This window comes from Aquarana catesbeiana, linkage group LG07 (genome assembly GCF_042186555.1).
Source record: "Aquarana catesbeiana isolate 2022-GZ linkage group LG07, ASM4218655v1, whole genome shotgun sequence".
Taxonomy (NCBI): domain Eukaryota; kingdom Metazoa; phylum Chordata; class Amphibia; order Anura; family Ranidae; genus Aquarana; species Aquarana catesbeiana.
The window spans coordinates 160791617-160935795 of NC_133330.1; the positions used below are offsets into that span (position 1 = coordinate 160791617).

General features: G+C 43.4%; 1 protein-coding gene across 4 annotated transcripts; it reads right to left on the reverse strand.

Annotated features, from left to right (window-relative positions):
• Positions 1-18725: 18725 nt before the first annotated feature.
• On the reverse strand, positions 18726-114241 carry SLC25A38 (solute carrier family 25 member 38). 4 transcript variants are annotated; one of them, XR_012235299.1, is made up of 7 exons: positions 113857-114236; positions 103652-103733; positions 93188-93367; positions 82608-82776; positions 27242-27408; positions 24369-24581; positions 23586-23720 (listed from the first exon to the last, which is right to left on the reverse strand). XR_012235299.1 is itself a non-coding variant. In XM_073592807.1 (6 exons), exons 1-6 carry the CDS (start codon positions 114045-114047, stop codon positions 23559-23561), a joined length of 951 nt encoding a protein of 316 aa, XP_073448908.1. In that variant the 5' UTR covers positions 114048-114241; the 3' UTR covers positions 18726-23558. The 4 variants fall into 4 exon arrangements, 3 of the variants coding, with proteins under 3 accessions (XP_073448908.1, XP_073448909.1, XP_073448907.1); XM_073592807.1 differs by lacking the exon at positions 24369-24581 and having other exon boundaries at positions 18726-23720; positions 113857-114241; XM_073592808.1 differs by having other exon boundaries at positions 23582-24581.
• Positions 114242-144179: the final 29938 nt, after the last annotated feature.

A 144179-nucleotide genomic window follows, 5' to 3' on the forward strand; every position in this document is an offset into this window, starting at 1 on the left:
TATCCCTGTAAAAGGTGTTATGCCTGCATAAATACTAATCAAAATGGATACAAATGTCAGAAATTTTCTTCAACAAATACTGGACAAGAATTTGAAATAAAGGATTTTATATCTTGCAGGACTGAGAGGGTGGTATATGCTTTACAGTGCTCCTGCTCCCTCCAATACATTGGCAGAACAAAACGACCAATGTGGAAGAGAATAAGAGAGCATATCCAGAACATTAGAAAAGGCTATCTGTCACGGGCATGGCCAGAGCGGAGGCTGTTGGAGAGGACTGTGTGCAAGCCTGTTGCCCACCGATTATGGGCCCTAGCATTTGAGGTGAATGAGAAATCCAGTCTGAACTGTATTAATCGGACTCAGTCATGTATATATTGTATGGGGACTCCTTACTGTATATTTGTGTCCCTGAAGAGGGAGGGGGGATTCCTCCAGCAGCCCCCTGCTGATAAGACTGATTCATTCTGCTGGGACACATCCTGTGAGGAGATGCTAATGTCATCATCTCCACTCACCTGTCTGATGTCAGCTATAATGGGTTTAATGTAAATAAGTTTAGTCTAGGTTCTAAAGGTATTCAACTCATTGTTGTTTGTTCTAATTAACCCTGTGTTGATGTTTATGGTAATGTGTGTTAATTGAATGAGCTGATCACATTAGCCACCAGCCCTGGCTAATAGACGAATGGTCTAGGCTGAGGAGGGGGGAGATTGTTGTTTGTATTGTTAATTGTATTAATGTGTGAAGCCCGGTGCCCACAAGACTGTCATCTGGTCTGGGTACATTTTGTAGTAAATTAGGTCATGTTAATTAGGTTAGCTTTGAGTCATCCCTGATATAAAAAGGTCTGTGAGATCTCAAAATAAAGGCAGTTCTGATGTACTCCAAGACTGGTGTTGTCTAGTTCTTGGGGTTCCTATAGCCAGATCCATTGGACTCGTGTTCCAGAACTTAGGAAGCGGTATATGACGGAAGCACTCAAGCGGAGTGTGGGGCGTTCCGTGACATTGGTGGCAAGCAGCGGGAAAGCTTCCTGAAGTCTGAAGTCTGGGACATCCAAACCTCCAACTGGATCCAAGATCAGCATAGCAGACTTCAGTCACCCCAGCGGAGATATGGACCTGGCATCAGAATTCCCGGGGCTGCTGCGGATCATCCTTTCAACGTACACCAGGACTGTGTCTGAGGATGAATACCTGGAGCTCAGGCAGCTGATTTGGGTGGAGCTCTGGATTGCAGCCCTCCGTCTCGCTGGTATAAAACAGGGCAAGTGCTTTCCAACCCAAGAGCAACGGGCCAGTGACCAACGGGCATTGCGGATGGCATTCCTGGGAGAGCAGCCCCAGGAGCAATGGGTGACTGAGTTGGACAGGTTGGTCCAGCAGGAGATAGAGCTGGACAATCGATATCGGGCTCTGCAATGGCACGCAGAGGAGGGATATTTAGGGGAGACAACAGAATGCTCTCCGGAGGGATATGACTTTGGCGGCCCTGGATTGCTGTGGGAGAACCTTACAGATCTTTTTATGTTTGGCGATGAAGGGGAACCTGACCTTGAGGACATGAGAGACTATAGAGAGTCTATGCTCGGTCTTGCAGGGGTCTCAGAGCTCAAACCTGATCTGGACCATTTGCTAAGGAAGGAGCAGCATCTGGAAAGGGCATACAGGAAACTGCTAGAACAAGTTCAGCAGCATGCCAGAGAATCGGCAGTGGAAAATCCAGAGATTGCCGTCCCCAAACCTGAAGTGCTGACAACAGGGCAGAGCTCTGCTAACCTCTGTCCAGAAATGATAACATCTTCTGGGTTCCATGGACAGGAGATGGTGAACCCCTATTCCCCGACATCAGTTGCAGAGACATGGGATTTGATAGACTTTTCTGCTGAGGAAGAACAACCTGATGAGCCTCCAGCAGAAGAGCTGCTATCAGGGCCAAAGTTCACTGTGTTCTGCCCAGCACCAACAGTGGCTTCGGCCTTCCTGAGAGAAGAGGTAGTCGGCCTTTCTCCCACAACACTGACAGGGACATGTGATTTTCTGCCAGCAGCATCTATGGAGTTAAAACAAACTTCTCCAGCTGAAGATCTGGTAACTGAACAGAGGGTCCAAGACCTCTGTCCCACACTTTTACCACTTCCAGAGACTGGGGATTTAATAGACATTTCTGTAGAGGAGGAACCACCTAGCAAACCCCCAGCAGAAGTGCTGGCAACCGGACAGAGGGTCCAAGACCTCTGCCCCACACCTGCAGCAATTGTGGAGGCTCAGGGTGAGAAGATGGCAATCACTTCCCAGCAGCAGATACAGGGGGAGAAGGGAGAGGAGGTGTGTGTTGTCCCTCCCCAACAGTTGGCCAGGGTGGAGGAAGTGGGCTTTCCTCCCCAGCAAAGATCCGTGTACCTGGGAGACAGTACCATCGACATGTCGTCCCAGCAGCCAGATGAGGGAATGGAAAAGGAAGCAGCCGGCTCACCTCCCCAATGGCAGCTACACAGTTTGGGAGTGGAGGAAGCCAGCTGCCTGCCCCAACAGTTAGCCGGAGCAGAGGATGCGGAGTCCCCAGCAGAAGTGCTGGCAACAGGGCAGAGTGCTACCAACCTCTGCCCAGCACCGGCAACAACTACAGAGTTCCAGGGAGGCGGGGCAGTCGGCCTCCCTCTCCAACAGTTAGCCGGAACAGATGGTGTGGGGTTTCCAGCAGAAGGGCTGGCAACAGGGCCGAGGACTGCTGGACTCTGCCCTCAACTAACAGAGGATGGATTTCCTGTGAAGGTGGATGGAACTTCAGTCTCCACCTGTATACCCCAGGGATGCTGGGCAGTGGGCCCAGATCCCCAACAGCATGACAGAGTGAGCCCAGTCACCCTGTCTTCTCTCCAGCGGCAGATATGTTCTCTGAGAGAGGCAGAGGATGGCTGGGTGAGTAATGCACTGTTTGGGATAATTTGTTTGGGGTACTGTGTGGGTACAGGCAGTAGAGGACTGAAGCTGTTTACTAACTTCGGAGTCAACCCGTCTGGGGTCTCCTCCTGTGTTAGTCTCCTGCCGAAAGGGGAGAAATGTCACGGGCATGGCCAGAGCGGAGGCTGTTGGAGAGGACTGTGTGCAAGCCTGTTGCCCACCGATTATGGGCCCTAGCATTTGAGGTGAATGAGAAATCCAGTCTGAACTGTATTAATCGGACTCAGTCATGTATATATTGTATGGGGACTCCTTACTGTATATTTGTGTCCCTGAAGAGGGAGGGGGGATTCCTCCAGCAGCCCCCTGCTGATAAGACTGATTCATTCTGCTGGGACACATCCTGTGAGGAGATGCTAATGTCATCATCTCCACTCACCTGTCTGATGTCAGCTATAATGGGTTTAATGTAAATAAGTTTAGTCTAGGTTCTAAAGGTATTCAACTCATTGTTGTTTGTTCTAATTAACCCTGTGTTGATGTTTATGGTAATGTGTGTTAATTGAATGAGCTGATCACATTAGCCACCAGCCCTGGCTAATAGACGAATGGTCTAGGCTGAGGAGGGGGGAGATTGTTGTTTGTATTGTTAATTGTATTAATGTGTGAAGCCCGGTGCCCACAAGACTGTCATCTGGTCTGGGTACATTTTGTAGTAAATTAGGTCATGTTAATTAGGTTAGCTTTGAGTCATCCCTGATATAAAAAGGTCTGTGAGATCTCAAAATAAAGGCAGTTCTGATGTACTCCAAGACTGGTGTTGTCTAGTTCTTGGGGTTCCTATAGCCAGATCCATTGGACTCGTGTTCCAGAACTTAGGAAGCGGTATATGACGGAAGCACTCAAGCGGAGTGTGGGGCGTTCCGTGACACTATCCAAAACACAGTGTTTCAAAACATTTTGATAGGTATCATAACAGAGACCCTAGGGGTCTCCAATTCTGGGCTATTCAAAAGTATAAGGCTCATTGGAGGGGTTCCCATAAAGTGAGGGAACTCAGCAAGAATGAATCCAAATGGATATTCCAGATGGGTACATTAGAACCCCATGGTTTGAACATTGAATTGGACCTGAATTGTTTTATTTCTGATTTTTAGAGGTTTTTCAGATTTATATATATATATTTTTATGGTATATATTTTATTTTAATTTTTTATATTTTTTTATATATTTTTCATTTTTTAGTCCTAGATTCTCATTATTTGTCCAATACCAGTTTTTTCTGAGTGGCAATATTTGGTTCAGTTCTAGCATATAAATAATGGTCATCCATTTTTGCAATATTCTATCATGGAATTTTTAGATTTTAATTTTACATTTTAATATTATTTCCCTATTTCTTATATCATACCTTATTTTAATTTTATATATGTGTATTTTATATACATATATATCATGTCATCTTGTTTACTCCGTTTTCCATACATTTATGAGCAGAGCATGTGGATACCCCATTTTTGCGATATTATGGGGCACTGGTCAATTATCAAAACCATTACAGACAATGCTTTGCTATATATTCCCTCTGTGAGATGTTATACCAATTGTGACCACTGGAGGGAGTTGAAGAAGTAAACGTGATTAGAGATATCAATATATATATTTTTTATTCTTTACACACTGCGTTTTTTACACATGGAATCGTGGTTTTGATAAACCAACGATATTCATATGAATTACATGTCTAATAAAAGTAGGTTTTAACAGGATTGAAGTCTATGCAGGAAGCAGGATGATGATTAACTCACGCTGTAGCCATGGCAACCACTCTGCTGTTGTGCTATAAAGCTGAGTCCGTCAGAGCTTGTATTATCCTTGAAAAAGTCACGTGACTGTGATGCAACGCGTGGGAGGAGCCAAGGACGCTCTGTGCAGATCAGCAGTATCACACAGTGTACTGCAGTGAATCTGCTCCTGTCTAAGGCGGCTGACTGCTATAGCAAAACCTGCATATGCCTTATCATTATAAGGCACACGTGAGTGGATTGAAGTTTGCCTGTGTACCTTGGTATCCTAACTATTGCACAATGATTGTTTTTTTCTCTTATCTGCCTGTTAAATGAGATCTGTTTATGATTCTCACATTGGTTGTGAACAGAAGCAAAAGAAACATTGTTACTATAAATGTCAATGAGCACCTTAATTAAGCAAGTGTTTCTAAACAGCTTTGCTAGTGGGACCGGATCAAAGCTTTATACCAATCGGATTCTACACTTGTATAATTGATCCTTCTGAATACTTACCTATATATTTATTTTTATGTTGATTTTTTATGTGGATTTTTTTTACACATTTGGTGGCACTAATTTTTTAATAATTTTTCATAATTTTACACTATTTTGATTGCTGGATTTTTTAGGAAATTTTACTCACCGCTGGATTTATTTGAGTATTTATATTTATTTATTTTTATTCATATATATTCATTTTTTTGCACATTGTGAAGCGCTTCAAATATCATTATTTATATTGTGGATAGGGTTGGTGGACTAATAGGCATGTCCTTCATTTTTTTTTGTAATCCCCATGTTTAGGGTGAGGCCCATAAACACTTTGAACTCCTCCAAATTCAGATCTCTCCACTCAAAAGGACGGGCATAGGATGATTGGGGGTTGTTGGCAATATATTGCTGGGCATACAAATTTGTCTGGTCCACAATAAATTGCAGCATAGTGTCGGGCAAAAACATATGAAAGAAATCAATCTCTGAGAAATTTCGGGTGTTGGTCTGCACACCTGGCAGTGCTGTGAACGGGGGGAATAATTGGCGATGCCGAGTTGGAAGGCAGCCATGTTGGGTTGGCAAGACCATCTGGCATGTATGTAGAGGCCCTGGCTCTTGGGGGGTGTGACACTCCAGTAGTTGGATTAGAATTTCCTGTGCTGGTACTTAGGCGTGATGTGGCAGGACTGGTACTGGGTCTGGGCATTTGTTCCTGGGGCCTATCGCCGGCGGCAGCGCTGGTACTGGGCATTTGTTCCCGGGGCCTAACGCTGGCGGCAGCGCTGGTACTGGGCCTGGGAATTTGTTCCTGGGGCCTATTGGTGGTTGCAGCGCTGGTACTGGGCCTGGGAATATAATCCTGGTTTCCAGAGTGCCGTGCCCTTTTGGGAGGGACCCATTCTTCCTCCGAATCATTTCCTGATTCACTATTTGGTTCAAATGCCGAATTTGATTCGGAATCAGAATTGGAATCTGATGAGAACTCCCCGTTGCTCTCATCGGTCATGGAGAGGATCTGGAACGCCTCCTCACTGCTGTATACTCTTTTGGACATGACGCGGTGTGACAGGTGACGGTCACTGATGGGCTGTGCGATGGGTGGCAGCTGACGTTCACTGATCGGTGATGACGGTGTGACAGGCGATGGTCACTGATGGGTGACAGGCCACGGACAGTGACTGGTGATGGGTGACGGTCACTAAAGGGTGACAGGGGATCAGTGATGGCTGACGGTCACTGATGGGTGACAGGTGATGGGTAACGGGTGATGGCTGGCGGTCACTGATGGGTGACGGCTGGCAGTCACTGATGGGTGAGGGGTGATGGCTGGCGGTCACTGATGGGTGACGGGTGATGGCTGGCGGTCACTGATGGGTGACGGCTAGCGGTCACTGATGGGTGACGGGTGAAGGCTGGCGGTCACTGATGGGTGACGGGTGATGGCTGGCGGTCACTGATGGGTGAAGGGTGATGGCTGGCGGTCACTGATGGGTGACGGCTAGCGGTCACTGATGGGTGACGGGTGAAGGCTGGCGGTCACTGATGGGTGACGGGTGATGGCTGGCGGTCACTGATGGGTGACGGGTGATGGCTGGCAGTTACTGATGGGTGACGGGTGCACCGCTGATGGTCACTGATTTGTGACGGGTGACAGGTGCACCGCTGACGGTCACTGATGGCAGTCCCTTATGTGACAAGTGCACTTTATTGGGTGACTGTTGGGTGACAGATGACAATTGGGGGGGGGCGATGGGACAGGTGTGGTGTTTGTGCAGACACTACAGAACACAGATCGGTAACTCACTGCTTCTGGCTCTTCTCTCCTCACACTGGAAACGGTGTGTGAGGAGAGAAGAGCTGGTAACAGCTAATTACCGCTCTGTGTTTACATTTATGATCGGCTGTGAATGGATCACAGCCGATCGCGTGGGTAAACAGCCAGCCAATGGCTGTTTACCGGTGTCGGTGACGAGTAGTGTTCCCGGGAAAACTCCGCCACCGACGTGCGTGCATGCGCCGTGCACAATGGGGTGGACCTATCTGTGATCGGCCGTGACTTCATCACGGCTGATCACGTGGTAAACAGCCATGTCCAATGGCTGTTCACCCCCCTCGGTGGCGAGCGGTGTCTCCGTGACACACCGCCACCGAAGGAACAGGGATGCGCGCGCACGATCGCACGCATTCCCTGTTTAAATGGGAGGCCATCATATGACGCCCTCCCGCAACGAGAGCCGCGCCTCCTGGCCGTTAATTTACCGCCGGCGGTCGGCAAGCGGTTAAGCTATCTTGTTAATAATATCATCTTTAATTTTTTAAAATATGAGACAAAAAATGTATAATTACATTTTTCACAAAAACTATTAAGCAAAAAAATCAAGTGTGATATAATAAATCAATTGATTTATATATTATTAATTTTTGAAGAATGATTTTTTTTTTTAATCTAATCTCTTACTTAATAAATATAGATTTATTTATTATGAAAATTAATATAGATCATAAATATATTAAAGAAAACCTTAAAAAACAATTATTTAACACCAATATTATTTATACATACATTATATACACACACACACACAGTATCTCACAAAAGTGAATACACCCCTCACATTTTTGTAAATATTTTATTATATTTTATTATATCTTTTCATGTGACAAAACTGAAGAAATTACTCTTTGCTACAATGTAAAGTAGTGAGTGTACAGCTTGTATAACAGTGTAAATTTGCTATCCCTTCAAAATAACGCAACACACAGCCATTAATGTCTAAAGTGCTGACAACAAAAGTGATTACATCCCTGAAAATGCCCAAATTGGGCCCAACGTGTCAATATTTTGTGTGGCCACCATTATTTTCCAGCACTACCTTAACACTCTTGAGCATGGAGTTCACCAGAGTTTCACAGGTTGCCACTGGAGTCCTCTTTCACTCCTCCATGACGACATCACAGAGCTGGTGGATGTTAGAGACCTTGCGCTCCTCCCCCTTCCATTTGAGGATGCCCCCCAGATGCTCAATAGGGTTAAGGTCTGGAGACATGCTTGGCCAGTCCATCACCTTTACCCTCAGCTTCTTTAGCAAGGCAATGGTCGTCTTGGAAGTGTGTTTGGGGTCGTTACGTTGGAATGCTGCCCTGCGGCCCAGTCTCCGAAGGGAGGGGATCATGCTCTGCTTCAGTATGTCACAGTAAGTTGGCATTCATGGTTCCCTCAATGAACTGTAGCTCCCCAGTGCCGGCAGCACTCATGCAGCCCCAGACCATGACACTCCACCATGCTTGACTATAGGTAAGACACACTTGGCTTTGTACTCCTCACCTGGTTGCCACCACATACGCTTGACACCATCTGAACCAAATAGGTCTATCTTGGTCTCATCAGACCACAGGACATGGTTCCAGTAATGCATGTCCTTAGTCTGTTTGTCTTCAAACTGTGGGCTTTCTTGTGCATCATCTTCAGAAGAGGCTTTCTTCTGGGAGGACAGCCATGCAGACCAATTTGATGCAGTGTGCGGCGTATGGTCTGAGCACTGACAGGCTGACCCCCCACCCCTTCAACCTCTGCAGCAATGCTGGCAGCACTCATATGTCTATTTCCCAAAGACAATCTCTGGATATGACGCTGAGCACGTGCACTCAACTTCTTTGGTCAACCATGACGAGGCTGTTCTGAGTGGAACCTGTCCTGTTAAACCGCTGTATGGTCTTGGCCACCCTGTTGCAGCTCAGTTTCAGGATCTTGGCAATCTTCTTATAGCCTAGGCCAACTTTATGTAGAGCAACAATTATTTTCTTCAGATCCTCAGAGTTCTTTGGCATGTTGAACTTCCAGTGACCGGTATGAGAGAGTGAGAGTGAAAAGACCAAATTTAACACACCTGCTCCCCATTCACACCTGAGACCTTGTAACACTAACAAGTCACATGACACTGGGGAGGGAAAATGGCTAATTGACCCAATTTGGACATGTTCACTTAGGGGTTTACTCACTTTTGTTGCCAGTGGTTTAGACATTAATGGCTATGTGTTGAGTTATTTTGAGGGGACAGCAAATTTACACACTGTTATACAAGCTGTACACACACTACTTTACATTGTAGCAAAGTGTAATTTCTTCAGTGTTGTCACATGAAAATATATGATAAAATATTTACAAAAATGTGAGGGGTGTACTCACTTTTGTGAGATACTGTATATCTAAATATATTATCTCTGTGTGTGTGTATAGAGAGAGAGAGAGAGAGAGAGAGAGAGAGAGAGAGAGAGAGAGAGAGAGAGAGAGAGAGATCTATATATATATATATACACACACACACAGGGCTTTTTTTTCCTCAGAGAATAGGCGCAGGAACTCCCCCCTTCTAAGTCACCCCTTGTCTCCGCCCCCTACCCACCACTGAACACCGTCCCTTGGTTCCACCCCCTACCCACCTCCCAGTAGAGAATACAGAACCAAGTATCATTCTGTGACACTAAGTAATTTGTATAGAATTTGTTAGGAGCAAAATAGATCCCCTGCAGCAAACATCAATAGACCCTCCAGCAGCCAGCAACAATAGACATCTCAACAGTAGATTCCTCTCAGCAACAACATGCACATATACACAGGACATAGGTACATGACACTGGTATATTTGTCATGTGTTTTGTACCTGTCATGTGTATATGTACCTGTGTATATGTGCATGTGTCATGTACCTGTGTCCTGTGTATATGTGCATGTGTCCTCTACCTGTGTCCTGTGTATATGTGCATGTGTCCTGTACCTGTGTCATGTGTATATGTGCCTGTGTCTTGTGTATGTGTGCATGTGTATATGGTCCTGTGTATGTGTCTGTGTGCATCCTACCTGTGTCCTGTGCATGCCTCCATGTGCCGCTCTGCACCGATCAGCGTGTGCTATTCCTATTCGGCGGCCATTCACTGTTCAAAAGTCGCACCTCCTCGTCGTCCATGATAGGCAGAAAACTCAATTTCCCAGCAGTCAGCCTATCACGGACATTCTCTCATCCTCATACCACGGATGAGGATGAGAGAATGTCCGTGATAGGCTGTACACTGACTGCCTATCACAGACGAGGAGGCACGGCTTTTGAACCGTGAGAGCCGAGAGCCGTTGCCGAGTGCTATGTAGCACACGCTGGCCGCCGTCTGCCTGCATGACACGCTGATCATGTAGGCAGACAGCGGTGACTCGTGTATAAGTCGAGGGGGGCACTTTCAGCCCCAAAAAAGGGGCTGAAAAATTTGACTTATACACGCATATATACAGTAAATATTTTTTAAATTATGAAACAATCGATTATTTGATGGTCGTATTGTTCCACAGCTAGCAGATCTTGTGTGTATGGCTCTACCACCATGTTTCCACCATATCACTGTATCTACTATTATCTCCAGTCGACCAACCTTCTTGAACTTTTGACATATTTACATTTTCTCTGTACACTCCTTGTAAAACGCTCTAATCAACCTCACTATTATTTTAAAAACTGATAATATCAATGTCCAGTACTCTTTTATAATATTCCTTTTTTTTATTTTTATAATTTTGGAATTTGCAATACGCCTAATCAATATATTAATAATTATATTCTCAAAGACAAAAAGGTTTACATTCCTTAGATTGAGCCTTTTTTTTATCTGGTCAGCTCTTATTGTCCTTAGAAAAAAAAGTATCTCCTAGGCTGCCTTTTTATCAGTTTGATATTTGCTTTTATTAGTGGTATAACAAAGGAGAAGGTTTAAAACATTCCTATGTATAGAAGGAAGATGGGCTGCCTGTATTCTTCTGAGATATAGTGAAATTACATGGTCATCTAGTTCAATAAGTGATAACAATAATGTAATGATATGTACACACACCTGGTTGTTAAATTACAAAACAAAAAAATCTCTCTCTATATATTTATAGATATTGTAAAGGACTAGCGTCAAATGTAGAGCTTTAAGGACACCGCCACTTGCTTGTTCTTTTTAAGGGCTTTGTTTTTATTAAAAGCAAGTTCAGCAAACAAACATAGGCTTCCCTCGCAGGGTTTTCAGCATTCCTTTTCCCATCAACAAAACCTCATTTAGCCTAGATGGCTCTTACTTGCAGCACTGCTGCTTTGGCCTTACACTCCACGCCCTTGTCTGTCTCCTACAGATTGTTTCACCGACCAACTTGGTGCACACAGCTAACAGCCTCTTGCTGCACTGGCTCCCATGTGGAGCCCTCCTGACTCCTGGTACTCAGACTTCCTATCTGCCGGGGTGGAGCCCAAAACCATGTTCAGGTTACTACTAAAACCCAGCACACACCTGACCAATCAGTATGCTGGCTGTTCTCAAAATCAGGACCCAGGACTAGGGATTTCATCCCACCCAGATCTCTCAGAAATCCCTGAGCTCCAGGATCCAAAGTGAACTTTGCAAAACACTGAGGAAACTGAAAGGCATAGGCGTGCGCACAGGGTGTGCCCAGGCACACCCTAATCACCCCATGCACATTAGTGTTATCGCTCTGTGTAGCAGCAGAAACAGGGGAAAGAGCTCCCTCTTAACGGTTCTGCCATAAGTGTTTATGCTCTTCTCTTTCACTGTGCCGGCAGGGAGATCAATGTTCCGGGGTCATATATATGAAGACACCCGCACATGCATGTGTGTTTGAGCTTAAGGGTGCACACCCTAATGCAATAGGCTAGGCACACCTATGCTGAAAGGCCAGTTTCCTGTTCATATTACAAGCTTCCTGGGGCCCCTCAACCCGTCCGGTTGAGAATTCTGGGTCACAACCTCCTTCTAAACCCTGGCAGGGCAATGCTCTGCCACAATATATTACATATATATATATATAAAAAAAATTAAAATTCTTTCTCTTCCATTCCCTCTCCCCCTTCCCCTGTCTATCTCTCTCTCTCTGTCCCTCTCTCACTATCTACCGCTCACCCCCCTCTCTTTCTCCACCTCTCTCTCTCTCTACTTGTCTATCTTTCGCTCTCCCTCTCATTCTCTTTTTCCCGATTTCCCATTTCTTTCTCCCCCTCTTGCTCTCCCTATACCCCTTCTCTCATATATATATATATATATATATATATATATATATATATATATATATATATATATATATATATATATATATATATATATATATATATATATTTCTCTTTTCTTTTTCTCTCTCTCTTCATTTCCATCTCCCCCTCACCCACGTCTCTCTATCTCTCTCTCTCTCACTCTACCCCTCTAACCCCACCTCTCTCTCTCTCCTCTCTGTCTCTCAATATTCTCTTTCTATCTCTCCTCCCCCCCACCCGTCTTTTTCTTTCTACCTCTATCTCTCTGTCCCTCTTTCATTCGCTCTTTCCCATTTCTCTTTCCCCCTCCCCCTCTTGCTCTCCCTATATCACTTGTGTGTGTGTGTGTGTCTCTCTCTCTCACACTATCTATAATGTTTTTTTTTTTAATACTACCTCTCCCTCTCTACCCCCCCCCCCACTCTATATCTGTCCCTCTCTCACTCTACCTCTCACCCCCTCTCTCTCTCTCCACCTCTATCTACCTGTCTCTCTATCTCTCTCAATCTTCATTTTCTTTCTATCTCTTCCTTTACCACCACCCCCCTGTCTCTCGCTCTCTACTTCTTTCTTTCTTGCTACCTATATCTACCTCTATCTCTCTCATTCCCTCTCAATCTTTCTTTACCGCCTTCCCATTTCTCTCTCCCTATACCTCTTCTCTCCCTCCCTTTGCCTCTATCTATCCATCTCTCCCCCAGGTCCAAGTTTCTATAACTGACAAATCTATAGAGAATACACAAGACCTACAGAGGAGCATTCTGAATGATCGAAAATGTATTTTTTTTAATGTGAATTAGATAAACCACTTTTGAAATGTATTTGCCCTACCGAAGATTGTTATGAAATTATTCAAACATTAGACAAAGTGATGGTTGGAAACCTAATAAAAGTCTATAGACCATGCGGAGAGACCCTCATCACCAACTCATTTGGCAAAGTCAACCAAATATAGCCAATTTTGCTGCCGGAAATGTACTGATTTCTTCGTCAATAGTCTGCAGTGGTTCTTATTCCAAAGTAAAAAAGATGTTTGATCTGGTAAATATACCTTATTTAAATCATTGTATTTTCCCTCGTATTGATTTAGTTTGGGAGATGGAAAAAGAAAACTTGAAAGCTCATTTGCAATCTGAACCTGTGTACTTAGTCGGTGATGGGCAATGCGAGTCCAGGTCTCAGTGCTAAATATTGCATCTATTCAATGATGGACATAACTTCTGCATACATCATTAATTTTGAGGTGGTGCAAGTATCACAGACTACATCTTCAGTGGCTATAAAGAAATCAGCTTTTCAAACTCGTCTTGATCAAATTTTAGACAGTAATTATGATGTTAAAGTTTTGGGAACAGATCGACATCTTAAGGGAAGAATATGATATGAATATGAAAACTAGCGGCGCTTTACCGCCGACTCCCTCACCGCCCCAGTGAGAAAGTAGCCTAAAGCTAAACTCAGGGCAAAAACCAATGTTAGCGCATTAGCCAAGTACCAGTAACTTCTGATTTGTGCCCCACTTGGGCTGCCTTTTTGTTACTGAAAATTGTTACATTCATGCACTTCTGACAGTGATGTAAGTGCTGAACATCCACTGCTGAAATGGACAATTGAAGCTGCAACACAGTGAGCCGCTTTACAGATTTGCCATTCATAAAATGTCTTGTAATTATTTAAAAGTATATAAAAAGTGTTCTGTGTTTGGATAAGGGGTGAATGAACTTCAGTCTCCCTTTTGTCCAATCACAGAATGCATTACAGCAATACCTCGGATTGCGGGTAATGCAGTTTACGAGCGTTTCGCAATACAAGCTATTATTTTATTTAAATCCTGACTCTGTTTGAGACCAGGATTCAAGCTTCTGGGGTGTGCAGTACCACATATGGCCAGATTTGCAGGGACGCCGGTGACACTCAAAAACACTTTGTTCCCAAGTTTCTCCAAGTGCATCAGAGCGGTCTCTGAGTGTTTCCCGGTGCCCCCCACCTCTGGCCACATGCGGTACTGCATACAATAGCAGTCACTGTGGAACAAATTATCTGAGTTTCTATTGACTCCTATGGGGAAACTCGCTTTGATATACGAATGCTTTGGATTACAAGCATTCTTCTGGAACAAATTATGCTCGTAATCCAAGGTACAACTGTATATTCTTTGTAAAGAATACAAGATGTTTTATCACTTTGGTACAACAATCAATGGTGGACTGCAATATGCAGAAATGCATTCTCAGGACTGTTCTTTACCTTCACATTTTCTCATGCTTTTGAGAGTGGGGTCATGCAATTGGGTAGTTCCAAAGTTGTCTTGTTAGACCTCTAGGAATACTGGGCACTTAGAGGGGCCCTGGAGACACCTCTGATTCGCCAGCAAAAACTGCTAGGGGAAGAAATACTTGTCAGTGGTCACCCCTACAGCACTATCATCAGTTATGTTCAGACAGGTCAGGAGTCCAGTCCATTGACCACATGGTACTTTCAGGTTCAGATGCATTTTCCTCCCTGCTGCAATTCCTGAAACAGTGGAAAGACTATTCCCAAGATTACACTGTGCAACAGTAATGGGGCATGGCCACTTTTTTTGCATACCATTTTGCAGCTGGTTTCAAAGGTTACTCGTTATGTAGGGTATTTTTTACAGTCACGTGTACACACTAGTCCTACCTGGCCAAGTGTTCAGGGTCTGTTGGGTATGGACCAGGGTAACCAGATTTCTGGAGCCTAGGAAGGCAGGCACACTTCTACTTACTTTTACCACATAGTTTGGCATACCATGATTTATGACCAGACCTAGGCATGCAAACAACTGTTGGACTTGGCCACACTTCATAGGACTCTGGGGTCAGAGGGCCCATAATGGCAATAAGACCCTGCTGATTACATTGCCAACACTGGGCATGTCCATAAGTTCTGTCTAGGCTTCTCAAGTGGGGCAACCCTACAAGCATTATTGCAGGCCTTTGGGTGCCTACTTTTTTTGTTGCTTTACAGGTTGATAAACTATTTTTGAACTGATTGCTATGGAAGATGGTCTCCTGATTGTTAGAGGTCTCAAAGTTGTAGATTTGACCAAGAGGCCCTCCACAGCAGAATAATGCTTCATCAGTTGAGTAGCTAAGTTTGGATTGGCTTGGCTCACCCACCTTCACAGCGCTGGAGGTAGAACCCTCAGGAACCAGGCCATGGTGACCCTCTCCACAAAAATTGTGGCTTCCTGTAAGAACAATAGACACTGCAGGGTCTCTGTTTTTAACTTTTCATAATCCAGGGCGATGCATAGTAGCCCAGTATGCTTTACCTTTGCAGGGAAACAAAGCGGAAGTAAACCCATCAGGGTTTACTTCCTCTTTAATACCGTGTATTGCCCCCTTTAACATCAATGGCAGTTTGAAGTATTTTGTGGTATTTATGGATGAGGCTCTTTATCTTCTCAGATGGTAAAGCTGCCCATTCCTCTTGGCAAAAAGCCTCCAGTTCCTGTAAATTCTTGGACTGTCTTGCATGAACTGCACATTTGAGATCGCCCCAGAGTGGCTCAATGATATTGAGGTCAGGAGACTGGTATGGCCACTTCAGAACCTTCACGTTATTCTGCTGTAGCCAATGACAGGTCGACTTGCCTTGTGTTTTGGATCAGTCATGTTGGAATGTCCAAGTCCTATGTGCAGCTTCCTGGCTAATGCATGCAAACGTTCCTCCGGTATTTTTTGATATCATACTGCTTTCATCTTGTTAACAATTTTGACCACATTTCCTGTGCCTTTGTAGCTCACACATCCCCAAAACATCAGCGATCTACCTCCGTACCTTTCATCATAGACCTCGTTGACTCCTCTCCAAATGTAGCGTTTATGGTTGTGGCCAAAAAGCTCAATTTTGGTCTCATCACTCCAAATGACCTTGTGCCAGAAGGTTTGAGGCTTGTCTCGGTGCTGTTTGGTGTATTGTAAGCGTGATACTTTGTGGTATTTGTGTAGTAATGGCTTTCTTCTGGCGACTTGACCATGCACCCTATCTTTCTTCAAGTGCCTCCTTTTTGTGCATCTTGAAACAGCCACACCACTTTTTCAGAGAGTCCTGTATTTCACCTGAAGTTATTTGTGGGTTTTTCTTTGCATCCCGACCAATTTTCCTGGCAGTTGTGGCTGAAATTTTAGTTGATCTACTTGACCTTGCTTTGGTTTCAACAGAACCCCTCATTTTCCACTTCTTGATTAGAGTTTGAACACTGCTGATTGGCATTCTAATTTCCTTGGATAGATTTTTATATTCCTTTCCTGTTTTATACAGTTCAACTACCTTTTCCCGCAGATCCTTTGACAATTCTTTTGCTTTCCTCATGACTCAGAATCCAAAAACGTCAGAGCAGCACTGAATGTAAGATACAAGGGTTGATCGGGAGTCCAGAAATGCATTGACCTTTTATATATACACACACACACACACACTAATTACAAGCAAAGAAATCACAGGTGAGCATGATTACTTTTAATAGCTATTCAATCCCCTTTGTGTCGACTTGTGTGCATGTTATCAGGCCAAAATCACTAGGGTATGTAAACTTTTGATCAGGGTCATTTGGGTAGGTTCTGTTGTGATTATGATTTAAAAAGAGTAAACACAGTTGATTGATAATAAATGGCTTCAGCCAAACACTAACCATGAATGAAAAATGTTTTTTGTGTTATCATTCATATTCTCTGAAAAATGGCCAAGAAATCATAAATTCTGCCAGAGTAAGTAAACTTATGAGCACAACTGTATATAGCGCCATCAATTTACATAAATAAAAGCTGATCATTGTAAGCACCTCTGCCAGTGTTAAATGGTCTGCCTCAACCCTGTAACTGCAAGAGAGATATTCTGTTGCAAAGAAGAAAGCAACCCTAAAAAGGGAAACTACTAAAGCCATCACATCTAAGAATTGGTGAGCTACAATATAATAAATGTTTGCTTTTGGGTTTAATATTGCTGAACTTTGCTGAGCAGAACCCCGGGCAAAAACTTTTTTCCATGTCCTTGTTGCTGATCTCCTACATTCACCATCTTTGCCATCCATGTTCTTCTGAGCTCTGTAGTTCCTCTGCAATAGCCTGCTCAATTTGATGAAAAAAAATGTTATTGCCTGCTGACATCCTGTTTGTAAGACCGCTGGCTTCTATCACTCTCCTAAGCTCAGCCTGCAGTCTGACACACTTAGTCGTAGTTCAATCCACAGCGAGCAGGGAGTTCCATTTCCTGTAGTGGGCGGAGGGGTCTCACAGCCCCTGGTCTGTGCCGCCTATGGAGGTGGAGTTCCCTGCCAGTCTCTGCCAAACCCCCCGCCATCTCCATGCATAGCCTGATCATTATCAGATGACCAGATGACACAGCATGGATCTCTGGCTGTGACAGGTATTGTATGCGAGATCACTGTAATCTCCCGCCAGCATTGTGATTGACAGCACACTGTGCCAATCCAGCGAGAGATTACAGTGATCGGTGTTCTCGCATACAATACCTGTCACAGCCAGAGATCCATTCTGTGTCATCCGGTGATTTGTGCCAACGATCCCACTATGCACTGGTAGGTCACTGATGAGTTGCACTGGGGGGGGGCACCGATGAGTTGCACTGTGGGCCACTGATTGCTGTTAGAACGATCTCAAAACTGCAACAGGAGCAATATTTCTAATACTGAATTATAGCAGACTACAGTGTGTATAATATATAGTTATGGGATGTGACCACAGTTCAGTAATAATTACATAAATAAAGGGCAATATGATTATCTCTTGTTGTTGGTGGAGGGGAGAGAACAGACATGCTTTACATTTATAAGGGGTTGTAACTTAACGCACGGTATGATATGTATGGTTTGCTGGCTGCAGAATGAGTGGTGTGATTTATGTTGAAGTGGGAGAGTTTACATTTACAGGTACAAGCCTAGTGTACCTCCCACATTTACTCCCATCCCAAGGATTCATAGGAAATGTAGTCCGATTACAGTTAGAGAGAGGAGAGGACATGATGCAATCCCTGTTCTAAGAGATCTTCCCTGCCAGAAAAGATAATGCATTTTTTGAATCACAGAGCTGACTTCCTGAAAATTCAGTCAGTCATATCTCATACTGTGGGAAATTTCACAAATGTAATAACTGTTTAGTGTGGGGGGGGGGGGGGGGGTGTACTAATGGGGGATTTTTTGAAAATCCTGGAGGAGTTCTGCTTTAAGATTTCACAGCAGGAAGTTGCTAGATTAAATGGATTACCGGCAGATCAACTTTTTTTGTACTTACAGAAAAGATATACCAGTAGGACTTTGAATTATATATTTTAAAGATCAAAAGGGAATAATAGGAACTAATTGTTCAGATTTATCTACACTGTAACATGCGGTTTTAAAAATATATTTTATATCGTAATAAATGTGATGAGCCCTTGGCCAAGACTAAAACAGAATATTTAAAGCTCAAAACTCAGATAAAAACATTTGATAGTTTATAAAAAAAATAGATTTCACATTACATGGGAAACTTAAAATCTTCACAATTTGTTCTTTTACAATATTGGAAAATAGTGTTTACAGTCCATTTTCTGAAATATTTATATTGACCTGCAATGCAAAAAGCTAAAATTAAAAACTATAGTCATGTGTATGCATTCAAAGTATAGTGTTTGCAATTCTTCGCTATCACATTTACATTTCAATAACTTTATTTACATTAAATAAGTCAACATTTTTATTTTATAATACATATAGCATTTCAATAAGAAAAATAAAACATTATGGCATAAAAAAAAAAACTTACAACCCCAATTCCACACATAATGGGATGCTGGGTAAAATCTACATAAAAAACAGAATGCAATGATTTGGAAATCTCATAAACCCATATTTTACTCACAACAGAAAATAGTAAACATATCAAATGTTTAAACTGAGAATATGTACCATTTTAGGAAAAAATAAGGTATTTTGAAATTGATGGCAGCAAGACGTCTTAAAAAAGTTAGGATGGGGCCATGTTTACCAAGGCGTAGCATCCCTTCATCTTTTAAAATCACTCTAAACGTCTGGGAACTGAAACCAGTTGCTAGGGTTTTGGGAAAGGAATGTTGTACCAATCCTGCCCGATATGGTATATTTTTTTTTAATTCGTATAAAAGAAATATGCATCAGAGTACATCAACAAACATAAGCTCCAACATATGAACGACTAATCAAGAACACTTAGACAGCGATCTCAGAGGAAGTGTTCAATAGAACAATTCAAAAACATGACTGTAGCATATATAGAACTGCTCCCCCCAATGTCAGGGGAGCAAACATCATATTAGCAATGAAACAGTAGAAGACACACATGGTGAGGTAATGCGTTCCGGCAGGTGGAAGACCTTGAATGATCAAAGGGGTTCCATTGATCTATCAATCAGAAATTATAAAGAGCCGGAAGGAGAGAGAAAGGAAGCGGATCAAGGGCAGGGTAAACAGGACGGGGGAAGGGACCTAAAGGAAACAGAAAGGGGGAGGAAGGATCGACAAAGAGGAGGAAAGGGGGGGGTAGGGAGGAGGGGAAGGCCGACGGGGACCCTAGTCATCCCTCTCCCCGGGTATAGCGAGGCATGTGGAAGTTCACCGGGCAGTGGAGCGCTCATCAAGGTAGGCATCAGTATATACAAAATAATTCCAGGCCTTCAAAAGGGGGGGTCAGCATCTCTCCAACGAAGTGGGATGCAGGCCTTCGCGGCGTTTAAGAGTTGCATTGTGAGAGATCTGTATTTTTTAACAGGTCGATTTGTCAAGTGCAATAAACAGGCCGCAGGGTTAGCATGCAGATCGACAGCTGTAAGTTGTTCAATGACAGAGGTTACGTCTTGTCAAAACAGTCGAATTTTAGGACATTCCCAGAAAACGTGGACCATAGTCCCACCCGAAGGACCACAACGCCAACAGGAATCTGGGACCTGGGGGAACATATGGTGAAGCTTGGAGGGGACCCTATACCATCGAGTAAGGATCTTATAACTAGTCTCCTGTACCAGCATGGCAATGGACGACTTGAGAAAAATGGGAGGACCTTTAGTCTTTGGCCAGTTCTTCTCCAGGATGATTCAGGGAGGAATATAGCAAGGAGAGGGAATTACGTATCGGTTCCCCTCTGTGACATAGTGATTCAAAACAAGTGAGCTGGGCGAGAGATGTTAGGGGGAACGGGAACAACGTTGGAGAAAAAAGCGCAGTTGGAAGCTGCTCCAAAAGTCCAGAGGAGGGTGGTCAATAAGATGGGCTAGGTCAGAAGAAGTTAAGGCCCCTGTTGACACGAGGAAGTCCGTCACGTGAGTATAGCCCTGAGCTTTAAGGACGACGAAAATGCCCACCCTGAAGACCGGGAACGATTTCAGGATTACCTGAGATGGGAATCACAGGCAAGGCAATTGGAGAAATGGAGGAGGTTCAAAACATTTCCTGTGCGACCTGTAAAAGTACTGCCTAAGGTAGGATGCACAGACAGTTCTCTAGGTATGGGGGAAGATATCCACGGCCGACTCAAAGCAGTGCCCTGAGAATATTCCAATTCCATGGAGACCCAGAGCTTGGCCTCCCCATGGCAGTGCCAATCAACAATCCTGTTGAGATGTGCAGCCCTGTAGTATGCCCGAATACCTGGAAGAGCAAGACCCCCAGCAACCTTCGATAGTAAGTCTCTGCAGCGTTTGACGTGGTTTCCGGTGCGACCAGACAAATTTCCGGAACTGGGAGCCAGTAGTGCCAAAGAAAAGAGGCGGGAGTTGTATGAGAAGGGCTTGCAGTAGGAAGAGGATCCTAGGGAGCACTGTCATTTTGAAGGGGAATTGCAATGGCTGAACCATGTCAGAGTTAAGGAATGCCAGTGCAAAAAGTCCTCCTTCAGTTGGATAAGGAGTGGCTCAAAATTGGAGTCATACAGTTTAGACAGGTCAGAAGTGATGTTGGTGCCCAAGTATTTAATCGCCATAGCTGCCCACTGGAAAGGAAAAGACTCCAGATCGCATCAAGGTCCGCAGAAATGTTAAGGGCAGAGGATTTCCCAAAGTTTATTTTGAAATGGGACAAAGTCCCATACGCTTGCAGAGCCTTTAGGAGGTTTGGAAGAGGGGTAAGTGGGTCTGTAAGGAAAAAGATCAGGTTGTCGGCGAATGCTGCCACCTTATGGTCCCCTGATGATTTATGATAACCGGTTATGTTAGGATCATCTCTGACCTTGCAGAGAAAGGGCTCCAATGTCAGAATATATATAAGGGGGAAGAGGGGGCAGCCCTGCCTTGTCCCATTCGATATGTCAAAAAACTCAAACCTAGTCTCGTTGACTTTTACAGCCACAGATGGTCTTGAGTAGAGAGCATAAATCCAACTAAGCATGGAGGTCCCAAGGCCAATATGATCCATAGTTGCTCGTATGAAGGACCAGTGAACCCTGTCGAATGCTTTGTCTGCATCCGTTGACAGCAGACCGATATGGTATTCTAACTGCTCAACAGTCCTGGGTCTTTGTCGTATTTTTAGTTCCAAGATGCTCCAAATATTTTCAGTTGGTTAAAGGTCTGGACGGCAGGCAGGCCAGATAAGCACCCAGACTCTACTACAAAGCCATGCTGTTATCACAGATGCAGTTGTGGTTTAGCACTGTCTTGCTGATGTATGCAAGGCCCTCCCTAAAAAAAAAAAAAAAAAAAAAAAAAAAAAAAAATATATGCATATGCTGCTTTAAAAGCTAGATATATCTTTCAGCATTGATGGTGCCCAAGCTGCCCAATACATATGCACTAATGCACCCACATACCATCAGAGACGCAGGCTTTTGAACTGAGTACTGATAATAAGCCGGAAGGTCCCTGTCCTCTTTAGTCCGGGGAACGTGGCACCCATGGTTGCCAGAAAGAACGTCAAATTTCGATTTGTCTGACCACAGAAAAGTTTTCCACTTTGCAACAGACCATTTTAAATGAGCCTTGGCCCAAAGAAGATGGGCAGTGTTTCTGGATTGTGTACAGATAAGGATTCTTCTTTGCATTATGGAGCTTTACCTTGCATTTTTGATTGGCACTGCGAACTGCAAACCCATTCAGTGATATCCATCACAGAATCCAGCCTATTTTTAAAGCTGTGCCATCTGAGGGCACAAAAATCATGGGCATCCAAAATTGTTTTTCGGCCTTGTCCCTTGCTCACAGAGATTTCTTCAGATTCTCAAAATCTTTTGATGACATGATGTACTGTAGATGAGGATTTATTTAGTCTTTTCAATTTTACATTAAGGTCATTATTTTGAAATTGTTTGACAATTTTTAGACATAGCTTCTCACAGATTGGTGAACCTCTGCCCATCTTTACTTTTGAGACACTGAAAAAAAAAAAAAAAAAAAAAACAACTTTCTTAAATTTGTACATTTTCTCTGTTTAAACATTGGATATGTTTTCTTTTTCTATGGTAAATAAAATATGGGTTTATGAGATTTGCAAACCATTGCATTCTGTTTTATGTAGATTTTACACAGCATCCCAACCTTCTTGGAACTGGGCTTGTATATTCTCCCCCACTCAATGTTTGGACTAATCACAAAACAGTACATATTTTAAAAGTTGAACTTTATCAAAAATTACTATTTCAGCTCTGCAAGAAAAATCATTTGGCAGGCTTCCTAGTACAATGACTCTGGTAACAACAATTTCCCCAGTTTTGTCTACCTGCTGTGGCTATTGCCAAGCTCTATTGCGGGGTTACCCTCCTTTTAATGAGTGCTAATCCAGACCTTTTAGCAAGGGGACAGTGACAAAAGCTACTCTGAAAAAAAGAGGTAGATAGATGCACAAATTTAAAGTCTGCAGAGATTTTACAAGCACAGTGGCTTAGTATTTACCACTTCTGTCTTGCAGCTCTAGGATCCTTGGTTCAAATCCCAACCATGACACTAAATGCATGGATTTTGCATGTTCTCTCTGTGTTTGCTCCAGGTAGTTCGGTTTGATCCCACACTCCAAAGACATGCTGGTAGGTTAATGGGAGCTTATCCAACTTGGCCCTTGAACTCATGCACTTTTTAAAAAAATTTCTTCAAAGAGCTTCAGGCCAGGTCCTGACCACAGCCTACCTTTTTGTGTACATATGCTATAGAGCTGGAGTGACCCTACGAACAGTATTTTATAGAAGACATTCACATGCTCCAACATAGGATTGAGAAAGAAGGCTATTCCACCAAAATGCACTGCCATAGTTACCATCTTCCATTACCCAGAAGTGCTGCTTTATTGCCTGGTTGGAGCTATAAGGAGGAGGATGCTACCCGTTTCCATCTAGTGGGTCTGTTGCTCTGTTCTTGGGGGATCCACTGCAGAGTTTATAATCCATCTTCAGCTGCTGCTGGCCACAGAAGATTGACGAACCTTTGGCATCTCTCCCCATAATGTTCTCTCCCACACCAGCTGGACTTTCAGGACACAACTAGACAGGGAAACACAGCCTTTTCTCAGAAGCAGATAAACATACTTTTTTTTAACCCCCTGTAAGTGCATTCTTTAGCAGCTTTCATTTTTATTAAGGGTTTCATTTAACTATTTGGTGTGGCTCCTGTTTCAAGTTCTAATACAAATGTTTTCATATAATGATTACCATTGATGTCAGGGGACTGAAAGTTTGGTAGCTTATAAAACAAGATTGGGCTCTAGTGGTTATTCCTTGAAAAGATCTAAACAGCTCATCCCTATCAGCAATGCTGCCATCAGTCACAGATAATCCTGTCTTTCTTATACCATTTACAATTAACCTGGGTCTGTTTGATGAAAACTTCTGATATGAGGTTCCCCCTTCAATGATGCAAGACCATGTCCATTTTCATAAATTTTGTTAGTGTATATGTTACCTTTATCGAGATCTATTTGCCTGGTGAGAACATGCTAGATTTTTGTGCCCCTCTTTTCTATTTTTTTGTTCAAAGGCTACTATGATATGAGACATGATTCAAACTACGGATATACACCCAAAAAAGAAACTTTCGTATTCTTTAAAAAAAAAAAAAAAAAAAAATTCAAAGTAAATCAAACTGTTATTTTGTAAACAGTGCTCAGCAACTTGACAGTTTATACTCATCACCTATGCAGAGTTTTGTGCTGCAGTGAAGTTCAGAATGCAGCTTGCTGTTTGTCAGTCTAAGGTTCCTAAACGAATGAATGAAAATCTTGCTCAAGACTTTAGTCCCATTTTTTCCATCATTTCTTCATATACTGTCCATGCCATTGCTGCCATGAGGGTTCGGCGTAATGCTCGAGGTAGACCCCCATTAAAGAATCCAGTCAAACCATGATTCTAAAATAAACATCAAATAAATAAAACATTATGCTAAAGAACGGCAGCCAGCTGAATCAAAATCCTTGCTTTAAATGATAGTTTAATCTTGTTTGTTTACCAGGGGCATCTACACCATTTTTGCATCTGTTTTTATATTGTTTAAATTTGCAAAATATAACATACTACCGTCTAACAGTTTCTAAAAGTGTCCAAACTGTTACTATGCAAAATCTTTTTAGCCAGAACACCATAGTGTTGCCTTTGTCTTGAAAGCCTAAATAAACGTAAGCCAGGTAAAAATCTGACTGTACAAATCTTTTTACAATTACCTTTAGATTTACAAAAACCATGTAATATAAGGACCTACATAAACTATTCAATTTAACTGTATCCAATCACAGACTCTTGGATTGCTTTGTTGGAAGATATAAAGAAGATTGTATGTGTGGTGAGCCTATTCCACTGATCCAGAATTATAAACATGTAGCACTTAGGCATTGCTAAAGGACTAAATACTGAACATTATTCTGCTGACATACTGGGTTAGGAAGTTACAGACGATGGGAGAGGTTTTGGAGAAGTCCTGAAGTCGAGCATGGGAGGAGGCGACGAGGGAGCTGGAGAGCAAGATGTCTTAGGAGGAGTGGATTGGACAATTTGGGTAATATCTCGATGTGAAGTTGGTGATGTAGCAGGGGGCAGTGTTATGGATGGCTTTGTATGCTGGGCTAGTGGAAGCCAGTAAAGGGATTGGCAGAGAGGGGCAGCAGCTGCAGATCTGTTAGTAAGGTGCATAAGTATAGCAGCAGCATTTGTGATAGTGATAGACTGAAGGGTTATCTGGTTGCTAAGGAGCAGGCAGACAAGAAAAAAAAAAAAAAAAAAAAAAAAAAAAAATGGAGAGGGGTTTCCCCCCCAGTCCATAACAAGTCCTTATCTGGGCATGCAGCCTGGCAGCGCTCCCCCTCCCCCTCCTTAACCATACCAAGCCACAAAAAAAAAAAAAAAAAAAAAAACAGTAAAGTTGGCACAATTTTTTTGTATAATGTGAAAGATGATGTTACGCCGAGTTAACAGATATCTAACACGTCATGCTTTAAAATTGTGCACACTTGTGGAATGGCAACAAACTACGGTACTTGAAAATCTCCACAAGTGACGCTTTAAAAATGTCTACAGGTTACCTGTTTAGAGTTACAGAGGGGGTCTTGAATTCAAATTATTGCTCTCGCTCTAACGATCGCAGCGATACATGTGTGGTTTGAACACCGTTTACATTTGTGGGTGTGACTTATGTATGCGTTCGCTTCTGCGCGCGAGCGCGGAGGGATAGGGCGCTAAAAAAAAAAAAAAAAAAAAAAAGTCTTATTTATTTTATTTTAACTTATTTTTACACTGCCCCTTTAATTTTTGATCACTTTTATTGCTGTCACAAAGAAAGTAAACTTGTGATAGTAATAGGCAGTGACAGGTACTCTTTATGGAGGAACCCCCAAACATTATATTTATTTAGCAGACACCCTAGGGAATAAAATGGTGGTCATCGCAACTTTTTATCTTGCACAGTATTTGCCCAACAATTTTTCAAAGTTTTTTTTTTTAAAAAAAAAACAGTTTCATGATTTAAAAAATAAAAAAACAGTAAAGTTAGCCCCATTTGTTTATATAATGTGAAAGATGATTTTATGCCGAGTAAATAGATACCCAACATGTCATGCTTTAAAATTGCGCACACTCATGGAATCTCCATAGGCGAAGCTTTGAACGGCGTTTACATATGTGGGCGGGACTAACGCGTGCGTTCGCTTCTGAACGCGAGCTACCGGGGACAGGGGCGTTTTACATTTTTTTTTTTTTTACTTTATTTTTTTAATTTTACTTTCTTTTACAATCATTCGTGACAGGTCCTCTTTATGGAGAGATGCGGGGTCAATAAGACCCCACATCTCTCCTCCAGGCTGGAAAGCATGAGATCGGGAAAAAAAAATCTAATGCTTACCAATCGTTTCGTTTACATCCGCGGCCCGGACGTGACATCATAATGTCGCACCCGGGCCTCCGGCGGTCATAGAGATGACCATCTGGTCCCCGGACATCTCTATGCTCGTCATCTGGCGGCGGCCGATTCTTTCTCCAGGTCCCCGATGGCACAGGAGACCCCGGAGAAGCACCGGATGGTGGCGGGGGGGTGTCCCCTCCCGTCGCCTGTAAGAACGATCAAGTGGCAGAACTGCCACTATGATTGTTCTTATGGTGCACAGAATCACCGGCTGAAAACAAGGATATCTGAATGATGCCTGAACCTGCAGGCATCGTTCAGATATTCTCACTGAAAGTCCAGGACGTCATATGACGTCCTTGGGTGGGAAGTGGTTAATATTCATAGTTTAGAAAATTTAAAGGAGGAAAGGAAATATTAAGAATCTCATGAGATGAGATTACAAAAAAGGTTAAGCAGTAGTGAGTGAACAGTACAGTACACTGTACAGTACAGTGAACATCTATACAGTAAGCTACTGTATAGATGTATCGGCATACAAAATTCATAATAAAAAAGGTGGAAGCTGGCCATCACTACATATTAACCAAGTACTCTAAAACACCTAACTGCTCATTCATAAATACATTCATGGGGGGGAGGGCACAACAGGGGTGCAGTAGAAAGTAATACAACATACCTTGTAGATAGAATAGGCAGCATGACCAGTCCAGCTGTACTTCTCTGGCGAAAGCTGTATACGAGTTTTAATGACATCAGCTGGCTGGGTGCTTATGGATGCAAGGATACCAGCCATGATACCACAACTGAAGTTCATTAGGGGAGTGAAGGTTTGGTCAATATCGCCTGCAGAAAAAAAGACAGACTATATAGTCTAATCTAGAAATCAAAATATCAATATATATCTCTCTCTACAATGTTGTGTTAATACTTATATTTTTTCTAAAATTAAAATGTAATATAGTACTATATTTAATATTCTAATTAAAATAATGTATTAAATGTTCATAGTGCTACCTAATTCCAGACCAGACAGCACATGGATGGCAATCCCATGACATCTAAAAGCATGCACCAGAAAGAGATTAAACATAAAAACATACATTACTATGTGGCTGGGCGGTCCTCAGTGTGATACAGCACCTCATCCCAAAAATCTAATGATAAAGTCAGAGGAAGGGAATATGGGGATTATGACGGTGCCAGGAAAAACACAGTATATTTTTTAAAATAAATAATTTTTATTAAGACATATCATGTATATAGAAAATATAGACAGAAAGATTACAAAATCAAGGTGTGCATAAATGCTAAAAACATATCTGTAGTGAACTTCACAGGGCTTGGCCTCATGGGTGTGACGGCCAATGCGAAGGGTAGGTATTTTAATTATCCGACATGTTTCGCCAGTGTTGGCTTCTTCAGGGATAGGTTGTTAATACCTAGAACGCTACAATAATTCTGTGAAAATGACATAACAATCAGTAGATGTAATCGAATAAATGATACAATAGAAAAGATATCATTTAAATAGATATATATATATATGTTTGCGAGCTGACAGTATAGACTGACCTCCACCACCACCCAAAGGGCACCAAGAGAAAGTCCCCACACAACATCGGGCAGCCCAGAGATCCCCATCCCGAAACAATCACCCAACCAGACATTCTATAGATGGAAATGAGATACCTGCAAGTCACCAGGGGGGGCCCCCACACACCTCCAGCACTAAACCTCCAGCCAAGATCACAATGAGTAGCTGCAGGGGGCAGTAAAAAGGACCTGGCCAAGTATGTATCTAAAGAGGTATAAATTATTTAGAATAAGATCATTTATCATAATGTCATATTTTTCAAAGAAGTCATATAAGTTCCAATAGTTGGTGGAGAAAATTCATTATATGGGACTAAAGAGTCTCCAATTAATGTACTTACAAAAAAGTGCTCTTTAAAGTGAATGGCAGGACACCGATAAGTCCTTCAGCTTAGAGAGAAACTTTAAGCAACAATAGGAGACGTATCTCTATGATTTGCATAAACAGGAGAAGAGTTTATATGCCACTTGTAAGATTATCTGGGGGGGAGAAGGTATAATCACAAAATGCACTTTGGTTGATCTATAGGTAGATTACACCAGCGAAAAGCAAGGTAAGTACACACTTACCATTGAGTAGATATAAAGCGAAATGCTGGGCTAAGTAAAGCCTGCAGCCAGTGATAACACTAGATAGGAAAAACCAAAAAGCAAAAGATAGTAAGAACAAGAAGTAAGTCTATTAAGGCGCCAAGCATTAAGGGTCCATACTAGTACCTACCCAGTCAGGTGGTGGTTGATACGTCGGTGTCCTATAACATCCCTGGCGAGTGTGCTGGCCTGGGATGCCGGCGTTCTTATGCCCCCCACACACGCGCGGCGTCTGACGTCACCGCACGTGTGAGCGGACAAAGGAAGCCACGGCGCATGCGCCCACCGCAAATCCGTCCCGGCCTACAAGATCCAGAAGGCATTGCGGTGGTGTCCATGGTGATGTGATCAACATCACAGACAGGACGCGGTGTCAGACGCCGCATAGAGCGGAGTGATACCTGGAAAAGAATAGAAATTTCCAATGCGTCGTGGCTAAGGTGGGCAGAGGGAATTCCCTAAGCCCTTGGGTGTCCATACAGCTAAGTGTGTCCCCGGTAGGAGGCTAAAAGTACCGGATAAAGTGCATAAACCCCACATCGGGAAGCAGGGACTCAGGGACAATAGAGAAACCAGAAAGGGGATTGAGAGGGAATAAGGGAAGAAAAGGAGAAAAGGAAGGAGATGGGCCGGAAAGTAAAAAGACAGGAGAGGAAAGAAGCAAGGGAGGGGGGGAAAAAGAAGAGAAAGAAGGGGAAGAAGGGGAATGGGAAGGGAAAGAGAAAGCCCGAGCATCCGAGGGCACGGGGACGTCATCGAGGCACATAAAGGGAGAAGGTAAAGGTGGGTGAGAACAGTCCAGGGACATACGTAAAACCCCAAAGAAGCGCCTGCACACAAGGCATGAAATTGGGACAGATTGCAGAAGGAAAAATAAAGAGGGGGGGGGGGGGGGTTTTGTCCCTGGAGTGTGCTCACACAAGTCGCCCTGACAGCTCGCAAAAACCATACATAGGTAATAGTAATAAAGATTCATAAGCTACCAATCAAACAGAGAGGTCAACATATAATTTACAATAATGTACAAGATAATAAAGTAAGTGTCTTAACTGAACATAAATATACCGTGATATATCCCATAATAAGAGAAAGTATATTTTTTTCTCCCAAAGGAAAAAGAAAAGGAAGGGAAAGGGGGAGCTGTGTCCCAATCCAACATAGCCAACTTATGCATGGGGAGGGCTAAAGGGAGGATTATGAAGAAAACACATAAATAAAATAAATGAATACAGTAAAACTTGATATAGTCCACATCACAGAGGAGTTTTTTATAAGAAGGGTTTGAAACTAATATTTTCATTGAGCCCAGGATATCTGGTGGCATCCAAAATGTGTATCCACTTGGTTTCTAACTGTAAAAGTTTCTGGTCAATATCTCCACCCCTTACATGTACAGGGATGTGTTCTAATGCTGTAAATCCTATGACATGGGGATTAAACTCATGATACTGTGCTATATGTCGATTAATAGAGGTAGAAGTCTTCCCTTTCAATAAGGGCTTGATATGGTCTCGAATCCTCACACAAAATTGGCGTTTGGTTTTACCCACATAGTAACTGCCACAGAGGCATGTGGCAAGATATACTACACCAATAGTCTGGCATGTAACTTTATGTTTAATTTTGTATGTTTGACCATTGGGAAGCGGTTTCTCGCATGTATCGTAGATGAACTCACATGTGTCGCAGTGGCCACAAGGAAATGTGCCATGCACAGTTGAAAGACACTCAAGTTTAGATGTATGGTGACTCACCGTGACTTTATCCCTTAGGGATGGAGAGCGACGGTAAGTAATTTGAGGCTGAGACTGAATGTATTTTTTGATGGTATTGTCTGCTGTCAAGAGAGGCCAAAATTTACATAAAATGTCTCTTATTTCCTTGTGATGTTGGGAATATTGGGTTATAACCCGGACAGGCTGGACATCATCCCTATTTTTGGTAGAAAATATCAGTTTTTTACGATCCAATTTTCTAACTTTGTTGAAGGCCTGCTTTAGCAGGTTATGACTGTAACCTCTTCTTTTTAATCTTTCATAAAGTTCATGTGAGGCCTTAAAGAAGTCACCTTCATCCGTACAGTTTCGTCTGATACGCAAGTATTGGCTGTAAGGAATGCTGTTGAGCAATGGTTTGGGATGGGCACTGTCAGCATGTAAAATAGTGTTCCCTGATGTTTCTTTACGAAACAGAGACGAGGAAAGATTTCCTTCAGAGTCCAATCGGATTTCCAGGTCAAGGAAAGTGATCCTTGTCTGGCTACACTCCATTGTGAACTTAAGATTATACGAGTTAACCGCAAGAGTGTCTATAAATCTCGAGAGATGTTCTCGAGTACCTGTCCAAAAGAAAATAATATCGTCTATATACCTGTGCCACGAGATAACGTGGCACAGGAAATCGACCAAGTCATGATTGGAAAAAAGGTCTTTTTCCCACCCCCCCAGGTACAAGTTGGCGTAGGATGGCGCACATTTAGTGCCCATGGCTACGCCTTGTACCTGGAGGAAGTGGGAAGTACCAAATACAAAGTGGTTACGTGTTAGGATAAATTTCAGGAGGTCAACAACAAATTGGTTGTATGCCTCAGAGCTAGGGCCTCTGTCTTGTAGCAGTTTAGAAATGACTTGAGTACCAGTATCATGGGGTATTGTGTTATACAGACTTTCTACATCCAAAGCCACCATCCACGTGTTTCCTGGAAGCTTTAGATTCTCAAGAACACGGAGAAGGTGTACTGTATCCTGTATGTATGAAGGAAGAGCCTGAACATGTGGGCTCAGGTACTTGTCCACCAAAGCACTCGCATTTTCTGTCAAGCTTGAACATCCTGATATAATTGGACGCCCAGGGGGATTTTTTAGAGACTTATGAAGTTTGGGCAAGGCATAGAACGTGGGTATTCTTCCATCTTTGACATTTAGGAATTTCCAGGTGTTAATGTCTATGATTCCCTTCTGGTAAGCAGAAAAGATGAGTTCATAATATTCGCAAGCGTAATTTTCAATAAGTGTACGTGAGATGGGTCTATACCAATCAGGGTTGTCAAGGATGTTGCGGCACATGATTTCATATGCCGCAACATCCATGACAACCACATTACCACCTTTGTCCGCAGGCTTTATAACTAAGCCAGCGTGGTTTTGAAGAGATCTCAAGGCCTGTCTTTGGGCTCCAGACAAATTAGAGGAACGTGAAGTGGAAAAATCGGTATCTCTGATGGTCTTAGTTATTTGTTCAACGAATGCCCAGATGTTGGGATTCGTGGAAAGGTTAGGGAAATTGGTAGATTTGGGTTTGAAGGATAAGGGAGGAGGGAAGGATACTCCAGAGGCAACAATGCCGTGGTCATCAGATTGCCACTCACATTCGTCCTCTGCGCCACCTTCTTCAAGAAGTGTTAACAGGTCTTCGATGGCCTGGATTTCGGCCACCGTGGGAACAGTATTGTCTGAAGCTGAGGCTACCGTAGAAGTAACCATTGTTTTATCAAAAATGACCTTATACATCAATTTTCTTGCAAACAGTTGTATGTCTTTGACAAATCGAAATTTGTCAAATTCTGCTGAAGGACAGAAGGTGAGGCCTAATTGTAAAACTTTTATTTGATGTTTAGTTAAAGGAAAAGACGAGAGATTGACCACATCTAGGTCAAGGGTATTAGATACAGAAGTAGTAGGGGCTACAGAGTTGGGCTCTGGGTTGAGTCCAAGGCTTGGGATAAAAAAATAGGAGCTAGCTTGGGATCAATCGACTGGGATGCTGTGGGAAACATAGTAGTTAAAGTAGGTTCACTTACCCGTCTTGCCATAGAAACAGGGAGTGCAGGTGGTGCCGGAGTGGTGATAGGAAGTGCTGAGTGAGAGGTACGAGTGGAGGTGAGTGGTGGTCGTGGTAGTGCTCGTGTGAGTGGGGTGGAAGTGCTCGTGGTTTTAGGTCGGGCCCCTAGGGGCTTAGTAGAGTGCGTAGTTCCAAAAGTGCGTCGAATAGAATCTGTAGAGGAAGTAGGTAGATCATTCTTTCTTTTTTTAGGAATTCCATCTTGTGAAAGCTCGCGATAGATGGTAGATGAGCTGGAGGAAAAGGAGGTAGAAAAAACATTAGGTACTTCAGTATTGTTTTTAGGTACATTATCCGGATTAGATTTGGTGAAAGGTTTTTTGGGGGTATTTCCATCCCATCTATAGGCGTAGCCATTGGTATGGGCGAGTTTGTCCCGCAGAAACTTGTTTTCTTTGGCATTAATTATGTCTATTGTGTATTCCTCGAGGTGAGCGCGGAGGTCCTTCTCCCTCTGGGCAAATCTCGAGGAGGCTACATCTGCCGCCCGATCCACAAGCCATTCGTTAATAGAGACATCCAGAACTGCCAATTCCTTGTCATATTCCTCACAAAGCGTACGAATCATATTAAAAGAGCACATTTGTAAGTTATCTTCCCAAATCTTTTTAAGGGGGTCAGTGATTTTTTTGATATTGGGGAATATCTGGATTCTAAGTCCCCAGGGGACAATCTGATTCTCAACGTATTTTTCAAAGTAAGTTTTGTGCCAATAGACACGAACCTTCTTTTCCAACAAACGTTGCAATCTAATAAAGTATTTATCTAGCTCAGTGTCGGAGACATTTGAGAAAAATGTCTCCGACACTGAGCTAGATAAATACTTTATTAGATTGCAACGTTTGTTGGAAAAGAAGGTTCGTGTCTATTGGCACAAAACTTACTTTGAAAAATACGTTGAGAATCAGATTGTCCCCTGGGGACTTAGAATCCAGATATTCCCCAATATCAAAAAAATCACTGACCCCCTTAAAAAGATTTGGGAAGATAACTTACAAATGTGCTCTTTTAATATGATTCGTACGCTTTGTGAGGAATATGACAAGGAATTGGCAGTTCTGGATGTCTCTATTAACGAATGGCTTGTGGATCGGGCGGCAGATGTAGCCTCCTCGAGATTTGCCCAGAGGGAGAAGGACCTCCGCGCTCACCTCGAGGAATACACAATAGACATAATTAATGCCAAAGAAAACAAGTTTCTGCGGGACAAACTCGCCCATACCAATGGCTACGCCTATAGATGGGATGGAAATACCCCCAAAAAACCTTTCACCAAATCTAATCCGGATAATGTACCTAAAAACAATACTGAAGTACCTAATGTTTTTTCTACCTCCTTTTCCTCCAGCTCATCTACCATCTATCGCGAGCTTTCACAAGATGGAATTCCTAAAAAAAGAAAGAATGATCTACCTACTTCCTCTACAGATTCTATTCGACGCACTTTTGGAACTACGCACTCTACTAAGCCCCTAGGGGCCCGACCTAAAACCACGAGCACTTCCACCCCACTCACACGAGCACTACCACGACCACCACTCACCTCCACTCGTACCTCTCACTCAGCACTTCCTATCACCACTCCGGCACCACCTGCACTCCCTGTTTCTATGGCAAGACGGGTAAGTGAACCTACTTTAACTACTATGTTTCCCACAGCATCCCAGTCGATTGATCCCAAGCTAGCTCCTATTTTTTTATCCCAAGCCTTGGACTCAACCCAGAGCCCAACTCTGTAGCCCCTACTACTTCTGTATCTAATACCCTTGACCTAGATGTGGTCAATCTCTCGTCTTTTCCTTTAACTAAACATCAAATAAAAGTTTTACAATTAGGCCTCACCTTCTGTCCTTCAGCAGAATTTGACAAATTTCGATTTGTCAAAGACATACAACTGTTTGCAAGAAAATTGATGTATAAGGTCATTTTTGATAAAACAATGGTTACTTCTACGGTAGCCTCAGCTTCAGACAATACTGTTCCCACGGTGGCCGAAATCCAGGCCATCGAAGACCTGTTAACACTTCTTGAAGAAGGTGGCGCAGAGGACGAATGTGAGTGGCAATCTGATGACCACGGCATTGTTGCCTCTGGAGTATCCTTCCCTCCTCCCTTATCCTTCAAACCCAAATCTACCAATTTCCCTAACCTTTCCACGAATCCCAACATCTGGGCATTCGTTGAACAAATAACTAAGACCATCAGAGATACCGATTTTTCCACTTCACGTTCCTCTAATTTGTCTGGAGCCCAAAGACAGGCCTTGAGATCTCTTCAAAACCACGCTGGCTTAGTTATAAAGCCTGCGGACAAAGGTGGTAATGTGGTTGTCATGGATGTTGCGGCATATGAAATCATGTGCCGCAACATCCTTGACAACCCTGATTGGTATAGACCCATCTCACGTACACTTATTGAAAATTACGCTTGCGAATATTATGAACTCATCTTTTCTGCTTACCAGAAGGGAATCATAGACATTAACACCTGGAAATTCCTAAATGTCAAAGATGGAAGAATACCCACGTTCTATGCCTTGCCCAAACTTCATAAGTCTCTAAAAAATCCCCCTGGGCGTCCAATTATATCAGGATGTTCAAGCTTGACAGAAAATGCGAGTGCTTTGGTGGACAAGTACCTGAGCCCACATGTTCAGGCTCTTCCTTCATACATACAGGATACAGTACACCTTCTCCGTGTTCTTGAGAATCTAAAGCTTCCAGGAAACACGTGGATGGTGGCTTTGGATGTAGAAAGTCTGTATAACACAATACCCCATGATACTGGTACTCAAGTCATTTCTAAACTGCTACAAGACAGAGGCCCTAGCTCTGAGGCATACAACCAATTTGTTGTTGACCTCCTGAAATTTATCCTAACACGTAACCACTTTGTATTTGGTACTTCCCACTTCCTCCAGGTACAAGGCGTAGCCATGGGCACTAAATGTGCGCCATCCTACGCCAACTTGTACCTGGGGGGGTGGGAAAAAGACCTTTTTTCCAATCATGACTTGGTCGATTTCCTGTGCCACGTTATCTCGTGGCACAGGTATATAGACGATATTATTTTCTTTTGGACAGGTACTCGAGAACATCTCTCGAGATTTATAGACACTCTTGCGGTTAACTCGTATAATCTTAAGTTCACAATGGAGTGTAGCCAGACAAGGATCACTTTCCTTGACCTGGAAATCCGATTGGACTCTGAAGGAAATCTTTCCTCGTCTCTGTTTCGTAAAGAAACATCAGGGAACACTATTTTACATGCTGACAGTGCCCATCCCAAACCATTGCTCAACAGCATTCCTTACAGCCAATACTTGCGTATCAGACGAAACTGTACGGATGAAGGTGACTTCTTTAAGGCCTCACATGAACTTTATGAAAGATTAAAAAGAAGAGGTTACAGTCATAACCTGCTAAAGCAGGCCTTCAACAAAGTTAGAAAATTGGATCGTAAAAAACTGATATTTTCTACCAAAAATAGGGATGATGTCCAGCCTGTCCGGGTTATAACCCAATATTCCCAACATCACAAGGAAATAAGAGACATTTTATGTAAATTTTGGCCTCTCTTGACAGCAGACAATACCATCAAAAAATACATTCAGTCTCAGCCTCAAATTACTTACCGTCGCTCTCCATCCCTAAGGGATAAAGTCACGGTGAGTCACCATACATCTAAACTTGAGTGTCTTTCAACTGTGCATGGCACATTTCCTTGTGGCCACTGCGACACATGTGAGTTCATCTACGATACATGCGAGAAACCGCTTCCCAATGGTCAAACATACAAAATTAAACATAAAGTTACATGCCAGACTATTGGTGTAGTATATCTTGCCACATGCCTCTGTGGCAGTTACTATGTGGGTAAAACCAAACGCCAATTTTGTGTGAGGATTCGAGACCATATCAAGCCCTTATTGAAAGGGAAGACTTCTACCTCTATTAATCGACATATAGCACAGTATCATGAGTTTAATCCCCATGTCATAGGATTTACAGCATTAGAACACATCCCTGTACATGTAAGGGGTGGAGATATTGACCAGAAACTTTTACAGTTAGAAACCAAGTGGATACACATTTTGGATGCCACCAGATATCCTGGGCTCAATGAAAATATTAGTTTCAAACCCTTCTTATAAAAAACTCCTCTGTGATGTGGACTATATCAAGTTTTACTGTATTCATTTATTTTATTTATGTGTTTTCTTCATAATCCTCCCTTTAGCCCTCCCCATGCATAAGTTGGCTATGTTGGATTGGGACACAGCTCCCCCTTTCCCTTCCTTTTCTTTTTCCTTTGGGAGAAAAAAATATACTTTCTCTTATTATGGGATATATCACGGTATATTTATGTTCAGTTAAGACACTTACTTTATTATCTTGTACATTATTGTAAATTATATGTTGACCTCTCTGTTTGATTGGTAGCTTATGAATCTTTATTACTATTACCTATGTATGGTTTTTGCGAGCTGTCAGGGCGACTTGTGTGAGCACACTCCAGGGACAAAACCCCCCCCCCCCCTCTTTATTTTTCCTTCTGCAATCTGTCCCAATTTCATGCCTTGTGTGCAGGCGCTTCTTTGGGGTTTTACGTATGTCCCTGGACTGTTCTCACCCACCTTTACCTTCTCCCTTTATGTGCCTCGATGACGTCCCCGTGCCCTCGGATGCTCGGGCTTTCTCTTTCCCTTCCCATTCCCCTTCTTCCCCTTCTTTCTCTTCTTTTTCCCCCCCTCCCTTGCTTCTTTCCTCTCCTGTCTTTTTACTTTCCGGCCCATCTCCTTCCTTTTCTCCTTTTCTTCCCTTATTCCCTCTCAATCCCCTTTCTGGTTTCTCTATTGTCCCTGAGTCCCTGCTTCCCGATGTGGGGTTTATGCACTTTATCCGGTACTTTTAGCCTCCTACCGGGGACACACTTAGCTGTATGGACACCCAAGGGCTTAGGGAATTCCCTCTGCCCACCTTAGCCACGACGCATTGGAAATTTCTATTCTTTTCCAGGTATCACTCCGCTCTATGCGGCGTCTGACACCGCGTCCTGTCTGTGATGTTGATCACATCACCATGGACACCACCGCAATGCCTTCTGGATCTTGTAGGCCGGGACGGATTTGCGGTGGGCGCATGCGCCGTGGCTTCCTTTGTCCGCTCACACGTGCGGTGACGTCAGACGCCGCGCGTGTGTGGGGGGCATAAGAACGCCGGCATCCCAGGCCAGCACACTCGCCAGGGATGTTATAGGACACCGACGTATCAACCACCACCTGACTGGGTAGGTACTAGTATGGACCCTTAATGCTTGGCGCCTTAATAGACTTACTTCTTGTTCTTACTATCTTTTGCTTTTTGGTTTTTCCTATCTAGTGTTATCACTGGCTGCAGGCTTTACTTAGCCCAGCATTTCGCTTTATATCTACTCAATGGTAAGTGTGTACTTACCTTGCTTTTCGCTGGTGTAATCTACCTATAGATCAACCAAAGTGCATTTTGTGATTATACCTTCTCCCCCCCAGATAATCTTACAAGTGGCATATAAACTCTTCTCCTGTTTATGCAAATCATAGAGATACGTCTCCTATTGTTGCTTAAAGTTTCTCTCTAAGCTGAAGGACTTATCGGTGTCCTGCCATTCACTTTAAAGAGCACTTTTTTGTAAGTACATTAATTGGAGACTCTTTAGTCCCATATAATGAATTTTCTCCACCAACTATTGGAACTTATATGACTTCTTTGAAAAATATGACATTATGATAAATGATCTTATTCTAAATAATTTATACCTCTTTAGATACATACTTGGCCAGGTCCTTTTTACTGCCCCCTGCAGCTACTCATTGTGATCTTGGCTGGAGGTTTAGTGCTGGAGGTGTGTGGGGGCCCCCCCTGGTGACTTGCAGGTATCTCATTTCCATCTATAGAATGTCTGGTTGGGTGATTGTTTCGGGATGGGGATCTCTGGGCTGCCCGATGTTGTGTGGGGACTTTCTCTTGGTGCCCTTTGGGTGGTGGTGGAGGTCAGTCTATACTGTCAGCTCGCAAACATATATATATATATCTATTTAAATGATATCTTTTCTATTGTATCATTTATTCGATTACATCTACTGATTGTTATGTCATTTTCACAGAATTATTGTAGCGTTCTAGGTATTAACAACCTATCCCTGAAGAAGCCAACACTGGCGAAACATGTCGGATAATTAAAATACCTACCCTTCGCATTGGCCGTCACACCCATGAGGCCAAGCCCTGTGAAGTTCACTACAGATATGTTTTTAGCATTTATGCACACCTTGATTTTGTAATCTTTCTGTCTATATTTTCTATATACATGATATGTCTTAATAAAAATTATTTATTTTAAAAAATATACTGTGTTTTTCCTGGCACCGTCATAATCCCCATATTCCCTTCCTCTGACTTTATCATAAAAACATACATCAGAGAGATAAAAAAAAAACAAAAACAAAAAAAACAAAAACAAAACACATATGCATTCCTAAGGTCGGGTTCACACTGGTACAACACGACCGTTATCCTACTTTGCCCTGCAACATCGGTTCTACATCTGTCATCATACTTCCATCCGACTTGAATGAACAGGATAAGATTTTGCTCCGACTTTGAGATAGTCTGGCCATACATTATACAATTTCCTTGTACAACCTTCCTTTAGATTTAGCAAAACCATATAATAATAGGAGGTCAAACATAAACACTTTAAATTTGAATCCAATCAGGCAGGCCCTTGTACTACAGAGTTGAAGGTAAATCTAAAGGAAATTGAATAAGAAAATTGTATAAATGTATGGCCAGCCGTATGCCGCGTACACACGATCGCACATTCAGACAACAAAATCCATGTTTTTTTTCCAGACGGATGTTGGCTCAAACTTGTCTTGCATACACATGGTCACACAAATCTTGTTGGAAATTCTGAACGTCAAGAACGCGGTGACGTATAACACGTACGACGAGCCGAGAAAAATGAATTTCAACAGCCAGTGTGGCTCTTCTGCTTGATTCCGAGCATGTGTGGAACTTTGTGTGTTGGAATTGTGTACACAGGATCGGAATTTACGACAACGGATCTCAAATTTTGTTTGTTGGAAATTCCAACGGAAAATGTCCGATGGAGCCTACACACAGTCGGAATTTCCGACTAGCTCCCATCGAACATTTCCTGTTGGAAAATCTGACCGTGTGTACGCGGCATTAGTGTGACAAATTCCTTTTACTGCTGCTGTAATCACCATGTTGGATGTCACAAGTCGGATGGTTAGGACAAGGATCTGACTTCATGATATTCAATGGGCTGAAGTCAGACCAAAGTAGTGCAGGAACCTTTTTCAAAGTCATACCGACTTGTGTCGGAGCACTAGGACGGCTCTCATAGGGAATCATTGATTTACACACGTCATGTGCTCCCAAAGTCGTAGCGTATGTCGCACCAGTGTGAACCTGGCCTAAATCTATCAAAACAGGCATCCATCCAGGATGCGCCACTCACTACTGATCTGATAGCAGCTGCCATAGTGCAGTTTGCACATGCAAAAGCCCCAGGCACTGACGGCCTTCCACTTGAATTTTACACTCAGTATAAAGGATATCCCTAAATTGTTGGATCTCCTCAACAATATACTTGACTCCCCAGTATTATCTGATTCTATGCGTGAAGCCCTCGTCATGCTAATCCCGAAGCCTGGTAAAAATCCAGTATTACCAAAGTCATGTAGGCCCACTTCCCTATTACAAATGGATATCAAAATTCTAGCTAAAGTTCTGACAATGCATCTCAACCAGGTTATCTGATCTTTAATTCACCCCGATGAAACTTCATGTCAGGCAAAAACATCACATTCAATACTAGATGACTTATGCCAATGCAGTCATGTGGGGCAATCTTTAGGCCCCACTTGACTGCATTGGCATAAGGCCTCATGCACACTGGACGTTTTTACAGCTGCTGTTTTTGGCTTCAGACCTTTTTTTCTACAGCCAGTAAACTCCCCAGCGTGTTATCCTATGTGTCCATGCACATATAGGCTTTTATCAGCAGTTTTTGCCAGGGGCATTTTCTGGCTAGAAAAAACCCGTAACTAGTGGGTTTGAAGGAGTTTTTTTAGCTGTAAAAACACTCTAACTCTGAAAAACGAGGATATTCTGCGTTTGAGAGTTTATGAGCCATAATTATTTGTGGGAGTATAGTTTTGCTAAAAGCCAAAAAACGCAAACGCTAAAAACCGTAAACGCTAAAAACCGAATGCAAAAATGCTGCAAAACACTTAATGCAGCATTCTACAGCGTTTTCTCATAACATCTAGTGTAGCTTTCAACTCAGTGGAGTGGTGCCATCTATGGCAATGTCTTAAAATGTTTTGGTTCCAACTTTATAAAATGGTTGAAAATACTGCTTTGAGCCCCAGTGGCCCGGGTATCAACAAATGGCTGGAATGAGAAGTTTTACTCTATTTAGAGAAACACGTCAGGACGGCCCTGTCATCTCTTCTCTACGCACTAGCTGCAGAACCTCTTGCAATCTCTATTTAGTCCAATTCCAACATATGGAGGTTGCGTGTGGAGCCTGTTGGTCTATATGCAGATGATATGATTCTGTATTTGGAGATTGTGGCCTCTCCCTATCAGCCCTCCTACATTCCATTACTATTTGGAAAATATTCTGGCTTAAAAATGAATTAGGATAAGTCTCAAATTCTTCCCATAGTTGAGTTTCCATCCCTCGGAGACCAAGAATATTTATTTCTCACTAGAGTCAGCTAGCGAGGGGCTTTAAAGGTAAAATTAATCTGGAAAGCTCTAGAGCCACCGAATCACTTTTACAGGGTTTCAAAAATGTGCCCACTTCACCCTACCCTCCACCGTTGACCCCGGTAGTTACCAGGCTCTCCTGTTCCTCTGGGGAGCCCAGGACTGTGGTAAACATTGGTAACTAAAAGAGCAGAAGGTGATTGGGGATCCCCCTTGTGACTAATGAACCTGGAAGGGATGTGTTTTAAGTCACCTCTAGGTTCACATCTGTCCCTTCCTTTACTTGCGAATAAAATGTTGGTAGTTGCAATTTTTTATGTCACATGATGTTTGGGTGATTTATTTTTACTGAAAACTCATGCTTGATAAACTACATTAACCACTTACAACAGTTGTACTGCGGCAGGTTTGCTCTCCTGAGCGAATCAACGTCATTGTACGTCGGACGCTTTAAAGGGGTTGCAAACCCTCATGGTTTTTAACCTTAATGCATTCTGGTGAAAAACCTTCTGTGGTGCTAGAGCCCTCCCCCCCCCAGCCTCCGTTTTACTTACCTGACCCTGATCTTTCTCTGGCCGGGAACGAGAACGCCAGCTCTAGCTGTCTCATGTCCCGATTGGATATTTATAGCAGTGCAGCCATTGGCTCCTGCTGCTATCAATCAAATCCAATGATTGGAGGGGCGGGGCCCAGTACTGCATTCTGTGTGAATGCACGCAGAAGCAGGACTCAGTAGTGCGCCTGCACGGGTGTCCACCTTAGGATAGCCTTCTCCAACGTGGGCATTCGATACGGGGAGGAGCCATGAGCGCTGCCGGGGGGACCCCAAAAGAGGCAGATCAGGGCCACGCTGTGCAAAACGAACTGCACAGTGGAGGCAAGTATGACTTTTTTTTTTTTTTTTTTTTTTAACAAAAATAACACACCCCAGAAAAACAAGGGTTTACAACCCCTTTAAGACCACTAGGGGGCGCACGCACCGATGCGCGTGGCCGGCGTACGCGATGTCCAGAATATAAACAAAAAAAGTCAGTGCTACTACCCATACATCACATAGAAAGCAGAGATCTCAGGTGCTCGATCCACAGTCGCTGGCTGAGTAGGGAAATGAGGAAAAGATGATCCGCACTCCGGTGATTGCTCTTAAGAAGTATAATATTTATTGACAAGCCACAATGACCAAACGCAAATAAGAACAGTTGACGCATTTCAGCCTATAAGGCCTTAGTCATAACCCCACGCGATGTCCGCCAGCCACCCGCGATCGCTCCTGAGACAGACAGAACTGGGATCTGTCAATGTAAACAGACAGATCCCCGTTTTGTCGGGAGGATAGACAGATCTGCTGTTGCTAGTGATTAGGAACAGGGATCTGTCTCCTCCTCCAGTTACTACACTCCCCCCCCCCCCAGTTAGAAACACCTCCCTAGGGAACACCTAACCCTTTGATCACTCCCTAGTGTAAACCCTTACCCTGCCAGTGACACTTATACAGTAATCAGTGGCTATTTTTAGCACAGATCGCTGTATAAATGTCACTAGTCCCAAAAAAAAAAGTGTCGAGTGTCTGATCTGTCCGCCGCAATGTCATAGTCCTGCTAAAAATCGCTGATTACCGCCATTACTAGAAAGAAAAAATAAAATAATAATAATAACAATAATAATGATAATAATAAAGCCGCCATAAATCTATCCCCCCCATTTTGTAGACGCTATAACTTTTGCGCTAACCAATCAATATACGCTTATTGTGATTTTTTTTTACCAAAAATATGAAGAATACATATCAACCTAAACTGATGAAGACATTTTAAAAAAAAAAAAATTGGGATATTTATTATAGTAAAAAGTAATAAATATTGGGGTTTTTTTTTTTCAAAATTGGTCGGTCTTTGTTTATAGCTCAAACAAACAAAAAAACGCAGGAGGTGATTAAATACCACCAAAAGAAAGGTCTATTTGTGGGAAAAAAAGGACACAAATTGTGTTTGGGTACAGCGTCGCACGACCGCGCAATTGTTAAAGCAACGCAGTGCCGCACTGCAAAAAAATGGCCTGGTCATTAAGGGGGCAAATCCTTCTGGTCCTTAACTGGTTAAAGTTCATTTTACAGCACACAAATGCAATATATTACCCAATGTTTGGTAGAAGATTAACCACTTAAGGACCGAGATTTGTTGTTTACAAGTTAAAAACATTTTTTTTGCTAGAAAATTACCTAGAACCCCCAAACATACTTTTTTTCCCCCTAACACTCTAGAGAATAAAATGGCGGTCGTTGCAATACTTTGTCACACCATATTTGCGCAGTGGTCTTACAAGCGCACTTTTTTTTGGGAAAAAATACACTTTTTTGAATTAAAAAATAAGACAACAGTAAAGTTAGCCCAATTTTTTTATATTGTGAAAGATAATGTTACGCCGAGTAAATTGATACTCAACATGTCATGCTTCAAAATTGCGCCCGCTCGTGGAATGGCGACAAACTTTTACCCTTAAAAATCTCCATAGGCGACGTTTAAAAAATTCTACAGGTTGCATGTTTGCAAGTTACAGAGGAGGTCTAGTGCTAGAATTATTGCTCTCGCTCTACCGATCGCAGGGATACCTCACATTTGTGGTTTGAACACCGTTTTCATATGCGGGCGCTACTCACGTATGCCTTCGCTTCTGCACACGAGCTCGTCGGGACAGGGCAAGTTTAAAATTTTTTTTTCTTCTTATTTATTTTACCTTTTATTTTTACACTTTTTTTTTTTTTTTTTTTTAAATTGTCACTTTTACTCCTATTATAAGGAATGTAAACATCACTTGTAATAGAAAAAAGCATGACAGGACCTCTTAAATATGAGATCTGGGGTCAAAAAGAAGAAGGGGATACCAGGGTTATGGCAGCTAGCTGCTGCCATAACAACGACATCCTCCTTCAAACAGCCGACGTAAAACTGCGGCGGGCGGTCCATAAGTGCTTTATAGATTATGTTACGCTGATTAAATAGATACCCAACAGGTCATTATTTAGAGTTAAAAAAAAAATTAATAAAAATGCGCTAGGGCCCAAAAAAGCTAAATAAATTGGATTTTTTCATCATACTTAAGTGTAAAATCCTTTTCTTTGTGTACATCATGGGACACAGAGTCAGGCTAATATTAATTTCCTGCTCGGTTATACTTCATCTCCAGTTGAATGGACACTGGTAGACCAAAGGTCTTTAGACAGGAAGTGATCCCCTATATAACCCCTCCCATACAGGAAGCACTTCAGTTTTGTAGCAAGCACTGAATTCTCAAAAAAGAGGGGAGGGATCTCCGTGTCCCATGATGTACTTAAAGAAAAGGATTTTACAGGTAAGTATGATGAAAAAATCCTATTTTCTTTTTCATACATCATGGGACACAGAGGCAGGCTAATATTCATTACCTGCTGGGATGTCCCAGAGCAATAGCCTTGAGGGGAGGGAGACACCCTGCCAAACAATAGCCATCAGAACTTATACGGCAGCCCGCAGTACACTGCAGCCGAAAGCCGAATCCTCGACTGCTCGAACATCCACTCGATAAAATTTTGTGAACATATACACTGAAGATCAGGTAGCAGCCTTACAAATCTGAGCCACAGATACCTGATGGCGAAAAGCCCAAGAGGTTCCTAATCCCCTGGTAGAATGAGCTCTCACCCAAACGGGAGGAGCTTTACTTTTCAGACCGTAGGCCTGAATGACCAACTGACGGACCCAATTGGCAATGGAAGCTGCCTGCTCTTTCTTGGGTCATTTTGGTAAAACAAAAAGAAGTCTGATCCTCGTCGCCTCTCTTCCGCCGAACGAGGCTGAGAGAAAAAAGCAGGCAAAATAATGTTCTGATTTAAATGAAAGGCCGACACCACTTTTGGAGAAAAGGATGGAACAGGTCATAACATGACCCTGTCGTGGTGAAGGATCAAGTACAGTTCCCTGCATGAAAGGGCCACCAACTCCAACACCCTTCTAGCCGAGGTGATAGCCATCAGGAAGGCTAACTTGCGTGACAGCAAGTCCAATGGAATTTCCTTGATAAGTTCAAATGGTTGTTTCTGTAACACAGTCAGCACCAAGTTCAAGTCCCAAGGACACATAGATGACTTAATGGAGGGAAGCAAGTGAGTTGCCCCCTGCATAAAGGTTCGGACCAGTGAATGGGAGGCTATAGGCCTTTAGAAGAATACTGATAGGGCCGAAACTTGACCTCCGATTGTACTCAAAGCCAATTTGATTTCCAGTTGACTGTAGAAAAGAGATAATTCTCCCAATCACGTATTTCCGAGGATGCCATTTTTTGGCTTCACACCAAGCAATAAGTTTTCCAGACCTTATGACAGATCTTCCTAGTGACAGCTTTTCTAGCATTCACCAGGGTAGACACGACTGGTCCCGAGATGCCACAGTCCTTTAACACCCTGGCTTCAATAGCCATGCCATTAAATTAAGAGACTGTAAATTGGGGTGGAATATAGGACTTTGAGACAGTAGATCGGGGTGACGTGGAAGCATCCATGGCCCGTCTATTGTCAGTCTCACAATCTCCGGGAACCAGGGCCTTCTGGGCCAAGCTGGTGCCACCAGAATGACTAACTCCCTCTCTGAATCCTGCACAACAAATGTGGAAGGAGAGGGATCGGAGGGAAAGCATAAACCAGGGAGTACTGGCTCCATGGAACTACCAGAGCATCTTCTCCGATTGCCAGAGGATCTCTTGTATCGGGTCACAAACTGCTGTAGCTTGTTGTTGAACCTGGATGCCAGTAGGTCGACCTCTGGCCATCCCCAACGTTGGCAAATTTCCTGGAACACCCCTGGGTGTAGGGACCATTCCCCCAGGCAGATCTGCTGGAGGCTGAGATAATCTGCCTTCCAGTTCTCTACTCCCAGGATATGTACTGCCGATAGAATCAGCACCCGTCTCTCTGCCCAGGCTAGTATATTGTTCACCTCCTTCAGAGCTGAACGACTCCTGGTACCGCCTCGGTGGTTTATATAGGCCACTTCAGCGGCATTGTCGAACTGAACCCTGATAGGGCAGTCCTGAAGCTCCACCGTCATACTGCCCGTAATTCCAGAATGTTGATGGGCAGGATCTATTCTGTCCTTGACCATTTCCCTTGAGCTGTGAGCCCCTCTAGGGTCGCTCCCCAGCCTGAGACTGGCATCTGTAGTTAGTACTCTTCAAGTTACCGGGAGGAAGGATCTTCCCTTTCGCAGGTTCTGATCCTGGAACCACCAGTTTGCGCTTAAGCGTGCTCGAGGAGATAAGAACATTGGCTAATCCAGGGCTTGTCCTCTCCTGTTCCAAGCCAACAAGATGTCTTGTTGTAGAGGCCTGGAATGGAACTGAGCATAGGGCACTGCCTCAAAGGAGGATACCATTCCCCCTAGAAGACTCATACAGAGCCGAATGGAGGGTTGTGTGGTGCCCCTTATCGGACGCACTTGATTCTTCAGGGCACAGATCCTTGCAGGTGGCAAGAATACTCTTGCTTGGATCGTATCTAGGATCAGACCTAAATACTTTAGACCTTGAGCTGGTTTCAAGGCTGACTTTTCGTATTTCTGATCCAGCCTAAGCTTTTCAAATAACGCACTGTGCATGTTATGCTCTGTTCTAGAGCCTGTAATGAGTGATCTCTGAACAGGTCGTCCAGATACCCAAGCACCGGGATCCCTTGGGCCCTTAAAAGACCCAGTACTGGTGCTAGGACCTTTGTGAACACCCGTGGGGCTATAGCAAGCCCGAAGTGTAGGGCCACAAACAGAAAATGACGTTCCTCTACTGCAAATCGCAGGAACCTTTGATGAGGCTGAAATATCTTTTATATCGATGGAGGCTAAAAAATCTTCTATCTGGAGCGAGGCTACAACTGAGCGGACAGACTCCATCTGAAAGGACTGGATTAGTAGATACTGGGGTTCAAGGATCTTAGGTCCAAAAATGGGCCTTGTGACACCGTTTGGTTTTTAAACCGTAAAACAGGTTCACTCTTTCGGATACAGGAACCTGTACAATCACTCCAACCACTAAATTATGTAGGGCCTGAAGCAATAAGTCTCTTTTTGGAGGATCAGAGGGAACGCTGGATCTTAAAAACCTCTGAGGGGGAACCCCCCGCAACTCCAGCTTGTAACCACGGAATATAATTGAGGTGACCCACTTGCCCTGAATTATCGTTCTCCAAATGTCCACAAAGTGCAGCAGCCTTCCCCTCACCCAATGGAGTGGGGGCGTCCCCTCAGAAGGAGGGCTTGGTGCTGGGTTTAGAAGAATTTTGGACCCAGGGCTTTTTCTGGCCCTGGCCTTGCGGCCTGCCCCTGGCCCTAGCGCCCTGTTGGCGTGGAACTGCCTTGGCGCTGAGACATTCAAGGAAGCAGTCCTTGAAGTTTTAAATGAGGGATGCCTGGTGGTTTTCTTCACAGGAAGTAGAGAACTCTTCCCTCCGGAAATCTTTTGGATATATTTGTCCAAATGATCACCAAATAAACGTTCCCCATGAAAAGGGAAACCTGCCAATAACTTTTCACAAGGAAGCTTGGTTGACCAGTTCTTAAGCCACAAAAGTCTGTGCATATGTACAGACAAGAGAGCCAAATGAGAAACCTGCTGTATTGAATCCTTTTAAGAGGCGTCAACAGCAAAACAAGGCGCTCAAGGAATATCTGTCTTATTTTCAGGCAGATAATCCTCCTGGTTAGGCCTATCAGGCCGTTTGGCCTGATCCTTTACAGACTGGCAGATACATATTGCTGCAATAGCTGGCTGAATAGCTGAACTGGCCAAAGAAAAGGAAGCCTTTAATGACTCCAATTTCTTGTCAACAGGGTCTTTCAAACCCTGTGCGTTATCTACCGGGCAAGCTAAGTTCTTGTTTAAGGAAGAGACTGCTGCATCTACAGCTGGCATGCTCCCTTTTTTAACAAACTTTTCATCCATGGGATATAAAAAAAGAAAACCTCCTAAGAGGAACAAAATCCTGTCAGGATGTTCCCAATCAGCATACACCGCCTGTTCCAGCAGGGGATGTAGGCAGAAAGCCTGTGCGGCCTGAAGAGGCCTCAGGGATCCCAAGAGGACCAGGGGGGCTCAGTCACCTCTGCAAGAGGCAACTTAAAGGCAGAACTAACCATTTCGGTCAGAGTCAGGATGAAAGGCCTCTGCGACTGAGAGGCAGACATCAGCTGGATATCTTTTTGTCCAGATTGCTTGGAAGCAGACTCATCCACTAGGCCCTCCACAGAATCCTAAGCCTTTAGCTCTTCCCCATTCTCAACCCATTCCTGCTCCAAACTAGGAGGCTCCAGGGAGGGGGATCTGACACCGTGCGGGATGGGGGCAATCCTGCCAGCAATCCTGTGCTCTAAACCAGCTAGGGCTGAGGACAGTTCATCCTTGGTGATTAAGGGTGAAGCAGCAGCGTTGACTATAGGCACAATAACAGATAGGCGCAGCGGCTCAGATTTCCCAGAAGCCTCTGGTCCTTCAGGGGATACAACACTAGAGATACAACTAGGTTTATCAGGAACTACTGACAACATAGGTGTGCACTTCCCTGTAGTGTTAGTCCCACTCCTTTTTTGAAGACGTTTACTAGCCACAAAAAGAGAGTACTTGGGTGTATTATTAAAACACCTCAGAAAGGAGAATAGGGCTCACCAAGCCCCTATGCAACAATCCTGCTAAGCACCTTAGCCTGCCAAGCAACACTTGGTGACTCATGTGTCCCGGGTAAGGAGAAACGAAATGCTGCAAATGCCTGTTCAGAGTCTGCTCTGTGTCCCACAGCTGCCTTCTGGAAGCACCGCATGCTTGGCATATACAGCTTAAATAAGCTGGCTGTGCGCCGGAACGTTCTGTGCATGTGTGCGCATGTATGTGCGTGGTCCCGGCGAACGCGCGTGGCTGTATTTGCATATGATGCGGATCTTCGTGTGCCCAGATAAAGGCTACTGCGCATATACGGCGAAGCTGCGTGCGCCATGGCCGCCAAATGAACTGCTAAGTCCAGCGGCGCTTCTGCGAATGCACGTGTGCCATGGCCGCCAAAGCAAACAACTGCTGAGCACAACAGCACTCTTGCGAACGCATGTGCGCCATGGTGAACCAAGGCGAAATGGCGCACCATTGTGCGCCATCATACAGGTAAAAACAGCCAGACACAATCAAAAAAAGGTACACTTTGCAAACACCCACAGCTAGACCAAAACTCCCCCATATGGTCACCACACACAGGTGTCCAGCCTCTAGCTAGCTTGACTGATTGTTACAATCACTGGGACACCCCACACTAATAAGGAAAAGGGTTTCACTTACCTGTCCAGGCACAGGGCAGCTTAGAAACTAAGAGCCCAAACTTCACCCATCACGGAAGGTTCCTGTCACTTGAGGACCTTCAAGGACTGGGTACCCTTTTCAGGTTTAGGGTCCACCCCCTTGGACCTGTACAGCACCCTGCAGGAATGCCTTAGCGCTGTGGTGTCCAGGATTCCACTTCTCAGGGTCCAGCGCCCGGAGACCGCATTACAGGCAAAACCTTGCAGGATCTTGAGTCTTCTTTGTGAGGCCCGGGTACCATTTATCTAAGCATATAAAGCCTGCATCAAATGGATCAGATCGGTCAATCCATTGATTCATTTAAGAAACGTTTGTGGGACTAGAGACTTGGAGCTCAGAGAACTCAAACCAACCGTGCCATCCCCCTTGCAGACACTGGTAAAAAACTGAAGTGCTTCCTGTATGGGAGGGGTTATATAGAGGATCACTTCCTGTCTAAGACCTTTGGTCTACCAGTGTCCATTCACCTGGAGATTAAAGCGGGGGTCCACCTATCGTTTTTTGGGGGTTTTTTTGAGTTAATTCACAAACTTTTCTTCTCAGCATTACATACTCACATATTGTGTGTAATATGTCCGCCTGTGTCAGATTTCGTCAGAAAGAATAACTTATATTATTCACTGCAGGCGGTTTCCATCTTCATTGTGGGCATTTGAAGCCCACAAGCATTTATTTCCTGGATGCGGTGAATGCTGTGCTCCCAGCATTCACTGCTCGTTCCCGCACATGCTCAGTGGCATCCTGGGAAGCCTGAGACTAGCTCCCAGGAGACTGTGCGGAGTCTGGGAGAGGCTAGAAACACGCCTACTCCCATGGGAGGACAACCAGGAAGTGCAAAGAAGAATAGAAAAATAAAAAGGTAATTAGTGCGATTTAAATTTTTTTAAACGACATGTCAGCATCTAGGCAAGGAAGAGAATACATACAGATATTGTTCAAAATTTGGGTGGAACCCCTCTTTAAGTATAACCCAGCAGGTAATGAATATTAGCCTGACTCTGTGTCCCATGATGTATGAAAAAGAAATGTAAAGCAGCAAGCACTATATTCCAATACACAGTACCCCAGATTGATATACAAGAGTGCAGCACTAAATTATATGCATGTGAATCTTTTAGCGCTGCACACAATCATCATATAGAGTTAACCGTGAATAAAGGCCCTAGAATAATTGTCCTTATACCAGCATGCACATCGATATGTAACATGTAGTGCAAGTGACATTTACGTTTATATGTGCATTTACGGGAGCAGAGCTGGGGGTTTAAGTGCTTGGGTGTAACTTTTTTTTTTTAAATAGAAACTTTTAAAAAGCCCCCTACAAGATAACATTTCTTTGCAATAGGATCTCGTTAATGAAACATAGACCCTTGATGTCTCACCTGCCCTCTACTGAAGATAATGGAACACAGATCACGCTCCATTAGCTTCTTTCCTGGCCACAGCAGCCAGGGAAAATTACATCTAAAATCAGAAGGGTCCTTACAGCTTCAACCTTTCTCGGAAGGCTGCCCACAAAGTTTAGGAGTGGGTCTTTGGGAATGTTTGACCATTCTTCCAGAAGCGCATTTGTCCAAAATGTCTTGGTATGCCAATGCCTTAAAGCCAAAAGTGGAACTTCCGCTTTAAGTACTCCTCGCCCCCTGACATGCCACAATTGGCATGTCATTTTTTTGGGGGAGGCTGGGTACCTGGTTTGGACTGGGATTTCCTGTCCCACTTCCTCCTTCCGCCGGCAATGTTCTGGGACATGTGACTGGTCCCAGAACATTGTCTGGCCATTGACGGAATGCAGAACGCATGCGAGCCCGGCTGTGAAGCCACAAACTGTCACACCTGGGCGCCCACACTCAATGTTGGACCGCGAAGAGGAGGGGCAGAGAATGGAGACTTCAGGGGCGGCCGCATCGCTGGACCGCGGGACAGGTGAGTGGCTGTTTATTAAAAGTCAGCAGCTATACTTTTTGTAGCTGATGACTTCTAATAAAAACTCAAAAACCAGTGGAACTCCGCTTTAAAGTGGATGTAAACCCGATTCATGAAATTTGAGCTGGGCACATATCTGCAGTGTTTTGTTATCTCTCTTCAAAGCACTAAGTCCTGTAGCTTTGTCCTGCTCTGTTCCACTGTTATCAGCCTGATAACTGTGCCCAAAGGTGATATCCTTGTGACCTTTTACATCTACTTGATAGAATCTGGTAAATGTATGGACTGAAGACCAAGTTGCGGCCTTGCAGATTTCAGCCATGGAGGCTTGGTGATGCACTGCCCAGGATGTACTAACAGCCCTGGTGGAGTGCGCTTTAATATGAAAAGGTGGAATTTTCTTCTTTAAACCATAAGCTTGAACAATCATTTGACAAATCCATTTAGAAATAGTAGGTTTCGATGCTGCCTGTCCTCTCTTAGGACCTTCCGGCAACACAAACAAAACATCCGTTTTATGAATCTGAGCAGTCGCCTCAAGTAGATCTTGACTGCTCTCACCACATCAAGAGAATGTAGTGACCTTTCTTCCGCAGAACAGAAAAAAAAAAAAAAAAATGAAGGTAGAACAATATCCTGGTTTAAATAAAAACCTGACACTACCTTCGGTAGGAAATTAGGATGAGGATGCAATACAACCTTATCCTTGTGAATAATCAAATATGGTTCTTTACAAGAAAGAGCAGCCAACTCTGATACCCTTCTTGCAGAAGATATGGCAACCAGAAAAAACTAATTTCCTTGTTAAAAGGACCAAGGGAATATGTCGTATTGGCTCAAAAGGCTGTTTCTGTAATGCCGACAAGACTAAATTCAAGTCCCAAGGGTTCAGGGGTGACCTAACCGGAGGATTAAGCCGCGTTACTCCCTGAATAAAAAGTTATGAACCAGAGAGTGTGAAGCAAGTGGTCGTTGAAATAGTACCAATAAGGCCGAAAACTGGCCTTGGATAGTACTCAAGGCCAGTTTCATTTCTAATCCCATCTGTAGAAAGTCAAGGATCCTACCTATGACATATTTCCTGGGGTGCCAACCCATGGATTCACACCAGGCAATATATGCCTGCCAGACTCTAATATATGACTCTGGAGACCGGCTTCCTAGCATTAATCAAAGTAGACACTACTGAACCTGACAGCCCGCGCTTCTTCAGAATGTGGGTTTCAATAGCCAAACCGTTAAATTTAGCGTTTGTAAGGTAGGATGGAATACCGGACCTGAGAGAGAAGGTCTGGATGTGGCGGTAGGGTCCATGGGACTCCTACTGCCATCATTACCATCTCTGCATACCAAGATCTCCTGGGCCACAAGAATTACCGCCTTCCCTTCATGCTTGATCCTGTGAAGAAGTCACGGAAGCAACTGAACAGGAGGGAATGCATAAATCAGTGAAAAATGATCCCACGGGAAAACCAAGACATCTGTTCTGCATGCCAGCGAATCCTTTGTCCTTGACACAAAGTTGTCAATCTTTTTGTTGAACCTGGATGCAAACAGATCCACGTCCGGAATTCCCCATCCTTGACATATTGACAGAAAGATGGGGTGAAGAGACCATTCTGCCGGGAACAACTGCTGGCGACTTAAGTAGTACACCTGCCAATTCTGTATTCCTGGAATGACGATTGCCGATAGGCAAGGTATGTTGTTTTCTGCCCAAGTTAGGATATGATTCACCTCTCTCTGGGCCGGACGACTTCTCATGCGCCCTTGGTGATTGATATAGGCCACTGCTGTGGCATTGTCGGATTGGATCCTGACAGGACAATTTCGTAATTTGAGCTTCCAGGCCTTCAGAACCAGGCGTGCTGCCTGAATCTCTAGAATATTGATGGGCAAGGGCACTTCTGATTTGGACCATTTTCCTTGGACAGAAGCTTCTTCCAGGACTGCTCCCTAGCCCAGAAGACTGGCATCTGTTGTTACCACCTTCCAGGTAACTGGTAGAAAGGATTTTCATTTTTGGAGATTCTTGGCTGTCAATCACCAACTGAGGCTTTGATACACTTTGGGGGGATAAACGCATTGGGAAGTCTAGAGCTTGGAACTTCTTGTTCCAAGTTGATAGGACACTGTTTTGCAGTAGTCTTGAATGAAATTGAGCATAAGGAACGGCCTCAAATGAAGCCACCATCTTTCCCAACAAGCTCATGCAAAGTCAAATAGAAGGATTCTTCTTTGCTTTGACCACCTGAATTAGTTCCCTTATGGAACTGATCTTTGCCTGGGGCAAGAACACCCTCTTCTGAGCTGTATCTATGATCCGACCCAAGTATTCCAATCTCCTTGATGGTTTTAAGGAAGATTTCTCTAGGTTGAGAATCCAACCTAGGTATTCCAGGTAGCTGACTTCGGTGACGGGCTACCGACTGATCTATCAAGAGTAGATCGTCTAAGTAAGCTAGAATCATTATACCCCAAGCCCTAAATCTGGCTAAAGGGGGAGCCAAGGCCTTTGTAAACACTAGGAGTGCAACGGATCAAAAAAAAACTCACGTTTCGGATCGTTTCTCGGATCGGATCATTTTTCGGATCAGCAAAAAGACAGGACAAATCTTGTTACACCCACCAGAGTTTTAGATTTCACAGTTATTTTCAAACACAAAAAACGGAGCTTACAGTTGCAATAAAAAGTATGTGAACCTTTTTGGAATGATATGGATTTCTGCACAAATTGGTCATAAAATGTGATCTGATCTTCATCTAAGTCACAACAATAGACAATCACAGTCTGCTTAAACTAATAACACACAAAGAATTAAATGTTACCATGTTTTTATTGAACACACCATGTAAACATTCACAGTGCATGTGGAAAAAGTATGTGAACCCTTGGATTTAATGACTGGTTGAACCTCCTTTGGCAGCAATAACTTCAACCAAACGTTTCCTGTAGTTGCAGATCAGAAGTGCACAATGGTCAGGAGTAATTCTTGACCATTCCTCTTTACAGAACTGTTTCAGTTCAGCAATATTCTTGGGATGTCTGGTGTGAATCGCTTTCTTGAGGTCATGCCACAGCATCTCAATTGGGTTGAGGTCAGGACACTGATTGGGCCACTCCAGAAGGCGTATTTTCTTCTGTTTAAGTCATTCTGTTGTTGATTTACTTCTATGCTTTGGGTCGTTGTCCTGTTGCAACACCCATATTCTGTTGAGCTTCAGCTGGTGGACAGATGGCCTTAAGTTCTCCTGCAAAACGTCTTCATAAACTTGGGAATTCATTTTTCCTTCAATGATAGCAATCCGTCCAGGCCCTGACGCAACAAAGCAGCCCCAAACCATGATGCCCCCACCACCATACTTCACAGTTGGGATGAGGTTTTGATGTTGGTGTGCTGTGCCTCTTTTTCTCCACACAGTGTTGTGTGTTTCTTCCAAACAACTTAACTTTGGTTTCATCTATCCACAGAATATTTTGCCAGTACTGCCGTGGAACATCCAGGTGCTCTTGTGCAAACTAAACGTGCAGCAATGGTTTTTTGGACGGCAGTTGCTTCCTCTGCGGTATTCTCCCATGAAATCCATTCTTGTTTAGTGTTTTACGTATCGTAGATTCGCTAACAGGGATGTTAGCATATGCCAGAGACCTTTGTAAGTCTTTAGCTAACACTCTAGGATTCTTCTTCACCTCACTGAGCAGTCTGCGCTGTGCTCTTGCTGTCATCTTTACAGGACGCCCATTCCTAGGGAGAGTAGCAGCAGTGCTGAACTTTCTCCATTTACCTACAATTTGTCTTACCGTGGACTGATGAACAGCAAAGGCTTTTGGAGATACTTTTATAACCCTTTCCAGCTTTATGCAAGTCAACAATTCTTAATCGTAGGTCTTCTGGGAGCTCTTTTGTGTGAGGCATCATTCACATCAGGCAATGCTTCTTGTGAAAAGCAAAAACAGAACTGGTGTGTGTTTTTTTATAGGGCAGGGCAGCTGTAACCAACACCTCCAATCTCATCTCATTGATTGGACTCCAGTTGGCTGACACTTCACTCCAATTAGCTCTAGGAGATCTCAGTCTAGGGGTTCACATACTTTTTCCACCTGCACTGTGAATGTTTACATGGTGTGTTCAATAAGAACATGGTAACATTTAATTGTGTGTGTGTTATTAGTTTAAGCAGACTGTGGTTGTCTATTGTTGTGGCTTAGATGAAGATCAGATCACATCACATTTTATGACCAATTTGTGCAGAAATCCATATCGTTCCAAAAGGGTTCACATACTGTATTTAAGCATATACAGTTGCAATAAAAAGTATTTGTAAATCCGACGGACTGTTTAGATGTTAAATTTTAAAAGCAGCAGCAAACCTGCTGACCTTACATGGTTGCTAATGTGACAGAACACCTCTGATTTTCACAAAAATGTGAAAATCAGGGGTGTTCTGTCACATTAGCAACCATGTAAGGTCAGCAGGTTTGCTGCTGCTTTTAAAATTTAACATCTAAACAGTCCGTCGGATTTACAAATATTGTATTTAAGCATATAAGCTCAATTTTGTGTTGAAAATAACTGAAATCTAAAACTCCGGTGGGTGTAACAAGATGTCCGCTTGCCCCCTTCTCACTCTATCATTACTGTGCAGGAGTGTAGGGTGTAGCAAGATGGCCATCAATATATAATTAAGGAGATAAAAATGGCGCTGCCCTCTAAATTGATGAAATAATAATCTAAGGCCTAAGTAAGGCTAGGATATATAGGAATTATATCACTGAAAATAATTTACAAGGTAGACAATCTATATATAAAGGCAACTGGAATGATATGAATTGGAACTATGATGCAGGTGTGATGCTTCTGCATGTATCGTAGTGCCGGGAAAATAAAATCAATATGTGAAAAAAAGGAAGAAAAATTATTTGAAAAAAATACACCAATAGTGCAAAAGTATTGGGACAAAAAGGCGCCTCCCGTGAAAAAATTTTTTTTGAAATAGACCAAAAACCATATGTGAAAAGTGTTATCAGTGCAATATTAGTGAAGCTACCACAAATAATAAGAAAAATGATGAAATACGGTGAGAAATATCCTCAAAATCCAAAAGTATTGTGACATTGAGCGCCTATGGTGGATTCAGGGTAAAGAGCTATTTGTTGTGTATCTTATGCTAAATACTCTCCAGGCGTACCATACATTGTAAATAACAATCCCGGATTTCTCATACACAAAATATAAAATCAGATATTATATAAATCATAAATGGTGGTAGTTAATTTCTAGCAAGTAGGTTAATTTTATGCATAAACTCCGTGTAAATAAAAAAAATTTTTTCAACCAAAACAAAACTGAATAAGTTCAATATTGTATATTTTTTCACTCCTTGGGAATTAATATCCGTGACTTCTGTGCTTGTAGTTCAAAGTGGTGACTTGAGGTGCTCACCCCCCAGTGCTCCCCCACTCACCAGAATTAATCACCCCTGAAGGGGTACCGAGCGATAAAGTGGGTGCCTTGGGGTAGTTGGTGGTCTCTCCTCTTGAGTTGCTGTTGCTTTATTCAGTGTGATCCTTTATAAGTATTCCTGGTTGAGCTGTGTACTTCAACGTGACAAAATCACTCCTTACCTCCTTATCTGTAAACCTCTCCGGGATACCGGAGCCAAGAGAGAGACAAAGAGGCTTCCTTCGTGAAGTATGTCAAAAAAGTTTTATTGAATAAACCTTAATCCAGTCCAATAGATGATGGTAAATTATAGCAAGTCTGAGCAGAGAATTAAAACGGAACCGCTGTATGCAAGGATGGGACCAGACGCAAGCTGTGGGCGTGCGTTCCACCTTGCGTTCCAGCATCCACTTCCTGGTCTGATGTGTGAGCGTGACTCCGCCTTATGCGTTTCGTCATCGGACGTTTTCAAAAGCGGTGTCGACGCTCACGCCTCACACTCTAATGTAGTCCTACGGCCAACATCGGCCCTCCCCTAATTATGGTAATATCGCTCGGGAGGTAGGGAAGTGTTGGAACCGAGGACAACCCACATTGCTACACATGCAGTACGTGCATATTGTAACAATATCCGCTGATATTACCATCTATACTCTGCTATGGTAATCACATGTAAACAGTACACTGGTCATAAAAGAAAATGAGTACAATATAAATCCTACCAGAATAGTATCATATAAACATGGGACATCCCGCAGTGAGAGAAAACAGTTCGCAGAGCATAACTATGGCAAGACCCACATATACAGATATTAAATGCTGTCTATTGGTTACTGGAATATACAGTTACAAGAAAAAAATTTTTTAAAAACATATATATTAATACATACTAAAATGTAGAATATAAAGATAAAAATAAAATCCCCAGACAACATAAGGTATGGTACACACAATTACACTAACCATAATCCATACTTGCTGTGTTAATAATATTTATGGACCATAAAACTAATATTTGAAATGTATATAGACTTTAATATATATCTAATCTAGATATGTAATAGCAAGATTTTTATATATATATATATATATATATATATATATATATATATATATATATATATATATATATATATATATATATATATATAGTGGTAAGATATTTATGTTTAAAAAATTGTTTTTATAAAAATTCTTCTATAAAAAACTCTTTAAAAAATTGCTCCTATAGTAATAATCCTTATGGATACTGCTTGCCCACCCAAAAGTAGAAGGCAAGTGTAAATAGATGGATGCGATGACTCAAGGTAAATTATCAACTATAGATAATTACAGATTTTCTGTATAGAGTTCTACATGCACGGATGTTTACGTGTAAACAGAAGAGGCGGAGCTACATAAGTGTGTATGGTAGAAGATTATTCACTCATGTTATAGCTCCCCCAGAACTCAACACCTATGGGTTTTATCTGAATATGACATGTATTGGTATGTGTGTCCTGCTCTAGGGTTAAAACTACCTCTCATAAGTTTGGTCTGAATTACTCAGATAGTGAGATTGGAACATACGGGCAAGTAGAACTAGGGACATAAAATGGGGGACAAGGGGGATTGTCTGCTCTTATCTAAGGGTCAGCCCCTCATTTTCGTACCGACTTACTACGGATAATATCCATATTCTGATATTAAATATGAGAGGGAAGGAATGTACATGGGTTATGGTCATCCATTCTTGTATATAGTTGTTTAGGGGTTAGCTATATAACAGTTCAAATCTATGTCCAGGTTGAGCCCTTTTGGAGCAAGAGAACCCAAGCGGTATATCCAGCTTGTTTCGTTTCTGGAGATTGCGGTTTCTCTGTTACCACCACGCCAGTGTTCCTGCACTGAGTCAATGCCATAAAAAGTGAGCACACTTGGATCCCTATGGTGGACCTCATCAAAATGTCTGGATAGACTATGGTTGGGGAACCCTTTCCTGATGTTTTTGATGTGTTCCTGAATCCGGACAAAGAGTTGACGTGTAGTTCTTCCCACATATTGAAAGTGGCAGGGACATTCCACAACATATGTGACATATGTGCTTCGGCACGTGATCAGTTGGTTAATTCGGTATTCTTTGTGATCACTGCATGATTTGAATGTATTCTTCCGTCTCGGTTGTTTTTTGGCTACTTTACAGGGTAGGCATCTCTGGCATCTAAAGAATCCTTTCAATTCCGGACATATTTTAATGGGTTTTGGGGGGTCTATGACATTTTTGACTAGGATTGGGTGCCTTTCTATATACAAATTTAGGTTTGGACGGCAAAAGTTTTGACAAGGTAAAGTCTTCCTTGAGTATAGGCCAGTATTTTTTTATTATTTTTTCAAAATCTCTGAACTGGCTGTTGAACCCTGTGATGAACGCTATATCCGGCCTCTTATCGTCTATTTTGTTCTTATTGCGGAGAAGGGGGGGATCTATCTGCCGCCATAATATCTGCTTTTAGTTTCAGGAGTTTTTCTTTGTCATATCCTTTTTCCTGAAATTTTCCAATTAGGATATCAGCCTGTGTATTAAAATCCTCAGATTTATCACAATTTCGTCGTATGTGCAAGAGCTGGCCTTTGGGGACATTGGTCTTCCATCTTGGGTGGTGACAGCTGGCGGTGGGGATATACCCATTACGGTCAGTAGGTTTAAAAAAAGTGCGTGTTAATAACTTCTCTCCTGTTTTAAAAATTTCTAGATCAAGATAGTCAATTTTGTCAGGACTCCATTTCCCGGTGAACGTAATACCGTATTTGTTATTGTTTAGATTGTCAAGGAATTTTGTAAGGCTGTCTGTTGTTCCGTTCCATAAGATGATCACGTCATCTATATACCTCTTGTACATCTTGATCTGGGGTATGTTTTTACTAAAAATATATTGTTCCTCCCATAGGTCCATGAATAAATTAGCTACGCTGGGAGCATAGCGTGCTCCCATTGCAACTCCCTTTGTTTGTACATAGTATTTTCTATCATGCCAAAAATAGTTGCATGCCATGGCCATTTTAAGGCCCTCAAGGATATACCCGATCTGTTCCTGCTTCATCCTTGTATTTCTGTGTAGGGCTCTTTCCACACCCCTTAGACCATCCTTCTGTTCAATACTCGTATATAAAGAGTTTACATCTACTGCCACCAGCAGCCAGTGTTCTGCTCCCTTTATCTCTTGCAATTCTTGAATCAGTTGCATACTGTCCCGCAGATATGATTTCCCTTCTTTGACTAGAGGTTTAAGAAATATGTCCAGGTACTCTCCCAGTCTGGAAAAAATAGAATTGATCCCACTGATTATGGGTCTTCCTGGTGGTTTTTCTAGCCGTTTGTGGATTTTTGGTGTGTGGTATATTACTGGTGTCCTGGTTGAGTTGGATATTAGATATTCCGCTTCTTTGCTGTTTAGGATACCCTTATTTCTCCCTTTATCCACATAGGTTTTGAGCTTCCTTTCATATTTTTTCTTTGGGTTTGCTTTGAGTGTTTTGTAAGTATTTTCTATACTCAAAAGGTTATTCATCTCGTCCAGATAGTCCTTCTTGTTTAGGATGACCAGTCCTCCCCCTTTATCAGCAGGCCTAATCACAACCTCATGTTTTTTTCCTATGTTTTTAATGGTTTTCCAGATGTTATTAGGTCTCTTCTTGTTAGTATTTCCCATTAATTTAATGTCTCCTTCAACCATTTTTTTAAAAGCATTGATGCATTGATTCCCTGGGGTTTTTGGGTTAAAAATAGAGTTGTTCTTAAGCCTCGTTTGTTCAAAATCTGAATCTACCCTTCTTAGTTCACCTGGATTCATTGCAAAATGTTTTTTTATGTTTAATTTTCTCAGAAATTTTTGTAAATCAATAAAGGCCTCAAATTGATCAAATGGTTTGTCAGGGGCATACTTAAGTCCCAGTTCTAACACCTTCAACTCTTCCCGCGTAAACTGTACACTGCTTAAATTGAAAATGCCTTGTCCTAGTAATTTCTGGGCCTCTTTCTTCTTCTTGCCTCCTCGCTTTCCCCTTGCCTGTTTTCTCTTTCTGTATGACTGTATGTATGTCCTGCATCCATCTCCTGTTGGTATTCCCTCGTGATTTCGTTCCGAGGGTGAGTTACGTATTCCTGATGGGCGTGGTACTCTCTTGGTCTTCTTGGGCTCCAATAACGCTCTTCCCGTCTTGGTCCTTCCCTGTTCTGTCCTCTCCATCCCTGATTCCTGTATGGGATACGGGGTCTCCATCTGCCTGGTGGCTTGTCTTGATAGGTGACTCTGGGAAAACCCCTCCTTTCTCCTTCACCTCTACCGAAACCTGAAAGTATAGATCGTAATATCAGCGGATATTGTTACAATATGCACGTACTGCATGTGTAGCAATGTGGGTTGTCCTCGGTTCCAACACTTCCCTACCTCCCGAGCGATATTACCATAATTAGGGGAGGGCCGATGTTGGCCGTAGGACTACATTAGAGTGTGAGGCGTGAGCGTCGACACCGCTTTTGAAAACGTCCGATGACGAAACGCGTAAGGCGGAGTCACGCTCACACATCAGACCAGGAAGTGGATGCTGGAACGCAAGGTGGAACGCACGCCCACAGCTTGCGTCTGGTCCCATCCTTGCATACAGCGGTTCCGTTTTAATTCTCTGCTCAGACTTGCTATAATTTACCATCATCTATTGGACTGGATTAAGGTTTATTCAATAAAACTTTTTTGACATACTTCACGAAGGAAGCCTCTGTGTCTCTCCCTTGGCTCCGGTATCCCGGAGAGGTTTACAGATAAGGAGGTAAGGAGTGATTTTGTCACGTTGAAGTACACAGCTCAACCAGGAATACTTATAAAGGATCGCACTGAATAAAGCAACAGCAACTCAAGAGGAGAGACCACCAACTACCCCAAGGCACCCACTTTATCGCTCGGTACCCCTGCAGGGGTGATTAATTCTGGTGAGTGGGGGAGCACTGGGGGGTGAGCACCTCAAGTCACCACTTTGAACTACAAGCACAGAAGTCACGGATATTAATTCCCAAGGAGTGAAAAAATATACAATATTGAACTTATTCAGTTTTGTTTTGGTTGAAAAAATTTTTTTTATTTACACGGAGTTTATGCATATAATCACCTACTTGCTAGAAATTAACTACCACCATTTATGATTTATATAATATCTGATTTTATATTTTGTGTATGAGAAATCCGGGATTGTTATTTACAATGTATGGTACGCCTGGAGAGTATTTAGCATAAGATACACAACAAATAGCTCTTTACCCTGAATCCACCATAGGCGCTCAATGTCACAATACTTTTGGATTTTGAGGATATTTCTCACCGTATTTCATCATTTTTCTTATTATTTGTGGTAGCTTCACTAATATTGCACTGATAACACTTTTCACATATGGTTTTTGGTCAATTTCAAAAAAAATTTTTTCACGGGAGGCGCCTTTTTGTCCCAATACTTTTGCACTATTGGTGTATTTTTTTCCAATAATTTTTCTTCCTTTTTTTCACATATTGATTTTATTTTCCCGGCACTACGATACATGCAGAAGCATCACACCTGCATCATAGTTCCAATTCATATCATTCCAGTTGCCTTTATATATAGATTGTCTACCTTGTAAATTATTTTCAGTGATATAATTCCTATATATCCTAGCCTTACTTAGGCCTTAGATTATTATTTCATCAATTTAGAGGGCAGCGCCATTTTTATCTCCTTAATTATCTATTGATCCCTATAATTAGACCCTTAGGGGCACTAATTTGAGATAGGCAGCAGTCCTTAGCTTGTCCTAAGCGCGGATTTTTATACATAGCTTTCTACCACCTTTGGGTGGATTTAGTCTGCAGCTATGGATATTTTTGGATATTTTAATACCAGGAATATAAATGTAGAGGCGATTTTCAGCCAAGAGCAGATATCTAATAATAATGACATGCATAGTTTGCTTAAACAATTAAAACACACCCTGGAAAAACAACTAAGGGTGTGGTGGGATATTTCCACACTGGAAATGTATGTCACAGAAAAAAAATCACCCCTAGAAGGCTTAGGTGGGACATGCACCCCAATGACGGGCTAGATAATAGTGATTTGATGAGAGATTGGTACTCCCTTTTCAACAAATGCGAGGGAGAACTGCTCCAGAATATTATTAAAAGGAGACAATTTAAGATGCGAATAATTGAGACAAATATCATGGAAATAAAAAACGTACTTTTACCCTTCAATCATTTGAAGGAGTATAAAGATAAGGAAAAAGAACTACAGGAGTCCATAAAAAAGTATGATGGTAACATACAAGCAAAGAAACAGAAAAAATTTAAAAGACAACCCCCGAGGGATGACTACAGAAGATCAAATTCAGGTTTCGGTAGAGGTGAAGGAGAAAGGAGGGGTTTTCCCAGAGTCACCTATCAAGACAAGCCACCAGGCAGATGGAGACCCCGTATCCCATACAGGAATCAGGGATGGAGAGGACAGAACAGGGAAGGACCAAGACGGGAAGAGCGTTATTGGAGCCCAAGAAGACCAAGAGAGTACAACGCCCATCAGGAATACGTAACTCACCCTCGGAACGAAATCACGAGGGAATACCAACAGGAGATGGATGCAGGACATACATACAGTCATACAGAAAGAGAAAACAGGCAAGGGGAAAGCGAGGAGGCAAGAAGAAGAAAGAGGCCCAGAAATTACTAGGACAAGGCATTTTCAATTTAAGCAGTACACAGTTTACGCGGGAAGAGTTGAAGGTGTTAGAACTGGGACTTAAGTATGCCCCTGACAAACCATTTGATCAATTTGAGGCCTTTATTGATTTACAAAAATTTCTGAGAAAATTAAACATAAAAAAACATTTTGCAATGAATCCAGGTGAACTAAGAAGGGTAGATTCAGATTTTGAACAAACAAGGCTTAAGAACAACTCTATTTTTAACCCAAAAACCCCAGGGAATCAATGCATCAATGCTTTTAAAAAAATGGTTGAAGGAGACATTAAATTAATGGGAAATACTAACAAGAAGAGACCTAATAACATCTGGAAAACCATTAAAAACATAGGAAAAAAACATGAGGTTGTGATTAGGCCTGCTGATAAAGGGGGAGGACTGGTCATCCTAAACAAGGAGGACTATCTGGACGAGATGAATAACCTTTTGAGTATAGAAAATACTTACAAAACACTCAAAGCGAACCCAAAGAAAAAATATGAAAGGAAGCTCAAAACCTATGTGGATAAAGGGAGAAATAAGGGTATCCTAAACAGCAAAGAAGCGGAATATCTAATATTCAACTCAACCAGGACACCAGTAATATACCACACACCAAAAATCCACAAACGGCTAGAAAAACCACCAGGAAGACCCATAAATCAGTGGGATCAATTCTATTTTTTCCAGACTGGGAGAGTACCTGGACATATTTCTTAAACCTCTAGTCAAAGAAGGGAAATCATATCTGCGGGACAGTATGCAACTGATTCAAGAATTGCAAGAGATAAAGGGAGCAGAACACTGGCTGCTGGTGGCAGTAGATGTAAACTCTTTATATACGAGTATTGAACAGAAGGATGGTCTAAGGGGTGTGGAAAGAGCCCTACACAGAAATACAAGGATGAAGCAGGAACAGATCGGGTATATCCTTGAGGGCCTTAAAATGGCCATGGCATGCAACTATTTTTGGCATGATAGAAAATACTATGTACAAACAAAGGGAGTTGCAATGGGAGCACGCTATGCTCCCAGCGTAGCTAATTTATTCATGGACCTATGGGAGGAACAATATATTTTTAGTAAAAACATACCCAAGATCAAGATGTACAAGAGGTATATAGATGACGTGATCATCTTATGGAACGGAACAACAGACAGCCTTACAAAATTCCTTGACAATCTAAACAATAACAAATACGGTATTACGTTCACCGGGAAATGGAGTCCTGACAAAATTGACTATCTTGATCTAGAAATTTTTAAAACAGGAGATAAGTTATTAACACGCACTTTTTTTAAACCTACTGACCGTAATGGGTATATCCCCACCGCCAGCTGTCACCACCCAAGATGGAAGACCAATGTCCCCAAAGGCCAGCTCTTGCGCATACGACGAAATTGTGATAAATCTGAGGATTTTAATACACAGGCTGATATCCTAATTGGAAAATTTCAGGAAAAAGGATATGACAAAGAAAAACTCCTGAAACTAAAAGCAGATATTATGGCGGCAGATAGATCCCCCCTTCTCCGCAATAAGAACAAAATAGACGATAAGAGGCCGGATATAGCGTTCATCACAGGGTTCAACAGCCAGTTCAGAGATTTTGAAAAAATAATAAAAAAATACTGGCCTATACTCAAGGAAGACCTTACCTTGTCAAAACTTTTGCCGTCCAAACCTAAATTTGTATATAGAAAGGCACCCAATCTAAGGGATCACATAGTCAAAAATGTCATAGACCCCCCAAAACCCATTAAAATATGTCCGGAATTGAAAGGATTCTTTAGATGCCAGAGATGCCTACCCTGTAAAGTAGCCAAAAAACAACCGAGACGGAAGAATACATTCAAATCATGCAGTGATCACAAAGAATACCGAATTAACCAACTGATCACGTGCCGAAGCACATATGTCACATATGTTGTGGAATGTCCCTGCCACTTTCAATATGTGGGAAGAACTACACGTCAACTCTTTGTCCGGATTCGGGAACACATCAAAAACATCAGGAAAGGGTTCCCCAACCATAGTCTATCCAGACATTTTGATGAGGTCCACCATAGGGATCCAAGTGTGCTCACTTTTTATGGCATTGACTCAGTGCAGGAACACTGGCGTGGTGGTAACAGAGAAACCGCAATCTCCAGAAACGAAACAAGCTGGATATACCGCTTGGGTTCTCTTGCTCCAAAAGGGCTCAACCTGGACATAGATTTGAACTGTTATATAGCTAACCCCTAAACAACTATATACAAGAATGGATGACCATAACCCATGTACATTCCTCCCCTCTCATATTTAATATCAGAATATGGATATTATCCGTAGTAAGTCGGTACGAAAATGAGGGGCTGACCCTTAGATAAGAGCAGACAATCCCCCTTGTCCCCCATTTTATGTCCCTAGTTCTACTTGCCCGTATGTTCCAATCTCACTATCTGAGTAATTCAGACCAAACTTATGAGAGGTAGTTTTAACCCTAGAGCAGGACACACATACCAATACATGTCATATTCAGATAAAACCCATAGGTGTTGAGTTCTGGGGGAGCTATAACATGAGTGAATAATCTTCTACCATACACACTTATGTAGCTCCGCCTCTTCTGTTTACACGTAAACATCCGTGCATGTAGAACTCTATACAGAAAATCTGTAATTATCTATAGTTGATAATTTACCTTGAGTCATCGCATCCATCTATTTACACTTGCCTTCTACTTTTGGGTGGGCAAGCAGTATCCATAAGGATTATTACTATAGGAGCAATTTTTTAAAGAGTTTTTTATAGAAGAATTTTTATAAAAACAATTTTTTAAACATAAATATCTTACCACTATATATATATAAAAATCTTGCTATTACATATCTAGATTAGAGATATATTAAAGTCTATATACATTTCAAATATTAGTTTTATGGTCCATAAATATTATTAACACAGCAAGTATGGATTATGGTTAGTGTAATTGTGTGTACCATACCTTATGTTGTCTGGGGATTTTATTTTTATCTTTATTTTTATCTTTATATTCTACATTTTAGTATGTATTAATATATATGTTTTTTAAAAAAAATTTTCTTGTAACTGTATATTCCAGTAACCAATAGACAGCATTTAATATCTGTATATGTGGGTCTTGCCATAGTTATGCTCTGCGAACTGTTTTCTCTCACTGCGGGATGTCCCATGTTTATATGATACTATTCTGGTAGGATTTATATTGTACTCATTTTCTTTTATGACCAGTGTACTGTTTACATGTGATTACCATAGCAGAGTATAGATGGTAATATCAGCGGATATTGTTACAATATGCACGTACTGCATGTGTAGCAATGTGGGTTGTCCTCGGTTCCAACACTTCCCTACCTCCCGAGCGATATTACAATAATTAGGGGAGGGCCGATGTTGGCCGTAGGACTACATTAGAGTGTGAGGCGTGAGCGTCAACACCGCTTTTGAAAACGTCCGATGACGAAACGCGTAAGGCGGAGTCACGCTCACACATCAGACCAGGAAGTGGATGCTGGAACGCAAGGTGGAACGCACGCCCACAGCTTGCGTCTGGTCCCATCCTTGCATACAGCGGTTCCGTTTTAATTCTCTGCTCAGACTTGCTATAATTTACCATCATCTATTGGACTGGATTAAGGTTTATTCAATAAAACTTTTTTGACATACTTCACGAAGGAAGCCTCTTTGTCTCTCTCTTGGCTCCGGTATCCCGGAGAGGTTTACAGATAAGGAGGTAAGGAGTGATTTTGTCACGTTGAAGTACACAGCTCAACCAGGAATACTTATAAAGGATCGCACTGAATAAAGCAACAGCAACTCAAGAGGAGAGACCACCAACTACCCCAAGGCACCCACTTTATCGCTCGGTACCCCTTCAGGGGTGATTAATTCTGGTGAGTGGGGGAGCACTGGGGGGTGAGCACCTCAAGTCACCACTTTGAACTACAAGCACAGAAGTCACGGATATTAATTCCCAAGGAGTGAAAAAATATACAAATATTGAACTTATTCAGTTTTGTTTTGGTTGAAAAAAATTTTTTTATTTACACGGAGTTAATGCATATAATCACCTACTTGCTAGAAATTACCACCATTTATGATTTATATAATATCTGATTTTATATTTTGTGTATGAGAAATCCGGGATTGTTATTTACAATGTATGGTACGCCTGGAGAGTATTTAGCATAAGATACACAACAAATAGCTCTTTACCCTGAATCCACCATAGGCGCTCAATGTCACAATACTTTTGGATTTTGAGGATATTTCTCACCGTATTTCATCATTTTTCTTATTATTTGTGGTAGCTTCACTAATATTGCACTGATAACACTTTTCACATATGGTTTTTGGTCTATTTCAAAAAAATTTTTTTCACGGGAGGCGCCTTTTTGTCCCAATACTTTTGCACTATTGGTGTATTTTTTTCAAATAATTTTTCTTCCTTTTTTTCACATATTGATTTTATTTTCCCGGCACTACTATACATGCAGAAGCATCACACCTGCATCATAGTTCCAATTCATATCATTCCAGTTGCCTTTATATATAGATTGTCTACCTTGTAAATTATTTTCAGTGATATAATTCCTATATATCCTAGCCTTACTTAGGCCTTAGATTATTATTTCATCAATTTAGAGGGCAGCGCCATTTTTATCTCCTTAATTATCTATTGATCCCTATAATTAGACCCTTAGGGGCACTAATTTGAGATAGGCAGCAGTCCTTAGCTTGTCCTAAGCGCGGATTTTTATACATATACATATGTAGCAAGATGGCGGCTACGAAACGTCACTTCCTGACGAGACAGCGGCCGCCGCGTGTACCAAGATGGTCGCCGCTCCGGAGCTAGGCCGAAGCCGCGGCCTTTCCTATGGCCGAGGCAGCGGAGTGCTCCGCAGATCACGTGGTGTGCCGAACAGGTTGACCCGTTGGGATCACGAATCGGTGACGATCCGTTGCACCTCTAGTAAACACTCGAGGTGCAGTAGCCAGACCGAAAGGCAAAGCTACAAACTGAAGATGAAGATTTTCTATCTCGAAGCGTAGATATTTCTGGTGAGCGGGAAAAATAGGTACATGGAGGTAAGAATCCTTGATTGACGCTAGCAGTTCTCCACCTTGTAGAATGGAGACCACTGATCGGATTGACTCCATGCGAAAAGAGATAATATTCAAAAGCCGGTTTAGACTTTTGAGATCTAAAATGGGTCTGACATCCCCGTTTGGTTTTGGTACCGTGAAAAGGATTGAATAAATCCCTAACCCCCGCTCTTCCATGGGGACCACTGATATCACTCTTTGAGACAAGAGATGGTCCAAAGCTAGAGAGAGACTTCTTTTTCTCTGGATCGCTGGGAATATTTGATCTGAGAAAACGAGGAGACGGGAACTCTCAGAACTCAAGTTTGTATCCTATAGATATTGAGGAAGCCACCCATTTGTCTCGACACTCTTCCTGCTAGACCCTCGAGAACTGCAGAAGTCTTCCCCCCACTCGAGCGAGCGGGGACGCCCCTTCGTAAGGAGGTTTTAGTAATTTTGTTTTGGAGGTTTTCTTCCCCACGGCCTCTTTTGTCCCTGGGGTTGACCCTGAGGTTTACCTCTTGAACCTGACGGTGGAGGGCGTCGTGACTGCCTGGAGGCTGATGCTCCTGGCACTGGAGAAGAAGTTCATTTAAAAGAAAAACACTTAATCCTCTTCTTAACTGGCAAAAGGGAACTTTTCCCATTAGCAACCCTTTGGATGTATTTATCCAGATCGTCCCCAAACAGCCGTTCACCGCAAAATGGAAAACTAGCCAGGAGCTTTTTGCATGGTGCTTCGGCCGACCAATTTTTCAACCATAGCAGCTGCAGGCATTATCCCGGTAACGTTTTTAGAGCCGGCAATCAGCTATCCAGTTATAACAACCAATGCGGCTAAAAGCCGTTCGGCTGTTATACCGGAGGAGCGGGAGGGGACGTCCCCCCCCTCCCGCCGCTTTTAACGACGGGGACGGACTGGAACCAAGACGTCAGCGGCTTCGTTCCAGCCTCTTAAACGTAAAACACGGAAGTGATGTCATTTCCTGTTTACTCAGCTGCCAATGGCGCCAGTTTAAAAAATATATACAGTATTCAGAATTGCCGTTTTCGGCGATCTGAATACTTTGAAGTGCAAAGGAGGGATCGGGGGTCTTTTAGACCCCCGATCTCTCCATAAAGAGTACCCGTCACCACCTATTACTGTCACAAGGGATGTTTACAGCAATAAAAGTGATCAAAAATTTTTTTTAAAAAAAACACAATATAAAAATAAATAGAATAAGAAAAAAAAAAAAATTTTAAAGCGCCCCGTCCCTGCGAGTTTGCGCAGCAAAGAAAACACATACGGAAGTCGCGCCCGCATATGTAAACGGTGTTAAAATCACACATGTGAGGCATCGCCTCGATCTTCAGAGCGAGAGCAATAATTCTAGCACTAGACCTCCTCTGTAACTCTAATCTGGTAACCGTAAAAAAAATTTAAAGCGTCGCCTATGGAGATTTTTAGGTACCGTAGTTTGTCGCCATTCCACGAGTGCGTGCAATTATAAAAGCATGACATGCTTGGTATCTATTTACTCAGCGTAACATCATCTTTCACAATATACAAAAAAATTGGGGTAACTTTACGGTTTGTTTTTTTTAAATTCATGAAAGTGTCCCTTTTCCCAAAAAGTTGCGTTTAAAACACCGCTGCACAAATACCGTGTGACATAAAATATTGCAACAATCGCCATTTTATTCTCTAGATTCACTGTTAAAAATATATATATAATGTTTGGGGGCTCTAAATAATTTTCTAGCAAAAAATACGGATTTTAAACTTGTAAACACCAAATTTCAAAAATAGGCTTAGTCATGAAAGGGTTAAACTGGTCTCTTAAGGACTGACATACACCGATTGCTGCCATTGCAGGCTGAACCACTGAACAAGCCAGAGAAATATTGGTTTTTAAATAGGAATTCCAACTTCTTATCCGTTGGATCCTTCAGCATTTGAGCATTGTCTACCCAAGTCACCTTTTTATGCACAGAGGATATTAGCAGCATCAATTGCTGGCATCCCTCATTTCTTATCAAATTCTTCCTCCAGGGGGCGTGGCTTGGTGCATGGAGGGAGCAGACGTGTTCTCCTGGAGCTCCCGCACACACCGGAAGTTCCGCGCCTCACAATCCAGGACAAGAGGTCTGTAATGGGGAGGGGGTGGAGGAGAATCCCAGCACACCCCTGACCCACAAAAGGAGGGAGAACTTGATAGATATTTCACCCCTTTGGGATCGAATCACCGCGGCCCCCCCTCATCCAAGATGGCGCCGACCCGCTCTTCAGGCTCACATGCAGCCTCACAGGGAGCAGCCTCACAGCGCTCCACACCTCACACAAGAACCAGGCAACGGGCTGGATCCCCAGGAGACTCAGAAAATGAATCGGTACGATCAGCTTGCCATTCCCCTGATTCACACAGGTCATTTACTAGCTGGGACATGGAGGCTTACATTAAGGCCCTCCCAAACAAACATGATTTTGAGGCATGTGTGCAGAGAATAGAGCGCTCATACAAGCAGGAAATAGCGGAGCTGCGCAGGGATATCACTAACAGGCTGGAGGAAGTGGAGCACAATGCAGAGGAGACTGTCTCCACATTGCAAACTCATGAAACCATTCTACATGAACATACCCTGCAGATACAACACTTAATATACCATCAGGACGACCAGGAAAACAGAGCCAGACATAATAACATACGTATACGCGGCCTTCCAGAGTCCATTGAGACCAAAGATCTGGCCCCTGTAGTCATAGCCATATTCAACGACCTGATGCAAAAAGACAAGGATGCCCCCCTTGAGTTGGATCGGGTGCACAGAGCTCTGGGCCCTAAAAACCCAAACCTGGAACACCCCAGGGACGTTATATGCAGAGTTCATTTCTACGCAAAGACGCCATCATGCAAGCTGCACGCACGCAAGAATCCATTCTCTTTAATGGCACTCAAATTTCACTGCTCCCGGACATATCTAAGCTGACTCTGGACATGCATCGTGCTCTGAAACCCGTTACTGGAGCCCTGCAAGCAAAACACATCAAATATCGCTGGGGATTTCCATTTAACCTGTTTGCGTCTCATGAAGGGAAGTCTGCAACATTCCACACTTTGGGTGATCTACCAACGTTCCTGGGAACTTTTGAACTTCCACAGATCCCTATACCGGACTGGCCACTTCATGTGGCAACTCCTGGATTCCAGATCGCCACCGGTTGGCAAAAAAAACCCAAGAGGAACAAGCGTTCTAAAGCGGAAGCCTCTAAGTCGACGGCCAGATGAAGCCCCACTGTCCACCCCTTGACTAACCACCCTTTATTCACAGGCCTCTGCCCCGTGATACCGTCCCGGTTCCTAGTTATGTTGGGACTCTGGTTTGCTATGTTATCCTCACATTTTTATTTGCACTTGCAGAATTATATTCCTTAGTAATGTGATATCCTGATGACTAAGAGTTTTACACTTCTCGGTACCCCTTTGTAAGACCCCTCCTTGGGTCTCCCCCCCCCCCCTCCTATGTAAAATATTTAATACTACTTAGCCTTGTCTTGAAGCCAAGTAACAGATCCTTTACGCTGTCGTTATGTATTGGGCATTCCTGGGGGTTCCCCTTTGGTGCCCACGTTATGTTAGACATATAAAGTATAAAATGTGATGAAGGGTCCTGAGCTATAAAGTTAATATATAAAGTTTGTTGATATTGCCCGTTGTGTGCGGGCTCCTCTGTGCGCTGATCGCGTACCCTCCCTTAGGTTTTTTCAGCTCCCTTAGGGGTTCTAGCTGACTTGTTGACTACAACACTATAGTACGGCCTTAATGGCCTTGGTTCTGTTCATTTCCTTTTCTCTTCTCACCTTCACTTTTTCTAACCCTATCTTTCCTATGCTCCCCACCAGATGGAGAACTATCCCTCTAAAAGTTCCCTCCCTCCCTCCCCTTTCTTAAGGCAGTTGGCCTCACCTACAGTGGGGATCGAAAGTTTGGGCACCCCAGGTAAAAATGTGTATTAATGTGCATAACGAAGCCATGGAAAGATGGAAAAAATCTCCAAATGGCATCAAATTACAGATTAGACATTCTTATATGTCAAAAAGTTAAATTTTATTTCCATCATTTACACTTTTAAAATTACAGAAAACAAAAAAAAAAAAAAAAAAAAAAAAATGGCGCCTGCAAAAGTTTGGGCACCCTGCAGAATTTATAGCATGCACTGCCCCTTTGCAAAGCTGAGATCTGCCAGTGTCATGGATTGTTCTCAAGCATCGTCTGAGAAGACCAGGTGATGTCAATCTCAAAGGTTTTAAATGGCCAGACTCATCTGACCTTGCCCCAACAATTAGCATCATGGGTTCTTCTAAGCAGTTGTCTAGAAAACTGAAACTGAAAATAGTTGACGCTCACAAAGCTGGAGAAGGCTATAAGAAGATAGCAAAGTGTTTTCAGATATCAACATCCTCTGTTCGGAATGTAATTAAGAAATGGCTGTCATCAGGAACAGTGGAAGTTAAAGCAAGATCTGGAAGACCTAGAAAAATATCAGACAGAACAGCTCGCAGGATTGTGAGAAAAGCAATTCAAAACCCACGTTTGTCTGCACGATCCCTCCAGAAAGATCTGGCAGACACTGGAGTTGTGGTACACTATTCCACTATAAAGAGATACTTGTACAAATATGGTCTTCATGGAAGAGTCATCAGAAAAAAACCTCTTCTACGTCCTCACCACAAAAATCAGCGTTTGAACGTTGCAAACGAACATATAGACAAGCCTGAGGCATTTTCGAAACAAGTTCTGTGGACCGATGAGGTTAAAATAGAACTTTTTGGCCGGAATGAGCAAAGGTACGTTTGGAGAGGAAAGGGCACAGAATTTAATGAAAAGAACCTCTGTCCAACTGTTAAGCATGGGGGTGGATCAATCATGCTTTGGGGTTGTATTGCAGCCAGTGGCACAGGGAACATTTCACGAGTAGAAGGAAAAATGGATTCAATAAAATTTCAGCAAATTTTGGATGGTAACTTGATGCCATCTGTGAAAAAGCTGAAGTTAAAGGGAGGATGGCTTCTACAAATGGATAATGATCCTAAACACACCTCAAAATCAACGGGGGATTACATCAAGAAGCGTAATCTGAAGGTTTTGCCATGGCCTTCACAATCTCCTGACCTCAACATTATTGAAAATCTATGGATAGACCTTAAAAGAGCAGTGCGTGACAGACAGCCCAGAAATCTCAAAGAACTGGAAGACTTTTGTAAGGAAGAATGGGCAAAGATACCTCAAACAAGAATTGAAAGACTCTTGGCTGGCTACAAAAAGCGTTTACAAGCTGTGATACTTGCCAAAGGGGGCAGTACAAGATATTAACTCTGCAGGGTGCCCAAACTTTTGCAGACGCCATTTTTTTGTTTTCTGTAATTTTGAAAGTGTAAATGATGGAAATAAAATTTAACTTTTTTTGACATATTATAAGAATGTCTAATCTGTAATTTGATGCCATTTGGAGATTTTTCCATCTTTCCTTGGCTTCGTTATGCACATTTTTACCTGGGGTGCCCAAACTTTCGATCCCCACTGTATATCCAGCCTGACATTCCATTCACATTCTCACTCTCATGGCAGCACAACCCTCCTTAAAAGGTCTCCTCCTTGAATTGTAGGGGCCTTAATACCCCAGAGAAAAGAAGGCAAATATTATACCACTTCCATAAGCTGCGTACATAAATTCTCCTCCTTCAAGAAACCCACTTTAGGTCTGAAACTATCCCACATTTCCTCCATAAGCAATACCCTACTTGGTTCCACAGTACTAATCCATCTGCAAAAGCCAAAGGGGCCTCCATTGCTTTTCACGCTACATTTACACCAGAGGTGCTAGATTCTTATATAGACCCACAAGGGAGATATGTTTTCCTTAAACTGTCATATATGCATACGATTTATACTGTCATTAACATATGCTCTCCCAATCAGGATCAGCAACAATTTCTTTCTTCGGTGACATCTCGCCTGAAACGCTTTGGCACGACCAACATGATCCTGGGAGGAGATCTCAATGCCGCCTTGATACCTCGTCTTGATACATCAACTGGTAAGTCCTCTGTTTCCCCAGCTTCTCTGACTAAAATGCGAACAATCCTTTCTGAACTCTCCCTGGTGGATGTGTGGAGCGTTCTTCACCCTTCCGCCAGGGACTACACATACTACTCCCCCGCACATACGTCCTATAGCAGACTGGATTACATTTTCGTATCCTAATCATTACTGGATTATGAACCGGATGCCTCCATAGGCCTTACTCTTTGGTCTGATCATGCCCCCATCCACTTATGTTTAGGAAGGAAGGATCCCGACATGCAAAAATAGATCCTCCTGGATTCCCACAAACAGAACCCTGACACGTCCACACATTTAGACCTGACTAATGCTAGGAGGGACCTTCTACAAATTTTCGCAGGGCGTTCTTTGGTGGCAAGGAACAAAGGGCGATTCGCTTATTATTCTCAAGCTAACAAATGTGGCAGACACTTAGCAAATACGCTACATCCTCGACAAATTAGGAAACCTATTCCTGTTATCCATTCAGCCACTAACGGGAAATTACTGAACAACTCGACCATAGCCGAGGAATTACGCCAATATTATACTACTCTATATAATCTACTTTCACAGACATCATCATCCAAACCCGCTTCAGTATCCCTGTGCAAGATCTCCCTGCATACATCCAAGAAACTGCCCTCCCCACCATCCCACCTTCCGAATCTGAAGATTTGGAAGCTGCCTTGTCCGATACGGACTTTATACAGGCTATAAAAACCTCAAAAATGGCAAGAGCCCCGGTCCGGATGGGTTCTCCCCACATTTTTATTAAACATTTCCACTATTATTGTCACCCCTCCTAGCGAAGGCATTCACCGACATAGACGGGACGATAGCCCCTTCTACAACCTTACTCCAAGCACAAATTGTAGTAATCCCGAAACCAGGCAAGGACCCTTCATTATGCCAAGATTCTAGCTAACCGACTATCACCCTTCCTACCTGAGATTATACACAGAGACCAGGTGGGCTTTGTCCCTGGCCGTGAAGCTAGGGACAACACCACCAAAACCATACACCTTATAGCATATGCTCAACTTACTCAAATCCCGACCTGCCTTCTCTCCTGTAATGCAGAGAAGGCTTTTGATAGGGTCAGTTGGTCCTTCCTTCATTCAACCCTTTCCCAGATAGGGTTAGGCCCTAGAATGTTAGCATGCATCATATCCCTTTACGCTAAACCGACGGCCGCTATCTTGGTGAACGGTACACAATCAGACAAATGTATGATTGCTAATGGCATGAGGCAAGGCTGTCCGCTTTTCCCCCTTCTATTTGCCCTAGTAATCGAACATTCAGCCAAAGCTATCAGGATGAATCCAAATATACACGGTATTCAGACTCCCTCATCCCACTGTAAACTCTCTCTATACGCGGATGATCTACTCCTTTACGTGACCCAACCCCATATTAGCATCCCTTCTATACTTACTGAAATCGACAGGTTCGGTCATTTTAGTAATTATAAGTTAAACATCTCTAAAAAAACAGAAGCAATGAATCTTTCATTACCACAACATACCCTTACTTCCCTTAAATCCAACTTCTCATTCCAATGGCAGACGCGCTCCATTTCATATCTAGGCACAGCCATCCCCAAAGACACATCGGAGATTTATACCCTAAATTTTAGCCCACTTCTAAATAAACTACGACGCCTCTCTGTGGACCGGAAAGACCTGCCGGTTTCATGGTTTGGTCGCATGAGCACATTAAAAATGGATATACTTCCAAAATGATATTTATTCCAAGCGCTCCCTATTGCTATTCCATCTGCTTTCTTCCGTGCCCTTCGCTCTATGGCAATTCGGTTTGTATGGAGGGGGAGCCACCCCAGACTACAAAAAAAGCTTTTATGCGCCCCCACCTCCAAAGGGGGAGTGGGCCTACCTGATTTTGAGTTGTACCATAACTCAGCTGTAATCTCCCGAATACTGGAGTGGTTCCCCCGCCCCTTGATCAAAGCATCAACCTTAGTGGAACAAGATCTGTCCTGGAACGACCTCAGGGCACGCCTTTGGGGCTTCGATAAGACTCAAATCTATTCCACTACTATCTCCTCTCACCAGAGATGCCTTGGCGATTTGGTACCGAAGAAGGGAGACATACTCACTGTCCACCGAACTGAGCCCTCTCACATCACTATTTGACAACCCGGCCCTCCCAGAAGGTAGTTTAGCACACACTTTAGACAGCTACAATAGAGACTCCTGGCCCACAGCGCAACAATTTGTCGTCCCCCCCCCCCCCTTTTCCCCTATTCTGTTTCTTTCATGGGATTCTCCCCTTTCTTCTCCTCTACTCCTAGTTTGAGATAACCATTCCATGTGTTAACCAAGACTTTAGAATACCGGTATGTACAATAGATAGTCAAACACTTGAAAGTATTCAAAAAAACTTAGATTCTGAAGCCTTACATAGATACTCCTGTCCCCTCGGTCTTTGGATGCAGCAGGATCCCATAGGGGCATCCAAGCCGGTAGGGTGGGCAGTCACTCAACTATTAGCACTATGTTAGGTTCATAATGTCTTAGACACCCTTTCAAGTCATTTATATGTATGTAATGGAATGCATTATATTGATGTTCGCACATTTCAATTCTTTACTGGATCAGTTCGCCTATTGTCTGGAGTACAGTCCAGTTTTTGTTCTTTTATGTTTAAACTGTATGAAAACAATAAAAATTTATTGAACATAAATTCTTCCTCCATAGGATAAAGTGTTGAAAACTTTTTTGGAGGAAAAAAAAAACTTTTATCTGGGTGATCCCACTCAGAATACATAAGTTTTTTTTAGCATTAAATGGATAGGAAAAGCATGAATAGCCTGGGGAGGCTTTAGCGAACCCAAACAAGAAGTGGGCTCATCGACTGACTCAGCTAATGGCAGCATGAATGTGGAGCGGACCAATTCAGTAAGGGATTGCACCATCAATCTTTCAGATTGTGAACCTGATCCTTCCATATTTGACTCTTCAAAAGAGGAGTCATCTTCCTGGTCCCCTGAGAGAAACTCAATCTCTCGCCCCCTTGTTCCTCAGTTTGAAGGTCCTGGGAAATGGAAGGGGACTTATCGCACTTACTCACTCTGGGATGCGATTAAAGCATCAATCTTTTGCTCCAAGCTTAAAATGGTTAAGGAAAAAACCTCTTCAGTAATACAGACAGGGGCTGCAGTGCTGAAAGCAGCTGCAACACCTGACGGCCCTGATGGATCACTCTGACTGGCCTTTTCAAAAGTCTCAGGGGAGGATGCCATCTTTTTTGAGATGGTTCTAGGCTTTTTTGTGGCTGAAGAAGTCTCTTGAGCCCATTTTTGAGGTGTTTTTTACCCCCCCTTCCGACCATAGCCCGATGCACAAAGCAAAAGGTACTATCAGAAGGATCGCATCCACTGCTTGAGCAATGGTCCAGCCACTGCTGCTGCTATTAATGCTCAGCCTGATGCAAATAGTAAATGTGTCAATAGGAAATGCCTGTGTCACCAAACCTCTTTCATGCCCCTCTTTGCACTTGTGTCCCTCCGACAGCTTGCACCACCACAAATGGAGCTTTAAAAGCATATTCTCGCGCCGGACGTTGGAGGACGCCAATGCCGCGCTAAGCACTGCCCCCTCCGTCGCATTTAGCCCCCCTCTTTCTTTTAAAAAAAAAAAAAGAGTTTTCCCGCAAGCGTGGGCCTCCGATCCGACGAGATCGGATTGTGAGGGGAGGGATGGCGAGGTGGAGACCTGAAAGCCGCCGCCGAGTAGGGGCAGTGAAAGAAAAAAACGGCACCGCTGATTGATATTTTTTTTTTGGCCCTCTCCTAACACTAAGCCTCGTGAAGAGGGGGAGAGTACAACCCAGGTGGAGGGTGTCTGGTGGGTTCCGTTAACAAACCTTCAGGTACCGGGGACCCTCGGGGAACCCACACTCCTGGACCTGTAATAGCACCCGCCAGTAAACTTTATTCCTTTAAAATACCAAAGTATTGGATCCCGGGGTACAGCTCTCTAAAGAGAGAAGTGTCACATGCAAAACCTTGTTTCTTTGGATACGAGGCCCGGTCACCATTCAATTTGGCCTAAAAGACACCTTGAACGGATCCGGCTGCATAGCTAGCCCCAGCAAGGATTGCTTCAGTGGAGCTCAGCACAGCACATCTTTACTCGTGACGAACACCTTAGACACTGGTGAAAAAACTGTAGTACTCCCAGTAGTGGGAGGGGTTATATAGGGAGTGGACTTCCTGTCTTAGGGTGTTGCCAGTGTCTATCACCTGAAGGTGGCCTATAACCCACATATTAACTACTATGGCTCCGTGTCCCATGATGTACGATAAGAAAAAATAGATTATTAGCAGACGGCTAAACTATTCACAGGCAACCTCTGCATGTGTGGGGAGGGGGTGTGTGCCTGTCTTGCAATCAGATGTCTCACAGTGTCTAGCACGAATCCCCTCCTACAGGGGAACCAGGAAGAGAAAATTCGAACAGGACATTCACTTTCTAAACAGTATATAAAGCTGAAGACAGCAGATATACATATAAAACTTATGTAGGGAGATTTGTTTTATCTCTGTGTATTATCTGAGGCTGTTCACTTCACTTCACTGGGTATATGTGAGGGATTACATCCACTTAAAAAAGTTCTCTTTATTGGAGCTAAGGGGCCAAGCCCAAGCCCCTGAAAAACAACTCCACACCATAATCCCCCTCCACCAAATGATTTGGAGGGGTGGCCCAATACTTTTGGCAATATAGTGTGGACGAGCGAGTTTGGGGGTGGAGGAACTTGACTGGCTTGCACAACCCGATAGAACACCTTTGGCATGAATTAGAGCGGAGACTGCAAGCCAGGCCTTCTCATCCAACATCAGTGCCTGACCTCACAAATGCGCTTCTGGAAAAATGGTCAAACATTCCCATAGACTCACTCCTAAACCTTGTGGACAGCCTTCCCAGAAGAGTTGAAGTTATAGCTGCAAAGAGTGGGCCAACTCAATATTGAACCCTACAGTATAATATTATTATATACACACACACACTCACAGGTGTGGTAGACAGCACACGGTATACGTCCTAATGCCAGCAATCAAGCCTTCCCAAAGGCCATATATAAAAAAGAAAAGAAGTCCAGGGATTGCTGCACCTAAAATGTATTAATTCTACATGTAATAAATTACATACTTTTCTTGTCGTTCCAAATAACAGTTTCGGGCTTACGCCCTTCTTCAGATGTGAACAAGATGTGTGTATATATGCACACATATACATACATACACTATCTCACAAGAGTGAGTACACCCCTCACATTTTTGTAAATATTTTATTATAGCTTTTCATGTGACAACACTGAAGAAATGACACTTTGCTACAATGTAAAGTAGTGAGTGTACAGCTTGTATAATCGTGTAAATTTGCTGTCCCCTCAAAATAACTCACCACACAGCAATTAATGTCTAAACTGTTGGCAACAAAAGTGAGTACACCCCTAAGTGAAAATGTCCAAATTGGGCCCAAAGTGTCAATAATTTGTGTGGCCACCAATATTTTCCAGCACCGCGTTAACCCTCTTGGGCATGGAGTTCACCAGAGCTTCACAGGTTCCCACTGTCCTCTTCCACAACGAAATCACGGAGCTGGTGGATGTTAGAGACCTTGCGCTTCTCCACCTTCCGTTTGAGGATGCCCCACAGATGCTCAATAGGGTTTACGTCTGGAGAGCTGCTTGGCCAGTCCATTACCTTTACCAACAGTTTCTTTAGCAGGCACCTCCAATCTTGGAGGTGTGTTTGGGGTCGTTATGTTGAAATACTGCCCTGCGGCCCAGTTTCCAAAGGGAGGGGATCGTGCTCTGCTTCAGTATGTCACAGTACATGTTGGCATTTGAAGGGGTTCCCCAGGACCAGTGGGCTGAGGTCCTTTATCCCCTTTTTGACCATGTTGGCATTCATGGTTCTCTCAATGAACTGGAGCTTCCCAGTGCTGGCAGCCCTCATGCAGCCCCAGACCATGACACTCCCACCACCATGCTTGACTGTAGGCAAGACACCCTTGTCTTTGTACTCCTCACCTAGTTGCCACCACCCACGCTTTACACCACCTGAACCAAATACATTTATCTTGGTCTCATCAGACCACAGGACATGGTTCCAGCAATCCAGGTTGTTAGTCTGCTTATCTTCAGCAAACTGTTTGCAGGCTTTCTTGTGCATCATCTTTAGAAGAGGCGTCCTTCTGGGATGACAGCCATGCAGACCAATTTGATGCAGTGTGCGGCATATAGTCTGAGCACTGACAGACTGATCCCCCACCCCTTCAACCTCTGCAGCAATGCTGGCAGCACTCATGCATCTATTTCCCAAGGACAACCTGGCGTTGACCACGTGCACTCAACTTCTTCGGTCGACCATGGCGAGGCCTGTTCCCAGCGGAACTTGTCCTGTTAAACCGCTGTACGGTCTTGGTCACCAAGTTGGAGCTCAGTTTCAGGGTCTTGCTAATCTTCTTATAGCCTAGACCATCTTTATGTAGAGCAACAATTCTTTTTTTCAGATCCTTACAGAGTTCTTTGCCATGAGGTGCCATGGTAAACTTCCAGAGACCAGTATGAGAGAATGAGAGCGATAACACCAAATTTAACAGACCTGAGACCTTGTAACACTAACGAGCCACATGACACCGGGGAGGGAAAATGGCTAATTGGGCCCAATTTGGACATTTTCACTTAGAGGCGTACGCACTTTTGTTGCCAGCAGTTTAGACATTAATGGCTGTGTGTTGTTAATTTGAAGGGACAGCAAATTTACACTATTATACAATCTGTATACTCCCCACTTTACATTGTAGCAAAGTGTCATTTCTTCAGTGTTGTCACATGAAAAGATATAATAAAATATTTACAAAATGTGAAGTATCTCACTTTTGTGAGATACTGTATATACACACACATTGTAGCGGGGTGCCTATGAAACAGGTTAAAACAACAGGAAAAGCGATTGATGGGATATATGTTCCTCCACGGATTCTTAGATTTGCAATATAAGGTAATACCAGCAAAGACTTCAGGGTAAAGAAGAATAGTTCTTTACCCTGTATTGGCAAAGTCCATTCCGGGGCTGGTTTTATTGGGAGTCTGATAGAGCTCTAGGTGGGACAGACTCAAGTCCGTGGACCGCAATTTAAGGTTTTCTTTTCAGGTCTTGATTAAGGCAGCTGGTCCTTGCTCTCAGGAAGAGAGAGAGTGTGTCTCCATGTGAGGAGGCAACGACGAACATGGCTGCTTATCCCTGACTTTGGATAAAAGTATTTGCATTTGTAAGGACACTTACTAAAAACCAAGGACTAGTCAGACTACGGACACAGTAAGGCTCGGTAGATCAGAAGTTTATTTTTGTTTGATGGCAAGATGCCTTTTTCTTCTGTTTGGAAATATCCTGTGTATTAAACATGTTTTCCTAAAGAAACTGAGTATGTCCCCTGCATTGAGTCTGATGCCCTACAACATATACATACATACACACACTATATATATATATATTTTAGAAAAATGAAACACTGGTTTCTAATACTTACTCTGAAAAACAATTTTTTTGGCTTGGGTGTAAAACATCAGATAGATGCCTGAAAAAGGAGCATCTCGGAGCAATGTCGCAGTGAGACCACTAAACAGGCCACGAGGACCTTCAGTCCTGTATATGCTCCCCATTGCACCAAATACACTTTTATAGCTGTAGTTACCACTCTGAAAGAGAGTAAAGAGAAATTCTTTAGCATTTTGAAAGTGAAATTCAAACTGCAAGTGGATACCATAACCAGAGCAACATACAGGTAATGGTTTATGTAGTCCCGTAAAGTGATATCAAAGTCTCTTTTTTTTTTTTGTTTAAAAATAAACATGGTATACTTACCAGCTCTGTGCCGTGGTTATGCACCGAGCAGCCCCGATTCTTCTCTTCTTGGGTCCCTCCCTCCTGCCGAGTGCCCCCATAGCTAGCAGCTTGCTATGGGGGCATCCCTGCCATTGGCTCACTGACTTTGATGGACTGCTATGGGAGCCAATGGCGCCCACTGCTGTGTCTTAGCCAGTTAGGAGGGAAAGTCCCCGGACTTCATGGCTCTCATGCAACATCACTGGATTGAGATGAGGTTTAGGTATTAGGGTGGCTGCTGCACACAGTTTTTTTAATCCTAATGCATTAAGATAAAAAACCTTCTGCCTTTAAAACCACTTTAACTAATAAAATCTTACTAAACACATCTTGTACTACATAATCAAGTTTTCAAAAATAAAATTAGATTTTTCTGGTTAACTACTTGTACCATGAATCCTCCAGCTTGACAATTGGAAAGAAGGCTCCTCCCATCTACATAAAATACTAACAATTATTTTAAATACTCATCTGCTTAGTTCTTATGGAAATATCGATTCACTGTTGTCTTGGAGAGCTCCTTGAGTGATCTATTTTCCAAGACTCAGATTCACTATAACCCTTTCACACATTCGGACCGTTCATTTCATCAGTTCAGTCACATTTTTTTCAAAGAAAAAAAACGGATGAAGTTTACATCAATTTCTCATCAGCTACTTATCAGTTTCTCATGAGTTTTTACATCAGTTTTTTTACATCCACTATCAATGCAAAACAGATCATTTGTCCGTCTACATCTGTTTAACATCCTTTCCATTTTTTTTTTCCCCCAACAGAACAAAAATAGGGCTTTGATCCAATTAAAAAAATGGATGATCATCCGTTTATCCATAGTGATGCACTGATGTCCGTTATTCATGTGTGAAAGGTGCCTCCGACTCGTTATCTGGAACAAAAAGCAGAATGAATAAGTAAAATAAATAACACCACTTGCTGAAACTTTGAAATCCAATGTCTCATCCTGTGGTGCCTAAAGAGGTTCTCGGCATTGGATAGAAAAAGGCTGGGGTTTGGGGTGGAAATAGGCCAGGGACAAGACAAGCAGTGTTCAAATGCAGAACAGAAACACTTAAACACTAGATCAAAATTCTAAAAGGTCATCCACTGTCTGGTAAGATTTTCTTAACAATAGAGGTCTAGCATAAGTAAAGCTTATTATTGGCTAGGCATGCGATAAAAAAAAAAAAAAAAAAAAAAGGTGAATGTCTTACATGCCGCATACTTATGTAGCAGAAAATCATATTTGAACTAATTACCGTATATATTCCCGCGCTTAGGATGTTAACCAATGTGAATTAACAAAATCACTGGCTGCTGCTGAGGTACTGTACCTTTAAATAACATACATAGGCGTTTTGAGCGCTACCTAGTTACATAAAAACAAATCCCCACTTGCGTACTCGCGATTAAAGCATTTGCAATAAGAAATTGAAAAAACTGATGTAAAAAAAAAATAACATAAAATACATAAACAAACATGTGTCATTCATAAATTAGTCCATACCCTTGTATCTTCATACATGCAGAATGTGATATCAATTGTGCAATTTTTAAAGTGCCAAGTGTTGTCTCTTTAACCGGTTCAATACCGGGCCTTTTCACCCCCTTCCTTCCCAGACCAATTTTTAGTTTTCACCGCTGTTGCACTTTAAAAGACAATTGCGCGGTCGTGCAACGTTGTACCCAAACAAAATTGACGTCCTTTTTTCCCCACAAATAGAGCTTTCTTTTGATGGTATTTGATCACCTCTGCGGTTTTTATTTTTTGCGCTATAAACAAAAGAAGAGCGACAATTTTGAAAAAAAAAAAAAAAAAAAAAAAAAAAAAACACAATATTTTTTACTTTTTGCTATAATAAATATCCCAATTTAAAAAAAAAAAAAAAAAAAATTTTCCTCAGTTTCGGCCGATACGTATTCTTCTACATATTTTTGGTAACAAAAAAAAAAAAAAAATCGCAATAAGCATATATTGATTGGTTTGCGTCAAAGTTATAGCGTCTATAAAATACGGGATAGATTTATGGCATTTTTAAAAAAAAATTTTTTTTTTTTTAACTAATAATAGCGGCGATCGCGACATTATGGCGGACACATCGGACACATTTTTGGGACCATTCACATTTATACAGCGATCAATGCTATAAAATTGCATTGATTACTGTGTAAATGTGACAGGCAGTGAAGGGGTTAACCACTAGGGGGACACAAGGGGTTAAATGTGTTTCCTAGGGAATGCTTCTAACTGTAGGGGGCGGGGACGTACAAGGGGAGGAGACCGATCAGTGTTCCGCTGTTCTGGGAACACAGATCGCTCTCCTCTGAGCTGACAGGACGTGGATCTGTGTGTTTACACACACAGATCCACGGTCCGGCCCGGTTAACAGGCAATCGCGGGTGCCCGGCAGACATCGTGGCCGTCGGGCACACGCACCGGGTCCCGAGCAGCGCGGCGGGCGCGTGCGCCCGGGAACCCGAGGCCGTCATATGACGTCCACCCAGGATGGGAGATCCCATCTGTGGACGTCATTTGACTATAGGCGGGTAGGGATGTGGTTAAATAAAGCGTGGGCCCCTTCAGTGGACTCCTATATTATAAGAGTCACAAGTGCTTTATATTGTCCTGGATACGCTGGAACTTGTGATCCTCCTTGCTGGTTATGTTCCTCAGTGGTGTGCCGTAACGCACTATTTTTACTCATAGGCGGACATAAAAAGGATGGCAAAAAAGATCCAAATAGTGTAATTAAAATAATTGGCAAAGTTAAAAGCAGTTACACACTTGTGCATGAAGAAATGCAAGTAAATTGTCAAACCGCAAGTTTGCATCAATAACGTCACCACCCGCAGTCAGCTAACGCGTTTCACCCCTCCCTCAGGGCGGTATCAAAGACTATGCTGAGTGGTGCGATGTACTAATTTATATACTATAAATTCCTCCTCCTACATCCAATCTTTTTATTACATTCAATTAAAAATTCATGCACAAGTGAGTAACTACTTTTAATGAAAGAGAAGGAGAAGAGGCGCCTCTGGGTGCAGATTTTTAACACATTTTAATATACAGTAAGTATTTCATATAATGAACTCAAATTTTGTAGTTAAAAAGAAGGCATTGGATAGTTTCCCAAAAATATGGGGCTGTCCTCAGTGGAGTCGCTCCCTTCGGCCCATCTGTGTTCGTTCTTAAGCGGCCGCTGTGGGATCGATCACCACCACGAGGTATGGAACGCAAGGAAGTGTCCAGGCGGGGGGGAGATGACGTCACAACTGCGACGCGTTTCACAAGCGTGCAGGCTGTGGGTGATTTACACAGCCGCGCTCCTTTCTCAAGCTATTGGACAGTCACTAACCAGTCAGTGATAAAGAAAGGGGAGGGGGAGTGGTTAAAATTGAGTACGCTGTGAGTGGATGGCACATGTGAGGGGGAACAGGATTATAGAGGGGCGGGACATGAGCATGGATAGTGCATGTGGGGAAAAAAAAAAAAAAATTACTAAATTATATAGAGATTAGAATAAAAAAAAAAAATATATATATATATATATATATATATATATATATATATATATATATATATATATATATATATATATATATATATATATATATATATATATATATATATATATATATATATATACACATACACACATTATATGTGTGTGTGTACACACACATACACACAGATACAGACTATACCGAACTCAGTGTCCCCCTTAAAAATAAATTCCTCGACAAACAATATCTTGAGAGCTATATAGATGAAGTATACCATCTATATCGCCACGGAAAACGCTCCAAAACTAACCAATCCGAACAAGATTGGTTCATCACCACCACAGCAGGTTCATCACCACCTTCTATTCTAAGAAAGTGGAAAAAAATACTGTCTGGGCACTGAAACATTCTACTACAAGACCCCCACCTGAAAACTATCCTTCCACCACATCCAAGAGTCATATACCGTAGGGCCCCCAACCTCAAGAACAAAACTGCCCCCAGCAAAATAAAACCGACTGTTGCCCCACCTCCTGTACCCATCCTGATACCGATAACAGGGATGTATCAGTGTCGCAAAGTGCTCTGCAAGATCTGCCAAATTTGTGGAACATGGCCAAAAAACCTTCTCTACTAAAGAAAAGACTTATACGCTAAAGGAATTTTACAACTGTTCCTCTGAATACGTTGTATATGCCCTCACATGTCCATGTAACCTAATTTACGTGGTTAGAACCATCAGACCACTCAGACAACGCTTTGGGGAACACAGAAGGCTCATTGAGGGTGGCACAGACCCACATAGTGTTCTCAAACACTTTGCTATGGCCCACCAAGGATCCACCGTGGGCCTAAAAGTCTGGATAATAGAACAAATCCCGAGATCTCTCCTGACAGCCGAACGTTTTAAAAAACTATGTGCAAGAGAAACATATTGGATCTACTGTTTGGACGCCCTCTCACCAAGAGGTATCAACGAGTGTATAGAAATAACCACCATCTTGTAATTGTTTTATCCATTTCCTGTCTCAAATGAAAACCCATATGTAATAGAATATATATGAATAATTTTTTACATACAATTTCACATCAATTTATAATTCATATAGTGCATACTACACCCCCATAGCCCATCTAGTTTATTTTAACTCTCCTATTGTATCATCCAATAAATTGTTCTTATCCCTTCCTCCCCTATTATAGATTGGCCTTCTAGTCCACATCCTTCTCATGAGTCCCCGGGGGTGGTGGGTACTCGTAAGTATGATTCCCCCTTCTTTCCCCACCATTTCATATTAGTATGTTCCACAATCATAATGTGCCCCCATGATGGCTTCCTATATGTGCATATCAGGCTCCTAATGTATATTATTTCATGTGCTAGAATTATGCGGAGACACGCCAGCATAAGCATGACCATTGCCCCATGCATATCATCCCTTTCCACTATTTACACACACCAACCATCCACAGTCATTATACCTTACTTATTATTAATAATATTGTTGTTTTTCCATACATGTGTACATCTGCACACTATCCTAGCCCTTCATTTTCTGGTTCTTTTTTTTGTTGTTTCTTGTTTCTGTTTTTTGTTTTCTGCCCCTATGTTTTTTGCCTTTATTCATGTTCGATTCACCTGTGCCCAAGTGTATATGATCAAGTGCGTATATATATATAAAAAAAAAATTTTCCCACATGCACTATCCATGCTCATGTCCCGGCCGTCCATTATCCTGTTCCGCCGCCCCTCACATGTGCCATCCACTCACAGCATACTCAATTTCAACCACTCCCCCTTCCCTTCCTTTATCACTGACTGGTTAGTGACTGTCCTTGAGAAAGGAGTGCGGCTGTGTAAATCACCCACAGCCTGCATTGCTCGTGAAATGTGTCGCGGTTCAGTGACGTCATCCCCCCGCCTGGACACTTCCTTGCGTTCCATACCTCGTGGTGGTGATCGATACCACAGCGGGCGGCCGAGCACCCTCCAACGGTACCGAAAACATCGGATACATCATACAGCTGAGAGACTCCACTACAGCCAGCAGAACATCACCCAGCTGCACACGAGAAAACGCCTAAGAACTAACACGAAGGGAGCGGCTCCACTGAGGACAGCCCCATATTTTTGGGACACTATCTAATGCCTTCTTTTTAACTACAAAATGTGAGTTCATTATATGGAATACTTACTGTATATTAAAATTTGTTAAAAATCTGCACCCAGAGGCGCCTCTTCTCTTTCCTTTCCAGTTTTTTGGGAACATGGTCACTGTTCCCCAGCGATGGCAGCCCTGAGAGCGGATCATCCCCAACTCCCTCTTTTCCTCCTCCCTCTCCCCTCCCCCTTATACCAACTAAGGAAATTCCATTTAAAATACCTATGGACCTTCCCCTCTAACTGCTACAGTGACTGTGAACATTGTTATATGCACAAACTGACATAGGATATATATTGTTTTAGACTTTTTGCGCCTTTTACTTGTACTTACTTGTAACTACTTTTAACTTTGCCAATTATTTAGATAAAACTGAATTATGCTATTTAGATCTTTTTTGTCATCCTTTTTATGACCGCCTAGGAGTAAAAATACTGCACTATGGCACACCACTGAGGAATATAACCAGTAGAGCTGCACGATTAATTGTTAAAGAATCAAAATCACGATTCTACTTCCCTCCCGATCTTAAAACAGCATTTCCTGATTCTATGTAACAAGTGCAGAAAGTTCTCTTCTCACTTCTGACAGCTGACAAAAAAAAAAATCCAGGCAGCCTGCCAAGTTTATCTCAACATGGGAGATAAAGAGAAACATTGTAAACATTTCTGACGGAGACTCTTTACCACGTGATCAGCCGTGTCCAATCACGGCTGATCACGATGTAAATAGGAAGAGCCGATGATCGGCTTTTCCTCACTCGCGTCTGACAGACGTGAGTAGAGGAGAGCCGATAGGCTGCTCTCTTAACGGGGGGGGGTTTGTGCTGATTGTTTATTAGCACAGTCCCCCCTCGGATTCCACCCAGGACCACCAGGGAAGCCATCCACACTGGACCACCAGGTATGCCCCCTAGACCCCCAGGGAAATACCAATCTGTGCCCAGGCAGCTGCCAATCAATGCCTAGGCAGCTGCCAATCAGTGCCCACTCCAATGCCTACCACTGCCAGTGCCACCAGGGATGCCTATTAGTGCCGCGTATCAGTGCCACGTAGCAGTGCCGCCCATAATAACCCATCTTTGCAGCCTATCAGTGCCCACCATGAGTGCCCATCAGTACCGCCTATCAATGCCCATCAGTGCTGCATATCAGTGCCACCTCATCGGTGCCGCTTTATCAGTGCCCATCAGTGAAAGAGAAAACTTACTTATTTACAGAATTTTTTAACAGAAATAAAAGCAAAACTTATTTTTTTCAAAATTTTCGGTCTTTTTTTTTGCTAAACAAATAAAGAGCCTCCGCCGGAGGCTCTTTACCAAGATCGGTGGAGCGGTGTGTCAGACTGACACACCGCTCCACCAATCGCCGCGATGCGCGCCCCCACGGCGGAATGTTATCCTGCTGGACGTCATATGATGCCCAGTCAGGATAACTGAACCATCGCCCGGCCCTCAATCTGCTGTAGGCCAGGCGGGAAGTGGTTAAGCAAAAAAAAAAAAAAAAAATGTGGATTCTTATTTTAGCCAGAATTGTGCAGCTAATAAACAGCAAGGAGGACTACAAGTTCTGTATAGGGGTCCACACCAGTCAGTGAGAGTGGGGACACTAAAGGGGTGCACGATTTGCACTTTATTTAAAGAGACAGCACTTGGCACTTTAAAAATTGATGATTGATCATCACATTCTGCATGTATGAAGATACAAGGATATGGACTAATTTATGAATGACACGTTTAAGTATTTATTCATTCTTTATTTCACATAATCTGTTTTTTTCAATTGTTTATTGCAAAATTGGTTTAATTGCTTACTGCAAATGTATTTATCACAAGTACGCAAGTGAGGATTTGTTTTTATGTAACCAGGTAGTACTCAAATCACCCAAGTAGAATATTTGCCTCTGCTTCCCTACCTTCTTAAGGCATTATAAAATAATACACTCACATTATATTGTGAAATTAAAGAGTCTCACCAAACTGACAAATGATAAATGAACACATCAAAATCCTTAAAATATCAATACATTTACTACAGATTTAAAATCAGTTATGCAATCTATAGGCAAAATCTTTTGGCAGGTTGCAAACTTTGCAGACAGACAGCTAAAAGAAATCAAACGTGCAGTCATTATCAATGCTAAGGCACCATGCACGCTGGGCTTATATAAAAAAAAAAAAAAAAAAAAAAACACAGCTCCCTTGGCAGAAAAAAATGCTCACAAGTGTTTTTGTACACAGTTTAGGTGAGTTTAGCATTTTTTTCTGCCAGAAAGCTCCAATTGCTGAGCTTGAAATATACCTCCAATCGTCCTAATGTGCATGGACACATAGGACAACAATGAGCTACTTGTACAGGAAAAAAACAAAACTCCTGTAGACACAGCGATTTTTAAGCCAGTATGCATGGAGCCTTATGCCTCTTGCACATTGCTATTGGGCAGCAAGGCACGCATTGAAAGCACCGGAGTTTTAGCTGTCAGGACGAACACCACCTTGACACATCTGTGTCAGGTTTTGCATATGATATGGGCAAAGCAGCCTACATTTACTGTGAATGCAGACTATTACAGTTTTGTGGCGCTTCTAGTAACATCTGAGGTTAACTGTAAAGAGCTATCTTGTTTAAAATCTAATGTTTACATCTGGAATGTCTTTAGACAGACTTTCAGGCCTCATGCACACGGGATGTTTTTACAGATGCTGTTTTTTGGCTTCATACGTTTTTTTCTACAGTCAAACTCTCCAGCATGTCATCCTTTGTGTCCATGCACACATAGGATGTTATCAACTGTTTTGGCTGGGGCGTTTTTTGGCTGTAAAAAAATACCAAAAACTAGTGGGTTCCCGAGAGGTGTTTTTCAGCTGTAAAAACGCTCTAACGTCAAAAAAAGCAGATAAACGTTCAAAAACATGGCTCGCCAGCGGTTTTTCTAGTTTTTGATCCCATTGAAAAAAAAGAACAACTCTTAAAAAACGCTAACGCCACAAAACTCACTGCAAAGCTACTGGTGTTTTTATAACGCTATAACGTCCAGTGCGCATGAGGCCTACATTTTGTTCATAAAGTTTTTGTTAAATTGTAATTGAAAAAAAAAAAAAAAAAAACAAAGAGAACCAGCCCTTAAACAAATACATGCACCAGCAGAAAAAAATTGTAGGTTCTATATTAGAGTAAACAGCATTAAATACAACTTTTTATTTTGCACCGGCCTTACCGAACGCCGGTACAACATTTTGCTTAGGGCAGACGGAACAGCCCAATAGTAATACTGAAGATGGAGACCTGCTACACATGCTATGAAGGTGTTCTAAAACTAGTAATATATTGAAAGGATGCGATTACCGTTATTGACCAGATGTTTACAGTACAAGTCCCATTTTATCCACTGATATATCTCCTTGGGGCACTGCATGAGGAACTGTATACCCCCCTGATTATATAGCACCTACCCAGCTTCTATACCTTGCCTGGAAATTAATAGCAAAGTACTGGTTTTCCCAACATCCCCCTACCTGCTGTAAATTGATTGAACAAGTAAATTCCATTGTAAAGCCGCGTACACACGGGCGGACTTTTTCACCGGACTGGTCCGACGGCACAAAACCGTCGGACAATCTGACCATGTGTGTGCTTCATCGGACCTTCAGCTGACTTTTTCTGTCGAAAATCAGACGGACTTTAGATGTGGAACATGTTTCAAATCTTTCGGACGGACTCGAGTCCGGTCGAAAAATCCGCTCGTCTGTATGCTAGTCCGACGGACAAAAAAAAAAAAAAAAAGGACACAAGGACAGCTATTGGCTACTGGCTATAAACTTCCTTATTCTAGTCCCTTCGTACGTTCATACCAATGGACTTCATGTGTGGACAAGTCCGGTCGTTCGAACGTCCGTCGTAACTCCGTCGAAAAGACAGTCGGACGTTTGATGCTGAAAAGTCCGCCCATGTGTACACGGCATTAGGAAATGAAGATAGGCGTATCTACAGAAGCCAAAAACTCAGTTTCATAGAAGGCACAACTGAGTTAACCTATACAAAACCTTCTAGTACAAAGGCATTGAGGTCCAAAATGAGGTTAATATAACTGTCCCACCTGGGTACTGTAACCAGGTGTGAATTAAAAGCTTGGTAACCTTTATACGGAGGTCGGTGAAATACTGCCACTCTTTAGACAAGCTCCTATACTGTTTGGAACAGAGCAGTGGCTCTCTGCAAGAGGGAGATTAAAGCTGTTGGGTTGATGGAAGACAGAAAATCTTGCATTCTCTCAATACCAAATCCTGTATCCAACCATCATAAAATTATACAGAGCCAGATGTCTGCAAACATCAACAAGCATCATTTGACCACTGTCTGCAGGTGAGTGCAGACCTTGCCAAGAAAGGCTTTCAGAGGATAGGGTTTGGACTTTGTCAATTTGGAGAACTTTAACCTAATTATGTAATGCACCCTCACAGGGAAAGCAAAGTGTCTACACAAGACTCTCATGTCTTAGCAAAGAACCCTATAGCCTGGGCCATCAGTTGCACGAGAATCAATTAGTGCAACTTGCAACTCACCTCATAACGTGTCTTTATGACTGTGAAGGGTAACATGCAAACTCCTGCCACAGTTCTTGATCCTGCTCCCAAAAAAACTGATTCCAGAGGGCGGATCTCCTTACCAGAGAAAAGCTGTTGTTTCAGCAAATAGAGGGTACTAAAGTAAATACCAACTCCGGGAATACATCGTAGAACTGACTGCAGGAACAAACAAAGGAAATATTAAAACATCTTCCAACCCATCAATGTATTACACATTCAAATTATAAGGATTTTGGAATAATTTTACCTTTGATACAATTGTCCTTTAATAAATTTCTCCCCACCACTTTGACTGCAGTCCATATGCTCAAATGCCTTCCCTCTTGATCCAGCAATATTCACTTTGTGGCCCTGCTAGCTACTGCATAGTCTTTACAACAAAAGCATCCCTGCCGTGTCTTACTCTTGGTGCAAATGTGTGCAGCAACCCTATTCATTCCTATTAGTAAGCGGTACTCTTGATGGCATTTACAGGTATGGTTTAGCCATAGGAATATATAGGATGGAAGGGGGGTGGCGGCATGTATGCACACTGTGCAGAGATGGGCAGGTACACACACACACACAATGATTACTGGATTGAAGAGAAAGGTAAATATTTGAGCTGGTGGGTTTCCCTCATGGGTTGGTTGAGTTGATTAAAGGACAAATTGGTCCAAAGGGTACAGTTGCTTTTTAAAGTTGAACTCCAGATAGATTTAAAGGCACAAATTAATGTAGCTGTGTTTATTAATATATCATAAATTGTAGTCCGTATAAGTTCTGTAAAGCATAGCTCAGAATGGGAGCAGATGAAGCAGCACAAGATGCCAACACGTGCTGACAAGGGGCATGGTGACAGGAGAAAGAGTGACAGAAAGAGGAGCTGAACACTGTGCTGTTTCTCCTTCACTCTCAATTCACAGATTAGGGTTGGGTTTTTGTTAGCCTAGGCTCAGAGTCAGTGATGCTGGCTGTCAATAACTTAGAACACTGGGGACACCTGGTGGTAGAAAAATAGTGCGTAGAACAGCTCCAGTTTGAGAATACTAAAACAGCAAAAGCTCCTTTTCTATTTTATATTTAAGATGATATTAAATGTTGTTTATTTTTGACTACTTTGAAGGTAAACTCAATCTGCAAAATAAAAAGAATTTAGTATACTAACTCTTCCCCTCATGTGTTCCCTTATAAGATTTAATGTTACAACAGAAATGTTGATCAGAAATGTGTTTTTATGATACATGAATTGAAAAATTGACAGTTACTTACTGGTAACTGTTTTTCTAGGATATCTTCCAGGACGGCAGGCCTGAGAGATGAGAGGCTCCTCCCTACAGGAAACACAATCGACAGCTGTTTTAAGTTCCCACCCTTCCCCTTGATCCTCAGTTTGTAGAGAAGTAACTCCTGAACCTGGTTCACAAGGGAAATCACTCCTTATAGGTACTCACCTTCTAGTGTTCTACCATTTTCCCTCCTCCAACGGGCGGGAAGTAGGCCTGCCGTCCTGGAAGATATCCTAGAAAAACAGTTACCGGTAAGTAACTGTCAATTTTCTCTTAGTCATCTTCCAGGACGGCACACCTGAGAGCATAATCAAGTACCTCAGGCCTACCTTAGGGTGGGACCACTGCAAGGCCCTCTTGGCGGACCTTGGTTCTGCAGTGAGTTTTACCTCCACTCCATATGCTTGATGAAGGTATTATAGCTGGATCATGCGGCTGGTCTGCAGGTCTACTCCACCGATATCCCTGCCTTCTCCGCTTCGGATGCAGGACCTAGGTGGAGTGGGCTCTTAAAGATGGAATCAGAAAACATGTTAAACTTGTAGGTTAGCAATGTTGCCTGTCACACATCTAACAACCATGGCCTATTGTGCCTGTAGGTGCTACTTAGAACCCCTAAAGATTAATCAGAGACCTGTGTTGTAAGACAAGGACACTCATTGATCACTAAGAGGGCCTGTCTTAACACTACCCTGTTCAGGGAATTAAAACTGCAAAAAAAGGTGGGCCCCTAACAAACAACCTTTTTTGTTCATTTTTATCTTTACATCAGCAAAGACTAAAGGGAAGCCTACTTAAGGGTAATAGATTAACCAAGGCTTGATCCCTGGGTTTAAGGCATGCCCACTCTGTGGCTTTACTTACGCCTGAGTGCCTACTTCAGGAGAATAAAGTTCATAGCAGGAGTATAACACTTATACTGCTACATCTAGTTCTGCTAGAAGGGTGAGATGAAGGCCATGCACCGAGCCGTAACCCATTTGGTCGGGTATACATCTTTATACTTCATCTTCAGGTCATAATACTCCTCTGAACAGAACTTCCCAAGTTCTTACTAAGCAGGGTGATTCTTTATCGCCTTCCTCCAGTGTCCTATAACCCTACTGGGCTTCAACCCTAGGAAATGGTTCCAGCATTCCTGAATGTAAGGGGCTGAGGCTTTCTGACATGTGACGTCTGCAGGCAAAACTCCAGGCCCCTCCACGGAAAAGAGGGCTGAAATACAAAAGGTGATACATGCATTATTAATATCACAAATTAAAAAAGATCATAGATTGTGGACCCAGCACAATAGATTTAGACAGAAAGGACACAAGCATAGACAATAATGTGTATCCGAGTGTGGCTAGCTAAACCAACATATCAAATATGGGAGAGACCCAAATCTGAACTTCAATGTAGACAAACAGTCCTCACAGTCTGGTTTTCTGATGTGTAGCCAATATGAAAAAACATTAAGACACACGCAAACCCTCAGCCTTGGTTCACACTTGGACGACTTGTCAGGCAACCTAGTCACCTGACAAGTAGCGTCCTGTTCTGTGCAATGGAACCATTCTAATCGGCGCGATGCAAGTCACTCCGACTTAGAAAAAGGTTCCTGTACGACTTTGGGGGTGACTTGCATTGACTTCTATACAGAAGTCGTTTCGCAAGTCGCCGCCGAGTCGTGTCCTGGGTCGCCTGAGGCAGTCGCGCTGTAGGTCGTGCTGCCTCAGTGTGAACCGACCCTAAATGCTGCATGTTTCTGAAGTGCAGCTAGCTAGGTCATAACTGATTATGTATATATATATATATATATATATATATATACATACATAAAGGACGGGAGTCCTGTTTACGGTGGAGTTTTACTGATGTACAGCAAAACAGGGCCATAAATATAAGACAGAAAGACCCAAACTTCTATGTTGCGTATTTCTGAGGAACCACCAAATACAGTTATAAGATCAATATGGCACACAAGACAATATCTTTTCTGTTATGCAGTTCTGTAGTGCAGTCACATAGAACCAACACAGAAAGGACCCAAGCAACCTGCAGCATTGTGTTTTTCTGAAGTGCAGTAAGGTAAGGGAATCTGAAACAGAAAGCACCAACAAGCGTCAATGTTGAGTATTTCTGCTGTGCAGCCACATAAAAACAGACAGCCTTCCTAGCTGCGATCTTTCTGGAGTGTTGCAAAGTAAGGCAATAACTCCATGATGTCTATTCTTGTTGTGTAGCAAAACCTCAACCAGAAGGGACAGATAAAACTTAGGGCTCCCACACCTGTGCGACCCAACCTGCAACCGCAAAAACGCAAGAGAAAAGTCATACATTATGGCTTCCAATGGGAACCATTCGTGTCTGTGCAATTCCAGGTCGCAGCGCCACCAAGCAGACCCTGCTTTCTGGATCCACAGACCTCAAGATTACACAGGTCGCAGGTAACTTGCAATTTTCAGGTTGAACAAGCGAGGGGTCCCCAATGCTGTATCTCCCTGGAGGCGTGCAGCCAACAACCCCCTGCTGTGTATCCTTAAGAAGCAGCAAGGTAGAACAATGAGAAACAGAAAAGACACCCCTCACTGCTGTGCCTTTCTGATATGCAGCCGATAAAGGCAGTAAATATAGAACATACAGGACACAAACAATCTTCAATCTTTGTGTATGTCTGATGTGTAGTACTATACCAATACTGAGCAGAGACGCCACCACCCTCAATGTGTCTCCCTGCTGAGGCAGCAAAAACAAATCAGAAAAGGACAAGCAACCTCACTGCTGTGTCCCTTCTGATATGCAGCCAATAAGGCAGTAAATGTAAGACATAAAAAGGACAGACAACCTTCAATCTTGTATATATCTGATGTGCAACAATATAACAATCTGAATAGAGATAGCACATCCATATTGAAGGGATTTGGCATGTGACTCAACATGTCAAATCGCATGCCTAAAATCGGCAGCCTTTGCCGTTAATAGCACGGTCAGCCCGACACCACTTTGCAGGGCTGCACCGATTACCAAAGGCAGTACCAAACTACCCCTGGCACAGGTTCAGTTTGTATTTCCCAACAATTCAGGACCATCAATCTTCACTACTGCCTTTCTAATAAGCAACCAATAAGGCACAATAAGGACACAAAAAACCCCAGACAGAACTCAATTTTGAGTATGTCTGATGTGCAGCAATATAACAAATATGAGCAGAGGTGTCACAAGACTCAATGATGTGCATTTCCGCCATGCGTCACAAGACCAGAAAGTACAGACCACCTTCCCTGTTGTATTTTTCTGATCTGTAGCCAAATAAGGCAGTACCTTTAGGATATAAACAGACAACAACCAAGCTTCAGTGCAGTGCATTTCTGATGTACAGCAATATACCCCTTATGAGCAGAAATGTCACATATCTCAATGTGTATTTCTGCTGTGCCACAAAACATCCCAGCAAGGACAAACCTTCACTACTGAGGTCTACTGGTGTGCAACCAAGGAGGATTCAGGGTGTATCCCTTTATGAAATAACCAAACAAGCAATTTGATCCCTAGGCATAGCCTGGGCTGTAGATACTAACACTTCACCCCCAGTGAAGGAACAAATCCTAAAATGGTTGGACACCTTACTATAGTAGCTGTTGTCCTACCTTACCTCCGTAGACTGAGCAAACGCTGGCCAGCTAACACACAGGTGGGGCTGATCAGAAACTAAAGTCTTAATGAGCCCAGCCCTAGAGACCAATTTAGGACAGTCTCTAGAAAAGGTGGTCACCAATTTAGCCTGGAGGAAAATAGCCACCTGCAGGCCTTAAACAAGCAATCACGTATCTATCTAGCTCTTGCATATGTTTGCACAGAAAATCCTTAATTAAAGGATATAGGAAGCGATTTATGGTAAATCGCCTTTAGATCTGTCACCGAGTTGACTGTAGCCCAAACCAACAAAAAGGTTTTTCTTACCTCCTGCACTATAATATAACCACAATGTAAAGGTGGAGTGGGAGGTTGGAGCTTATGACTTCAGATTCCTAGCAGCTGGGCTAATAGGGCCATATAACCTAGTGCACCTGCTGACCAGGAGAGCTTACTCCTGAATCCTTCAACCATTGCACAATCCATAAATTGTTCAGTGGTATACCTGGCCTGTAAGGAACTCTTTCTATCTACCAGGCCCCCCTCCTTCGCTCTATTCATCCCTACTAATGTCCCACAACTGGACATGTAGGGAGAGGCTGGCAACCTACTGTTGTGATAACCACAGTGTCTCTGCTGTAAGAGGGAGCTGTGGCTGGTGGTTTTAGCAGTAGCTTCTGGGCTATTTAGTTATGCAGACCCCAGGTCCTGCACGGTACCACTCAGTAAATACAGGGGGAAGGGGAAGAAATGCCTTACCTACCTCTTTCCCATCTGAGGTGGTTTAGGCACACTCGCTCCTCTGCACCACTTGTCCACCATACAGCATCTCTGATGTAAGAGGGAGCTGTAGCTGGTGTTTTTAGCAGAAGCTTCTGGGCTATTTGAATCCAGACCCCAGGGGAGATTATCTCAAATGCCCAGAAACCATCTGGCTGGGATTGGGGACTTTGCAGCTAAATTCCCAAGGTAAAGGAAAGTACTCACTGTTGTCGTCTTCCCCTTTTTCCACAGCCACCGGGCTTGCTTTTCCATCCTTTGGTCCACACGCAAGGAGGATAGCCGCCAAAGTGCCCCCCCCAACTGCTGTCCCCGTAGGGAGCTGCACGGTTAAGCTGTGTCCTGCCAGTCAGTATATACACCTGGGGGGCAATGCCGTACGTTCCTCATTTCATTCTGAGGTGGTTTAGGCAGACATCCACCGTAGTGAACTGGTGCCTCCTCGAAAGGAGAATGTGGGCGCCTGCTCCTGCTGACTCTCAGCCTTCCCTCCTGGGTAAGAACGCGGGTCGTTCAGGTGGCGCCCTCCCCAGCAGCCAACGCGAGCTACCAGGGGCCCAGGAGTTGGGGGCCCTGGAAAGAACTGACAGCCAGCACCCCTGTCTGAACGGACGCCCGGACAGGTAAGGGGGGGAGACAGGAAAAAGGCCCCTGAAGTTCTGGGGACACCACTGTACCCAGGGGCCTTCAGCTCTCAGGGGGGCTCTTCCAGTTTCTGCTGCCCCCCCTGAGGAAAGGATAGGGGAACCCCCCCAGGAAGGATAAATATATCCGGCCAGACACAGAGGCCCATCAGGTACTAACCAGGCCCGACCCTGCTTAGCCTCCGAGATCATACGAGATCGGGCAGGCAGCGCCCCCTTTCACTTTCAGGGTGATGTGGCCGTAGGCCTTCCCAGGCATTTGGTCCGGCTCCCAGGGGGGGACCACCAGCCCCAGGCTTCGGGTCATTTGGAAAAAAACAAACGGTTTCGCTGTGTAGGGAGAAACACAATCAAAAACTGAGGATCAAGGGGAAGGGTGGGGACTTAAAACAGCTGTCGATTGATTGTGTTTCCTGTAGGGAGGAGCCTCTCATCTCTCAGGCCTGCCGTCCTGGAAGATGACTAAGAGAAAATGCATTATAGTAGCATTACATCTTTAAAAAGGTGTTTATACATTTTCAACATGCATGGATGCCAACTGGTAAATTGCCCACGTGCTGGTGTGGGAATACAAAAATGTAACACATGTACACACATTCTGCACATATACCATTGTCAAAGAAAGCATAAGATTTGTGTATTTCACAGAATACGGCAAGATTAACTGACCCCTGAAAAGGGGGAATGACATTCCCAATATCAGTTTGCCAAGATGGGTTACTTACCAAGTGCATCGATCCAGGACCCTGCTATTATATATTATTTTGAATTTGTATTCTGTATTGGATAAACTGCAAAGGGATCATGCCATGCTCTTTCAATAAATACATCCCATTGCATAAAACAGTATAGAATGGGTGTTTTATAGTTTTCAGGCAATTTAAAAAAGTGTCCATCAGACTCACCTCAGGGGATTTTTTCTCCTTCACTGGTGTGCGCTGATGAGGCTGCACTGATGGGCAATGGTAGGCGGCACTGAAACGTGGGTTGTGAACAAGCAAGCTATCGCTTGTGAAAAGTCTACCATTGCCTGTATCTGTCTGACCCTTTTGACAATAAAGATGACATCGAGATAATTTGGAGTTCCAGCGTGCCACCAATTCCTTGTCTTGTTCGGCACTGAAAGGCAGCACTGATGGGCAGTGTTGGGGCTGCACTGATGATTAGTGCCCCAATTATCTGTACAAGTGTCCCCTGTGAGGAAATGCCACTGATCGTCTCTCCTCACAATCTCTAAATGTGAGGTGAAGAATGTGTCGATAACCAGCATTTCCTTGTTTAGATGTGACCAGCTCTGATTAGACACAGCTGATCACATGGGTAAAGAGCCGTGTCATCGGCTCTTTACGGAGATCAAGGTCGCACCGTGCCCCGCACTATATGACGTCATCCCAGCACAAGAGAGCATCCCGCCCGCTGTCATCTGTCTATATGACAGGCGGTTAACCACTTCCTGCCTGGCCTATAGCAGTTTCAGTTATCCTGATATGACGTCCAGGATAAGCCGCGGAGGCGTGCAGTACGGCAATCGGTGGCATGGTGTGTCACTCTGACACAACGCAACTCCGATCTAGGTAAAGAGCCTCTGATGGAGGCTCTTTACCACGTGATCAGCTGTGACCAATCACAGCTGATCACAGTGTGCAACCAGGAAGCGCCGGTAAACGTCTTTCCTCGGTTCTCGCTGACAGCGAGAGCCGAACGGCGGCTCTCCCGTCAGAAGGGGGTCTGCACTCAAAATATCCACACTGATTATCAGCTCAGCCCCCATCAGAGGTGCCCACCACATCTGCCAATCAGTACCCAAAGTGCCAATCAGTGTCCATCATTAAAAGCCTCATCAGTGCTACTTATCAGTGCAATCTATTAGTGCCCATCTATGCCACCTCATCAGTGCCCGTCAGTGAAGGAGAAAAAATGTTATCACAGAAAAGAAGTCGGTCTTTATTAGTTTGTTTAGCAAAAAATAAAATCCCAGTGGTGATCAAATACCACCAAAAGAAAGCTCTATTTGTTGGAAGAAATGATAAAAATTTAGTTTGAGTAGTGTTGCATGACCGCGCAATTGTCAAAGCGTGTCAGCGCTGAAAACTGTCCTGGGCAGGAAGGGGGGGAAAATGCCCTGTACTGAAGTGGTCAAAGTGTTCTACTTTGTTTTAGTTTTAGAGTGGGAGGATTATAATTCAGGTTTTTAATTTATACAGCACTCAGTGACCCGAGGTGCATACCTGTGCCTTTTTGAAGTTTCCAGAAATGCACTACAGTCCATTTACCATGGTTTCCTATGGTACAGGTTCACATCTATGCGTTTTGCGGCCGTTGCGTTTTTGGAAAGGGTCGGGGACTTTTTTCCGCATTTTGCATGTAATAGACTTCAATGGAATCGCACCAGAAATGTTAGTGTTGTGTTTTTGATGTGCTTTGCGTTTCTTTTATTTGTTTAAAACACTATAAAGCTGGTTGCTAAGAAAATCGCGGAAAAAAAAAAAAACAGCGTGGGGTCTCCCCCCAAAATCCATAACAGACCCTTATCCGAGCATGCACCCCCTCCTAAAGCATACCAGGCCGCAGCCCTCAACATGGGGGGGGGGGGGGGGGTGCTTTGGATGGAGGGGGCTCTGCTCTCCCCAAAGCACCTTGCCCCTATGCCGATGGAAGCTCTGCGGGCGGGGGCCTTATCGGAATCTTGAAGTAAAATGGGGGAAGGAGCCGGTTTTTGACAAGTCCTTTATTAAAAAAATAGCCCAGAGCCGTCGTCTCCCCAAGCCGTCTTCTTCCATGCCGCCTGTTACCCGAAAAAAAAAAAAAAAAAAAAAGCCGCTTGTGACATCACAAGGGGTGGGCTCTGAGTGAAGTCATCAGATGGCCACACCCCATGGCTATATAGAAGATGCCAGACAGCGGGCGACAACACAACGAAGGAAGACAGCCACAGAAGAGGAGCAGCTTTTTTTTTTTTTTTTTTTTTTTTTTTTTTTTTTAAACGGGTAACCGATTGGCGAGGAAGAAGATGGCAGCAGGTGGCTATTTTTTTAATAAAGGTCTTGTCAAAAAACGTCAAGGTGTGGCATGGTTTAGGAGGGGGCGTTTTTTTTTCTTACATTCAGCTGTTGATTCATCGGTTGGTTGTTAAGGACGTTGCAGTCGGCTTCCTGGCCCCCTCCTTAGCAACCAGCTATATACAGTGTGTTTAAAGAGAAACAAAAAAAAAAAAAAAAACGTAAAACACACAAAATGCATGAAAAAAAAACGCTTAAAAATGAGGGTTTGAAAACGCAAAACATGCCTGAAAAACGCATCAAGCACAACCACATAGATGTGAACCTAGGCTTAAAGAGAATTTCCCTTAGGGCTCTTTCACACGGGGCAGATCAGTGATGATCCGCCCCGTGAACACCGCTTGCTCAGCGATCCCTGCTGAGCAGAAAGATGACAGGTCCATCGCTGCACACTGTGCAGCTACAGACCTGTCAGAGCGCCGCTCTCCCCTATGGGGGATCGGATGATGACGGACCGTAGTGTCCGTCGTCACCCGATCCGAAAACGGATGGAAAAGTAGGGTTTTCCTCCGTTACACTTTTCGGATCGGAGCGGGTCGGATGTCAGCGGACATGTCACCGCTGACATCCGACGCTCCATAGGGATACATGTATGTCCGTTTTTCATCCGAAAACGGAAGGATGAAAAACGGACATACGGATCCCTCGTGTGAAAGAGGCCTTACTTAGTGTCCTGATGACAAGCAGTTTCACCTGAAAAAACTGAAAAAAAACTGAGGGAAAATCTCCTACAGCAGAGTAGTAAAGGCTACAACCTCTGCCAAGTTATTATTGCCCTCTTCTGTCCTTGTTGCAGATTATTTCCCCACTTCTTGTCTGGCTAAAATGTTATCATCGATAAAGGAAATTTGCTTTAATGGAGCCCGGAGAGCTGGGAAAAAAAAAAGGGGTTGTAGTCCTTCCCAATCTATTCAAAAACCAATAAAAGGCTGTGTCTGAACATACACTTTAATACATACATGTGATCAGCCTGGTACTAGGAAATTCAAGTGAGCTTTGGTGCAAAGTCTGGAAATAAATTCTCAACTGATCCTATTGTGTGTATAGTACAGTAGCATAATAGTCGTTATTTACCGGAGAGAGTCCTTTCCATAGTCCAAATAGGTTTTCATTACGAATTACTTTGAGAAAGAGTTGGAACATTCCAACACGGTTCCTAAAGAGAAGCAAATCATCAGCTTCAATATATTGTGAATTTGAATACAAAGAATACAACAGTTATGGAACACTCTAATGCCCCGTACACACGGTCGGACATTGATCGGACATTCCGACAACAAAATCCTAGGTTTTTTTCCAACGGATGTTGGCTCAAACTTGTCTTGCATACACACGGTCACACAAAGTTGTCGGAAAATCAGATCATTCTGAACGCGGTGACGTAAAACACGTACGTCGGGACTATAAAACGGGGCAGTAGCCAATAGCTTTCATCACTTTATGCGTCGGATTTGCGTACACACGATCGGAAATTCCGACAACAGATTTTGTTGTCGGAAAATTTTATAGCAAGCTCTCAAACTTTGTGTGTCGGAAAATCCGATGGAAAATGTGTGATGGAGCCCACACACGGTCGGAATTTCCAACAACAAGGTCCTATCACACATTTTCCATCGGAAAATCCGACAGTGTGTACAGGGCATAATTTCAATAGGCTGTTTGTAGCCAAAGAGTAAATGCTTATTTTGCATGTATAACATTTTATTTTGCTTTTTTTTTTATGGTAGCAAAGAGGTGCACCAGGTAAGCCACTGATATTACTTTATTTTTTTTAAGTACAGAGAACTGAAGTTTAAAGAGGAGCTTTATTCGATATGTTTTTTTCCCCCCTCTTACCTTATTTCTTGTTATGCACAATCCACACACTCACCTAACCAGCAAAGCTAGCGCTGTTCTGCTGAGATTCACCATGCTAATGTCCTGTGCCACCATTGTCAGCAATCGGCTGCTTTTCTTTTCCAGGCAGCACAGCTCCCTGATGACATGCTGCTGCGGAGTCTGCCATCTTCAAGCTGCTGTATGGAACCTAATGCACCCAGGGATATTTGATGTGCATATCCCAGAAGGCTTCAGAGAGCAGGTGAAAATGGCAGCTTGGGGGGGGGACGACATGGTAAATGAAGTGCACTTGCGACAGAAACAATTGAGTACTGTCTGTGATACTTTCTCATTTGCACTAACCTACAATTTTTCAGGACAAGCTTTCGGGGATGTCCCTTTTTCAAGGTCCAAGCAGTACTACTTGGACCTTGAAGCTGGGGGCATACCCTGAAAGCTTGTCCTGAAAAATTGCCTGTGAGTGCAAATAAAAATAGAATAAAAAGTATCTTGGATAGTACTCAATTGTTTCACAAGCACCATAATAATCAAGGACACTGGAGGAAGACAAAGACCAATGGAAAATTCCATAGCACTGTGAACCCATCTTGTATCACTGAGTCTTTCCCCTTTGTACCTTGTTGCAAATACCAGAAGACATTTGAACTGGAAGTGACATCCGGACACCGCAAATCACTCACATGATCACTCGGAGAGGGGGGGGGGGTGTTACCTCTTTTTCTTTATCATACATCATGGGACACAGAGCCTTAAGTAATTACTTAATGGGTTATGGGCCACCTTCAGGTGTTAACACTGGTATACCCAATACAGGAAGTTCACTCCCCTATATAACCCCTCCTCCTTCCAGGAGTACCTCTGGTGTTGGTCATGAGTGAAGATGTGCTCTGAGTTGCTCCAGGGATCAATGCTGGATTTAAAAACCTCCGCAACCAGATCCATCCACGCCACTGAGGCCACATGATGGTAACCAGGCCTCGCATAGAAGAACAAGGTTTTGCCTGTAACGCTTCTCTTTGAGGGCTGGACCCTAGGAACCAGGACTCTTTTTGGTCTTGCTACATTACCTAAAGTTGTCCTGAGGGGTGCTATACAGGTCCAAAAGGAGTGGAATCCCTATTAAGGGACCCGGTCTGTGAAGGTTAAACTACGCTGCCCGCCGTGATGGGTGAAGTCTGGATCTGTTTTCAGCAGTATCCTGCAGCAAGGAAAAAGGTAAGAGAAAAGCTTAGGAACTGTAAAGTCCACCTACGCCTTTTCTTTTATATTGACATTGTAATGCCTTAAAGTCTCCTCTAGAGGGAGTAAGAATACACACACTCTTTCAGCAGCTCTGTGTCCAGCTACAACAGTGTGGTGTGTCCTAGCAGCAGGAAGGGGTTCTTATTTTCCTGCGGGGGTGGGGGTAAATTTACAGTAAAGATACATTACATCCTGTAATCTTTTGAGCAGTGTAACATTTTAGTAAGCCTGAAACTGTTAAGAACCCGAAACCCCACCCCCCCCAAGGGATGCAGAGCGGCTTTCCTAAACATTTTTTTTTTTTTATGTTTTTACTTGCCTTTAATGCAAGGAAGCCAGCCTCTCTCAGATAGGGAGAAGACAAACGCCGCATGGCAGCTGCAGCCTCCTCTCCTCCTTCGGGTCTGCGACTCAGACCCAAATGCTGTGTCGTCCGCGCGTGCGGGAGCTGAGGTTTTCTTTTTGAAAAGAAGAGGAGGGCGGGTCGATGGAAGAGGCGTGGCTAAGGCAGTCGGCGCCATGTGCGGAGTTAGCGTCCTCGTGGAAGCACACGGCGCACAGACAATCAGGCTTACACCTGAGAGGTCTTATAAGGCTGACGCTCTTATCACTAAAAGGTGTCTACCAGAGCAGCTGAATGAGGAGTCTGCCACAGGACACAGGAGCGCTGTAACACGTGAGGGGTGTACACAGGTGTTTCCAGTACAGGAAAAGACATTGTGGTTTAGCATCAGATTAATCTTTATGCTACCATTGTTTTTTTCTTAGAATGTACTATTTTCTCAGCAATAGTATGCCTCTGCTTTTTTTGCTTAGCACTATGGCTTCCAAGGTTACTACTAAGGCACCAAAAGTTCCACCCCCAGGCGCTGGGAACTCCAGTCATGCCTCCACACTGTCATCCTCTCCAGAGATACAAGATATGGCAAGCCAGCGTGAGTCTTTGGAACTGATTGGTGGTGCAACTGCTTTTCACACTTCAGCCCCTGTATACGTGACTAAAGATGCATTTTCCTCTGCCCTGCAGGGCTTAGAAGGAAGATTAGCGGCTTTAATAGGCATCCTCCATCCAAGGGGATAGGAAGCCTGCTAGATCCCCCTCTCCCACTCCAAACCCTTTACCAAGGGAACAGTGGGGACAGGATGAGGTATTACCCTCAGACGATCGAGAGGAAAAACAACAAGCCTCTGCGGAGGTAACAACAGTTGGTGATTCAGCTTCACAATCTGAGGTACAAATGGTTCGCTCCACTTTCATCTTACCCCTAACAGAGTTAGCTGAAAGTCTGGTTTCTTCCTTGGGTTCTTTGAAACCTTTACAGCTTTTGCATGCATTACTAGAAAAGCTTATTTTTGCTGAATGGGATCATCCGGATAAGCATTTTCTCCCTCCAAAGAGATTCTCAGTTCTCTATCCCATGGAGGAAAAATTCACGAAAAAAAAAAAAAAAAAAAAAAAAAGTTTTTAGCAGTTGACGTTGCGATTTACAGTGTGAATAAGAGTTTAACTTGTCCAGTAGACAATTCGCAAATGCTTAAAGATCCGACAGATAAAAAGTTGGAATTCCTGTTAAAATCCTCTTTTTTCCTTGGCAGGGGCCGTTACTCAGCCTGCAGTCACTGCAATAGGCATCTGTCAGCCCTTAAAGGACCAGTTCACAGAGGCTCTTAAGGAGGTCCCTGCACAACAGGCCCATGAGTTGGTCAAACTACCAAAGGCATTATGTTTTGCTATAGACGCTATGAAAGATTCTATTCACCAGGCATCCCGCCTTGCATTTGTGTTAATACACATGCGTAGAACCCTTTGGTTAAAAAAATTGGTCAGCCGAAGCACCTTGCAGAAAGCTTCCAACTAGCTTCCCTTTTATGGGGAGGGACTATTTGGATAAATACATCCAGACGATTTCTAGTGGAAAGAGTACTCTTTTGCCAGTTAAAAGAAAGTATAAACGTCCCTCATTTAAACTAACTTTCTCCTGCGCCAGGGGCATCCACCTCTAGGCAGTGGCGACAGCCTGCACCGTCAGACTCTAGAGGAAAACCTCAGGGTCAGACCCAGGCACAAAGGCCGCAAATCTGCAAAGCAGAATATTAAAGCCTTATCATGAAGAAGCACCCCCCCCCCCCCTCACCCCCCCTCACCAGAGTAGGGGGGAAGACTTCTGAAATACTCAGAAGTCTGGCAAAAGGAAAATTTAGGACAGATGGGTTTTCTCCACGATGTCTCTAGGATACAAACTAGAATTTCGGGAGTTTCCACCGTCTCGTTTTCTGAGATCAAACGTTCCCAAGGATCCAGGGAAAAGGCAATCCCTGTTTCAAGCATTAGACCGATTATTGGCTCAGGGGGTGATCATACAGATCCCCACAGAAGAGCAAGGTTTGGGGGTTTTTTACGGTACCAAAACCAAATGGGGATGTCAGACCAATTCTAGATCTAAGGAAACTAAATCAGTTCCTGAAAATCCGCTCCTTTTGCATGGAGTCGATCAGGTCAGTGTTCTCCATCCTACAAGGAGGAGGAGAACTTCTGGCGTCCATCGACATCAGGGATGCATATCTGCATGTCCCTATATTTCTCACTCACCAAAAGGTTTCTGCGATTCGAAGGAGAACAGCAGCACTTTAAGTTTGTGGCCTTGCCCTTTGGGCTAGCCACAGCACCCCGGGTATTCACAAAAGTACTAGCCCCACCTCTAGCCAGGTTAAGGGCACAGGGCATAACAGTCTTGGCGTACAAAGACGATCTACTGCTAATAGACCAGTCAGTGGCTCACTTGGAGCAAAGTGTACGCATTACAACCAGTTACCTGGAAAGTCTGGGTTGGATCGTCAACCTAGAGAAATCTTCCTTAAAACCATTAAGAAGCCTGGAGTATTTGGGCCTGATCATAGACACAGCCCAGAAAAGGGTGTTCTTGCCTTCGGCAAAGATCAGCTGCATACGAGAGCTGGTGCGGATGGTCAGGTCGAAAGGTTATCCCTCAATTGGCCTTTGCATGAGGTTGTTAGGAAAGATGGTAGCTTCATTAGAAGCAGTTCCCTATGCCCAGTTCCATTCGAGACTATTGCAAAACAGTATTCTGTCTGCTAGGAACGAAACGATCCAAGATTTGGACTTGGCAATACGGCTGTCCCCAAGAGTGTCCCAAAGCCTCAGTTGGTTGTTACTAACCCAGAATCTGCTGAAAGGAAGGTCCTTCAGACCAATTATCTGGAAAGTAGTAATGACAGATGTCAGCCTTTCAGGCTGGGGAGCAGTACTAGAGAAGACGACTGTCCAGGGACAGTGGTCAAAAACTGAAAGAGCCATGCCCATCAACATCCTAGAGATTCGGGCAGTGCATCTGGCTCTGGAAACCTGGACTTCCAGGTTAAATAATTGTCCTGTTAGGATCCAATCCGACAATGCCACTGCTGTGGCCTATATCAATCACCAAGGGGGCACCAAGAGTCTCTCAGCACAGAGAGAGGTGAACCATATTCTAACTTGGGCAGAAAGGAATTTCCTGTGCCTATCGGCAGTCCTCATTCCGGGAGTAGAGAATTGGCAGGCGGACTACTTAAGTCGCCAACAGTTATTCCCGGGGGGAATGGTCTCTTCATCCCAACGTTTTTCGGGCTGTTTGCCAAAGATGGGGGACACCGGACGTAGATCTAGCATCCAGATTCAACATGAAGTTAGTCAACTTTGTGTCCAGGACAAGGGATCCACTCGCATGCGGAACAGATGCGCTGGTAACCCCGTGTGGGATCAGTTCTCACCGATCTATGCATCCCCCCCTATTCAGTTGTTGCCACGACTTCTTTGCAGGATCAAGCTGGAAAGAAAGCCGGTAATTCTGGTAGCACCAGCATGGCCCAGAAGGTCATGGTATGCAGAAATTGTAAAGATGGCAGTGGAGGGTCCATGGCCTCTCCCACTAAGGCCAGACCTGCTCTCACAGGGGCCGATATTCCATCCTACTTACGAAAGCTAAATTTAACGGCCTGGCTATTGAGACCCACATTCTAAAAGAAACGTGGGCTTTCCGGGTCAGTTATCTCTACTTTGATTGATGCAAGGAAGCCAGCTTCCAGAACTATATATTATAGAGTCTGGAAGGCTTATGTTTCCTGGTGTGAATCCAAGGGTTGGCACCCTTAGAGATATATCATAGGCAGAATTCTTGCCTTTCTACAATTAGGCGTAGAGGTGAAGTTGGCCTTGAGTACTATTAAGGGCCAAGTCTCAGCCTTATCGATCTTATTTCAAAGACCGCTTGCTACACATTCTTTATTCTGGGGTTTTATGCAAGGGGTGATGCAGATTAAGCCACCAGTTAAATCACCTTTGAGCCCTTGGGACTTGAACTTAGTTTTGTTAGTGTTACAAAAACAGCCATTTGAACCGATACAGCATATTCCCTTAGTCCTTCTGACAAGGAAGCTGGTATTTTTGGTTGCTATATCCTCAGCAAGGAGGGTTTCAGAATTGGCTGCTCTTTCTTGTAAACAGCCATATTTGATTTTTCATGAGGACAGGGTGGTGTTACGGCCTCGTCCAGGTTTTTTTTACCAAAAAAGGGGTTATATAGGGGAGTGAACTTCCTGTATTCAACACCTGAAGGTGGCCTATAACCCATTAATTACTTAAGGCTCCGTGTCCCATGATGTACTCTAAGAAAAGGATTTTACCGGTAACCCGTTATAAAAATCCTATTTTTTGTCCTCATCCGATCAGGACTGGAGTTTCGATGTATCCCTTACTACTTGTCGCCCCAGCCAGGTTCAGCCTCTCCTGGGTAGAAGTCCTTCCTGTACAGCCTCTAAATAATATGCTGGTGGTGCAGGCCTGTCAAAAAAAGCTTTAAACAAGGGTTGGAGTAAGTGGCATTTTGCCTTTGCTTTTCCCTTCTTTTTCTGTTTGTCAGTGTGTTTCCCTTACCCGCTTGTGGGCGTTTGCCATTTCCAAGATGGCTGTAGCAGTGCAAGTACACTACATGGAGGGCACAAAGTAATGTTGCCACTGTGGGCAGTTTGTCCTGGCTTGCCCTTTTCCAAAACAGTGCTGGGAGCCAAGGATACGATCTGAGCATGCGTGGGTGCCAATATCATCACTGAGAGTCAGTTTCAAATGCATTTGTCAATGCATGGTGGTATTCCTTTCTCATGCATGTTGGATGCTTATGTGAGATTATTTTCCTTTTTATGGCATCCACCTGGGCTCTTCTCAATGTTTGCTGTGGGATCACTGGTGTTGATTTGCTGGGACTGGGGAGTGCAGGGTCTGGTGCGGCTCTGCTTTTTTTTTTTTTTTTTTTTTTTTTTTTTTTAACACTGTCCTGAACAGAGCAATTCTGAATAGAAGTTTAATCAACTGGATCACTTTCTGTGTTCTAATGGAAAAAGCTGTAGCATCTGCATCCCTTTAGAAGTGATTAACCCTAAGGCTCCATACACACCTGGGAGTTTTGGGATCGTGGCAAAATAAACATCCAAGTACCTTTTTCAGAATGGATATACAGCTGTCACATGACCCAGCCTGTCTGCAAGGAAACATAAGCAGAAGGAGCTTCTAGTCCTCTGCTGCCGGCCACATGTTAAAAAACAAAACAAAAAGACAACACCATCTTTTGGAATACAGCAGGGATATGCAATTGGCGGACCTCCAGCTGTTGCAGAACTACAAGTCCCATAAGGCATAGCAAGACTGGTCCGATAATTGCATATCCCCGGAATACAGAGTAAAAATTAAGATCAATAAACAGTTTTAAATTGTTATATATATATATATGATATTTTTTGTGTTTATCTGGTTAGTGGGCATTGAGGCGGCTGTTATTTACCACTGTGTACACACCTCTGACTCTATAGTCACATGGGCTGCTTAGATGTGATGGGGAGGAAATGCTCATCATAGAAATTCACGGAAAACAGAGCATGTGCAGAGTTGCCACCACAGCTGCAAAATCCCTAGCTGAACTGGGGACATGGGCAGAAGGTGGAGATAGTGAGCAGCAGGATAAACCAGGTTTTTTGCAGAATACAGAAAACAAATCTCATAATGACTGAGTGAGTATGAACAGCATGTAATACAACATTTATTGTTTTTTTATGATGTGTGTTTGGTGACACTTTACCATAGTGCAAAGTTCTTCACCAAAGTAGGAAATTACATTTCTAGGGGCGTTATGTATACCAGCGGTATACAGAAGCTTCCAGGTTGCGTTAACATTTACAGAAAATGACAGCACTGCAGATTGAAAAGGAAAGGTATTTTTTAATAACACATTAAATTACAATATTGCTTGTGTAGCAATTGCGTATACTAGATTATTATATATTTTTTTCAGTGAAGTTACCCTTTAGGCTCTTGACAAATTTGTTTTCCTAATCACTAAATTCTTTTGCCACTCAATTTAAAAGCAGAAAGTCACCCAATCAGCTTCCTCCTCTCCTCTATCACCTTTGGAAGCTGGTTATTTTTTGGAGGGGGGGGGGGGGGGGGGGCGCAGATACCCGGTTTTGACATGTTCCCACTCAAATTGCCTAGGAAATCTGAGTGGAGCGCAGCCTTCTAAGATACGTCACAAGTCTTAAGCCTCGTACACACAATCAGATTGTTGGCCAACCGAGCGTCTGATTTTTGTCCAAAGGGCGTGTGCCAGGAGTTTGTCTTGCATATTAAGGGTACACAATTGTCAGCTAACAAACGCGAACGTAGTGATGTAGTACGAAGAATTTCAGCTCATGACCGCCACCCTTTGGGCACCTTCTGCTAATTTAGTGTTTGGGGAGCATTGATTCCGAACATGCGTGTGTAGTGAAATATTTGTACTTTCAACTTGTGTGTGATGAACTTGTGTACTGACGATACAAAAATCTCACAACAGAACCGTTGTCCGCCGAAAATTTACTAGCCTGCCATCCATTTGTTGGCCAAAAGTTGGACAATTGTCTGAAGGAGCGTACTAACGATCAAATTTTAGGACAAGAGTCTGTCAACAGACAATCCCCTGCCAACAATCGTACCGTGTGTACGAGGCTTTAGAAGGCTGTGGGACCATTCACAAAACGCAGCGCGGCTCACACATGCAGTGGGAAGCCTGCTTTTCACACAAAAGATGCTGATGACCTGAAGACTGGTGAAGAAACTAGGCTCAGGCAGAATCTGCTGATTATGGGTGCAATGCTCAGCGGGCTCTAGAAAAAAAACACAACAATAAATGCACATTTTTTTTATCCAGCAAAGATATGTGCATTTAATATTTTCTTTTTAAAGGTGAACTTAGCCATTAAGAAGTAGTCAGGATCAGGTTTATATTGTTGCAGTGCTACTTTGGAGCAACTAAGGGAGAAATGAATGACTTAAGCTGTAACTTTGCAGCAAGGGCTCATTAACATAAGTGCTGCCCCCTGAAGAGCAACCTGCAGTGGATCACTTTTTAGAAAGTAGTTGACAAGCTGTTAGGGGGGGGGGATATGTCTTACCCCTAAAATGTCCATGCCACCACATGTACTGAACAGACCACTGTCACCCCCAACTACATGCTTTCCCACAGGCTGCTGTCACCACTACAACATGCTTTTTTGCAGACAGCTATCACCGCAAAGACGTTCTTCCCCATAGTGACCACTACAACACCTTTCCCTGCGGACCACTGTCACCACTACGATGTGCTACCCCATAGACCAGTGCTTCTCAACCTCAGTCCTCAAGTACCCCCAACAGGCCATGTTTGCGGGTTTATCTTGCACAGGTGCTTTAAGTCAGAGTTAATGGCTTGGTATTTTGGACAGCTATTTTATCTAAGAGAAATTCCCAAAACATGGCCTGTTTGGGGTACTTGAGGTTGAGGACCATTGCCATAGACCACTATCACAGCGATGTGCTTCTCTACTGTCACCACAATGACCCCCACAACTGCTGGCACAGCAAGGATATCCTTCCCCACAAACTGCCATCACCACAACATCCTCTGCCACCAAATGTTACCCCACAGACACCTGGCACAATGGTGTGCTACCCTGCAAGCCGCTCACTGTGTCCTCACAGGGCACCACTGTATTCTCCATACATAACAATACACCTTCCACACCATGTAGTACAAGCTTCCATTCCCCAGAGAGGTGACCTCTGTCTTGTCCACTCATACTCCAGTATTGTACACATAAATCAGGAGGCCTCCCCAGTACACATCGGATATATTTACCCCGGGGAGGAGATCTGCTGGGTCTGCAGCCGGGTTTTCACCAGGTCTAGAGGCTGGAAGAGAAGTGTGGAGCAGGTACCACTCAACGAGCCACACAGGAAAGCTTTAATGACCGGGTGTATGTGGGACAGGGAGCTCAGGCGATTCCCAGAGGCCAGCGGCTCTCCCGCCATCACTGCAGCGTTACACATTATCACAAACTTGTGTGCCCATCACACCGCCTCTCCACCCAAACTACTATCCGCATCACTTCCCTACTAAAGGACCTTCGTGACATCACAGTCACGTGACTGTCATGGCGGGCTCGTCACTAGTACACATGACTCCGTTCCTCAGGAGGAGAGCTGTCTATTAACATGTGTTTGTCATAGATAACAGGGCGGAGGTCGGGTGCCTTGTATAGCGCATGCGCGACGTTCACTGACAGGCAAGCCGAACTGGTTCTGAAAAAGAGAAACGTATCTGTTAGAATAATGATTAACCAGTTCCCACCCAGATCAATTGTAACATTTCTCTCCTACATGGAAAAATTAGACTGGATTCACACTAGCATACCTCCCAACTGTCCCTGATTTTGAGGGACTGTCCCTGATTTGGAGCAATGTCCCTCTGTCCCTCTTTCCTCCTCATTTGTCCCTCATTTTGGTCTGATCTATATAGTTGTATATAAAATGCACTTTTTATCTTTCAAAAAGTGTTTCTCAGTGCTAAACCTTTCCTCCAATTTCTAAACTGCTGCTTTTGTAAATTTTAAAAGCCTATATAAAGGAATAGTTAGTGGTAAAAAAAAAAACACTTGTGGATTTAATGAACCTTTTTTTTGGTTAATTCTCCTTTAAGGGGGTGTGGCAGGGGGCGTGTCCTATGCCTACATACGTTTGTTAGTAGGTGTCCCTCATTCTCATCTCAAATCTCAAAATGTTGGGAGGTATGTTTCTGCAGTGCGCTCTGCGGCCACCCTGGAGATGTGTGAACCGGCTCCATTGAGAGCTGGAAATCTGCATCCAAGTCGCATAAGTGTGAAAACCCAGCCTCAGTGGGTTTTTTTTTTTTTGCTAAAAAATTACTCAGAACCCTCAAACATTATATATATATATATATATATATATTTAGCAGAGACCCGGGCCTAGAGAATAAAATGGAGATCATTGCAATTATTTATGTCACATGGTATTTGTGCAGCGGTTTTTCAAACGCAATTATTTAAAAAAAAAAAACACACCTTAATGAATTTTAATGTGGGAAAATACTATATATAACCCAGTTGTTTGGTAAAATATAAAAGATGATGTTACTCCGAGTAAATGGATACCTAACATGTCACGTTTTAAAATTGCCCACGCTCGTGGAATGGCGCCAAACTACAGTACTTAAAAATCTCCACAGGCAATGCTTTAAATTTTTTTACAGGTTACCAATTTAGATTTACAGAGGAGATCTAATGCTAGAATTATTGCTCTCGCTCTAACGTTCGCAGAGATACCTGACATGTGTGGTGCAAACATTGTTTACATATTCGGGCAAAATATTTAAAAAAAAATATATACAGTGCCTTGAAAAAGTATTCATACACCTTGACATTTTGCACATTTTGTCGTATTACAACCAAAAATGTAAATGTATTTTATTGGGATTTTATGTGATAGACCAACACAAACTGGCACATCAGTGGCGGCCGGTGTTTTTTTTTTTTTTTTGGGGGGTGGGGGGTGGCAAACAACCACCTCCCCCCTGCTCTATCAGCATTTACCCCATAGGAGTGCTTCGGCTCCGGCAGGCAATGGGCAGCAGCTCCTGTGTGTCCTCTTCTCCATCGTGGGGGTTTCTGCTGTGGGGCTCCTCATTCCTCCTCCTCGTAGGTGCTAGGATCGCTTGTCCTTTCAGCTAATCGAGTGATGGGTCTCACAACCCGCTTCCTGATTGGCCGGGAGGAGGTTTAGTGTGAGATTAGCGAATATTCATTCACTATTCTAACACAACTGGGTGAGCTCGGAGCGCAGTGTTCTGCGCCTCAAGCCCACCCTTTTTTGAAGCGTATTAGAGCCTCTGGCTCTAATCATGTGCTTCAAACCCCCCCCCGGCACCCATACGCCCCTAATGGACGGGCCCCTACTGTGGCACATAATTATGGAGTAGAAGGAAAATGATAAATGAATGTCAACATTTTTACAAATAAATATCGGAAAAGTATGGCCTGCATTTGTCAATACTTTGTAGAACCACCTATTGCTGCAATTACAGCCGCAAGTCTTTTTGGGGACGTCTCTACCAGCTTTGCACATCTAGAGCAGGGGCAGAGATGGGGGAGGGGCAACGGGCAATTGCCCCCTCCGAGAATGCGCGTGAGCTGGCGAGCAGCTGGGCGGCTTGGTGTGTGAGCAGGCTGCTGGCCAATCAGGGAGCCGGCAGGTGGGGGAGCAGAGAGATGACATCATCTCTCACCACCCGCCCTGCATCCCTGCAGTTCCGCCCTCACATCATCTCTCTGCTGCCTGACTGGTAATCTGCTGCCTGACTCGAGGGGGGGGGCAGCAAGAGACCACCTTAGCAGGAAAGTGACACAGCAAGTGACAATTGTAGCAGGCATGTGACAATCATCATCCGGTGGCAGGCGACGTGGCAAGTGACAATCCGCATCTGGTGGCAGGCGACGTGGCAAGTGACGTGGCAGGTGACAACCTGCATCTGGTGACAGGCGACGTGGCAAGTGACAATCCGCACCGTGTGGCAGGTGACAATCTGCAACACGTGGCAGGGGACATGGCAAGTGACAATCCGCATCTGGTGACAGGCGACATGGCAAGTGACAATTCGCAAAGTATGGCAGGTGAGGTGGCAAGTGACAATCTGCATCTGGTGACAGTCGACGTGACAAGTGACAATCTGCATCTGGTGACAGGTGTCGTGGCAAGTGACAATCTGCATCTGGTGACAGGTGATGTGGCAAGTGACAATCCTCATCTGGTAGCAAGCGACATGGCAAGTGACAGTCTGCAATGTATGGCAGGCGACATGGCAAGTGACAATCCACATCTGGTGACAGGTGACGTGGCAAGTGACAATCCGCAACGTGTGGCAGGTGATGTGGCAAATGACAATCTGCATCTGGTGACAGTTGACGTGGCAAGTGACAACCCACATCTGGTGGCAGGCAACGTGGCAAGTGACAATCCGCACCGTGTGGCAGGTGACAATCCACAACACGTGGCAGGCGACGTGGAAAGTGACAATCCACATCTGGTGACAGGCGACATGGCAAGTGACAATCCGCAACGTGTGGCAGGTGAGGTGGCAAGTGACAATCTGCATCTGGTGACAGTCGACGTGGCAAGTGAGAACCCACATCTGGTGGCAAGTGATAATCTGCATCTGGTGACAGGTGACGTGGCAAGTGACAATCTGCATCTGGTGACAGGCGATGTGGCAAGTGACAATCCGCATCAGGTAGCAGGCAACGTGGCAAGTGACAGTCCGCAACATATGGCAGGCGACGTGGCAAGTGACAATCCGCATCTGGTGACAGGCGACGTGGCAAGTGACAATCCGCAACGTGTGGCAGGTGATGTGGCAAGTGACAATCTGCATCTGGTGACAGGTGACGTGGCAAGTGACAATCTGCATCTGATGACAGGCGATGTGGCAAGTGACAATCCGCATCTGCTAGCAGGCGATGTGGCAAGTGACAATGGCAACGTATGGCAGGCAACGTGGCAAGTGATAATCTGTATCTGGTGACAGGCGACGTGGCAAGTGACAATCTGCATCTGGTGACAAGCGACGTGGCAAGTGACAATCTGCATCTGGTGGCAGGCGACGTGGCAAGTGACACACTCAGGGCTCCCACTGATTCTGCATTATGGTGAGTTGAACTATTTCATTTTATATAATAATATAATTATAGAAATAATGCGCTTCAATCATCATGACACCATAACAACCGTGGTGCCATGATGATTGAAGCGCCAACACCAGCCATTTCCCCGATAAATTGCCCCCCAAAAAACGAATTTTCTGGCAGTGCCCCTCCCGAGACTAGACTCTGGAGGGGCACTGATCTAGAGAGTGACATTTTTGCCCATTCTTCTTTGCAAAATAGCCCAAGCTCTGTCATATTAGATGGAGAGCATGTGTGAACAGCATTTTTCCTTGTCAAAAGAAGTTTATTGAGTATACAATGTTATAAAGATACATAAAGTAAGTTTACAAGGATCTATAAAGTAAGCTCATTGTTTTACAGTAGGGTTTATATAGGTAAATATCATGAAATTTCAAATATTAAACATTGGGTTCACGTAAACCTAAATTAAAGATATATATCATTTCCTTAGTTACTTTTGTAGGTATTTAAATGATTTATACCTACTATACATATTGTTTACAAGTAGAGTGTATATAGGTCAAATAAATTCTGATAATGAGCTTTAATCGTAAGGTGGAGAAAAGGAAAGAGAAAGAAGAAAAAGGGTTGAAAGGTAGAGGTATGGTCCACAAGGTTGTCCCGCTCGTCAGTTTATTATTCTTTTTAGTTCTCTTTGAAGCCTTAGAATGGGTGTCTCTGTAAGTCATTTAATCTGTTACCATGGCAACAGGACAGAGTCATTGAAGTTTGACAGGAACTGTTGTTTTATCCAAGGATGCCAAAGTTTTTCAAATTTTGGAATTTGATTTTGATCGATGGCTACTATCTTAGCATGGGACATTGTATTATTCATTCTGTGAATTGTTTCTGCTAGTACCAATGTAGGAGATTTCCATGCCTTGGCCACTGTTTGTTTTGCAGCCGTTATTAGTTGGATCATAAGTTTGAATTGAGAGAGTGTTAACCATTCTGGTTTTAGATTAAGTAAAGTTAAATATGGATCTGTTTGTATTATTTTTTTAAATATTTTAGATGCAATCACGAAGACTTCCTTCCAGAAGGTTTGGATTACTGGGCACGTCCACCATATGTGTAAATATGTGCCTATTTCTGGGCATCCTCGAAAACAAAGAGCTGAGGTATTAGGTGAATATTTTGCCACTCTAGCGGGTACAAGGTACCAGCGAGTTAGGACTTTATAATTTGTCTCCAGTGCTAAGATGTTGGGTGAAGATGACTTAGATGTGAGCCATATGTTAGACCAGTCCATGTCTTCTAAAGTTCGTCCCAGGTCCTCCTCCCACCTCTGAACGTAAGAGGGTCTATTAAGATTTGCTACTCCATATAATTGATTATAAAGTGATGAAATTGTACCTTTAGCAAATGGATCTTTTGTACAGATTGATTCAAAAATGGATAATTGGGATAATGATGTATCCCCCTTTAGGAATGGTGTATAGAAATTTTTGATTTGGAGATATCTAAATATCTCAGAGTTTGGTAGATCATATTTTTCTCTAAGCGATGGGAATGAAAGGAATGATTTAGATGCTATGAAGTCATTTAGTGTCTGAATGCCTGATGTTGTCCAAGCTTTAAAAGAATTTGGGTAGATCCATGCCGGATAAAAGGCCGGATTTCTGATAAAAGAAAGGAGAGGATTGTGTGGAGATTGTAACTGATATTTGGTTTTTAGTTTATTCCAGAGAGATAAGAAGTGTTTAGTTATGGGATTATGAATTTTAAAGCGGTCTTTAGGATCAAGCCATAATAAATTTGATATTAATAGAGGGTCATTTTCTGAAGCCTCTATAAATACCCATAATGGGATTTCCTGTTTTGCATGGTATTTGGACAGACTGGCCAAATGTGCTGCTCTGTAGTAGTTAGTAAAATTAGGGTATCCCAGGCCTCCTTTATTTTTGGGAAGATGTAGTGTGTGTATAGGTATACGTGGTTTAGAAGAGCACCATATAAACGAAGTTGCTCTTTTTTGTACTATTCTCAAAAAATAGGAAGGGATTGAAATAGGGAGGACTCTGAATAGATAAAGCAATTTGGGTAGAATAGTCATTTTGATTGCATTAATCTTCCCTATCCAGGATAAAGGAAGTTGCGACCATTGTTTTATTAGATTTGTGATCTGTCTTAATACAGGAGGATAATTGGTTGAGAATAAGTCAGAATGAGATGCTGTTAAATGAATTCCAAGATATGGGATTGATTTTTCTGCCCATGAGAATGGGAGTGCAGTCCTAGCCGGGATCAATTCCATGTTTGTGAGTGAAATATTAAGCACTAGGCATTTCTTAGGATTAATCATAAGGCCGGATAGGGCTGCAAATCCATCAAGAGCTGGTATTAAGTTAGGACCAGAGACCTGTGGTGATGATAGAAAAAGTAATATATCGTCTGCAAATATACATAATTTGTGTGTAATACCTCCTACTTCAATGCCAGTTATAGTTTGGTTTGTTCTGATGTATTGGGCCATGGGTTCGAGTATAAGGGCAAATAATAAGGGAGATAATGGGCAACCCTGTCGGGTACCTCTTTCGATATTAAAGGCTTCAGATTTGTATCCAGCATATTTAATATAGGCTTTGGGTTTATTATATAATGCTTTGATCCATGTTAAAAAGTGGGGTCCAAAACCCCATTTTTGTAATGAATATTGCATATATTGCCAGGATACTGTGTCAAATGCCCTCTTAATATCGAGAGATAGAAAACATAAAGGGATTTTCCGTTTTTTAGCAATATGTGCCAATAACACTGCCCTGCGTATATTATCGCCTGCCTGTCTATTTGGCATGAAGCCTACTTGATCTCTATGTATTAATTTTCCTATAATGCTATTGAGGCGTTTTGCTATTATTTTTGCTAATAATTTAATATCGAGGTTTAACAGAGAGATAGGCCGATAATTCACACAGGAAGTATCATCAGAAAGGGGTTTTGGGATCATACAAACAATTGCCATTAGTGTTTCTTGCCGAAAAGAATGTCCATCTAGAAGTTTGTTAAAAGTTTCAGTGAGAATGGGAGAGAGTATTTCTGAGAACGTTTTATAGTATAAAGCCGAGTAGCTGTCTGGGCCTGGTCTTTTGTTAAGTTTTAGGTCTTTTATGGCGTTAGCAACTTCATCTATAGTTATAGGCTCATCCAAACTGCTTTTTTGATTCTGAGATAACTCAGGTAAGGTTATTTTTGAGAAGAAGGATTCAGCCTCTGTAGGATTAAATTCATTGTTTGTCTTGTATAAAGATGTGAGTGAAATTTATGGACTATTTTAACTGGATTACAAGTGTAAACATTTTTTGATAATTTCAAACGTATTGGTTTGAAAGATTTGTTAGTTGAATTTAATGCCCGAGCCAAATATGTACCTGGTTTGTTTGTATTCATGTAGAAATTGTGTTTGGAGCGTTTGAGGGATTTATCAACTGACTCAGTGAGAAATAGAATGATTTCAATCTAGATTTTTCCAGATGAGATTTTGTACTCTGAGATGGATTATCTTGAAATGATATGTAGGCTGCATTAAAATTGAGTTCTAGTTTTTTTGCTAGATTTTTGCGTTCCTGTTTAAATAGTGCCATTTGTCTTTGTATTGTACCACGCAAGACAGGCTTATGAGCTTCCCACAGTGTTATTGGGGAGATGTCTGTTGTATTATTAATTGATATGTATTCCTTTAAAGTACCACATTGGGTCATGCGCTTTTGGTATGGCTGAGGCTATAGTAGTGTATACTGCATTATGGTCAGACCACGGAATCTGAATTATATCTGATGCAATAATTTCTGGTATCATTCCTATTGTTAGAAAAATATGATCTATTCTGGTGAAGGTTTGATGAGGGTGCGAGAAATAAGTGAATTTCTTTTTCATTGGGTTACTTTCTCTCCACGAATCTACCAGATTGTATTTGGAAAGAAGTTGAGAAAAAGGTAATCTAGAGGTTATTTTGGATGGTGTAAAAGGTGATTTATCTAGAAATGGGAGGAGGACCTGGTTTGAATCCCCACACATTATCACTGTTCCTATTTTGTGTGTATTAATCACTTGTAATATATGTGAGAGGAATGGTGTAGGTTGTTTGTTAGGAGCTTAGTAGGAAATCACCGTGATTGCTGTTTTCATTATATAACCCATGAGTATCAGGTATCTACCTTCTGGGTCTTTAATTTCTGATGATAAGGTGAATGGTGTGGATCGGTGAAATGCAATTAGAGTTCCCCTTTGCTTGGTACAGGCAGAAGCCGTGTAAATTTGTTGATAAAAAGGAGAAATATATTTTGGAGTAGAATCTTTGGTGAAGTGTGTTTCTTGGAGGCATACTATGTGAGCCTTCTTGTTATGGAAAGTACAGAAGGCTTTGGTCCTTTTTTGAGGGACATTTATTCCCTGAACATTCAGGGAAAGTATATTCAGTGGGTCCATGGCAACAGATCAAATAGTTTTGACTTACTTTTTGTTATGCAGAGCTGACTGTGCAGATCAACCTGTGTGGACTGAAGAGATGAAAAGATAGAAAAGAAACCAGTGAATTCTGGAGTAAAGAGTAAACAAAAAACATATGAGATTAGATGATACATTGTATAAATTATTTTTTGCAAGTAATCACAATTTACCCGTGAAAGAGAATAAATATCTCTCTCAGGGGAATAAGTGCCTTCGTCACACTCCCACATAATATGGTTGGGAGAATGAGGAGGGCTAATGGGGGTACACGGATCTTCCGCTTACAGGAGAGAAGTGCTATATCAAAAGACATCAAAATGATGTTTCATTAATTGGAGTGCAGAATATAGTTTTTGTTGAAATTATTTATTCCAGGGTGGTTGTATATGGTTAGTCTTGCCCTAGACTAAATAATTCAGTTAGAAAGGTACTGTTAATAACTTTGGTATTGATGAAGATAGTTTGAATTATTTTGGGATTTTAACCCTTTTAGAGTAAACAATTACATATTTTATTCATATGTAACTGTTTAGATATGTTAACTCATAAAATTGAGGTTGTATTGCTTCAGATTAGAATAAACAAAAACATAATTCTAGGAACTAGTTAGGTAATAATATATTTGTTTTAAGAAAAGAAAGAAAAAGCTTCCATTACTTCTGGATTATTGAACATATTTGTCCTAAAAAATAATAAATCTATTGTTATTACCTGATAATATATAACTGAACAAGAATTTCCTTATTTCACTTATATATTCTAAGGCTATATGAATCAGAAGTAATAAGAAATATAACTGGAATGTAACATGATCCCACACAGTGTGTGACTATCAGAATGCAGTTACATTCAGTTATAAATACAGTTTTTTTTATAGAGAACCATCTCTTAGTATAATAAATGAAGAGATATCAGGAATTAGGATGTCAGTCCATTGAATCTTCTTGGTCCATGGATGATGTGGCATAACGGCCTCTTTTGTGCGAATGATGATTCCTATTTTGTTCTGAAATTTTCTGAGTGCTGCCTGAAGGTGAAGATGATGCCATTCTTCTGCGTGTGGGAGAGTTGCTGCTTGTGGGTTCTGTCAGATTTAATTTTAAAAGGGTTTGTTGTAGTTCATCTGCTGATCTGCTTCTGTAAATTGTACCTTGGTAGTTAAATCTGACTGAAAAGGGGAAGCCCCATTGATACATAATGTTGTGGCGTTGCAGTTCCATTAGTTGGGGTTTCATGGATCGTCTTTTAGTAATAGTAAGTTGGGATAGGTCAGCAAAAATTTGATAATTGTGTCCTTGAAAATTAAGTTCCTTTTTTTCTCTTGCAGCAATTAGTATTTGTTCTTTCGTTCTGTAATAATGAAATTTTGTGATTATATCACGTGGGGGTCCATCTTTCTTTTTGGCTGTGAGGGCTCTGTGTACTCTATCCAGTTCTAAACGTTCAATAGGGATATCTGGCTTTAGTTCTTGTAATAGAGCAGTAATAGTAGATTGCAGGTCTGTCACAGTTTCAGGTATTCCCCTTATGCGCAAGTTTGAACGTCTGGCTCTATTTTCGTAATCTTCAAGCTTAGTTTGAAGTATTAAATTCTCTTCTTTTAATTGTTCCAATTCTGTTATATTTACTTGGGTTGTAATTTCAATTTCATCCATTTTTATTTCTAAGGCTGCGGTGCGGTTTCCCAGCTCTCTTATTTCTTTGGTTAGGCTTTTTGTTATTTGGTCTGAGGTTTGTTTTAAAGCCTTATGAAGCATCTTTTCAAATTGTAATAATATTACTGGGGATGCTGAGGAGGCTTGTGGAGAAGTTTGTGAGAGGATTTGTTCTGTATCTGACTCAAATGGAGAGTCTTGCTGTGACATTTTCTGTCTGTGAGAGCGCCCTGATGCTGTATCTTGTGAGGTGACTGGAGCTGCTTTAGTTGCAGTGAGTGCCTGTGAGCTCTTTGTGAGGTGATTTTTATTTCTGCCACGGTTTCCTCCCAGTACCATATTTCCTGCCCAAACTTTCACAGTTTGTTCCCTGGGGCAAAAAGGTTCAAATGGATACCTTTTGAGCCTGCAGGCTCCGCTTTGTCCTTCTCTTCTCTCCTCAGCGGTGCGGAGCTCTAACAATGCATGTCTGCTCCGCTAGGCTCCGCCCATCTCCCCTCGTGAACAGCATTTTTCAAGCCTTGCAACAGATTCTCAATTGGATTTAGGTCTGGACTTTGACTGGGCCATTCTAACACATGAATATGCTTTGATCTAAAACATTCCATTGTAGCTCTGGCTGTATGTTTAGGGTCGTTGTCCTGCTGGAAGGTCAGGGTGGGCACTTCCACTAGGCGAATTAGGCAGCTGCTTGGGGCACAGCCGCTTGATCCCCTCCAGAGGATATGTTCCCCCCCAGCGGGTGGTGGCTGGTGCGTTGCGGAGTATAGCGGGAGGCAGCTCCTGCGGCTCCATCTGGCTGGCTGCAGAGTCGATGGGCAGGGAGAAGGAGCAGGCAGATCCCCCCCACCCAGGTCCAGACTGGCCACCATAAGACACACGCTGGGCCGAGGCTGCTGGGCCACTTGTCCTGGAGGAGCCCAAAGCAAAGCTGCTCCTGCAGCCCATCCTGCTTACCCAGCCTCTTTGCGGCCAGCAGCCGGAGCCCGGGGGTGGAACCGAATGATCGGCTGATCTGATGGGGGAGTAGCTGGAGAAGGTCTCCCGTGCATGAGCTGTGAGTCACACCCTGTAGGAGACCCCATCTCCTGATCTTGGGACTGGTGGCACCAACTGATGCCCGACATGTGGAGGGAGCTGAAAAGAAGTGCTCCAAGGTAAGAATTTGCCAGGTGGTGGGGGAAGCACTGGGAATGAAGGCTTCCAGTCATACCTTATTACTGGTATGTGACCCCCTCCACTTGGCTGCACCCCCCCCTCCGGTCCACCTGGCTCCATCCCTCCACCTGGCTGCCTGCACCCCCCCTCTTGTCCACCTGGCTCCATCCCTCCACCTGGCTGCCTGCACCCCCCCTACTGTCCACCTGGCTCCATCCCTCCAACTGGCTGCCTGCACCCCCCCTCCTGTCCACCTGGCTCCATCCCTCTACCTGGCTGCCTGAACCCCCCCCTCCTGTCCACCTGGCTCCATCCATTCATCCACCTGGCTCCATCCCTCCATCTGGCTGCACCTCCTCCTGTCCGCCTGGCTCCATTCCTCCACCTGGCTGCACCCCCCTCCTGTCCACCTGGCTCCATTCCTCCACCTGGCTGCCTGCATGCCCCTGTCCTGTCCACCTGGCTCCATCCCTCCACCTGGCTGCCTGCACCCCCTCTCCTATCCACCTGGCTCCATCCCTCCACCTACCTGCCTGCACCCCCCTCCTGTCCCATACTTGCCAACTGTCCCGAATTTCCTGGGACATTCCTGGGATTTAATCCTTTGTCCCGTGAAATGTCCTGGGAAATCAAAGTTTTCCAGCTTTTTCCCCCGCCGCTGCGGCCGCTAGAGATCCATGGCCGGCACTGGTAAATTCTGTCTCCGTCACCATTTTACAGAAGACCAGCTCTTGAGGAAGAAACAAGAGGCGGAGCCCGGGTGTCAATGAAGGCGACTGCCGATAGAAATGGAGCTCCGTCTCTTGGTTCTGTACATGGCGCGGAGACCAAAACACACCATCCTGAGCGGCGCCAAGACCCGATGAAGAGTCCTGGGTCCCGGCACTGTGCTATTCCTACTCTGTCTCACTCTCACTGGCTGCCTCCTGTCACAATCTGTAGGAGGAATGAATCTACCTGACATCTGGAATTATTATTATGCAACCCCATTGGATCAGATGAAATTTTTGTTCTCTACCACAGAAGACAAACTATGGTTAAACATAGAAAAAGAAACCACCAAAAGACACGACTTATATGCCCTGGAAATAGCCTTCTCTATACTTCCAAAGATTAACCTACCTAATTTACTCAGTATCGGACCTACACTGATAGCCTGAAAGCACATACTTTCCAAAACTAAAGCCAACAAAAATAAATTCATACCATCTATACCGACAGGAACAATTATTGCAGAATACGTCTAAATGATGATGAATGGGTTAAGGAAGGATCCATCTTTATATAAATCTACCCTTGCAGTATAAAACAATAATTTTAAGCAAATTAGGAAAGTACACCCCTTTAAAAGAGTTCAATCCCAATAATCCTATAGAAATTCCCTCAATAATGTGGCAATTTCTCACTCAACAAAATAACCAAACAATAAAAGGAATTTCCTTCTTCTATGAAATACTAACTAATTACCCAAATAATATTAAAAACGCACACATGATTAAATGGGAGAAAGACTTAGCTCAAGAATTCTTTTGGGACCAATGGAAAAAAGCCATTCATATATCCAGTAAATCTTCCGCGTGTATTGAACACTGGGATAATGCACAAAACATATTGAATAGATGGTATTTCACCCTACATAAATTATCAAAAATGTATCCCTCTACATCTGACATATGTTGGAGATGCAACAAACAGACAGGTAACCTTTTGCACATATTATGGCACTGTAAAAACTTGCAAAGCTTCTGGAACTCAATAGCTTCTTTTATAGCGGTTTCTAACCAAACTTACTCCCGGTCACTGCCTTTCTCGGACTAAATTTGGATATATACCACACAACATTTAGAACAATAGTAAGCCACACACGAATAGCAGCAAGGCTCGCTATAATTTTATGAACTCAACTATCTAGTTAACTTGGTGGCCTGTACATGCCTACAGTTTGAACCCATTTGGGGTAAACTGGTACAGGTTATCAAGTATTACAGGCATACCCCACTTTTAAGTACACAGTGGGGTTTATTTACTAAAGCTGGAAAATGCAAAATCAGGCTCACTTCTGCATAGAAACCAATGAGCTTCTAACCTCAGCTTGTTGTATATACTTATGCAAAAACCTTTATGAATCAATGTAACTATGTTGGTTACATATGACTAAAGTAAATGACAATCTGTATTGTTAATTAATAACGTTCAATAAAAATGTATTGTTAAAAAAAAAAAAAACGCATATCTATTCTGTTGATTATGGAATTATTTAACCACCTTCCAGTGGGCCTCCTACAACCCATACCCAATGGAAAGAGGCCTTGGACCCACTGGTCTATGGATTGTATTGTGGAGTTACCCAATTCCCTAGGCAACAGTTATTCTTATGGTGGTTGACTGGTCCTCGAAAATGTCACATTTTATTCCACTTAAGAAGTTGCCCACATCCAAAGAACTGGCATCCATTTTTGCTCGGGAGATCTTTTGGTTACATGGGCTACCCAAGGTTATCATCTCGGACAGGGGTATCTAGTCTGTCTCCAGGTTTTGGCAAGCCTTTTGTGCACAGTTGGGAATTCAGCTTTCCTTCTCCTCTGCGTATCATCAGCAGTCCAATGGGGCCACAGAACGAGCATCCAAGCCTTGGAGCAGTTTCTACATTGCTAAATTTCTGACCACCATAACAACTGGTCGACCTCTTACCTTGGGGAGAATTTGCTCACAATAGTGCCATTAATACTGCTTCCTGATTATCTCCGTTTATGACGAATTATGGTTTCCAACCATCCATGTTGCCTGACTCATTTGTTACTCAAAGTATTCCTGCATTAGAGGAGCATCTCTGTGATCTTCAGTCCATTTGGGTACAGGTCCAACAGTCTTTGTGACGTCATCTCGCAACCTCCATGTACCCTCACCCTCACTCACTGGCACCATGGTTTATTGGGCCTTTCCGTATTCTCTGTAGGATCAACCCAGTGGCTTACGAATTAAACCTTCCTTTTAAAATGCATATTTCGAATATATTCCATGTCTCCTTATTAAAACCTTTGGTGTGCAACTGCTTCACCACCTAGGTACCACCTCCTCATCCGGCTCAGGTTGAGAACCATGCAGTAGGTTCTGTGGGGGCATACGGTACCTGGTTCAGCTGTCGATTAATTGCCAGCACTCATCGTTCCACAGTGGCTCACCTGGTGATCATTTCCCACCCGTCAGCCAGCCCCTTGTGGCTATTTTTTTAATAGTAATACACCAATCATTCCTTTCTTTTATTCAAAAGAGAAAAATGAGAAAGAAAAAAAAATAATAATAACAATAATAGACAAAAAAAAACCCCATAAGTGATAAATAACAGACAATCGAATTGTATCTAGTGTAGCTAAAGTTAGAAAAAAAACAATTGATCAGGTGACAGAATAGTGAAAGAAGCTCATCCCAATCACCGGGTTATAGAGATTTGGCAGGCTTCCTATTCTACAATTAAGTTCGATTTATCATATAAGGTTATGGGGTGGAACAGGCAGGAGCATGTGGAGGGAGGGGGGCAATGTGCGCCTCCAACTAACCTCACTCCACACCTCCTCCTTCCCATATCCCCTCAAGACTAGGCGTCTGTACCATGGCGGCACAAAAGTGCCTGTATCCCCGCAGGTCAGGGTGTCTCATGGCATCAGACCTCCAGAGTCTGTCCGATCATCTTGCTCGTCTATTTCTCATCCGTCACCTGACGTCAAACACATTGGCTTTCCTTAAGTAGACAACCATAACCAGTTAAGACTTAGTGCATTTAAGGAATAGGAAAGGGAGGAAAGAAGGAAAAAGGAAAAGTAGGTTGGAACATACCTGGGAATTTGCATCCAGCTCCGCCTCCCATCCGGGCCCCATCATCACATACGCTGGAAAATTAAACAGAAGAAGGTTAAGTGTCCCACCTCCATTCTCCTGTGTGGTTATCGTACAATATAGTACCCTGGGTCCTAAGTCGTGGCTCCCACCTGTGGGCCCTTAAGGCGTCCTTTCAGGGATGGATCAGCTAGTTTGAGGAGGGCAATGTCTAAGCTAGAAGGTATGTGACCTGGATCTGAAGTATATATTGTCCAGGGTTGCCACACCGCGGTGAAGTGGTCTCGGACACCTTTACAGGTAGCAATCCAATCCTCTGCCTCTCAGATGTCCCCCACCCTGCAACGCCATTCCTCTCTGGATGGGACTTGCGGCCTCCTCCAGTATATAGGGAGTAGCCGCTTTGCTGCATTGAGCAAATGAGGCAGCATAATTTTCTTGTATTGGCTTAATGGCATGGGAGGAATGTGCAGCAGGAAGTGGACCGGAGAGAGAGGTATGTCAATGCCCATAATATCCTTAATTTGGGATTTGATATCTTCCCAGTAAGATTTAATCGCAGGACAATCCCACCAAATGTGCAGAAGGGTGCCTTTTTGACCACAACCCCTCCAACATAGGTCTGGTGTAGATGGATATATTTTTGCTAAATCCGCTGGTACTCGGTACCAGTGCATCAATATTTTGTAATTCATTTCCTGCGTCTTGGAGTCAATTCAGCTGGATCGAGTAAGTTGGTAAAGGGCAGATAATTGGGCAGGTGTGAAAACTATTTCTAAGTCTCGTTCCCAGGCCCCAATGTATGATGGCCTCACTGCAGGAGAAGCAGAGCTGAGCAGTTGGTACAGTTCAGAGATCATATGTGGAATCGGCTCTTCTGCTACGAAGAGATGTTCAAAAGGTGTTTTGAAAAAATGATGGAGCTGCCTATAGCGCCAAGAGTCCATAGAAAAACTCCCTGATCGGGTTCTTAGGGTTTCCAAGGGAATTAATTTATCGTCCTCCATTAATTTACCACATCTGGCGTTACCATCATCCACCCAGGGACCAAAGAAAGCCGCCTGTTCACCAGGCAAGAACCACAGATAACCTCCCAATGGGGCTAGTGGGGACACAGGGGGCACCAGCCCCAGGTTGGCGTTGAGTCGGTCCCAGGTTCCTAAAATCTGGGTCGTCAATGGAGAAGTAAAGGCTGACAGCCCCCTGTGCCCCCGGGCCAGCCACGGGGCATAGGCCACGTTTCTTCCCGCCATATATTTTTCTAGGGAGACCAACAGTTTGGATTGAGTGTGGAAGCGCCAGTCAAGTATCCTTTGAAGGACTATGGCCCTATGGTATTTTTGAGCATCTGGGAGGCTCAGACCTCCTATATCTCTGTGGCGACTCAGTAGCCGAATTGCGATTCTCGGTCTCTTATTATTCCAGACAAAAGTGGATATAAGACTGGATAATTGAGTAAAAAAGCTCTTAGGTAGAGCCACGGGTATCATTTGCATATAGAACAACACACGTGGGAGAACATTCATTTTAATGATCTTAAGTCTTCTGTCACGGAACGTCCCACACTCCGCTTGAGTGCTTCCGTCATATACCACTTCCTCCCAGTCTGTATACAGATATCCCAACCTCTCTGAGCACAAACAAGGCGACACTTGCTTGTTGCTACCAAGAACTCACTTTATTTAGAATCAAAATTACAAGACTTTATATGCCGTTGGAACCTCCTCTAACAATACAACTGTAACTTAATTAACATGAGCTAATTATCTAATCCTTTATACAGCCTAGGTGACTGAGACATGACCTTTCGCCCAGACTTGTGGTCACCGAGCTTCACACAGTTATATCAACACAATAGCAGTCGTCCCGTCTCCTACATTGTATAGAGGACAATGTCATTAGCTCATTCAATTAACATAAACACAGGTAGTTGGAATTGATGACACCAGCATCTCCTCACAGGATGTGTCCCAACAGAATGAATCAGTCTTATCAGCAGGGGGCTGCTGGAGGAATCCCCCCTCCCTCTTCATGGACACAAATCTACAGTAAGGAGTCCCCATACAATATATACATATATACACGACTGAGTCCGATTTAGTACAGTTCAGCCTGGATTTCTCATTCACCTCACAAAGAGTATTGTTCCATTGAAAATCCAGGGCCCATAATCAAAAGGCAACAGGCTTGCATACAGTCCTCTCCAACAGCCTCTGTTCTGGCTAGGTCTGTCACATCTTCCTATCCAAGTGAAGGCTGTCTTAGTCCACTGGGTCAGATCTTTCTTCACAGTTGTTATTAGGGAGGGAAAGTTGGTGGTAAATAGGGTTTCAAACCTGTCAATCAGTCTTATACCTAAGTATTTTAGGGAGGATTTAGTCCAAGTGAATGGGAAGGCAGTTTTTAACCGATCAGTCAGGGAGGGTGTCAATTGAATAGGTAATATCTCTGACTTCGTATTATTAATTTTGAAGTTAGACAGCGTCCCAAAGTGTTGGATTAGGCATCAGATTAGGCAAAGAGGCCAGGGGCTCCGTGAGGTGGAAAAGCACGTTGTCAGCATAAGCCCAAAGCTTATGTTCCGTGTGACCTACCGTAAGCCCTTTAATATCTATGTTTGCCCTAACAGTGCGTAGAAACGGTTCCAGCACCAGGGCGAACAAAAGTGGAGAAAGAGGGCACACCTGCCTCGTGCCATTTCTGATCGGGAATCTCGTGGAAAGGAAACCATTGACCTTGACTTGAGTATTGGGGTCTGAATACAGGGCCATGATCCATGTGAGCATGTGGGAACGGAGACCCAAAGCTTCCAGCACAGCCTGTAAATAAGTCCAGTCCACCCGATCGAAAGCTTTCTCCGCATCGGTGGACAGGATCAAATAGGGGGAGATGCAGGGGAAGCGCGTGCCCAATGAATTAGGTGAATTGCTCTGACTGAGTTATCTCTAGCTTCCCTGCCTGTTACAAACCCCGTTTGATCCGGGTGGACTATTAGTGGGATTAGGTGCTTCATTCTGGTCGCAAGGATCTTAGCTGGTATTTTTATATCCACATTAAGAAGGGATATGGGTCTGTAGCTTTGGGGCATAGCGGGGTCTTTCCCCTCCTTAGGTATTACGGAAATATGGGCCAGTAGGGCTTCGCTAGGGATTGCAGTGCCATCTGCTATGGAATTAAAATAGTTACACATTGATTCGGACAGCAGAGGTAGAAACAACTTATAGTAGGCCTTGGTGAACCCATCAGGGCCTGGGCTCTTCCCATTAGGCAAAGAGTTCACCGTGGATTCTAACTCAGCGGCGGTAATGGGGGCTTCTAGCATGGAGCATTGCTCGTCTGTCAGTGAGGGTAGGCCAGATGCAGTCAGGTATGTTTGAATAGCTTTTTTCTTGGGTCTCTGGGGTCTGTGTTGAGTTCCGGTTATATAATGTATTATAATAGTCCCGGAACCCAGAAGCTATTTGGGAAGGCCTAACCGTATAGTCACCTGAGGGGAGGCGTATCTTATGAACATACATGAGCGCTCGCTTTTTCCTAAGGGCTCTAGCCAGCATACGACCACTTTTATTACCATGTTCGTAGTATTTATGCGACAAATATCGCAGTCGTCTGCGTGCTTGTCGGTCTAGTAGTCGAGAGAACAATTCTCTCAATTCCATCAGTGTCCTCAGAGTCTCTGGGTCACTGTTCTGTTTGTGTTTAAGTTCCGCCTGTTGAAGCGCTTGAAGTACCCTATCAAAGTCTGCTTGCCTAACTTTCTTAAGTCTGGATCCCTGAGAGATCAGTTCACCTCTCACCACTGCTTTATGGCCCTCCCACACAATCCCCTTACTCAGCCCTTCTGTGGTATTTTCTTTGAAGTAGTGGGACAGGACCCCCGTGACCCCGGAGACCACTGCCGTATCGTCCAACAGGGATTCGTTTAAGCGCCACAACCAGGTCCCATGGCTGCCTTGTGGCAAAACCAGGGAGGCCATTACTGGGGCATGGTCAGAGATCGTAATATTCCCGATGGACGAGGTCTGCAGCAGCTCCAGAGCCAAGTGGTCTACACAAATCAGGTCTATGCAGGTATAGACATCATGTATCTTCGAATAATAACTATAGTCCCTGTCTACACGATGGAGAACTCGCCAACTGTCCAAGAGGCGGTAAGTTTGTAGGGTTCTACGAAAATGCTTAAGAAAAGCATGTGAATGAGAAAGGCGCTTGTGTGAGGTGTCCAGTTGTGGGTCTGGGCTGATATTAAAATCGCCTCCCAGGATCAAAGGGCCTTCTTTGAATTCCGTCAGACTATCAAGGGTGTTATCTAAGAAGGTGAGTTGGTTAGAGTTAGGGGCATAGATTGTAGCAACTGTAATCTTCTGTCCAGCTATGGTCCCCTTCAGGAAAACATATCTCCCCTGGGGGTCTATCTTACTTTCAATGACCTGCAGGGGGCAAAACTTATGTATGGCAATAGCCGTACCTCTAGATTTTGCAACAGGCGAGTTGCTCAGGAACCATTGGTTATATATATGATTGGGTAATTTGGGCAGTGAATGGGGGGTGAAATGCGTCTCCTGCAAAAGAACCACCTGAGCCCCTGAGCGCTTAAGTTCCCACCATAATCCCTTGTGGCTATTTAAACTGCCTGGTTCATTTCTGCAGTGTCTTCGCCTTGATTAAACATATCTCGAGACTCTCTGCTGTGTTCCTGTTGAAGACTTGCCTGGCTGTCCCTTCTGGTTACTAATCCTGTCTGCTGCCTCTGACTACGCTGATCTCTTTTTTCCTGATTTACTGGCTTGTTCTGACTACCCACTTTGGCTACCATACCCTGGCTATGTTTGACTAGGTTTACTGATTTGTACCATTTTTACCATTATATTAAAAGATGTGATTTTTACTGCATTTTCTGTCTCCTTCTGATTCATGGTTCCTGACAACATATCAATGGATAATGAGAGAAATTAGTGTCATGGATGCCAAACTGAGTTTGTATTACATGCCTCTTCTTCTGATTCTTCTAGGACATGAATGTGCCTAGACTTTGAACAGACCATCGGTGTCATGACTAATACTCACCGAGGCCAGAGCGGAGAGTGGCTCGCCATAACGACCACGCGCACCCAGACCCCTGGAAATGATACAGGGAGCAGGGGGCACGAGGAGGCACGGGCCTCCAGCAGATGGGAGATCCGAAGGTAGGACTTGAAAGTCTGGTAGAAGTCTTCAGATGCTGACTGGAGGTGCAAGGGAAGGTGCCGTTGCAGGGTCAGGGGACTGAGTAGCAGGAAGTTCATAAAACAAGCCAAGGATCAGAACCGGGTAATCAGGCAGAGCAATTCGGTTTAACAAGCCAGGGATCAGAACCGGGTAATCAGGCAGAGCAAGTCGGTTTAACAAGCCAGGGATCAGAACCGGGTAATCAGGCAGAGCAAGTCCGTTTAACAAGCCAGGGATCAGAACCGGGTAATCAGGCAGAGCAAGTCCATTTAACAAGCCAGGGATCAGAACCGGGTAATCAGGCAGAGCAAGTCCGTTTAACAAGCAGAGGTCAGTGGGTTTTAGGCAGGGAGCGGTATCCGTTATAACTAGCCAGGGGTCAGCACAGGTTTAAACAGGAGACAAGGAGCACAGAGGAGCAGGGAACCAGGAACAGCTGACGACAAACCAGCAACCCGACTGGGTGCTGGAGTCGTCAGAAGTAGCCCCCACGGCGCGCATCAGTGTGACGCGTTACCGAGCACCCGCACGGGCGATGGCGCGCACACAGGGACCATTGTGCACCCGTACGCGCTGCACCATTGGGCCGCGAACGGGTGTGCGCCGAAGCGTCAGTCCACTGCGCATGCGCCCCGGAGCCCGGCGGACGGAGGCGACCGAAGTCCCCTGACAGTGCCCCCCTCCTAAGGGCGGACACTGGACGCCCAGACTGGCCATCAATTCCGGGTGGTCTCGATGGAAGGCTTGAATTAAGCGTGGTGCATGCAGATTCTTAGCAGGCTCACAAGAATTGTCCTCAGGTGGTTATCCCTTCCACTGGATCAGGTATTGCAGCTGCTGCCCTTCTTTCTACAGTTTAGGATGTACTCCACTTCGAATTCATTCTCCCCATCCACCCTGATTGGCGGGGGGGGGAGGAGGTTCTCCTCTTCCAGAAAAAGGGCTGGGCACAACAGGCTTCAACAAGGATACATGGAAAATAGGATGGATTCTGTACGTTTTTGGTAGTGCTAGCTCAAAAGCCACAGGGTTAATTATTCTCTTGATTTGAAAACGTGATGAACCTGTGTCCAAGTTTTCGTGATGGCAGAGGTAATTTAAGGTTAGTAGTGGATAACCAGACCTCCTCTCCTACATCAAAAATTGGATTCTCCCTCCTGCCCCGATCATACTGCTTTTTGTAATCCTCTTGTGCTTTACGTAGCATGTCTTAGATCTTCCGAAAGTTGGATTACAAAGAGGTTATCCTGTCTTGAACTGCGGGAACTGCCATTTCGGGGATGTCATTAGATAGGAACGTAGGATGGAACCCGCAATTTGCCCAGAAGGGTGTTTGGTTGGTAGTCGCGTAAACAGAATTGTTATAGGCAAATTCAGCGTACGGGAGAAGACTTGCCCAATCGTCCTGGGAGCCTGAGCAGAAACAACGGAGGTATTGCTCCAGGGTCTGGTTTGTCCTCTCCGTTTGGCCGTTGCTCTGAGGGTGAAGAGAGGCAGACATTGATATCCAGGGTTTTGCAGAGTTCCCTCCAGAATTTAGACGTAAATTGCACACCCCTATCTGACACAATACTCTTCGGCACACCATGGAGCCTAATGATCTCTTTCAAAAAGATATTGGCTGTGTCTACGGCAGAAGGAGTGCCCCTCATGGGTAAAAAATGAGCCATCTTGGAGAGACGGTCGACAACAACAAAAATGGTGGTAAAGCCTTCCGAGGCAGGCAAGTCTACAATAAAATCCATGGACACATCGGCCCATGGACGTTCCGGGATGGGCAAGGGTTTGAGCAAACCCCAGGACTTGGCGTTTTGCCCCTTGTTCCGCTGGCACAGAGGACAGGAGGCCACATACTCCTTACAATCCCGTCTCCACCCAGGCCACCAGAAGGAGCGAGAGATCAGCTCAGACGTCTTCTTCGTCCCAAAATGACCTGCCAATTTATGGTCATGACACATTTTAAGGGTTAGAGGCCGTGTTTCCTGAGGTACAAAAATTTTTCCCCGGACCCAAAAGAGATCCTCACATTTCTTCAAGGAATGTACCTCCGGTTCAGCACACAAATTGGATGAAGACCTGATGGATGATATTAAGTCCGCCTGAGTCAGACCAAGGAAGTTTTGTGGAGAGAGAATAGTGCTCGGTTCAGTCGTTCATGGATCTGCAGAAAACATCCGAGAGAGTGCGTCTGCCTTTCCATTTTTTGCACCAGGTCTGTAGGATATATGGAAATTAAAACGAGAAAAGAAGAGGGCCCAACGTGCTTGTCTGGGTTTTAGCCGTTTTGCTGTTCGGAGGTATTCCAGATTTTTGTGATCCGTAAAGATCATCACCGGGTGTAATGCGCCTTCCAGTAAATACCTCCATTCCTCTAGAGCGAACTTTATGGCCAGCAGCTCCATGTCACCCACATCATAATTAAGTTCTGGCGGGCTGAGTCTCCGGGATGCAAAGGCTACAGGATGTAGAATGGCTTTAGGTCCATGTCTTTGGGAAAGGATAGCTCCTGTTGCGATTTCTGATGCGTCCACCTCTAGTACAAATGGCTGAGTTGGGTCAGGGTGACGGAGAATCGGGGCAGAACTGAACAAGGTCTTCAGTTTCAGAAAGGCTTCTTGTGCGGCTTGGGACCACTGAAAGGAACCTGCTGACGGGTTAACTGAGTGATAGGCGCCACAATAGCGGAGAATCCGACAATAAATTTTCTGTAAAAGTTGGCAAACCCTATAAACCGCTGTACCCCTTTTTTATCAGATGGGGCTGGCCATTCCTGAATTGCTTGTATCTTTTGTGGATCCATTGCGACCCCATTAGTTGAAATGATGAATCCTAGAAATTGTACGACTGATTTTTCAAATTCACATTTTTCGGCTTTCAGGTATAGCTTGTGTTGTTTCAGTATGGTGAGAACCTTTTTTACATGCCCCCTGTGCAGTTCAATAGTGGAGGAGAAAATAAGAATGTCATCCAGGAAAACAACAAGGAAATCATCCAGATATTCTCGGAATATATCATTCACCAGGTGTTGAAAGGTGGCCGGAGCATTACAGAGCCCGAATGGCATCACCAGGTATTCAAAATGTCCAAACCTGGACCTGAAAGCCATTTTCCACTCGTCCCCAGCCCTGGTCCTGACAAGATTATAGGCACCTCGGAGGTCAAGTTTGGAAAAAACTTTGGCTGATCGGAACCATTGAAACAACTCAGGGATGAGCGGCAGTGGATACCTGTTTTTGATGGTGATATTATTAAGCTGCCGGTAGTCTACACATGGCCTAAGGGATCCATCCTTTTTCCCTACAAAAAATATGCCAGCTCCGGCAGGTGAGGATGAGGGATGAATGAAACCCTTCTTGAGATTCTCATCGATATATTGTTTGAGAGCTTCCAGCTCAGTTTCTGAGAGTAGAAATATACGGCCGAACGGAACTTCCGATCCGGGCAGGAGATCGATCGGACAGTCGTAAGGCCGATGAGGTGGCAGGCAGTCAGCCATTTGTTTGTTAAAGACTTCTTGAAACTCAAGGTATTCGGAGGGAACATGTTGGAGACTGTCTGATGGAGCTGTAATCGCTGCACAAACTTTCGGAGCCGTGGGAAGACAATGTTGAGAGTAGTACTGAGAGGAGAAAGATACCGCCTTAGTACTCCATTTGATCTGTGGGTCATGTGCCTGTAACCAGGGCAGGCCGAGTATAACAGGGAAAATAGGAGAGTGAATGAGGTCCAGCCGTAGAAATTCCTGATGACCGGAATCTGTGGTCACAAGGATAGGTTGGGTTTCCTGGGTGATGGGACCTGAACGGGGAAGTGACCCGTCGGCCATACTTGTATTCGTAGACCTTGAGCTTTGGTTTGCAGAGGGATATGCAGGCTGTGGGCCAAGGCAGCGTCTAAGAAGCAACTGCAAGCTCCGGAATCAATGATGGCCGGTAAGTGGGTCTCCCCTTCCGGTAGCTGTAGGGAAACAAACAACATCACGTAAGTTTTAGGAGCAGTGTTGGTTTGACAGTTCATCAGATTTGGCCGAAAGAACTTGCTAGGTCTTATTGGGCAGCTGCGCAAGAAGTGTCCGGCACCCCCGCAATATAGGCACAAGTTAGATTGCCATCTGTGTTGTCTCTCTTCAGAGGTCAGCGGAGCACGGACCAGGCCGAGCTGCATAGGCTCAGCCTCAGGGACTGGTGTTGCAGTAGCAGCCGTTGGAGATGGTGACTGAGCAGGCGGGGGTCTGGACGACGTCCAGGCAGGGCACGGACTTTGAAAGTGCTCTGAGCGTCGCTCACGTAGGCACCTGTCCAGTTTCGTGGCTGCTTGGATTAATTCTTCCAAGGAAGCGGGAGTTTCCATCCTGGCCAATTCATCCTTGAGAAGTTCAGACAAGCCCTGACGGTACTGGTAGCGCAGGGCCGGCTCGTTCCAACTTGTGTCAGCCGCCCATTTACGAAATTCCACCGTATAGTCCTCAATTGGCCTCCTTCCTTGGGACAGGCTGTGTAGAATTGCTTCAGCTGTGGCCATGCACTGTGGATTATCATAGAGCTGGGACATACTCTCAAAAAAGGAGTCTATCGTGTTTAGCACTGAACTTCTCTGTTCCATCAAGCCGTGGGCCCAGGCTTGAGGTTCCTCGGACAACAGTGAGATCGCAAATCCCACCTTAACAACCTTAGAGGAGAAGGATCTGGGCTGAAGAGCAAAGTAGAGGGAACATGCGTTTTTGAAGGCCCTAAATTTCTTACGGTCCCCTGAAAAATGCTCCGGTGTAGGAACCCTGGGCTCTGGGAGCGCCATTACGACTGTGGGACTGGCGGTAGCCTGAGGGAGCGGACCACCACTACTGGGTGTGGGAGCTGCGGCTGCAGAAGGAAGTGACCCCGTAATCTGTTGTAGGTGGCTGTCAATCTGGGTATATCCCTCCTGCAATTTTTGAACGGAGTCAGCAAGAGCGGAAACCTGCTGACACAGGATCTCCAAAGTAGAGCGCTCTCTGTCGGCCTCGGACATCTGGCTGGTTTGTACTGTCACGACTAATACTCACCGAGGCCAAGATAGATTGTAGCAACTGTAATCTTCTGTCCAGCTATGGTCCCCTTCAGGAAAACATATCTCCCCTGGGGGTCTATCTTACTTTCAATGACCTGCAGGGGGCAAGACTTATGTATGGCAATAGCCGTACCTCTAGATTTTGCAAAAGGCGAGTTGCTCAGGAACCATTGCTTATATATATGATTGGGTAATTTGGGCAGTTAATGGGGGGTGAAATGCGTCTCTTGCAAAAGAACCACCTGAGCCCCTGAGCGCTTAAGTTCCCACCATAATCCCTTGTGGCTATTTAAACTGCCTGGTTCATTCCTGCAGTGTCTTCGCCTTGATCAAACATATCTCGAGACTCTCTGCTGTGTTCCTGTTGAAGACTTGCCTGGCTGTCCCTTCTGGTTACTAATTCTGTCTGCTGCCTCTGACTATGCTGATCTCTTTTTTCCTGATTTACTGGCTTGTTCTGACTACCCGCTTTGGCTACCATACCCTGGCTATGTTTGACTAGGTTTACTGATTTGTACCATTTTTACCATTATATTAAAAGATGTGATTTTTACTGCATTTTCTGTCTCCTTCTGATTCATGGTTCCTGACAACATATCAATGGATAATGAGAGAAATTAGTGTCATGGATGCCAAACTGAGTTTGTATTACATGCCTCTTCTTCTGACTACTTCTAGGACATGAATGTGCCTAGACTTTGAACAGACCATGGGTGTCACGACTAATACTCACCGAGGCCAAGATGCCGACAGCGGCTCGCCCTTACGACCACGCGCACCCAGACCCCTGGAAATGATACAGGGAGCAGGGGGCACGCGGAGGCACGGGCCTCCAGCAGATGGGAGATCCGAAGGTAGGACTTGAAGGTCTGGTAGAAGTCTTCAGATGCTGACTGGAGGTGCAAGGGAAGGTGCCGTTGCAGGGTCAGGGGACTAAGTAGCAGGAAGTTTGTAAAACAAGCCAAGGATCAGAACCGGGTAATTAGGCAGAGCAAGTCCGTTTAACAAGCCAGGGATCAGAACCGGGTAATCAGGCAGAGCAAGTCTGTTTAACAAGCCAGGGATCAGAACCGGGTAATCAGGCAGAGCAAGTCCGTTTAACAAGCAGAGGTCAGTGGGTATCAGGCAGGGAGCGGTATCCGTTATAACTACCAGGGGTCAGCACAGGTTTAAACAGGAGACAAGGAGCACAGAGGAGCAGGGAACCAGGAACAGCTGACGACAAACCAGCAACCTGACTGGGTGCTGGAGTCGTCAGAAGTAGCCCCCACAAGGCGCCCGTCAACGTGACGCGATACCGAGCACCCGCATGGGCGACGGCGCGCACACGGGGACCATTGTGCACCGGCACGCGCCGCACCATTGGACCGCGAACGGGTGTGCGCCGAAGCGCCAGTCCACCGCGCATGCGCCCCGGAGCCCGGCGGACGGAGGCGACCAAAGTCCCCTGACAATCGGCTTCCAGAACTTTCTGAAGATTTCAGAAGTTGAGGGGTCCTCTGGATTGAATATGCTGTATTTATCCTGTATCGTATCATCTGTAACACATCTTTAATGAAAGCTAAGTAAAACTTTTTTATTACATTCTTGGTGTTGTGTGTTCTAATCCTTGCATTTACTGACCACATATCTGAAAGGGTAAATATATGAATGAACCTATGAATAAATGTAACACAGAATTTAACCCCTTGTTACATAATGGCGCTGTGAGCCGAATGTTTAACCCTTTCAGTGCTGGTTTGAAGTGCAGTGATTAATCCTAGTAATACTGTTGTGAATTGTAATGTTTTTTGACAATTGGGAAACTGTATTATTAGTGTGCACTGTGATGGGCGGTTTGTTGCTAGCTTTTCTTTGGTGGCAGTTAGTGGCAGATATGTTTGATTTAAATTGGATAAATATAGCAAAAGGGGTAGATGGTCGAATGTTTCCACTCATTGTGTGCTTAGCGAACCCCCGGCAAGCTTTATATTTTTTGAGATATAGAACAGATGAGCTGATGACCACGTTAGGTGGATGAGTGGCCCTTTCGCTGGTGCTCATATAGTTGTTCTTTGAGGTTTGAAAATGATGAGCAGAAAACAGGTAGGAAAAGGAAAAATGGAAAAATATGACCTGTGTTGATACTTAGATTGTGATTACTGCAGTAATATACTGTATGTTTTGAATTTAAATGTTGAGCTCTTTTGTTGGTTATTTAGCTAGCTATTGGGGAGGAAAAGTTGCTTGTGTGGATGATATGTAAAAATGCATTTGGCTACTGATGTTTAAGTGAGTATGTTTAACATTAGAATAGTTAAGTAATGAAACCAAAGCAAAAGTTTTGAGAAAAGTGTTTAACTGAAAAGATCATTAGTAGCAGGAATGGCTGCAGTCTGCGTCTCCTGTATTTGTGAGAGCTTGCATTTTTTTTTTTCTGTCTCCTTCTGATTCATGGTTCCTGACAACATATCAATGGATAATGAGAGAAATTAGTGTCATGGATGCCAAACTGAGTTTGTATTACATGCCTCTTCTTCTGACTACTTCTAGGACATGAATGTGCCTAGACTTTGAACAGACCATCGGTGTCACGACTAATACTCACCGAGGCCAAGATGCCGAGAGCGGCTCGCTCTTACGACCACGCGCACCCAGACCCCTGGAAATGATACAGGGAGCAGGGGGCACGCGGAGGCACGGGCCTCCAGCAGATGGGAGATCCGAAGGTAAGACTTGAAGGTCTGGTAGAAGTCTTCAGATGCTGACTGGAGGTGCAAAGGAAGGTGCCGTTGCAGGGTCAGGGGACTGAGTAGCAGGAAGTTCGTAAAACAAGCCAAGGATCAGAACCGGGTAATCAGGCAGAGCAAGTCTGTTTAACAAGCCAGGGATCAGAACCGGGTAATCAGGCAGAGCAAGTCCGTTTAACAAGCAGAGGTCAGTGGGTATCAGGCAGGGAGCGGTATCCGTTATAACTAGCCAGGGGTCAGCACAGGTTTAAACAGGAGACAAGGAGCACAGAGGAGCAGGGAACCAGGAACAGCTGACGACAAACCAGCAACCCGACTGAAAGTTTTGAGAAAAGTGTTTAACTGAAAAGATCATTAGTAGCAGGAATGGCTGCAGTCTGCGTCTCCTGTATTTGTGAGAGCTTGCATCATCCCCCCCCCCCCCCCCGGACAATGGACAATAGTCCAGCATGTTGTGAAAGGAACACCTGCAGCTGTAGACTGCTTGTATTTGTGAGAGCCTGCTTGGATGAAGACGACCCCTTTCTCCCAAGAGAGGGAGATTTCCCTTTAACCCCCTCTTAAAAAGTTTGTGTATGTTGAAAAAAAATAACATCCTAGTTGAAATTGTTTTTATTATGCAAATCTAGGATTATTTGAAACAAAGAAAGAAAATGTCTGATTGATGTTAACACCATTTAAAATACTGGATAGCAGTCATGATTATTAGAATTTTATTGGTGAATGTAATAAAGTGTCATGTTCTAGGATACAACACTAATGTTTTTTTTTTTTTTTTACGTTTTTTTTCGTTAATACAGAAGGAACCAGATCTATTCCTAGAAGTTTCGTAGATCTGTATGGTATTGAACAAGAGGTTGCAATAGAAACATCAATATGAGTTTGGTAATGTATAATGTTTGTGCACAAATGTGATGAACACCATATAATGTTCTTGTGAATGTTATTTCAACCATGGTGAATTAATGACAACTTTGAATGGACGTCCTTTAATGAAAATCCACGTGGTGATAATTAATTAAGTAAAATGAGCTCAAATAATATGGGTAATAAAAAGTGTACTCATGAAAAACAGAAATAATGGCCATATGTTTTGTAGTTTGTGGAAAGTGTTGGTTAAATGTGTTTGTTGTTAACTATTTGTTACTTTCTAGGAGTGAACTGTAATAATATCACACTAAAACCTTTAATTTTGTTTAGTTCCTAGACAATATTAAACAGCATCAATCCACCTGTCTGATATGGCTTGATGTCCAAGAACTAAAGATGAAGATTACAGTCTAACTGAATAATTTATGTTGTTTTTGTTATTATTTTTATGTAATATGCAAATGTACTGAAAGTTTTCATTGGAACAGATTGAAAACCAGAGCGGCTAATAATCTCGATGCTGCGTGATAGATTTCTAATGGTTTTTCTGATTGAGTTGAATATAAAATGATATAGAACAAATAATGTTTGAATATTGACAGTAAGATTGTTTTGATATCTGGAATTATATAATACTTGTAATGGTTTGAGGGGTGTAAGAATACCCAAACATTTACATATTGTTCCTTTCTGTGTACATGTAAGCTAAATTATGGCAGCATCTACTTTTGTATATTCTGCCATAATTATTTTGGTGGAACTGTAAGCCATTACCACTGTGGGAGTGTGCCTGGGGTTTTACATATAAAGTACATTTTCCTGCATGACTGACAGTTTAAATTTAAAGTAATCATTTTGTTTATCAAGGAAAAAAAAGTACTTATGTCTACTTATAATTGTGCATTTAGGATAATATTATTGCAATGAACACAATTTTTTAAGTCTTTCAACATGAGGTGTTCTAGTGGTATACATATGGTCAGTTAAATCTGACACTCATTGATTCTTTGACCACCCTGTTCTATACACCTGATTGAGTTTTCATAAAGTTTTCTTGGTAAAGAAAAAGAGTTATAAAATAGGTTCTCAGGTTTTGTTTTCCTTAATTCATCTTGATTGCTTGGGGTGGGACTGGCATGTAGAGTACAGTGACACATATACATGGGCATATTATATGCACATATTGGGATCAATGTAGACAAGAGCCGGTTAGCCTGCCAGAATGTATTTAGAGTGTGGAAGGAGATCAAAGTGCACAGAGGAAACACACATGAAGTTTAAAGTTGGGCCTATAGTTTGAGACAGAGTAGTGTATAGTTCAGGTGGGGGATAAGTAATATACCTGTAATAATATTTCACCTTTAATGTAAAAAGCTGAGTTTTTCAGTGTTAAGCCAGGTCACTAATGATTATCGATTTGCCTGTTCAGAAATCTATAATAGGCTATATGGGCATTGCTGTTAATTAAGGAATGTTGGACTGATATATTTGGTAACG

What these genes read in the sequence shown, in the direction of transcription:
- SLC25A38 (XM_073592806.1), bottom strand. Translation starts at nt 114,047, where the DNA reads ATGTGTAACGCTGCAGTGATGGCGGGAGAGCCGCTGGCCTCTGGGAAT. An exon ending in CAGCAGATCTCCTCCCCGGG is followed by an intron (nt 103,734 to 113,856) that starts GTAAATATATCC and finishes GCTTCTCTTTAG; the next exon opens with GAACCGTGTTGGAATGTTCC. An exon ending in TATGGAAAGGACTCTCTCCG is followed by an intron (nt 93,368 to 103,651) that starts GTAAATAACGAC and finishes TTGTTCCTGCAG; the next exon opens with TCAGTTCTACGATGTATTCC.